At 40.4% G+C, this 112,183-nt stretch overlaps 6 protein-coding genes and 1 long non-coding RNA gene across 14 annotated transcripts; 3 read left to right on the plus strand and 4 right to left on the minus strand.

Moving 5' to 3' along the window:
• Positions 1-19,822: 19,822 nt before the first annotated feature.
• slc8a4a (solute carrier family 8 member 4a) lies at positions 19,823-43,448 on the plus strand. Of its 3 annotated transcripts, none has more exons than XM_079649896.1 (9): positions 19,823-20,640; positions 20,823-21,035; positions 23,179-24,526; positions 25,198-25,712; positions 32,314-32,420; positions 33,471-33,589; positions 38,389-38,488; positions 39,810-40,082; positions 41,751-43,448. In XM_079649896.1, exons 3-9 carry the CDS (start codon positions 23,204-23,206, stop codon positions 42,128-42,130), a joined length of 2,817 nt encoding a protein of 938 aa, XP_079506022.1. In that variant the 5' UTR covers positions 19,823-20,640; positions 20,823-21,035; positions 23,179-23,203; the 3' UTR covers positions 42,131-43,448. The 3 variants fall into 3 exon arrangements, with proteins under 3 accessions (XP_079506022.1, XP_079506021.1, XP_079506023.1); XM_079649895.1 differs by having other exon boundaries at positions 20,960-21,035; XM_079649897.1 differs by having other exon boundaries at positions 19,823-19,985; positions 20,960-21,035.
• Positions 43,449-52,629: 9,181 nt separating this feature from the next.
• Positions 52,630-69,720, plus strand: LOC307019210 (uncharacterized protein). Of its 3 annotated transcripts, XM_079649899.1 has the most exons (5): positions 52,873-52,891; positions 60,811-60,895; positions 63,068-65,133; positions 65,648-65,950; positions 66,601-69,720. In XM_079649899.1, exons 3-5 carry the CDS (start codon positions 63,084-63,086, stop codon positions 66,864-66,866), a joined length of 2,619 nt encoding a protein of 872 aa, XP_079506025.1. In that variant the 5' UTR covers positions 52,873-52,891; positions 60,811-60,895; positions 63,068-63,083; the 3' UTR covers positions 66,867-69,720. The 3 variants fall into 3 exon arrangements, with proteins under 3 accessions (XP_079506024.1, XP_079506026.1, XP_079506025.1); XM_079649898.1 differs by lacking the exon at positions 60,811-60,895 and having other exon boundaries at positions 52,630-52,891; XM_079649900.1 differs by lacking the exon at positions 60,811-60,895 and having other exon boundaries at positions 52,630-52,891; positions 66,615-69,720.
• Positions 69,721-72,810: 3,090 nt separating this feature from the next.
• On the minus strand, positions 72,811-82,218 carry LOC307019212. The gene is made up of 3 exons (XR_013802594.1): positions 82,153-82,218; positions 81,371-81,585; positions 72,811-79,594 (listed from the first exon to the last, which is right to left on the minus strand). It is a non-coding gene; the product is annotated as an uncharacterized lncRNA (long non-coding RNA).
• Positions 82,219-83,078: 860 nt separating this feature from the next.
• gng3 (guanine nucleotide binding protein (G protein), gamma 3) lies at positions 83,079-87,976 on the plus strand. The gene is made up of 3 exons (XM_079647892.1): positions 83,079-83,278; positions 84,176-84,278; positions 85,597-87,976. The coding sequence occupies exons 2-3, from the start codon at positions 84,177-84,179 to the stop codon at positions 85,723-85,725; spliced, it is 231 nt and encodes a 76-aa protein (XP_079504018.1). The 5' UTR covers positions 83,079-83,278; position 84,176; the 3' UTR covers positions 85,726-87,976.
• banf1 (barrier to autointegration nuclear assembly factor 1) lies at positions 87,488-91,950 on the minus strand. 2 transcript variants are annotated; one of them, XM_079647891.1, is made up of 3 exons: positions 91,794-91,950; positions 90,458-90,622; positions 87,488-89,118 (listed from the first exon to the last, which is right to left on the minus strand). In XM_079647891.1, exons 2-3 carry the CDS (start codon positions 90,581-90,583, stop codon positions 88,972-88,974), a joined length of 273 nt encoding a protein of 90 aa, XP_079504017.1. In that variant the 5' UTR covers positions 90,584-90,622; positions 91,794-91,950; the 3' UTR covers positions 87,488-88,971. The 2 variants fall into 2 exon arrangements, with proteins under 2 accessions (XP_079504017.1, XP_079504016.1); XM_079647890.1 differs by having other exon boundaries at positions 91,788-91,946.
• Positions 91,951-92,277: 327 nt separating this feature from the next.
• prdx5 (peroxiredoxin 5) lies at positions 92,278-95,597 on the minus strand. The gene is made up of 6 exons (XM_079647889.1): positions 95,348-95,597; positions 94,229-94,363; positions 94,003-94,134; positions 93,361-93,399; positions 93,216-93,280; positions 92,278-92,640 (listed from the first exon to the last, which is right to left on the minus strand). Exons 1-6 carry the CDS (start codon positions 95,441-95,443, stop codon positions 92,535-92,537), a joined length of 573 nt encoding a protein of 190 aa, XP_079504015.1. The 5' UTR covers positions 95,444-95,597; the 3' UTR covers positions 92,278-92,534.
• Positions 95,598-96,464: 867 nt separating this feature from the next.
• On the minus strand, positions 96,465-111,276 carry esrra (estrogen-related receptor alpha). 3 transcript variants are annotated; one of them, XM_079647888.1, is made up of 8 exons: positions 110,993-111,276; positions 109,354-109,456; positions 104,606-104,986; positions 103,902-104,018; positions 103,705-103,818; positions 102,492-102,659; positions 101,448-101,717; positions 96,465-99,671 (listed from the first exon to the last, which is right to left on the minus strand). In XM_079647888.1, the coding sequence occupies exons 3-8, from the start codon at positions 104,982-104,984 to the stop codon at positions 99,418-99,420; spliced, it is 1,302 nt and encodes a 433-aa protein (XP_079504014.1). In that variant the 5' UTR covers positions 104,985-104,986; positions 109,354-109,456; positions 110,993-111,276; the 3' UTR covers positions 96,465-99,417. The 3 variants fall into 3 exon arrangements, with proteins under 3 accessions (XP_079504014.1, XP_079504012.1, XP_079504013.1); XM_079647886.1 differs by having other exon boundaries at positions 104,594-104,986; XM_079647887.1 differs by lacking the exons at positions 109,354-109,456; positions 110,993-111,276 and adding an exon at positions 108,329-108,463 and having other exon boundaries at positions 104,594-104,986.
• Positions 111,277-112,183: the final 907 nt, after the last annotated feature.

Genomic DNA, 112,183 nt, shown 5'->3' on the forward strand with positions numbered 1-112,183 from the left:
TTATTATTATTATTATTATTATTATCAACACAGTTACTTTTTTATACAGTGAGATGAATGGTGAATGTGCATGTATGTCGTTCAGTATGCTTTTACAGGGGAATACGTCGGCATTTCCTGGATGCGCGGAGAACTGCGCGGAGAACTGCGCGGAGAACTGCGCAGAGAACTGCGCGGACAACTGCACACAAGCCGAGCTCATAAGCCGAGGCCCCCTGTGCAATGTCGGCCTGTAGGGAGGGACGGCCCTTCTAGTACGAGTACTTTAAATCAACTAATTCAACTTTTTATTCATTGTTTTTAAATATTTAAACTTTTCATTTATTATGGTTGGCTTACTTTTCATCCCACACTTTAGGCTAACTGTTTAAACTGTTTATGTATTACTTTTAGCCACTATTTCAACTGTTTATCCATTGCTCTATTTGCTTACTCCATCAAGATATTTCCACTATTTATCAATTTTAGCCAGCCAACTATTTCCACTTTGCTGCTGTCTTACTAACAAGCTTAACTATGGAAGCCCATTTCCGCTAGTGAGAGGAAACAAATATATGATTTACTATATTAAGTCATTATTATGACTTAGTTTTCTCATTACTACAGTATGACTAAGTATCTCATTATTAAGACTAATCTCATTAAGATACGATAAGATGGACTTTTATTTATCCCCGTGGGGAAATTCAGGAGTTAAAGCAGCGACAAAGTAAGAGTGAAAAACATGAACTATCGATTGTTAGATTTATTTACATGTAAGTGTGCAGATGCAAGTGCAGGTCAAAGTCATCTGTACAAACAGTGCAGATGTTATGAATGTCCAGTACAGGTTACTTTTATTGGGTCACATGGTCAGCCCTTGTTGTACAGCCTGATGGCTACAGGAACAAATTACTATCCGAGGCTGAACGTGTTCCTCATCTTCACTAGCTCTGCATGGGGGGGGGATAACATTTATCATCTCAATGTTAAGACTTCAGTCTCATTGTTGTGACTAACTATCTTTTTTTTAATCAATATGTTTATTGATTTTCAGCTTACAAAAAATCACATACATAGGACGAAGACATAGAGCCAAAAGCAATACATATATACACAGGACAACTACTTTACTTTACATTAAAGAAAAAATAACAACACTAAATTAAATTGGTACATACAACAAGGCCACTCTAATACATCGGCAACCATCCAGTTTTCCAGCAATAGGACCGTATTTCTACAAAGGATATCACAGTAATTTACATTTGAACATATTATAGCATATTATAGCATTATCGCATTATCCTGCCCCAGGTTCGTTCAGAAATTGAGATACAGTAGGTCGTTGTTCTTGGTATACTCTATAAAACGTCCCCAGACCTTCTGGAACAGTTCTTGTTTGTCTTTGAGAATGTAAGTGATTTTTTCTAAAGGCAGACATAAAGAAAGTTCCCTAAACCACTGTGCAATACTAGGTTTGCCCAACTTTTTCCATGTTAAGGCAATCACTATTTTTGCTTGTAATAAACATATATCTATAAAAACTTGTTTATAACGTTGTATGTTATGTCCCTCCGGATATAGGCCAAGTAGGAACATTTTTGGTTTCAGCTTTAAGCTGATCACTAAAATATTCTGTACTGTTACCCTAACCTCTTCCCAGAATTACTTTATTCTTGGACATAACCATAGACAATGGAACAGTGTGCCTTTTCCTTCCCCACATCTGGTGCACGTGTCTGGGATATTAGGGTTACATTTATTCCGTTTTTCTGGTGTAATATACACTCTCATTAGCCACTTGTATTGCAGAAGCTTTAGCTTTAGCTTTAGACACGTATTACCCGTCTGTTTTTGGGCCGCCTTACAAGCTGTGCTCCCCTGATCCAATGTTAGATCTTCCTGTAAGTCATTTTTCCAGGCATTAAGTCTAGAGTTAGAGGATTCTGAGGAGAACGCCAGCAGGAGATCATAGAATTCAGATATGATGCCCTTCCTAAGTGACTAACTATCTTAGCATAATGATTAAGAAAACTGTAGGTCGAATACAAAACTCACAGAAGGATTGGTTTTAACGAAAAGGGTTCAAATCTATCTGCCACTTCAGCACCATGGACAGCGCCCTGGAGTTATCACAGCACAGTTGGGCTACTGGTACAAATTCCCTGTTCTAACACTCTTTTTGCTGTTGAAATGCAGACAAATAGAAAGTTTATTAGTTATTGTTCCCTCAAAGTTGAGAAAAATAAATGTTTATATTCTCAAAGATGAGCAAGCTATTTCTTCATGTACTCATTAGATTATTATAGAAATTCGATTATATCCTAAATCTTTAGTCAAATATGTATGTATCTGTGTTTTCTAGCTTGCTACATAACACAGTTTCCTAAATATTTGACAAAAGTTGTCTTGTATGTAGAGGATACAGCAGTACATATGGCTGATGGCTTGAAATATGGTGTGAAAAATAAAATCTGGGTTACAGCACCCAGCAGTGACTGTGTGGTGTATTCAGCTGTCTGGTTAGTGTGTTAACGATGTTGGTGGCTGGTCTATTTTCATTGACTGCGTTGTCAGTGGCCGGGAATTCCCTACTGTTTTTTCAAACTGTGCAGAAATGTAAAAGGAAATTACTTTCTCTCACGAAATGTGTGTTGTTAACCCGGTTTGAGTTGATGATGATCTTTTTCAACAAATTAAATGTGTCATTTTTCTTGTACGTTCAACCTTTTCTGATCATTTTACAAACTATACTATGATTATTATTGATACACTTTACTATTTCAGTGAGACAACTCAGGTGTTTCTTAATATGTTTATTATAAGCAGCATATAGTTTGAGTTTGGCGTCTAGGCTCGGGCCTCATCACTCCACAGATTTACAAAGAACATTGAGTGATGATTAGATAACTATCCCCCAACACTGCGTGGAGGTTAGATAACTCCCCAAATACGGCATGGAGATGACATACCTATCCCCCAAAATTGGGACTGAGAGCCTGACGCTGGTGATATTAGTCTGATAAGTAGAGGGTTTGGCGAAACTGCCACGTGGCCATTCCCTCTAAGCACAAAAATATAATACCGAGTAAAAGTTCTATGTGAAGGCCCGGGAACAGCCCGAAAAGCCATCCCCCTTAAGCCCTGTGGCTTTGAGGGGAATAGTGACTGCCTAGTGAACCTGCTATGTGAAGACCAGGGAACAGCCCAAAAAGCCATCCCCTTTAAGCAACGCGGCTTTGAGGGGAATATACTACCTAGTGACTGCTATGTGAAGGCCCGGGATCAGCCCGAAAAGCCATACCCCGCGGCTTTGAGGGGAATATACTACCTGCTGAGACTTCTATGTCTACGTCTGGAAGCAGCAACGACCTTTTCCCAAGTGCACAGCGGCTACGAGGGGGAAACACTTTGAGCTAAGGTTGATATATAATCTAAACCAGCAACCACCTGATATGCAATCGCAGAATTCTACGGGTATACATCTTTGAACATTACGCATTCGCCAAGTTGTGCAAGAGCTTATGGTTGTTGTGCTGAAGGGGTCTCATTCTTGTGAAGCATGACATAGCACTGATAGGCAGAAGATGACCAACAGCCCAGGACTCTTGGGTTGAGGTAGCAGATAGGGCGCTGATATCTGCTTTGCACATACCCCTATTGACTTAATCGTCTGCCAGCTTCGTCTACAGAAGCTTAGAAACAGGAAAGCTCTTCAGGAGTTAAGCTATTGACACTCTTGACTGAAGAATCATGAGGACCTAACAGATCATTACAAATACTTTGCTATAATATTTCCTCATTGCACTTGGGGGGCTATCAAGTTTCTCTTGACTCTTTAATAGCAGCACATCTAATAATCCTGGCTCCTTCAGCGCAACTCAGTCTTCAGTGCAGGTTTTAACAGACACATGTCCCTTTGGGAGCCAGCAAACCTGCTAGGAAACCTTGATTTAGCCTGGTGATAAGGTAATTGAAAAAAGCTTTGGAGAGCTGGCACATCACTGGAGTCGATTTGCAGCGTGAATCCTCCTGAGGCACACCAAGCATGGGTGGCCATCTCTGTAAAAACTACACACGTGTGTAAATTACAATTAAGATAGGTACACACATCCACAATTATAGCATATAGAAGGCTTGAATCCTCTGGGAAAAACTCTCTCCTTGGTAGGTGATTGAATGTACATGGACGCTTTGGCAGAGAAGGATTCATGGTATTCATAGAAGAGAGAGAGCCACTGTAAAGAGCGAAGTCTAAGATGATGGACAAATATGTATCGAGCTATTATTCATTATTCAGATCCACATAACAGATATATATATATATATATATATGTATTTTTTTAAAAATTATTTAATAATTTATAGTAGTATACCAACTTACAACTTCTGTAACTTTAACTTCTGGGTAAACACGGAAGTAGAAGCATGGGTTGAGGAGGAGGGACCCGGTTTGTTTACATTTGCAGGCAGCGGAAAAACGGGTTTTGCTCCAGAAAAAAAAAAGGCTCCTCGTGATTGAAGAGTACAGGACACCCGGCAATTCGTCCCAAGTGATGCGTGTGGTGCAGGAGCTGCGGCTCGTTCCAGCGGCGTCTGAGCCATGCTCTGAGCTAGCCAGTGGCGGCTGGTGGAAAATATTTTTGGTGGGGCTGTTGATATAGTGAGTAAAAACTTTTTTTTGGGGAGAAAGTACCCCTTAAATTGGGACTTCTGGTGATGTAATGGCCCCATAAAATCGTGGTTCTAGGGCCAGGAACAACCAGGCTGAATCGGGCTGAGTATGCTAAACTAACTGCGGTCAAGCCAGCCTCCACTCGGGAAAACCTAGTCAAGCCAGCCCTCACGTGATATTGCGGTGCGCGAATATCCTATGCATTACGGTAGAGTAAAAAAAAATCATCCCTCTGTGTTCAGATGAGAATAAAACTAAAACTGTCCAGTATCAGAGACTCATTTCACTTCAGGGTGATAGCAGGACATCCCATCTAGTCACTCAGAAAAAATCAGGACATTCTGATGTAGAGTTTCAAAATAAAAGACCTTTGAAATCTCTATTGTATGAGCTATCATCCCTGTTTTTAGATGAGAATAAAACCAAAACTATCCAGTATCAAAGATCCATCTCACTCCAGGGTGATAGCAGGACACCCCATGTCGTCACTCAGAAAAAGTCAGGACATTCTGATGTAGAGTTTCAAAATAAAAGATGAAGTCTCATATATGAGCTATCATCCCTGTCCCCAAAGGTCTTTTATTTTTGAAACTGTACATCAGAATGTCCTGATTTTTTCTGAGTGACTACATGGGGTGTCCTGCTATCACCCTGGAGTGAGATGGATCTATGATACTGGACAGTTTTTGTTTTATTCTCATCTAAAAACATGGATGATAACTCATACAATAAAGATTTCAAAGGTCTCTTATTTTGAAACTCTACATCAGAATATCCTGATTTTTTCTGAGTGACTAGATGGGATGTCCTGCTATCACCCTGAAGTGAAATGAGTCTTTGATACGGGACAGTTTTTGTTTTATTCTCATCTAAACACAGAGGGAGGATTTTTTTTTTTTACTCTACCGTAATGCATAGGATATTCGCGCACCGCAATATCACGTGAGGGCTGGCTTGACTAGGTTTTTCCGAGTGGAGGCTGGCTTGACCGCAGTCTAAACTAGAGAGAGAATCGCTGTCAAGGGGGCTACAACTACAACAAGATGAACATATTTGCCCGTGATTTAATTGTAATACACGTTTCAAAATGATGCCGAAGTAACAACATACTGATACCGGATAGTAAAAACCATGAATTAAGGCTTTGACAAGTCTGCAGACAGACGGCAGGCGAAAAACCTTTTAAAATGCGTGTTTTCTAATGGAGATTTGGCTAAGCTAACGTTGTAAATGCTCCGACCTTCCACACTCACAACAACGACCTATACAGACATAAATAAACCAGCGACTGTATTCGCCATGACACAGACAGTATGTGGTTTGTACTTGTTTAACTTTTGTCTAGTTTCTGAACAGATATAAAGAGCTGTGAGCTCTGAGTGCTAAGAGCTAACAGCTGTGTTGTTTTTCTGGGGAGCTCATTGAAGATGACGTCACGGCTCCCCCTAAACTGCGTTACTAGATACTACCACGGTTCCTCACGAGTCTAAAAAACAACTCACGTCAACGCACGTAAGCAACGTGGGCGCCGAGTGAGCGCCCTTGTGACCAAAATATTTTACGGCGCTGATTGGCTGAAATTATGTTTCGGCGGCACAGTTTACTATTGAGACTTTTGCTACGTGCTGGTTGCTGCTGTTTGGCTCGGGGCAGCGCCCCGTAATGATAAACTAATGCCAAGGGCAAGGCCAGGCAGGAAACATAATAATAATAATAATAATAATAATAATAGATGTAGTTTGTTAGCGCTTTTACAGGTGCTCAAAGACGCTTTACAGATAATAGTGAAGAAAAAAAGAAAAGAGAAGAAAGGAACAACAAATAAATATATAGTTAAAGTTAAAGTCAAATAATACAAAAACAATCACACATGAAAAGCCAGATTGAAGAGGTGAGTTTTTGTGAGTTTTTTGAAGGTGGTGAGGTCGGTGCAGTCTCTGATGGGTTGTGGGAGTGAGTTCCAGAGGGAGGGGGCAGCGACGGAGAAGGCTCTGTCCCCCCAGGTCCGGTGATTGGTGCGGGTGGGGATGGATAGGAGGTTGGCTTCTGATGAGCGGAGGCAGCGGGAAGGGGTGTGGTGGTGCAGCAGGTCTGTAAGGTAGAGGGGGGCCTGGTTGTTGAGGGCTTTGTAAGTTATGAGGAGGACTTTGAAGTGGATTCTTTGACGGACGGGGAGCCAGTGGAGGTTCTGGAGGATGGGAGTGATGTGGTCTCGGGAGCGGGTGTGGGTGAGGAGGCGGGCAGCAGAGTTCTGGATATGTTGGAGTTTATTGAGGAGGTTGGATGGTATGCCATAGAGGATGCTATTGCAGTAGTCGAGTCGTGAAGTGATGAATGCATGAATCAGGGTTTCAGCAGCAGAGGAGGAGAGTGATGGGCGGAGACGGGCAATGTTTTTGAGGTGGAAAAAGGCGGTCCTGGTGATGTGATTTATGTGGTGGTTGAATTTGAGCTGACTGTCGAAAATGACTCCGAGGTTGCGGATGCGAGGGGGGGGAGATAGAGTGTGGCTGTCAATGGTGAAGTTGAAATTCTGGATGTCTTTGATACGGGATGGGGGGCCGATGATGATGTCTGATTTGGCACTGTTCAGTTGGAGATAGTTTGTTTGCATCCATGCTTTTATTTCTGAGAGACAGTTGGTGAGAGTGGAGTGTGTTGTGGGGGTGATGGTTTTTGTTGAGATATAAAGTTGGATGTCATCGGCGTAGCAGTGAAATTGAAGGTTGTGGCGACAAATTATTTTGCCAAGGGGGAGCATGTAAAGGATGAAGAGGAGGGGGCCAAGCACCGAACCCTGGGGGACGCCTTGGGACAGAGGAGCAGTGGAGGAGGTGCAGTTGTTGATGTTGATAAACTGATGTCTGTCGGTGAGGTAGGATTTCAGCCAGGAGAGTGCAGTGTCAGTGATGTTGAGTGATGATTCGAGGAGGGACAGCAGGATGGTGTGGTTGATGGTGTCGAATGCTGCGGTGAGGTCGAGGAGGATGAGGATGTTCAGGTTGCCGGAGTCAGAGGAGAGGAGGAGGTCGTTTGTGATTTTCAGAAGAGCTGTTTCTGTGCTGTGTTTTGATCGGAAACCGGATTGAAATGGCTCAAAGAGGTCATTGGAGCTGAGGTGGGATTTTAGTTGTGAGGCAATGACACGTTCAAGTATTTTTGACAGAAAGGGGAGATTTGAGATGGGCCGGAAGTTGGACATGATGTCAGGTGTGAGTCCAGGTCTTTTGAGAATGGGTGTGACAGCAGCCAGTTTGAGAGAGGGGGGAACTGATCCAGATCTGAGGGAGGAGTTAATGATGGTGGCGATGAGCTGGGACATGGCAGGGAGGCTCTCTTTAACAAATTTGGAGGGCATTGGGTCAAGTGTGCAGGTGGAGTTAATTCCAGTCATGAAGTTGGACAGTTGCATGGGGGTCACAGGGGAGAAGTGGGACAGGGGCTGTGAGGTGAAGGGGGGGGAGCCAGGAGAGGAGGTGGGGGGTGCTGATGAGGGTGTCAGATTGCTGTAAATGTTGCTGATTTTGGTTTGGAAAAACGAAAGGAAGGAGTTGCACTGTTCGGTGGTGAAGGACGAGGTGGCGTTGTCACAGGGTTTGAGAAGTTTGCTGATGGTGGAGAAGAGACGCTTGGGGTTGCTGGAGCCAGACTGAATGAGTTGTGAGTAGTAATTAGACCGGGCTGCTTTGAGTGCATTACTGTACTGCTGGAGATAGTCTAACATGTGATATGTGATAGTCTAACATAGTCTAACATGTGACTTATCAGTAACTTTAGACATCGTAACACAATTTTAAACAAGATTTTATTGTAGATTATACATTTTACTGATACCAATTGTATGATATTTACCTTGTTCATTAAAAATAAAAAATATAAAAAATATATATTTTTGAAATATTTTTTTTGAAATATATATTTTTTAATTTAATATTTTTTTAATATATTTTTTTGTATGTGGGAAGAGGTGGGGCGGCGCCCCTAGCGCCCCTATGGGCCGGCCGCCACTGGAGCTAGCCTATGTTTCGGATATGAGGCAGGCTTCTTTCCCACGTGGATGATGATTCGCTTCCATTCGGAGATAGCGAGACACATGTGCCAAGGACAGCACCAGAAGGTAACCTGAACATATCATGGAGGACTGTGTAGAGCAACAGCGATGTGAATAAGTAGGCAAGCAGCAGAAACATGAAATACAGCAGGAACATCATGAACGCAGCAATAGCAAGTGAACACAGCAGTGAATAGCGAGGCAGAGGCAGGAAGACCTGGCAGCTTAAATAGAGCGGCATGGTTAGGAGAATGTGTTTGGTTGGTTGTAAGAGGGAAGAGGTGTGCGTCACTTGTTAATGTATGATTGGTGCTCGAGTTGACTGCCTGAACTAGCTTGCAGGCTTCGCCCCATATATGTTCATTTGTGTATTATTCAACACGATATACTTTTGAGTTTCTTGAACATTTCCGACAAACTATATATCATGCTGTTTTATCTGATATTAACAACCTTTTTTATCTCATGTTTTTTGTTTTTTTTGTGATATTTTCAATCTTACTATTTTTTTTAAACACAACACACTATGTCATTTTTTCTGATATTTTCTGCATATTATACTGTGACTTTTCCCGAGATATTGTGCCCTGTTGTTTGTTATGATACAATATGCCCTTAACCGTTAAGCTCTATATATTTGGATGAAATTGGCACAGTCCATCACTAGGTGGAGGACGACTGAATCCAGCGGAGAAGAAAGAAGGCTACATGGATGATGGATGACCTCCTTCATCCCCAGCTTCAAACCATCCAGTCTGCTCCTGCAACATCCGGCCCAACAAAACTTTTGAACTCTTTCCTCGTCATTTAAACTTGAACTTACTGTTTTTTTGCATTTGTCTTCCATTTTACAAACATATTTATAAACATATTGTTGTTATTCATTTATTTCCACAAGACTAAATTCCTGTTCACCTTCAATTTAAATTTGCATTTAAAATCACAAAGTTGTATTACTTGATTGATGTTATTGATGTGTATATCACATACACATCAATAACATCAATCAAGTAATACAACTTTGTGCCTGTACATTTAGCTTTTGTTTAATTTTTTTAAATATTTCGTTTTCTGTGAAATTTTTCGACATAAGAAATATCACAAAAATGTCGAAATTATCTGAAAGAACAACATAGTTTGTCAAAAATATGAAAAACACGGCATAGTATAGTATGTAGAAAATATATATTTTTAAAAATAATATTATATGTACAACATATTTAAAACAAATGTAGAAAATATAAAAAAGTTTTAGTATGTCGAAAACATCAGAAAAAACGACATAGTGTAGTATGTAGAAAATATTTTTAAAACGACAGAGTATAGTATGTAGAAAATATTTAAAAACCGACAGTATTGTGTGCAGAAATTATTTGTAAAAAACGACATTTTTGTCGAAAAATATATAAACATATATAAAAACGTCACAGTATATCACTCATATGTCGAAAATAAAAAAAGACGGCATAGTATATGTCTAAAATATCACATAAGCGGTATAGTGTAGCCTACACATGTAACATTTTAGATACGGGTCCAAGCAGTGGCGTAACAAGGTTGTGAATGGCCCCGGTGCAAATATTGTTTTGGGGCCCCCCATCGCCCCAAACATAAGCGCACGCAGATGCGCTCACAATCACGGACATACACAACCATTCAGAAGCGCCACATGTATAGTCTATCATCAACAGCCTGCCCTGGCTTCAGACCACCACAGGTTGACAACGGCACATCGAACTAAGAAGAGGGTTAAACCTGTTTCCTTGATGTTTGCCTCTGGGGAATGGACCGGTAGGCCTACATAGACCGGTTGCTATAATATAGCTTTTGATCTTGGCGTCGGGGGTCTCAATAGCGCCATAGAGTCCCCTATCGGTTGGGGCCCTTGGGGGAACTGTTGGACCACCGCCGGGCACAGCCAAATCCAGCCTCTCCTCCTGGCTGGATGGAGAAGAAGGTTGCACAGCCACGGCCACGAATACAGCTTCACTTGTGGAGCTAGATGGCAATGATGGTGGTGAGCTATCGTTAGCCTCTGGCTCAGGCTGCCGCTGCACGTCAACATCGCTAACGTTAGCGCTCGATTTCGAGGACGACGTATGACAAAAAAACGGTCTAATTTTGTCAGTTTAGCTGTTACATCTCCTTGTTCTCTCTTGTCCTTTCTCTTTTGAGCGCCGCTCTTGTGCTTTGGTTTTCTGTACATTATAAATGCAAGCTATTACATTTATAATGATGCCGAACTTGTTGCTGCTTGCTACAGTACAGTACAGGTTGATTAGACGGTTAGCTCGTCACGCAAGGCATCACATGACAAGGTCATTGGACAGACAAATTACAAATTAATTTAGGTTGCCTGGTTACTTTGAAGACTTTGTGAACCGATCAATGCCATTGGGGCCCCAAAAAAAAAATATTAAAAAAAATATTAATACAAAAATATTATTTATTTTTTGCATGGGCCCCTTGCCGGCTCGGGGCCCAGGTGCGTTGCACCAGCTGCACCGTCGATAGTTACGCCACTGGGTCCAAGGAGATCTGGCTGCAGTGTTGGTCCTGTAAAGCCTGGGCACACAAGGACTGCACAGATGGAAGTGACTTTTACACCTGCCACAACTGTGAATCAGATTAATTCCATCTGGTGTACTGTTTTTAGTTCTGGTCATTGTTTATTGTTTGTTGGAGGATGTGTGAAACCCCATTCAAATCTTGTTGCCTTAGAATTTGACAGCTTTCCCTCTTTTTTGTCATGTAGTGTGAAAAAAGGTAACAACCGTCCCTGTACACTGGGATGGTTGTAACAGTTGAGTGACTGTATTTAAATACATTTTCCAACCTTTACTTATTTAATAAAAACACTTAAATACATTGTTTCAGTAGTTGACACATTGTGAATGTATAATATAGCAAAATGGCTAGTGTAAATGGTTTTTTACTTATTTGGGAAACCCCAAAAGTGTTACAACTGTCCCTGGTCTCCCCTACATAATGGGGACCCTTATCGAAAAGGTTAACTTTTCATGTAAGGGGGGACCCTTAACTCAAAAGTTAGTTCTGGACAAAAGTATCTAAAAAGTAACATATATAAGGGGGATATTATGTAAGAAGTAATATTTTTATGAATGGGGACCCTTGTGTATAGTTCAGGACATAAGGGGGGACCCTTATCCAAAATGTATAACTTACATAAGGGTGGATCCTGGTTTCAAAAGTTATTTCCGATCATCAGGGGGACCCTTATCCAAAAAATATGTTTTTTAATGTTTCGATAAAACAATATTGCACTAACCAGCTACATTTTCAACAATTAATTCACACAAAAGTGTCTTAATCACCTGCCAAGTTTTCACACGTTGCTTTATATTTATGATTTCATTTTCACCCTCTCCATTGACTTCACTCACCTTCAAAATGAAAGATTACATTGAAAAAAGGCAAATGTTCCAAACCAAAAACAAAGCAGTTTTTTTTCGAATATTTCCACTCGACCTCCGTTTTTTATGGACAGGCTGATACCAGCAGAGAGCTTTGGCTCCATCTGCAGCTGGAAGTCCAGAAGTCTGTCTGGAAGAAAACCAATGCAAGGAGTCCAAGAAGGTTAGTCTTCTGGACATCAGGGGGAACACTTGAACACCTGTTTGCTCTTTGTGGTTAAAACTACCTTACTTGATTTTCAGCTATGTAAAGCACCTTAAATGCATCTTACAAGTGTTTGCTGCTTCCTTTGGCATGTTCTTCAAATGTGGCACTTGTTTGAATTAGTCACTTGTGAGAGAGACACCAAAGAAACGCGTTACGTTTATCCGTATTCATTTAGTGTGTAGACCTTATTTAGAAAAATGAGGTTAAAGAAATTGGTTGAAAAAACAATAATCAGCTGCTGCTTTTAGTTTAAACCATAGGTTTAAACATGTAAACGGAACCTTCCAGGATTGTTTGTTTCTCTCATGTTGTCTCATTGCTGGCTTTATGCTGCCCCCTGGTGCTCATAGTGCAGGACTGCAGCTCTGTCCTTTTATATTCCTGTCACAATGCAAAATGCATGACAATGTGAACTGACGTCAACATATTTCAAGCTCGTTTATTTATAGTTTTAACAGAAATGTCATAGAGGTGGTACATTGTGTAAATGAGGATTTTTTTTCTAATTCGGTTTATAAATATTGTTTAATGAGTATTTTCTATGAATGTATTTCTTTTTATTGAAACCAAAGCACCTGCTAACTGCCAGAGACAGATACATAAAGAGGAATGACAATTATATATATAAATATGAGGCTAAAATATGTAAGTATCCCTCTTTATGATGATGAAAAAGCAAAGACAGCTACTTATTACAGCTCGTCAACCTTTAAGCAAATTCTGAAGATCTCTAAATCCTGATAATGTCTCAGATAAATGTGGCTGTGTTCACTGCTGCATTTCTTTTATTTCACTTTAAAAAGTGAATCATTTCCATTACTGCAGTATACAATGTTCCCTTCTTAGAAATGAGTTTGTTGGACGTTGCCATGTCAGCTTTGTTGAGTGTTTACGCCTATACAGGAACAAAAACTGAATCTGTTAGTCTTGAACTCACCTGGTTCAAATCTGTGGTCTATATGGAATTCAAAGAACATTTTAATGGTGTATTAGTGCAAATGAAGACTGACACATTATAAATTGTCCACAAGATGGCAACATACGAGCAGTAAGGCAGCAACAGATGGTCCCATTAAGAGTCTAACAGCAGTATTGATTTACTAATGACTCTCTAACAGAGCAGAATTCTTCATTCTTCCAACGCTTTCACGTGTATGCTGCGGCACCATTGCTAACAAATGAAACAGGGAGAGCATGCTTTTTGATAATTCAGATGAAACACAGCAAGAATTACTGCCTTGTGAAATAAAGTAATTCAATCTTCATCTAGATATGCTGATCCACAGCAGAATTATTATCACATGGTGTTCTGATTACTCATTAACCCTAGTTACAGTACCACAGTGGGAATGACGGCCCAGCTGGATGAGTGCAGTGAGATTGAAGCATGACCACCTCAAGGTTAAAAAGAGGGAATTGCATACATCTGCTATATGCTACAAGCAACAAGATGGGATCAATTTAATGCCTACTGACCTTTCTCACAGAAATGTAAAGTGTTACACGTACTGCTTTATTGATCACTTTAGCATAGTAGAACATGAAGGTGAACTAAGAGAGATTCCAAAGGGAACAGGGTGGCATAGAGTTGGTCAAACGTAAGGAATAAATGTAAGCATGCGGAGTCAAACTGCTTAATGTGTGTTTAAAGAGCTGTTTGAAACTGGGCTTAATTGTGCACAACGGTGCCGGTCAATAACCCTTTTCTCTAACAAGAAACAGTATTCCTGACATTCTCACTCTATAAAACAGGGTTATGATGTCTTACTGCCCTTCAATGCAGTACAAATACCTTCGAGCAGTGACAGCTCACAGGTTTGCAGATGCTGTAACAAACGTGGCAAACAAGTCCGAGTGTGTTATTTGTGTTTTTTGTGACCTTGTGGTAACAAGGAGACTTCAGACGTTTCATTGACCTTGAATCCTGTTCACCACAGAAACTACCCACACAGTGATGTAAAGCAGCAATACAGCAAGCGCCTCACCGAACATTATCCCATTTCAAATGAATTTATTCCAAGCTAAAAATAAATATACTGTCTCTGCCAAATAAAAAAAAAGCTCAGCAGGATTGCAACCGTAAAAAACATCCATGGATACACAGTAGCGGAACAGTTACCATAGCAACAACAACAAATCCAGTAAGGTTGCTTATCGGCCTGTAACCACAAATCAAATTATTTGTGCCCTTTACATTTTGTTTATATAATGTTTCATAGAGGTATAAGCTTGGTTTCAAGTTCTTTGGCAGGAGGGATCTCTTTATTAGGAGGTTCAGGATTAACGGCAGGCTATGAACAGAAGGAATGGAGGCAGGAGTTTTAAATAACATGAACAAAGCTTATTTTCTCCATACTCATAAGGAGCACAAGACACACATGGGTCGCTGAATCTGCAACAAACTAATAGAAGATAAGAACTCAAATAAATCTAATTAGTTTCACAAAAAACAAGGAGAAATAAAGACACAAAGGGACTTAAGAGTAGGAACTTCAGCCCCATGTGAAGGTGACAAAGATTGAGAGGGGGAGGAGAACCCCTAAAATAGGGACTGATCAGGTGAAATTAATCAGTTCAATCAGGGAGAAAACAACGCCAATTAGTCAAGGCATTTATATAGCACATTTCAACACATGGCAATGCAAAGTCCTTCACAAAAGAACACGAGCATCTAAGACATACATACAGAATTACATTACAAACTAATTATAATAAATACAATAAGTTATAGTGCATAAGATATTAATATGTATTTAATTGAACACAAAGCAGCAGCAAGCAGGACAGATGAGAGATGAGAAACGTAGAGGAAAGGAGGTGAGGTAATAGACGTGTGAAATGTGAGGTAATGAAGACCAAAATCAGAGACAAAAGGGATATTTACTACATGTAGTCAGTTTCTGTGTAATAATTCAGTTTCAACAACAACTGATAATATCAAAGCATGAATTATCACACATAGCAATATGTGCTAAAATTGCAGGAATTCAGATCATGTGAATGAGAGCATCTGTTTTATTTTATATATATATATGTCAGTATCTGTACCTCACCAAACCACATCAAACCTTACCACAGAAAAAAAACAACCTCTTTTCACAAACACTGAAGCAACTCTACCTTCCATCCCCACCTTGAGGCTGGTGTTAGAAACCTTTCAAAGATTAAGAAAACTAAAAGAAACTAAAAGCCGAAACAGTTGTTGAGATGTCATCAACAAGGATGTAAGGAGAGATTTACATATTTAGAAAAAGGACTGGGCTTCGTGTAGCCACCTGTTGCCATCTTTACTTCACTCTTTAATTCTGCAAGTTGTGCTTCATCCTCTCATAAATCCAAATGTTGCATCTACTTCCGCAGAGGTTTAAAGTCAACACAACAGCTTGAAAAGACCAAAGTCAGACAGCAAAGTATTTCCAAACAATACCGTTTCATATATGATGTAATGAGCATACCAAGGAAATGCATCAATGTGCTGGAGTCCATGTCCAGAGGGCACACAGTGTGGAAATCACTTTTGCTTCTCGAAAGCATAACTCACTAAAGGTTCGGCTTGTTGTTGCAGCTTTATGAATTTCTCTTCCGTTACATCAGAAAACTGGGTCCCCATTTTCCAACAGTTATCGAAGGCTTGTGCTGTCACTACCACGTCAAACATCTCCTATGAGACCAATAAGCCTTGCTCTTACTAATAAAAGCAAAGGAGATAATCAGAGGTGACATACTTGTTGTATGACACCACAGTCAGTTCCATTTGCAGTGAGATACTGTTAAAGTCTCAGAAAAAGCTAATAAGTAGACCTTGAGTTAAGATATGAATACTTCAGTAACTGCTTGTCCCGATTGGGTATACTCTTTCATTCGCTTGTTAGATTGGAAAGTGTTATGGTGGGAATATCAGTGTAGATCAGAGCCTTAGAATGAACAATATTTATACAGTGAGGCTATAGGTATACTTTAGCATAACAATCCCTAATTTACCAGCAATAATAGCATCATAGCTTTAAGGTGTGATTTCAACTGTGATAATAATTACGATGGTTATTTTGGCTAGCAAAGAGTATTGTTTGTAATAATTTAACAGTCAAGGACCAGGCCAGGACATTCAGATCCTTCCCTGGCAAAAAATTGCGCTATTTTTCCTATGTATTCGCGCAACTTATTAACAATAACATTTAAATTCCTCCATGAATCCATTTATTTTCACTGTTATTAAGAAGTGTTCAGCGGGCCCATCTGCACCCTATTGCTGGCCAGATTTAGCACATGTCGTAAATTGAGTATCACTGCCTTGGAAAGTCACTTATAACAAGCTAAGCTAACAAGCAAGGTATGGTGAGCGCGTTACCAATGGTGCTAACATAAAAAATAAATACTAAAATGTCCTTCACCAACTTCTTTGACTGTCTGTTGGTACAATTAACCACAGAGCGAGACATGTTGTTTCTCTGAGTTCAGTGACTGTGACGGCACCTATCTGTCATTAAAATGGCCATGACCTTCCATGACCTTAATTATGAACAACTTGGAGCCCTAATACATTTAAACAGGTGATCTAGATTAACAAAATCAACTTTGCTCTTAATTAGGTATTTTAACACAAGTGCCAATGGGGGGGGACAAGCTTTGCAAGCCAGCCGCAAGTGGCCATTCCACAAACTGCAGGTTTTGGCACTTTGACAATCGCTCAAATGTCTTATTAGTGCAGGTCTTGTCAAAGTGCAAGTCTGGTACAAGAAAAAAAGAGTGTAAATAGCCTCAGAACGTTTAGTTTGAGATTAAGATGCATTCTGTGCACTGGTTTCCATTGACCACGTTGTTATTCCACAGCCTATCATTCTCTGCGTTAAAGCAGGTCATAGCTGTCCGTGGTGAGATATGAGAGATAGAGAGTGACATTGTCTGAGCTGACCGGCCTCCGTCAGACAGACCTGCTAATATGAGAATATGATGGTTTGTGAGTGCAAGTGGAGAGGATCCATCAGTGTCATGGGTTATACTGTCTGTACTGACCAGCAGCTATCACATCATAATCTAAAGGAACTGAATCTCTATGTGCTCTTATAAAAGTCTGGTCAACCTATTAAAGTAACCTTAAACATAACACATTTAGAAAATCAATGGATCATTAGACATGTATGAGGGTGAGTTAAGTTTAGTAGAACTTAACTTACATATGCACAAAGTCATTCGGAGACTTCTGCACAAGATGTGTTGGCAAGATGTACTTTCCACTTCATTTTATACTGAGTCCTCTTAAAGAGGCTTCCGGTGTGCCCCCCCCTCCCCCCCCGCCCCCATGCTGCTCGGGGTAGTGTTCCCTCCCCCCGGTGCTATCTGTCCTCCAGATCTCAGTCTAATCTCTTTTATTTCTCTCCAAGGTTTGCCATAATCATCGCTTCAGGTGGGTTATATACCGCCTCCATTCCACCATTATTACAGGCAATCATCCAGCAATAAAAACTAAATGAATTTTATACAAATGAAAGCTATATTTTCTTGCTTTGCTTGCGATTTGGCTGCGGGCATGGCGAAAACATTGTTTGTTATTCAGTGTTTCAACACTTCCAGCGTGAACAACTAGTGACGCTTTTGGATTAAGAAATACATGGTACCCAAAGGATTAATCACCTGACTTTCCACTTACCTTTTATTTTATTTAATCACTGAACTAAACATTTATAGCCATGTAAATAGAGCATGTTAATTCTAATATGCTATATGTCACACGTTATCTGCATCTCAGGGATGTACCGACGGCCTCACAGTCAAGACAAGAAGGCCACCTAATGTCATTTATTTATAAAGCTTCACAGTCAAAGCTTTCAAACTAACCCACATCTCTTGCCTCTTTTAAAACTAGTGAACCTCAAATATCCCTCATGTACTCACAACTGTTGGAAAAGGTACTTTGCACCTTTAAAATAGATTGAGCTGTAAGCTGCCTTTAAACTTTCTTGCATTGAGGAGTTTAACGTTTTATTTTCTGTTTCTTTTCATGATTATTGTATTTTTTATTATGCAGTTTTTTTCCCTGTTTTTCAGTTTTCTAAATGTTTTTTTTCTTTTGAGGGGTCTCTTGAGATTATACCTGATAAAATACTTGGTAGCATACATTATAGATACAAAAAAGGGCCTCCAATTTTAACAATATTTTTATTTTAATAAATTAAATGGGTAATCTAGAGATTTAGTATTATAATTCTATACATTTAGGGGATAAATAAGAGACTTTTAGAGAGTTTCTTTTGTAAAGAGTAGTCGACATCTCTGCAGCAGACGCTGAGAAATCTTTGTGCTTGTAACTCAAAAACACTGAAGCCTACAAAAAATAACCTTGATGACATCATCAGGGTTATTTTGTCTAGACTTTAGTGAGCCTCACCAGAGCTAAGAATGTACAACTGTTGAGCACGGGATAACTATCCCGCCCATTACACGGCTACCAACTAAATAAACTTGATTCACAAGATTGAATTAACATTTATTTTATTGATTTAAAAATTATTGTATTGCTTCTGCTCAGAAAGAAAACAATGGTCCGTTCCACTGCGTACCAACGGCTGGAACGGCGGCCACAGCAACGTCACTTAACATGACGGCAGAACTGCTGTTAATGTACAAGTCTGTTCACATTCTTTCCCGTTAACTTTAAACACTGCCAGAGCCCATACAGTGTCTCTGTTAGTCTTTACTTCCTTGTCTTCTTCTCTTTTAACCTCTTTCCTTGCACTGTTTTATCTTTTTATTTTCTTGGGACAGTTTAGCCATCATCAATCCAATGTTTTCGTGCTCTCCACAAACACAAACGTGCATATTCAGATATACAGATTACATTAAATCAACCGGTCTTCTTTCTGCGGATTGATATGACTGCACACAGTCCCTTGCTCCTCCTTAGCAACGGTCTGTTCTCCTTAGCAGCGGGTCTGTTAGTGAGAATTAACCACCTCCGAAAAGTCCAGATTGACCAATCAGAATCGAGTATTAAACTACTGTAAACCTTGTAATAACTTTTTTTGAAGGCTTAGCTCTGAGAAGTAGTCACAATATGACGAGTACAGTGACCTTTATGTATACAATTGGTGGCTTTTTCTATAGCAACTCATGGGAAAACTTCAAACCTTAGTTAACACCATTACTGGCAGATCAGTGTGGCTGTCTCACTATCGACTTTTAGCCTCTTTAATCTCTCTCAGTTTTTTCTTCCAACTCAAGTTTGGTTTGTGTTTTCCTTACCTTAACTTATAGAGTAAGATTGCATCATGAATTCAGGGTTTAAGGACACAATAATAAGTGAATAGTTTAGTTGCCCCACTACGTGTTTGTGTATTAACATCCAGACAGAAACCCATAGCAGACAGCAGCAACATCTGGGATGTACTGAGCCTTGAGCAGGAATATCAGACTAAGACCCTCAGCAGATCTGTGATGATGGCTGTCTGATAACGGTAATGAGCATATAATGAGGGTTTAGGAGTGAAATGGCCATTCGTCCTGGACTCCTGATGCGCAGTTAGGAGGACCAGCCGTGCGTGTAGCGCTGTTCCTGAACGTCTCCTCCCCTGTTTCTGCAGTGTTACAGCTTTGCCTTCTTGCTCATCGTTTCTTGTGCCAATGCTGCCCTCCGTAAGAGTAAGACAATACTTCCATCTGCATAATACCACGCTCCTCTCCTCTCCTGTCTGCCACCATTCTTCTGCTTGATATCCATCTTGTCCTGATCCGTTTGTGTGGTTTTGCGTCCTCTCAATCCGTCACCATTCATTCACGCCTACTCTCACGCTCAGACAGAAAAGCAAGGGAATTTTTCCACTCAGATTATTTTACGGAGAAAAAACACACCTTAAAAGCCTTTTTTAAACAAATGCATAGTTTAGAAGAATTTCTGACTGATAGAAGAAGCGGGACGGATCAAGACAGACAGTCATTTCATTTATTATTTTACGCATCAACATTCGCACGTAGCCTGGAGAGGAAAAAGCTGAGAACGCATTGTGTTTTCTGAAAGAATTACTTAGCTTTGTGGGCGGTGTCGCCGCGTTGAAGCGAGGGGAATTGAATAACTAATCCAACAGTGTTAAGTTTGCTGAGGTAGGCTACCTGTCAGGGAAATAAATAGTGAAGAAGCACCGTAAGATACACGCGTCATTTCCAAGACACCAGCGCAACAAGCCAACACCATTACACCAGCCTGCTACGTGGATGGCACACTGGGTGTCTTCTTCTCTTGAACTGGTGCAGAGCAGCCTCGCGGAGACCAGGGTCCAGCTGAGATTCGGGGCTTTCTGTGAGTATCCATGGGACTGCTGTGCGCACCAAATGGACCAGTCTATTTGTCCCTTGTCCACAGCGTACTGACTGAATTATTTTCTGTAATCTCCAATAATATAGTTGTTTTAGAACCCATGTGCAACTTAAGATTTTCAATTGTCTGCAACATTGATGTATTTTTTTGTATTTCTGCTCCAGTTGCTGAATCTACTCTGTCATCTCTTCTCGTTTTCTTAAAACTCTCTAACGTGGAATCCTCTCCGGCTATAGTTTTCATGGTGATTATGAAACTCTCTGCACAATTTGTTCATTACAGATAACCTGTCTTCCCACAGAGCGATATGAAAGTTAAGTTCCTTTCCTGAGGCCATAACTTCCACTCTGAGCTGACTCACAGAAAACTGCACCTCGGTGAGTAATTCTATTTCTTTCAATATAAAAAATAGGACCCATTTTAACCTAAAGTATACTCCTGCATGAGCATCTTGTCTTTTTCTCTTTTATGCTGGGCCCTAAAGCTCATAGCATGCAAACACCTAGTACATGGCGTATGTCGTTTTTAGTTTAGAGACGGTGTGTGTTCAACATCAGGTCTCATATTGTCTGCTAACAGTTATATTTTTCTGTTCACGCATTGTTTACTCTTTATTTTCCTTCTGCTTGTTTCTGTTTATGACTTTTCATTCCCAAGACAAAAGCAATGACATTTATGAGGAGTCTCATTACAAATTGAAACTGCCACCATTTGAAGAGGAAAAAAAAAGTCTCACAAAACGAGTGGTAGCATCAAAGTGTAACTCATTATGAAGAACAAGTGTTTACTTGCCAACCTGAGACCTCTTCTCACCAAACAGGAACACGTTTGAGGACTCGATTTAAATGGAGGCACTTTTTTTTATACATTTGGGTGATTTTTTTTATTATTAAAGGTTGAAGGAGCCACTTAATGAATTGGAAAAGTGGCACCTTGCTGGGTGTGTCAGTGGTATAACTGTTAAACTGATGTTGTTATAAAGGAAAATGTTGTTTAATATCAGCGATGCAGAGAATTGAAGACCAACAAAGGGGTTAGGGTTAGTAAGGTGAAAGACATCCAGCTTGGTGGCGATGATGCATACATCCTGCATTCTTCAGGGACAGATTATCTCTACATGTCTTTACATTGTTAGCTGGTTGGCACCTGGTGATTCATAGAGGAATGTATGTCACTGAACTGTGTATGGCACCACTAGACCACATTCAAAATGTAGACACATTTGTCTCTATAGTACTGTGGATAAAAAAAATGTTATTCCTTCCTTCCCACCAGTTGGAGAGCTTGCTTTTACCATAGAAACGTCACCCACTCAAAATTTGTGCAAGGTTGTCTGCCAGGCGAATGCAGGATTATATTAAATTATAGGAAGGAATCGATGATATCTCTGAACGACACTGTGTACTCTTCTTCTCATTTATTTATTTATTTTTGTTGAATAAGGATGTATCATCAGGGTCGAGGTTCACATGTTGCCTGTGCCGATGTGTTTCGCTGTCCATGGTTCTGATCCTGCTACTGTCTCACTCCGTTTCAACAGCAGACATGTGTTGCACAAAGCTGTTGCTGCACAAACACAATATGTGTGTCGCTTATTAACAAGGTAACAACAAAATTGGCAACTCGTTGTCTACATCTGTGCTGAGTGACTTCACCCTGAAATGTATCCTTGATGGAAAACGTGCACCCCTGTTATGCAGGTCAGAGTGGAGATTGCAGCTTTCCTCAGCTGCATGTCAATGAGAGCAGGTGGCGTACATGAAGCATTGTCAAACCTCTTCTACTGTAGGTTGGCAACCTATTTTTGGGATGGAGGTGGTCTTGACATTTTAATTAGGAAGCATTAGATTACATTCCTTAGCTGTTTTTTTCTCTCTGTTCACATTGATGTTAATCCTCTGCACGGTATTGATCTGCTGGTGATTGCCACGCTGCTGCCAAGAAAGCCACTCTGAACTGATCTTAAATTGTCCCCTGACAGTGTAAATCGCTTAAGTAAAATGCAAAAAATGGTGTTAGGTAGCTTTAGCATTAGACAGTATATAACATGCCAGAGTTGAGGGGCATGCTTCACCTCCGTTAAATCATTTGATATCTTTATCTCGGCTGCCTCAAAACAACATCGCTTTTCTTTTTTTACTTTCAGCGAGGATTATTTTTGGACTCCCCTCTACCTCAACAATACAAAGTGGACTGAGTCACTTTATCTCTCAGTACTCCAGATGCAAAGGGGCATATTTCTAATGCTGCTTAGCACAGAATGACCATTATATGTGTGGGAGTTGGACTGGGTAGTTCAATACCAATGACTCAATGATTTGTAGTTGCCAATATTTCTGGCTTTCCAAACTCGGACCAACGGAAATGCTGGATCCCATGTTTGCACACAAACAAGTATGACTGTGAGCACTTCTGTGATGGTATACCTTGGCTTTTCAAGGTTATTTCTGAACCCTGATGATGAGCGACCCAATGAATGTGATTACCTCATGGCAAAATTCTTGTTCTTCTATCTTTCAGAGACTCCAAGCATCATCACGCTGCCATGTTTCTGAACAAGCGTATCCTCACACCATGCATGTTCATGTCCTTGCTGCTGGTTCTGCTCCCAGGAGTCACTCGTGTCTCCCAGGGCAGCGCCAGCCTTGAAGATACTGACGTTGCAGCAGGCAACTGCTCCAGCACTGAAAACTGCACAGATGGCGTGGTGCTGCCCATGTGGAACCCCACAAACCCCGCGGTGGGGGACAAGGTGGCACGCGCCATAGTATACTTTGCAGCCCTCATATACATGTTCCTGGGCATGTCCATCATCGCAGACCGCTTCATGTCTTCCATCGAGGTTATAACCTCCCAGGAGAAGGAGATCACCATCAAGAAGCCCAACGGTGAGACGACCACGACCACTGTGCGGATCTGGAACGAGACGGTATCCAACCTGACTCTGATGGCGCTGGGCTCATCTGCACCAGAGATCCTTCTGTCCCTCATTGAAGTGGTCGGCCATAACTTCGAGGCTGGATCTCTGGGGCCCAGCACCATTGTGGGCAGCGCTGCATTCAACATGTTCATTATCATCGCCATCTGTGTGCACGTGGTGCCTGAAAATGAAGTCCGGAAGGTAAAGCACCTGCGGGTGTTTTTCGTCACTGCTTCCTGGAGCGTGTTCGCCTACATCTGGCTGTATATCATCCTGTCTGTGGTCTCCCCGGGAGAGGTGGAGGTGTGGGAGGCTGTCCTTACCTTCCTCTTCTTCCCCATCTGTGTGCTCCAAGCCTGGATCGCAGACCGCCGCCTTCTCTTCTACAAGTACGTCCATAAGCGTTATCGTGCTGATAAGACCCGAGGCATTATCATCGAGTCGGAAGGAGACGCCATGTTTACTAAAATGGACTTGGAGATGGACGGCCAGGGTGGGAACTCCCACACTCACCCCAAAGAGGCGCTGGATGGGATGTTGGAGGGCGTGGAGGAAGGTGGAGGGAGCGCGGAGCAGGATCAGGAAGAAGAGGCCCGACGGGACATGGCTCGCAATCTGAAAGATTTAAAACAAAGGCACCCGGAGAAAGACATGGAGCAGCTGATCGAGATGGCCAACTACCAAGTGCTGGTGCAACAACATAAGAGCCGGGCCTTCTATCGCATCCAAGCCACGCGCATGATGATCGGGGCGGGGAACATCTTGAAGAAGCACGCCGCCGACCAGGCCAGGAAGGTGGTGAGCTGTCATGAGGCCAGTGGGCAGGAGGAAGACCCCAACACCATCTACCTGCAGTTTGACTCCGATCACTACCAGTGCTTCGAGAACTGCGGCTCTCTGAAGCTGTCAGTCACTCGGCACGGAGGAGAGAGTGGCTGCACTGTGAAGGTAAGAAGACATTATGACAAATATAGCAAATGGTCAATTTGAGGGAAATACTTCATGTGAATCAGGTAAACAAAAATACTTTAAACTTTGCGAGTTCATTATTTGCATTAAAACAATTATTTTTTGAACTAACAGGTTTAAATATGCAAATGAGGTAGTATTTAGAAAATAATTTTGGATCTCCTTTTATCACTAAATAAATAAACATTTTGTGTCTTTAACCAATGTTTTAAAACCCTAGGACTAAAAATAGGAATGAGAGTGGATAGTTTGGTACGTAAGCGTTACTGAATTGGAGATTTCTGACTCACAAATAAATGATTTTGATAATTGTTTTGTAAAATCCATGAATACATTCCATTTTGCAAGAACCTTTAAAGCAATCTTCTTTTATTATTAATTAAAGGGTTTCAAAAAATGTGTTAAGTAACATTAGGTACATTTAGGATTAAATCTACAGACACATAGACAAAGGGAAATAAGCACCTAACTGAGTTTGGGTGTTTTGGAAGTCTGAAAGCAACATGTAATGGAAGCAAAAAAAAGTCCCAAATCTCAAAACTGACCAGTGCATGAAAAACTGTATGTGGAGGACTTCAAATCTAATGGATTGCTTGAGGGATAACATAGATTAATAATTCATATTTAATGAAGCTTCTTCCTTTGCTCAGGTGGACTACCGTACGGAGGATGCCACCGCCAACGCCGGCTCAGACTACGAGTTTGCCGAGGGCACTCTGGTCTTCAAGCCTGGCGAGACCACCAAAGAGTTCACCGTCGGTGTCATTGATGATGATATTTTTGAAGAAGATGAGCATTTCTATGTGCGCCTGAGTAATCCACGTATCGTGCACCGGGCTGAGGTCTCTGTCCTAGAGCCAAACTCCATCACCTCCAGCAACAGCACGGGAGGGATCTCCAACGCCCCCCCCAAGGCCGCCCTGGGCACCGCCAGCACCGCCACGGTCACCATTTACGATGACGACCACGCCGGCATCTTCACCTTCGAGAATAAGTCCACGAGGGTCAGCGAGAGCGTGGGTAACATGCAGGTGAAGGTCCACCGGACGTCCGGGGCCAGGGGGAAGGTGGCGGTGCCCTACCGCACCGTCGAGGGCACCGCCAAGGCCGGGGAAGACTATGAGGACGTGTCCGGCAAGCTGGAGTTTCAGAACGATGAGACCATGTGAGTTTTTCCTTCTTTTATGTGATGTCTAGTTTTTGCTTCTAATCACTCGATCAAACATCGCAGCCCACACGTTGGCGGTTTAAAGAGTTCTGCTGGATTACTGTAAATGATCTATTCTGGTGAAGCGTTAAAGTGGCTATTCATATGCGTCATTGATACGTTGGCTCTGAGAACTTTAGATCTTCCAGAGGGATGATGTGGGAGGATATAATTGTGCGGCAGATAACGGAACAATGTGGCTGATGTAAAGGAAGGAGTGAGGGAACAGCGTTCTATGAATGAGTTAACACGCAGCCCTGTGGGATTTGGCTAGATGTTACACACTCCACTGCAGAAAACAAAAGGAAGTGTATGGCAGCGACAGAGAAGGGGGAAAGAAAATCGGGCAGTTGACTGAACAGCAGCGGGGAGGGGATGAAGGGTTGAGCAGATACGGAAACAGGTGCATTCAGTGAAACCTGTGTGATAGTTTCATGGATGCAGAGAGGCAGATAAGAAAGGCTGCAGAAAAAGGGGGGAAAGTCTGATGTTTTTCCAGCTTTCCCTCGAAAATTGCACGGAAGGTTTGATTGAATGACGAGAGCACTTGTGGTGTTTGTTTTACGACGCGATGTGCATAGCCTTGCAATTATCCATGGCAGTTATTTTTGATTTGATCCCCAAAAAAGAAAGCGCTCTTAAACCGTGCCAAGCTCATCACGTCGACATGATTCAGAACACAGAGCACTAAACAAAGAAATGAAAATGTGTCAGATGTATCCGTTTGTGTGAGGAGGATTTCAGGGCCCGTGTGTAGGCGTATTGTGTAGGTCGGCTGAGTGGGAGGAGAGGCAGGTGAACACAGCGTGTCAAAGAGACTGCAGATCTCCCTATTCGTCTTTTTGCCTCGCAGTGCAGGTGTGATTTTAATATATTCCTCTGTTGCACATTATTCTGCATGTTTGCTTGCTTGAATTGCGCTTGTCTGTGTGCATTTTTAATAGTACATGTCTGTGCGCCGCATCCACTTTAAACCCACATCAAACAGAATGTCGCTCCAGAGGGGAACTCAAAAGAGCTTCTTGAGCATCCGGATCAATTAAAGCGTGTGAGGAGGGGTTCAAGGAGTCCAAAAAGTTCTCAACAGAGCGCGGGCGGCCACAAAAGCTGCCGTTAATGAGACAGTTGAGTATACCGTCGTGAAATGAGAGGCTGCATTCAAACGGAGCATTAGCTGAAATCCTCACCTACTGAGCCAAGACTCTGATCATCTGTCTGTAGCGAGCCGACAGTGACACAAGCACCTGCGCACTTCATATGTATCTGGAGTTATGCCTCTCTCAGCAGTCACTGTGTAGCAGGAGAGGAGAGAGCTGGATCACTTTCCATATGAGAAAGCCGATGAAAAGAGAACACAACAGCAACGGGGAATGCCAAAGCTGTGCTGAGCTACTCCTGTGCTCCTTTGAATAGCAAACAAGGACTTAAGGGGGAATTCAGGGGTTCTGTGATCAACGTTAATAAGGTTCGACTAAAATCTTGAGTCACACTTGCCGGTCCAGATGGGTCAAATCACAGCAGCTTATCTTTTAAGCCATGGTGTAGTTTTAATCCAAGACACCTGTTGTCAGACGGTAAGAGAGAGGAAAGCTATATTTTCCACATGAAGGTATCAAAGCTGGTGTAGAAGGTACTGGAGCCAATTTACCCTGTTGAACAGATTTTAAGTGCCTAAGTCTTTGGACAGTAATGCGTTTTGTGCCTGCTTTATGCTCCTCGGATGCTCCAGTCACACTGAATCTTTTATGAGGTTGTTTAATTTGAAACGTTCTCTCATTCCTGTTAAAAGATGCAGCGGAAAAATAGTCAACGTCATCTCGAGGTAGCTCTACGTATCTATGCGCGTGACCTTGTGCACCTGCTCTATGCATATGTGCTTACCGCTCAGCTGTCTGACAAAGTTCATCCTTCAAACAAAGCTTACACACTAATGTCTCCCTGGAGCACTCGGGGCAAAGAGCTCACATTCGGCAGCGGGCCTCAAGGCAGCTCCGTGTGTGTGTATGTGTGTGTGTGTGTGTGTGTGTGTGTGTGTGTGTGTGTGTGTGTGTGTGTGTGTGTGTGTGTGTGTGTGTGTGTGTGTGTGTGTGTGTGTGTGTGTGTGTGTGTGTGTGTGTGTGTGTGTGTTACAGCTATTTGTGTCTTTGTGTGCATCTGCTATCCCGGTCGATGTTTGAGCGTGCAGAAGGAGCAGAAGAGGCAGGTTTCAAGCTTTTGACTCAGAGCCAGGAGGAACGGTTTTAAATCCAACTGTGCAGATAAATAACAATTCACCATCTAAATTCTGCACTGCAGTGAATAGATTATGATGTACGAACACAAGCATCTGAGCCAAGATAAACAGGCTGACATAGAGAACTGTTTTACATTCCCTGTTTATGGATTAGAGGAAGATCTGCGCAGATCCTTTGATGGCTGTGTGTAGCTTCCTCTTGTATCTGTTTTTTCGTTAGCGCCTCAAAATGTGAGGCTCTACACACTAGTTGAGGCTGAGGTGGATAATGGGGGCAGTTACATAAGCAAAAATGAAAGAGATGCGAGGAGATGACTTTCTCAAAAGGAGAATCAATAGCGTGATGTTCTTTCTTTCTCACGCCTAATGCAGTCAGGATCAATGATATGCTGAACTCCATGACAAAAATGGATAAAAGCAGAAGCCGCAGAGTCAGGGTTGGCTAATGTTTACGCATTTGGAAATGTTCAAATCTTTCCCCAAAAGAGTGCTTTCTCTGGGGACTCATCAAGGAAGAAGAATGATCTTGTTCGGCTGTCATTTTCCAATATTATTAGAGTTACTTTTATTAAAATCTATTCATTTACAATTACTAGTTACCTGTGAAAACATTTAATCTCATCTTAGTATCACATTATAAAAGTTCTGTCAGACACCTGTTTCTTTAATATGTTTATTAGAAGCAGCATATAGTTTGAGTTTGGTGTCTAGGCTCGGGCCTCCACAGATTTACAGAGCACGTAGAGTGATGATTAGATAACTATCCCCACGAGCCTACAGGTGGAAGCTGGGTGGTGGGGGGCCGGCAAGCAGCAACAGCAATGTGTTTGGTTGGTTGTAAGAGGGACGAAGAGCGTCACGTGTTAATGTATCATTGGTGCTGGAGTTGACTGCCTGAACTAGCTCGCAGGCTTCACCTGATTAATTTACATTACTTTTGGATTCCCTCAATATCAATGCAATTCAAAAAAAGACATGCCATTATGGGACATCAGAACACGAATTGAAAAAGAACCTATTATCTTTAAAATGTGTTTTTTGTTGAAAAACCGGGTTTTTAACAATCATATTCAGAGGGTAAAAGTAAAGTTTAAAAAGGCAAACATTAAATCTAAGCAAACGGAAAATGTTGGTTTTAGTTCAAAGGGGACCTTTTGAGCTTTTTGGGGTTGTCCCTTTCCTGTAGTGTTTGTGTGCATGTAGATGGTCTGCAAAGGCTACAATCCCAAATGTCCCTCCAGAGGGAGTTTATAGTGCTCCAATTTGCATGCTGAGCTTGCATGTCACACACTAGCAACAAATTAAAAAAACACATAAATCACACTCATTAGGTCATAACAGTGCATGCGAAACAGTCTCTTGTACTGTATCTGCTGGATATGAGAAAAACACATTTCATCATCGTGCTGCAGCCTTATGTTCATATCTACCGTACTATGCAGTGTTTCTGGAGCTGATCGAGGACCAGTTTTTTGCTCAAGGACACATCAGCAAGATAGAAACATGCTGACACAATGACACATTGGTTTGGTCCATGATTCTCCAACTGAATGGCAGTGCCCCGTCCAGTCAGGGGCATTTGACATACTGTCATGCATTTATGCATTCACTCATTCTCCCTACAGGCTTAGTTTTTGTCAGGCTCTTAGGAGGGCTGGAGCCCATCCCAGCGTGGAGACTGCAGAAGGCAGAGATACTCTCCTAGGGTGAACATAGAAGCGTATAATCTGTTACTCCCATACCTACAGGCAATTCAGAGTCTCCAGTCCTCATAACTTACATGTGTGTATATGTCTTTGGTTGTGGGAGGAAACTGGAGCACCCTTATCCAACCAACGCAATGTGAGGGAGAGGGAAACTCCAAAAAAAAAGGTCTAACAGCTGCTGCAGTCTCAATCACAAATCAATGCACTGTATTCCTCTATAGTTAACCTTCATTTACTAGGATAATCCAGCAAGTTAATATACAGATACCATTTTGGCAGACAATAGTCTGTTAAGAAATGTGAGAAAGGAAATTCAAAGTCAAAAAGCATTGATGGAACTTATAAAAAGAGCAGACGTTCCCCTCTCAGCAGAGATGATGGTTGTTTCAAGGGAATCAGAGATCGATCAGAGAATACAGTCGTGGCGTCCTTCACGTGTTTGACAGACTCGATAGCAAGGTATGCTATCGACTTTGGATTCGCAGAAACTTTCCCAGGAATAGAGCCGGTGGGTAGAGAGGATAAACTGTGAAATGTGATATCATGCAGAAAGTGAGGGATTTACTGTCTGGATAGAATCCTACTGTGACTGTTCTAATGAGAGGTAAGACCTGCAGAGATTCACAGCTCAGGACAATTCATGGTGCTATTTTAACTGTTAACCTGATCCCACACAGTTACAGTAGTTAAAGGAACCTCATTAATTCCTCACCAAATGTCATTGGACAGAAATATATTTTTGGAATGATTCTAACTTGCTGAGATGGCAAGGTGTGGCTTTACAGTGAGTTACATGCTGGAACCATTTATGTTCACAAGAGCAGCTCTGGCTTAATATTTAGACTACAGACGGCAGGATGGCATGAACCTTCTTATCTCTCAGCAAGAAATTCATATTTGTGACAGGTCTCTCTTGAAAATGAGATTTTACACCTGTATAAATAAAGGCTAAATAAAAACTATTTCCCAAATGTTGGACTATTCCTTCAACTAGCTTACTAGCCGATCAGCTATTAGCTAGATAAGTGGTTAGTTGGTAGTCTTGCAATGACAGGTTTACTGTACAGTGTTCACTTTGTACATGCACCCTATTGGCAGTACACATGAACATAATACTATGTGTGTAGTACGTTTTTCTTTTGGGGTTGTTTCATTAAACCAGAATGTTTTAATTGGCTTTATTTCAAGGTCCAAGGCTTTTATTAGTCATACGTACATAGCTACAGTGTAGTTATGACGATGAACATCTTAGGTCCCAGGCTCCAACAACAGTGCAACACAATTAAATTAAACCAGTTTAAAAAAAAAAAAGAAACTGTGAGACTTATTCAAACTAATCATACCTTAAGCTCCTTTTACTTTTTTGGATGCTGTCTTTTGATTCGATAACATTTGGTTTTGGTTTCATTACCCACATTTGTTTTCTGAAGTTGGAGCAAAAACTCAGGTTACGATTTGAATTGTTACCGATCCCATCTTTCATATCTAGATTGTATTTGAGTGAGAGGTGTGCAAAATGTAAATGTTTTCTTTTCCCTGCCAGTTATATGTCCTGCGCAGCTTCATAAACTAAAGCAGGATAAACGGTATCTGGCCAAAGTGTGATGTAAGATACAAAAGGATGAATACAGTCCCTGGCAGGTGAATCACTAGATTGTAGTTGATGACCTTTAAACTTACTGTGTCCCTGTACATATTGCTTTTAAAAATAACATATTGTGTAAAAGAAACTCTTTCATTTCCTTGGTAAGGACTGCAGGCGATACTGCGATTCCCTTTGCTCCCACTGGTATGACTACCCTTGACATTAGACAGCTGATGACGTATCGTTCATGTTTAAAAGAAACTTATTCAATATTGCAAGCAAACAGCTCTTCTTTCTACCGTGTTGTCGAATCCTGAGTGCACATGAGTAGACAGAAATAGACAGCCACCCACATATCATTAGGGAGATGGAGGGAGAGGGAGAGAAAGACTCGCTGTGACAGAGTGGGAGAATGAAGCGGGGCTGCGGCTGAATATGTCGGTCACAGTTTGACACCCTCACTCACATGTTTTGGTAGCACTCGCATTTAAGGGCAAAAGCTGTATTTTGTAAACACGTCTTAAGAGCTAGTGTGATCCTGCATGGATTCCCAGATAGGAGGAGCTTGATTTCCATAGAGAACAAGATAATAATTCAATTTCCGATGACTTATAATAACTGGATGTGTGTGGGAGGGGTGTGGGCTATCTCACTTTATTCCTCTAGTGCTCTAATGGGATTAATGGTGTAGAAGGCGTCCGCCCTCTTGTGGGGTGCTAGGGGAAACATAAAAGATGATTTTGTGTTGTACATGGTGTTCTGTACTACAGGACTTTTGTTGGAAAAATCTCAGGCTTCCGTGTTCTTATCTAACATCTATGTTTCATGATTCATTGTGTAGGCAGTTTACCTCTTGGCTACACTCTTTGTTTTTGTACAAAAGCATGTAGCAATACTGGATGCCTGGGATCTATTTGTGATTAAATATATTGCAGGTTAATGCATGTTGATAGCGTTGTGTATTTCCTAAATAATGCTAATCAATTCACTTGTTGGCTCCATCCTTTCCATGTTCCTTGACCCCTCTGCTTACAGGAAGCTGCTGAATGTTAAGGTCATCGATGACGAGGAGTACGAGAAGAACAAGACTTTCACCATTGTGTTGGAGGAGCCCATCCTGCTGGATGTGGGAAAGAGACACGGTGAGCTGAGGACACATGCAGCTGCAGAGAGATTTTCATTATTATTTTATGGCTCGAGATATATTTTAATTTGGATCCTCCCTCGTTAATATTTTATTTAGTCTCTTACTGGAGCCGTTGACATGCATTGGTACAAATTCCTCATGACTCTGGGGAAACTCTTAAGGTCTAAGGTGTGATCTCTTTTGTCCCTTAGTTTTTTGATTGAGCACTTGTATTTAAATTGTTGAACTGTCAAATAGCCTGGGTTAAAGGTATTACATTTCTGCATTTAAATGCTAAAAAACAAATACTACAATGAACAATGAAATAACAGTAACCGGGGGAAGCTTACTGTAAACACAAAATCCCACGACACCACTCTAGTTGGCAACACCACAATTGTGTTATTGCTTTTATTGAGAGCCCTTTTTGCAGCAGAAAAATTATTCAGCGTTTAAAATAATTATATCAGGATTAGAGCTAAAAGGGACAAGTACGACCTAATAATATTTTTTTAATGTGTTGAATTATCTGACAATATTGCAAAATACGTGATAGGCTAAGGGGCAGGACATCTTTAAGCCATTTACCAATCACAGCAGAGCCAGCCAGCTAACCAATCAGAGCAGACTGGGCTCTGGTTTCAGACAGAGGGTGAAAAGAGGTGCTGCAGCACAGGCAGTATGAGAGAAATAAAGAGCTTTTTGAACATTAAAGCATGAAGACATGTCCCAGGGGAGGCACAACATACAATTATGAATCTGAAAAAGAGGATAATAGTGCTCCTTGAATGATTGTATAACAAGCTTACCCCCTACCCACCCAACTCAACACAATGACGTAAATTAAAGTTGTTTAGGTCATACAATACTTACAAATAAAGCATTGTTAGAAATAATCAACATAGGAAAAATCTTTTTTATACCTGAAATCAATTAGACAAGCAAATAGTTAATTATACTTCATTATCAAACAGTTCACATTGTAGATGGGTATCCTTATCAGTAGATCTGTTGTCTTATTAAGTACGGCTCATAGTTGACACACTTTTCTCACACTGTGCCGCAGGAGACACCAACGATAACAAGACAGGCGCGGGACCGGAGGACGTGTCAAAGATGGGCTTCCCCATCCTGGGCGAGCACACCAAGCTGGAGGTGGTGATTGAGGAGTCCTATGAATTCAAGGTAACTCAAAAATAAACAGCTCTCTGCTTCAGAGTGGCCCTCAGCCATCACATTAAGGATTGTGATTAACTGTAATGCAGCATTTAAAGGGGTCGAAATTGGTTTTGAAATGGACTGCCATAAAGTGTGGGGTTGTACGTGCCTGGGTAAAGAGAACCATTCAATAAAAATGGATGCAACAGAGGCTGAGATATATAACTAATCTATGTATCCTACATTTCCCACAACGCAACTTGCTTATGTCTGCTAAATGTCCATGGTTGTGTTCTCACACTAACGCACCAAATACTCCCCTCCAGTACGTACAGTGGGGCAAAAAAGCATTTAGTCAGCCACCAATTGTGCAAGTTCTCCCACTTAAAAATATGAGAGAGGCCTGTAATTTTCATCCTAGGTATATCTCAACTAAATCCAGAAAATCACATTGTCTGATTTTTAAAGACTTTATTTGCAAATTATGGAGGAAAATAAGTATTTGGTCAATAACAAAAGTTCATCTCAATACTTTGTTATATACCCTTTGTTGGCAATGACAGAGGTCAAACGTTTTCTGTAAGTCTTCACAAGGTTTTCACACACTGTTGCTGGTATTTTGGCCCATTCCTGCATGCAGATCTCCTCTAGAGCAGTGATGTTTTGGGGCTGTCGCTGGGCAACACGGACTTTCAACTCCCTCCAAAGATTTTCTATGGGGTTGAGATCTGGAGACTGGCTAGGCCACTCCAGGACCTTGAAATGCTTCTTACGAAGTCACTGCTTCGTTGCCCGGGCGGTGTGTTTGGGATCATTGTCATGCTGAAAGACCCAGCCACGTTTCGTCTTCAATGCCCTTGTTGATGGAAGGAGGTTGTGGCCCCGATACATGGCCCCATTCATTCTTTCCTTTACACGGATCAGTCGTCCTGGTCCCTTTGCAGAAAAACAGCCCCAAAGCATGATGTTTCCACCACTATGTTTCACAGTAGGTATGGTGTTCTTTGGATGCAACTCAGCATTCTTTCTCCTCCAATCACGTCTAGTTGAGTTTTTACAGAAAGTTCTATTTTGGTTTCATCTGACCATATGACATTCTCCCAATCCTCTTCTGGATCATCTAAATGCTCTCTAGCAAACTTCAGACGGGCCTGGACATGTACTGGCTTAAGCAGGGGGACACGTCTGGCACTGCAGGATTTGAGTCCCTGGCGGCGTAGTGTGTTACTGATGGTAGCCTTTGTTACTTTGGTCCCAGCTCTCTGCAGGTGATTGACTAGGTCCCCCCGTGTGGTTCCGGGATTTTTGCTCACCGTTCTTGTGATCATTTTGACCCCACTGGGTGAGATCTTGCATGGAGCCCCAGATCGAGGGAGATTATCAGTGGTCTTGTATGTCTTCCATTTTCTAATAATTGCTCCCACAGTTGATTTCTTCACACCAAGCTGCTTACCTATTGCAGATTCAGTCTTCCCAGCCTGGTGCAGGTCTACAATTTTGTTTCTGGTGTCCTTTGACAGCTCTTTGGTCTTGGCCATAGTGGAGTTTGGAGGGTGACTGTTTGAGGTTGTGGACAGGTGTCTTTTATACTGATAACGAGTTCAAACAGGTGCCATTAATACAGTTAACAAGTGGAGGACAGAGGAGGCTCTTAAAGAAGAGGTTACAGGTCTGTGAGAGCCAGAAATCTTGTTTGTTTGTAGGTGACCAAATACTTATTTTACCGAGGAATTTACCAATTAATTCATTAAAAATCCTATAATGTGATTTCCTGGATTATTTCCCCCGATTCTGTCTCTCATAGTTGAAGTGTACCTAGGATGAACATTACAGGCCTCTCTCATCTTTTTAAGTGGGAGAACTTGCACAATTGGTGGCTGACTAAATACTTTTTGCCCCACTGTATATTCATCAACTACGTTTTCCATTCCCGGCACACTGAAGGAAACTAAAGGAAAACATCTTCCCTGCATCACATGATGGTTACAGGTCCAAGCTAACATTGAATGAAAACAATTAATCGCACATTTAAATCAACATTTCCTCTTCCAAACAGTTAAATATATTTCCGTATTACTTTTTTTTTTAAACAATGTTTAAGTGGCCCTATAATGCGTCTTGGGGGTTTCCCTTTCCTGTAGTCTGTTACATACAGGACTGTCTCAGAAAATTAGAATATTGTGATAAAGTTCTTTATTTTCTGTAATGCAATTAAAAAAACAAAAATGTCATACATTCTGGATTCATTACAAATCAACTGAAATATTGCAAGCCTTTTATTATTTTAATATTGCTGATTATGGCATACAGCTTAAGAAAACTCAAAAATCCTATCTCAAAAAATTAGAATAGTTCCTCAGACCAAGTAAAAAAAAAAGATTTATAACAGCAAAACACAATCAAACATTTGAAAATGTCCATTAATGCACTCAGTACTTGGTTGGGAATCCTTTTGCACGGATTACTGCATCAATGCGGCGTGGCATGGAGGCAATCAGCCTGCGGCATTGCTGAGGTGTTATGGATGCCCAGGATGCTTCAATAGCGGCCTTTAGCTCATTAGCATTGTTGGGTCTGGTGTCTTTCAGCTTCTTCTTCACAATACCCCACATATTCTCTATGGGGTTCAGGTCAGGGGAATTTGCAGGCCAATCGAGGACAGTAATGCCATGGTCAGTACACCAGTTACTGGTGGTTTTGGCACTGTGGGCAGGTGCCAGATCATGCTGGAAAATGAATTCCTCATCTCCATAGAGCTTTTCAGCAGACGGAAGCATGTAGTGCTCTAAAATCTCTTGGTACACAGCTGCATTTACTCTGGGCTTGATGAAACACAGTGGACCAACACCAGCAGCTGACATGGCTCCCCAAACCATCGCTGACTGTGGGAACTTCACACTGGATTTCAAGCAACTTGGATTTTGCTCCTCTCCAGCCTTTCTCCAGACTCTGGCGCCCTGACTTCCAAATGAAATACAAAACTTGCTTTCGTCTGAAAAGAGGACTTTGGACCACTGTGCAACTGTCCAGTGCTTCTTTTCCTTAGCCCAAGTCAGACGCCTCTTCCGTTGTCTTGAGTTCAGAAGTGGCTTGACCATGGGAATACGGCTATTGTAGCCCATTTCCCGGACACGTCTGTGAACAGTGACTTTTGATACCTGGACTCCAGCTTCAGTCCACTGTCTTTGAAGCTCCCCCAAATTCTGGAAGCGACTCTTCTTCACAATGCTGTTAAGGCTGCGGTCATCTTTCTTGGTTGTGCAGCGTTTCCTGCCACATTTCCCCCTTCCAACAGACTTTTTGTGGATGTGCTTTGAAACTGCACTCTGTGAACAGCTTGCTCTTTGAGAAATTTCTTTTTGTGTCTTACCCTCCTGATGGAGGGTGTCAATGACGGTCCTCTGGACAGCAGTCAGATCAGCAGTCTTCCCCATACTTGTGATTTAGTTTACTGAACCAAGCTGAGTGTTTTTCAAGGCTCAGGAAACCCTTGCAGGTGTTTCGAGTTAATTAGACGATTCAAGTGATTCGTTGAACACCCTACTAGTATACTTTTTCATGATATTCTAATATTTAGAGATAGGATATTTGAGTTTTCTTAAGCTGTATGCCATAATCAGCAATATTAAAATAATAAAAGGCTTGCAATATTTCAGTTGATTTGTAATGAATCCAGAATGTATGACATTTTTGTTTTTTTAATTGCATTACAGAAAATAAAGAACTTTATCACAATATTCTAATTTTCTGAGACAGTCCTGTAGGTCTTTGTGAACGTAAATGGTCAGCAAAGGCTAAAATCCCAAAGTTCCCTCCAGAAGGAGTTTCTCTCCCACACACTTCCCCCCCCCCCCCCCCGCCCCCTGCCTGAAAAGCCTTGATTATAATTCTTCTGACCAATCACATCAAAGCCAGTCAGCTAACCAATCACAGCATGGTTTCTGCTGCAGCACAGACAGTATGAGGAAAAATAAAGACCTTTTTGAACATTAAAGCATGTAAACGTTTCACAGTAAAGGCACGAAATACAAATATGAACCTGAACATGTGCATAATAGGGCTCCTTTAAGTAATAAAGCCACCCGCCTCGTAGTCCACCATTGGCAGTTAAAAAAGCCAAAATGCATTTCCAGGGCAGCTGGAATTTCAGATAATCTCACGTCACATACTCAGAATTACTTGCCAATCTAGTATTCATTTGGGCATTTCTCGATAGACAAAAACCGAATAGTGTGCAGTCAAAAGGCATTCAATTGTTTCAGTCATAGTAAGAATAGCATATATGTTAGTATGCAATTTCAGAAGAACGTCCTTCATACTCCACGCCCTCATTTTACAGCCTTTCTTTCACGAATGTCTTCTCTTCAAACTCGAACTGACCACCCTAATGACATCACTATGACATCATCTATATTTTTGTAGCCTTGCACACGCTTCTGTCAGATGCATTTCCGAAGGTTTTCTGTTGTTATCTTGTTGAAAATTAAAACAATCTGCATGTATAGAATTGGTGTTTTGCTGCTTTAAGCTGGAACATTATCCTGCACTTATTCTCATAGCTCCAGTTGTATGCGCTGATACTAACGGCTTTACATTCTGCAGAGCAGCTTTATGCTGGTAATGTGCATTTTTGCTGAGGGATTGTGGGCTTTTGTGCTTCCCTGCATCTGTTTTAGTGACTCACAGTGCACCACAGAGGGAACAGTAACACGGTTAATTGCATCTTAATTCATCACATTGGACTCCCTAGACTCATAGGCAATGTTAGGATTATATTGATACTGTGCATCACGTCCTTTTGCTTTCTTTTTTGTGGCCGTCTGCAGAGCACAGTGGACAAGCTGATAAAGAAGACGAACCTGGCTCTGGTGGTGGGGAGCAGCAGCTGGAGGGAGCAGTTTGTTAGTGCTGTCACTGTCAGTGCAGGTGAGTCGCAGCGCAGTGAGATGTCTCATCTGTTTGTGCCTCTGTGAGCACCTGTGGAAGATGAAGTCTGCAGGATCTGTCTCACCGGCTACTTCTCACCGACCTCACTTCAGTTTCTTTCTATGCTTTAGATACTTCTTTGTTTGAATCTATAATGCTACAGTTTGACATTAGCTCAATTTAGAATCCTGGTTTAACATGAAAAAGCTTACAACACAAAAGTCTGCTTTATTACATTTTGGCATTTCCATGCTGCACCCTTTAAATCCAGACGGTTCATAAAGAATGCATGATGTGCTGATTTTACGAATGGCTCACCATAAAAACGAATCTGTCCAGCTCTGCCTGGACAACTATTGGCTCAGAAGGAATTATGCAGATGTACTGTGTGGTGAACCCTTTTTATTTTGCCCTTTCAACAGCCATTCACTTGGTTTTGTGAACCTTTCAGATCTGCACTAGTGCACAAAGCATTTGAGCTAAGAGCTGACTATGACACCAGAGATGTGTCTTCCTGTTAATACCTATGGTTAATACGCTCTTTTATATTAGGTTCACTTAGATTTGCATGCAGAGTGCATATATAAATAGAAAGTATGCTGCCTGCCTATACGTATGTCTCAAGAACTGAGCCGCGGCTATATTTAAAGATTTAATGCAGAGAGTTGAAAAGGTTAGCTCCCACACAATCGTCGGATGACTTGAATGTGATGGGGGGGGGGGGGGTTTGGGTTTCGTTTTGGCTAGATTTTTACTGTAAGACACGTATTTTAAGTTTAACTAAATCATGAAACCTGAAACTATTTACTCCATCATGATTTAATATCAATTTCCGACATGAGATGTAAGGTCATTGCTATTTCAAGGTTTTCTATCATTTGGCTTGTTTGTTATTACATTTTGTTCTGACAGTTATTACAGCATAACATCCATAATTACTTTATATATTATTTGTTTCAATTTTCCTTCAGATTTGGTCATTTTTGCACACGTACCCCATGATTTAAATACATGCAATTTTCCTGTTTCTGCAAAGAACACTGCAGAGACTATAAAAAAAATCCTAGCATAAAAAAATATACATATTCTTTCATTGGAAAGGAATTTAAAGGGTTAAAACTCTGAAAAGGAATGAATATTGGGTAGTGATAATCAGGATTTAAATTGGTTAAAAGATTGTTATCTTTTGAGGACATTAGAGAATATATTCTCTGGTCTGATTCAGTTTTCAATAATGAAGGATGAAGACCGCAACAGCAGCATGCAAACGCAGGGAATAAATATTTTGCAAGCCTTCATGCATTTTATCTGTGTCTGCCAGGTAACGACGACGAGGAAGACAGCGGGGAGGAGCGCCTGCCGTCCTGCTTTGACTACATTATGCACTTCCTGACAGTTTTCTGGAAAGTCCTCTTCGCTTTTGTCCCCCCCACTGAGTACTGGAATGGCTGGGCGTGTTTCTTTGTGTCCATTTCCCTCATCGGCGTCCTGACAGCTGTGACCGGGGACCTGGCCTGTCACTTCGGCTGCACCGTCGGGCTCAAGGACTCGGTCACCGCCGTGGTGTTTGTGGCCCTCGGCACCTCTGTACCAGGTGGGCGTCTGTGGTGTCTGTCCACTCTGACAGGGGACTTGTCCTTGGTTACCTCTGTGTTTAGTGCGTGCTGTAGACTTTTGTAACCTGTGCCACAATGTGCTCAGAATCATTCTCTCCTGAGCTCTTGTCTGAAACAAGCTGTAAACAAAGAAAAAGACTGTTTCCCTTGTTCTCTCCGTGCCGCCTAATTGCATTTCCATGTCACCACGTCTTAAACACTGACACAGAGGCACGCGGGAGACCGGCTTTAAAAAAGAATTGTTTTTCCAGTTTAATGTGAAGAAAATACTGATAAATGTTGTACAGGGGGGTAATTTGTGGTAAACAAAACATGTAATGCTCCACAGATCAGTCAGAAGCCATTTGTATGTACACGCTTTAGCTGGCCATGTGTCAAAAAATACTTTTAGCTGTGTAACATCTTCTTTGTCTTTTTGACCGCAACTAAATGCATTAACAACTTAAAGGAATGGTTTGACATTATATGCTTGTTAACTCTCTGGCACAGACTTTAATGAGAAGATCCATACCACTCGTGTCTGAACTATAAATATGAAGCTACAGCCAGGAGACAGTTAATATAGCTTAGCAGCAAGACTGAAAACAGCTCACTTGGTTCTGTAGAAAGGAAACAGGATATACCTATACCAGCACCTTTAAAGCTACCTGACCCGTTGCATCCCGCTCATTTAATCTGTGACCTGAGTGTCATTCCATTGTCAGCACGCTGCTTTACCCGCAGAACAACTTCACCTTTCTCCCGGGAGCAAGAAAAAAATAAAAGTTATTTGTTTATCCCCAGCTTAACTAAGTCGACCATCTGCTGGACAAGATGCAAGAGTTATAATCAATTTTCATCTCACTCTCCTCCAGGAAGCACATTTCTCAATATGTTTTTACATTTGTAACTTGCTGCAGACTGGGTGAAGTTTCAATAAAACATGCAAATGCACGGCTTACCAACGGCTGGAACTGCGACAACAATAACAACGCAACTTAAAATGACCAGCAGCACTGATCAATGTTTTCTGTAACTGTCGAAGTCTGTTCAGTTTCTGTTCTACCAACAACTCCTTAAACAATGCCAGAGCCCATATTGTGTTCCTGTTATTGCTTACTTCCTGTCTGCCTTCTTCTGTTAATTTCTCTAACATCCAACGATCTGTCTTTTATTATCTTGTTTTATTCTCTACCTTAATCTTTCTTAACAACAATCCTTACTTTGCTGCAGCAGTATTATATTGAGTATTAACAACCTCTTAAATGTCCAAAATGAGAATCAGGTATTCAACTAAGCTGTGTCATAATAACAAATACAAAGATTTTCCACAACCCAGCAACGTAAAACATATTATTGTTCATGGTCTCTAACTGTTCTTTAAAGCATTAATACATTATTAGTTCATTATAAAGAGAAGCCATGGGGCTGGGGGGCCGCGAAGTGATAGGAGTTAAGAGACCAATCAAAAATACATTTATTTTCCAACTGATTTTTATAATAAAGTTGACTATGTAATTGCCTGCTACCCTTACAGGACCAACTGTTATTTGTGGTTCTAAAGTCCCTGGTCAGAGTGCTCACACTGATCTCTATTACTAGCTCATTTGAATAAATCATTTTCCTTTTCTTTTGATGCCTAATCTATACCTACATTTCTGTTACAGATACATTTGCGAGTAAAACGGCTGCCATCCAGGACCAATACGCTGACGCCTCCATCGGCAACGTGACGGGCAGCAACGCCGTCAACGTGTTCCTGGGTATCGGGGTGGCGTGGACCATCGCCGCTGTTTACTGGAAGTCCAAAGGCAAGGTGTTCAAGGTGGACCCGGGCTCGCTGGCCTTCTCCGTCACCGTGTTCACCGTCATGGCGCTGGTGTGTGTGGTGGTGCTGGTCTACCGCCGGCGTCCCAGCGTGGCGGGCGGAGAGCTCGGGGGCCCACGGACACCCAAGCTCCTCACCTTCTTCCTCTTCCTCTCCCTCTGGTTCATCTACATCCTGTTGTCCTCCCTGGAGGCTTACTGCCATGTGCCTGGCTTCTGAGGTGGAGGGAAACACAGAGCGCCTCCTCTCCTTGTTTCTACAGTCTACTGAACGTGTTTACTCTCGGTTTTTGTCTATTTTCACAAATGTTTATAACTCTTTGTATCATTAGTTATTATTGATACCGCGCAATAGGTTATTTGATTGACTTTGAATCGTTGGACTTTGGAACTTTGCTATGCTGTTATATATAGATTTAGCCACTGAAATTAAAAACACTATACATTGGATATTGATCCAATCATTGCTTTAAGCATTAACGGCCTCCAACTTTCTGTCGCTTAAAACTTCTGCCATCGTGTCCTCTCTTTGTGTGGACAATTATTTTAGTTTGTAGTGTTAAGAAAGCACAAGATTTAAGCAGTATTTTGAAAGGTGTTGTAAAGTGAATTGAAGGAAAGTGCATGGAATGACATTTTAATGACATTTGCTTGAAAGCAAAGATATTACTGAGGCTGGAGTGAGGTATTTGTGTGTTGATATTTATTACTCAATCTATACATTAATTACTCATTGTGTATCATCAAAAAGATGAACATTGTGCGTGGGAGTTTTGTGAATGGATAGTTGTGTTTAATTTTGCACGTTATCAGATTAAGAGCTTCTTGGTAATCTTATTTAAAGTACTGTATGTCATATTTTGACATGATGTGATGATGTGTTACTGTGAATCACTGCTGTGTCACAACCTTTTCACTGCTCGCCAGGGTAAAAATGCCTTCTTTTTAGTTACAACGTACATCGACCTGGAGCAGAGTGCTCGCTTTCAATTGTACTATTAAGTATACATTATTTGAGCATTGTGTGCTGTGTGTGTATGTGTGTGTGTGTGTGTGTGTGTGTGTGTGTGTGTGTGTGTGTGTGTGTGTGTGTGTTCACTTCTGCTCTCCAGCTAAAATTAGCGAAGGCATGGCACAATTTCCTTATTGACAAAGTGCTGTCTGCGTACAGAGAGGCGAAGGACACCTGTTTTCTTGAACTTTTTTTAACATCACTTTTAGAATGAAGCACAGTCACGAAAGGGGTCACTTTCCAGATGAGAATAGGAATAGTTATTAGGCCCTAATCTTAGCACAATCCCCAAATCCATCGTCTGAGATGAAAATGTGCCCAAACATATGTACAGTTTTTTCCTTAGTGTCTTTTTGTTTCGCACAGCGGTTGATATTGAAATTTGTTTTTATTTACTCTCGGATCAGTAGAGCCATATGTATTGTAACAGTATTATGGTAAAGGTATTTATATGACCAATTTCAGTTGTATTGATATGCACGTTTAATGTACAAAAAGTGGAAATAAATGTTGCTCATTTATAACGCTGTAAGATGCCTTGTTTCCTTATTCCACATTTCTTAATACCACTACATATCTAACTATTTTATTAAAGTGAAGTATTACAAAACCAGCTGTATGGTGGTTTGACGAAGTGAACAAACTTACAATTATGCTATCTACAGTATATATTTACAATTATAAAGTACAAAATTGGATTTTCTAACCATTTAGTGCAACCTACAGCCTCTGTGCCAAAAATATTCAAATCCTTTCGCTCAAGTATCAGTACACCAATGTAAAAGTAATCCATTATAAGTGAAGATACACCAACCCTACATTGCTAAAAGAAAAAAACATATCAAAATGTAATTCAACTATAAAAATAAGTATTATTGTACAATTATCTTGGTAATATTGCATTAAGTCGTTACAATGTTGTTCTACTACTTGTATATCGTCTAGGTGGAGCTAGTTTAAACTACTTAATTTACAGTTTAGTCCGGAGGTTCCCAAGCTACAAGTGTTATTATGATCATTAAGCCTAATCACCGCCGTCGGGCAAAGCTGTTTCCAATGGGGCATTTACAGTATAGGTCTGTCTTCTATCTAGGGCCACAAGATAAATCATGAGGTTTTTTGTAAGTTAATTAACTTACATTAACTGTTTGACTTCTTTAAAAATTATTATATTAAACCATCTAAATCATTTTTTTGGGGGGGAACTCCTAACAAATAATACAAATTTGAAGGGGTCTCAACACAACATTTTCAGGGACAACTGGTTTGATTGTTATCAGTGCATTGTATTTTAAAGGCAAAGTCTTTTTGAAGAACGAGGTTACACTTTATGTATCCCCCTTTAACACACACACACACACACACACACACACACACACACACACACACACACACACACACACACACACACACACACACACACACACACACACACACACACACACACACACACACACACACACACACACACACACACACACACACACACACACACACACACACACACACACACACACACACACACAACCTAACCAATCAGAGCAGACTGGGCTCTGGTTTCAGACAGAGGGTGAAAAGAGGTGCTGCAGCACAGGCAGTATGAGAGAAATAAAGAGCTTTTTGAACATTAAAGCATGAAGACATGTCCCAGGGGAGGCACAACATACAATTATGAATCTGAAAAAGAGGATAATAGTGCTCCTTGAATGATTGTATAACAAGCTTACCCCCTACCCACCCAACTCAACACAATGACGTAAATTAAAGTTGTTTAGGTCATACAATACTTACAAATAAAGCATTGTTAGAAATAATCAACATAGGAAAAATCTTTTTTATACCTGAAATCAATTAGACAAGCAAATAGTTAATTATACTTCATTATCAAACAGTTCACATTGTAGATGGGTATCCTTATCAGTAGATCTGTTGTCTTATTAAGTACGGCTCATAGTTGACACACTTTTCTCACACTGTGCCGCAGGAGACACCAACGATAACAAGACAGGCGCGGGACCGGAGGACGTGTCAAAGATGGGCTTCCCCATCCTGGGCGAGCACACCAAGCTGGAGGTGGTGATTGAGGAATCCTATGAATTCAAGGTAACTCAAAAATAAACAGCTCTCTGCTTCAGAGTGGCCCTCAGCCATCACATTAAGGATCCCCCTTTAACACACACACGCACGCACGCACGCACGCACGGACGGACGCACGCACGCACGCACGCACGCACGCACGCACGCACGCACGCACGCACGCACGCACGCACGCACGCACGCACGCACGCACGCACGCACACACACACACACACACACACACACACACACACACACACACACGCACACACACACCTGGAGAGGTCCAGTCTGGCCGGAGCCAGGCAGCAGTTCGGGGCTCAGAAGGTGAACGGTACCTCTCCAGCTACCGGTCCACACTCCGTATTTTTTTGGTCCGATCGGGACTCGAACCGGCGACCATTCAGTCTCAAGGCCAAATCCCTACAGTCTGAGCCACTGCCACCAGCTATTGACAAATCAGATGGCGATAAATTCCTTAATTTGACAAATAAACTACCTATTTGTCACAGAAATGACAATAACCCACTTTGAATGTATAAAGGAATTTAAGTAGAAGTAGAAATATAGGATATAAATAATTAAATGACTTTCATCAAGTCTTCAAGGGAAACTGGAGCCCCACTTTGATGAAAAAAAACTCTGAGCTCTGTTATGTGATGTTCAGGTTTCAAAACGTCGATGATAATTCAACCTTATGCTCAACAGCAGCAACTCATTACAGAATATCATTTGAAACTTGAAGTTTGGTGTAGGATAATTATTTCCTCACTTTCCTCACCGTAGGTCGATAATTCTGCCTTTTTTATAGCAACTATTAAGATGTACTAATGTTACTAAGATGTACTAAACGCATAACCTGGGAAATGAACCTCCTCTGTGGAAGATAATCATTATTTGTTGTGGACAAACTGTCACTTTAGACAACTAAAAAATACGTTCCATGCGCTGTCAACTCTTTGGCAGGGTTAATAAAGGTTGCATATGCTGTGTGTTTGAGAGTCTGAGGACGGTTATTATTAAATAAACTGGGAGAAGATGAAGCTGCAGAACTTCCTGTTCTATGGATTTTTTTTTCTTTTGCACCATGCCTAGTTTGAAAGTTTGGAAAAATAACTCTCAAACTTTATACCAGTACATTGCCGTGCAGCTGGCAGGCCTAACATATTCTATTCACAAGCATCTCTTTATTTGATCAAGGTTTACAAATATTGGATTATTATTGGTCATGTCTATTTCCCAGCTCTACCATTTCGCCGTATTGAGCGGGAAATGAGCCATGGACTTATAGGGATACACAGGCTGAGCCGAGAGTGGCTTAGTACTCTCTGCCATGGGCATGCTGGGATATGCTCTGGCCCTCTGAGAAGCAATAAGCGGTTTAAAGACAGGGGCTGATAAATAACAGGCAAAAAGCTATATGATACTTTATTGATCCTAAATCCTCTGCTTATCTCTTTTGTCTTTTTTTTTCTTAGTCAGCTAAAGAGCAGCAGTGTATGACCATGAAAACGTTTTCTGATCAGCTACCTCGATAGTTAAAGCGGCCCTTATTATTATTATTATTATTATTATTTATTATTATTATTATTATGCTTTTAGGGGTTTTCCCTTTCCTGTAGTGTGTTACATATGTTTTTGTGAATGTAAATGGTCTCCAAAGGTAAAAATCCCATCCCTCCAGTCCAGAGGGAGTTTCTCTCCCACACCCTCCCCCCTGCCTGAAACGACTCTATGGACTCCTTTGTTACATAGTGACATCACTATATAACACTCGCACTTCTATTGACTAGCGCCCCAACACATTGTATGTGAGAGGCTAAGGGGCAGTACATCTCTTAGCGGTTGACCAATCACAACTGAGCCGGCCAGCTAACCAATCAGAGCAGACTGGGCTCTGGTTTCAGACAGAGGGTGAAAAGAGGTGCAGCAGCACAGGCAGTATGAGAACAATAGAGAGCTTTTTGAACATTAAAGCATGGAGACATGTCACAGTTGAGGCACAAAATACAGATATGAAATCTGAAAATGTGTGTAATAGGGCCCCTATAAAGTTTGGTTACAAATACATATGATATTACCATGAATAAAATAAATATGTTTAATGTGAAGAGTTCACCTGAAGTGATGTCTCCAAAGATGAGCGTTAGCACTATGGTTTTTGTTATTCTTTTTGTTGCATTTTGGGTTTTACTAGCAATGCTCTGATTATCTCATTTTAAGATACCTGGCCAGCACCAAATGTGATGAACATCGTTAAGCATTTTACAGTTTATGAGCCCAACATTTCCCCCAGGAGTTATTAGAGGCAAAACAAAACACATCTAAAAGTAGAGTGAATATTGGAGTTGTATCCACTAAGTGGTAGAAAGAGGAATCCACATGAAGCTAATGATGTTTCTCTGTGTATGCTGGGCATGTTGTGCCAACAAGTTTGCCTCAACAACATTAAAGCCGGATAATACCAGTGTTACAAATTGTTGCAATGCCCCCCAGTGGTACAGTTTCTTCAGCCGTTCAGTCTGTCTACTTATTATATATTGCTAGAATGGTTTACTTATTTATTGTATCTTGCTTTTTTTGTACAGACACTTCATGTTATTGCAGTATCCCCCTTGCTGCTGTGACGCTGCAAATCTTCCTGCTGTGGGACTAATAAAGGATTTTCTTATCTCATGGTATGACTGAAGCAATAGTTTGACATTTTATGAAATTATCTTGTACCCTCAATATCACAAAGACACTTATCTACACAGCCCCCCCCCCCCCCCCCTACGATTGTTTTTCCAAAGTGACTCATATTTGTCATTGACTTTTTCCTGCATATTTTAAGTTAGTAGAACAGATCTAAAACAATCCTCTAGGTTTGCTACATCAATATGCTAACAGGAGGTGTCACTTCCACCTCCTGGGACCGGATGGATTAACAGAACTTTGGCAACAGATCGTGAGATATCTTCCTGAAAATAAATTAAAGAAGCTTATTGAAATTCATCACCTTCCTCCTGTTCCTGCTGCAATACGCTAAGTATGGACCACACACACACAATCTCGGTTGCACGAGACACAGGACCAGATACACTTCTTCAGGGCGTGACGGATCATTTCAGCAACAGATAATGGGTTATTAAGAGCGATGAAATATATTACGGATACTTTTTGTTATCATAAATAACATCTAGCTTACAGGCATCACTGCCATGGTTAATTGTGACACATTAAGAGATTTATGATGCTTTTTTAAAAACACACACTCACATTATCTAATTTGCAATGCGGGTGAGAATGTGATAATATCTTAAGGTTTACACATCATTGCACACTGGAATATGAAATGCTGTTAATGTGGGAAACTGTAAGCCTCTCTTTGCACATTACAGACATAGCTGTGAATGGGCCTAAATGAGGCTGGTAGGTGAAGTGTCTTCAGTTTAAGTAAGGTCGCAGACACATTGATCAATGTGTCAAGTAGTAGTCGTTTTTGTAATATAAATGCCAGACAGACAAGCTGTGATTATCTGTGAAACACACATTTCACAAGTTACAGTAGATAAGCACACAGATGCAGCCGCAATAGGGGGGACCAGGCAATGTTTTACCACTGATCAGTTGTCGCAAAGATGCTCTATAACTAAAGATGACACATTACAAGCGGCACCAATTGTATAGTATTCACTTCCTGACATCACTATGCAACACTCATGATTCTAATGTCTAGCGCTCCAACACAGATATAGGGGCTAAGGGGCGGGACATCTCTTAGCGATTGATAAACGACAATAGAGCTGGCCAGCTAACCGGGCCTGGTTCTACGGGGGTGCATAGGCATGCATTGCACCCCAGTTGAATGTTATGCACCCTCTATTCAAAAAAGAGAAGGGAGCGAACAACAATAATAGAATACAATACAAAATAAATTGTGTCAGGTGCGCGTGACCTGCTCCGCTGCGCCTGCATCATTTCCAAAGTGCTTCCACAGCAGTGACACACATCTGAGGATAATCATGGATATATGCAAATGGTTACAAAACAACCATCACTAAACGCCAGCAGCACTGCATACTGCAGACAATAGCAACAGGTCAGATGGGGGCATTACATTACCCTCCGTCGTGGACACTAGCTTACTCCCGGCCGACTCGCTGCCCTTGCCCCCGGAGCAGCAGTCCTCGTCGCCAGAAACAACGCAACCGGTGCCAGGGGACCTCGGCAAAACAGAGCCTGCCCAGGTATATCTAAACAAGTACACAACTCGCCTATACGGTGGGGTAAGGCGGTCATTTTGCAGCTCGTGGTATATAAATAGACAATGGCTAGAATATTCATGTACAAAATAGTGCCATATTCTGTCATGCCTGTAGAAATGTTGGGTCAAATAATGCATACAATAGCACAGATGCCTTCACCACGAATGGCTACAAAAATATCTCATATCCCAAACTTATCAACGAGCTAATGTTGCAGCTGAAATGTTCTCCATGTCACAAAGTCAACCTCACATGATGATGTGATACCAGTTTTCAAGCACAGTAAATTCTCTTCCAAGAGTATATGGGACCAAGGTGATGATGTACATGGTTTTAATAATACTTTTGCCTTTCAATGTTTGCCATTTCAAACCATGAGCTGGTTCAAATAATGTTTGCCTTGATTTACAATATGTTCTCATTTGTTTTATACAGTTTTGAAACTTGGGTGCTTTTTTTAATTAAAGGTCCATCTTATCTTATCTTTTATTTGCCATAGTCCACTTTGGACTGGATGAAGGATTGCACTTTTAACACACTTGAAATGTTCTCACTTGCTTGGTTTCAAAACATAACAAATGCTACAATCTGTTCATTGGGGACCATAACATCAATGCTATTTTTCATTGCTGTTGCCGGCCGCTACTGCTCACGTAAGCCTACTACTGCTGCACCCCCTGTAATCTCAGATGCACCCCAAGTCATTTTGTTCTGGTACTGGGCCTGCAGCTAACCAATCAGTGCAGACTGGGCTCTGGTTTCAGACAGAGGGTGAAAAGAGGTGCTGCAGCACGGGCAGTATGAGAAAAATAAAGAGCTTTTTGAACATTAAAGCATGTAAACATGTCCCAGTAGAGGCACAAAATACAAATATGAAACCTGAAAATTAGCATTATGTACTCTTTATGCTTCAGTATTTGTTTTTCAGCAATTGCTATGAGTTATTTATCTAGGTATGCGATACAAATTGCCAATTGTCCAGATTGATTACATTGCAGTAGAAGGCGCTAAAAGATGAGGCAATTTAAAGAGTGTGAAAACTATTTTGAAAGTCAAAAAAGATACTAATGTTTGTTTTACGTATTAAAGTGATCAGATGCAATCTTTCATTTTTTTCAATAGACGTTTACTTATTTGCTTGATCCTTTTGAAATGCACTTTGTTGTATCTAACTTTTGCCGATACACCAACTTTTTCACCTCAGTCAAACTATACCAGACTTTTTTTTTGTTTGTTATGCACATAAAAACAGATGGATAGAAAATGTCCAACTGTCAAATACAACATAGCCACCCACCCAATGAGTTTTCTGCCTGGCCTGCGGCCTTACTGTCATCTGAACCTGAGCCTCATTAATGTCACAACAGGTGAACCCATGAAAATGTTATACACGCTGCCAAAACTTTGATACCGTTTGCCACCATATACCTATATTACTGTGCAAACTCACAAAAGGTGTTAGAAGAATACAAGACACAGATGAAATTCAGAATATTTGATAAACAAACGCAGGTCTATTGGATGGAAACTATGGGGGTGAAACAACAGAGGGCTATCTACATAGGGCTCTTGAGGACAATGCAATTCGGTCTGAGAGAAAAAAAGCTGAAAGGGAGATGAATGTCCAGCCAACAGAGAAACCTTTTATATTCGGGTATTTGTAACCCCCCGAGGACGGCTACACGGTTTGAAATGACATTTCTCCGCTTTCATCAATGATGCAAGATATTTTTTTCAACCGCTAACATTTGTGTCTATGCTGCTTCATGATTTCCCCTGACTATTTCCTGGTCAGCAGGACATCTGTGTGTTTGTGCTAGTGTGGGTGTGTGAGTGTGTTGCTGATAAGGTTAAAAGCTGATTAATAGAACAAAATGGTTAACTGCAGCCCTACAGTAGTAAGAAATAAGATTGAAAACTGTTAGAGTATTTACTCTTACATTTACAAAATAGAAATAGAATATCTTTATGAAAAGTACATATTTCTTTCACCTTCCTGCAATTTGTTACACAGCTTTATCATTTTAGGGCTTAAGAGTCATGAACAAAATACTCAGACCTTTTAATCTGGCAATAATGTCAGTCCTTTTGAAATGTCACTGTCAAGAGATCATGAGCAAAATGTAATTAGATTATCAAAAGTCTTCATAGCAGAAAAATTAATCCTGGGAGTCTGCCTCACCCGGTACTGTACACTTACCTGCACTATATATACTTTCACACATGTATGTATTTAAACTTCTGTCCATCGTGGACACATTAATTTATATTATACATAGCACCAGTATCATACCACCAGCCGTTACCTCACATGTCACTATTGACATAACTTCTATGCTTCTTATCTGCATTGTATCTGTTTGTTATTTGCTCATTATTCTTTACATAACTATTGGTTTGCCCTTCTGGTTGGATGGTAAACTGATATATATTTATAAATGTAGTGGAATAAGAAGTAACATATTTCCCTGTGAGAGCAGTGTAGCAATATAAGACATAGGAAGTAGCATGAAATGGAAATATAACACTCCACCACCGGTGCCTATTACTGAGCAGAGTTAGTGAATTAAACCCTTAAATGTGTATTGTGTTACGGAATGCCATTTAACTTACTATGCCATAACTAAATATTCAAAGAGATTTTATTTCATTGCCATATTTATTTATTTCCCACGCATACAGTATTTATTTATCCGCTTAATTAATATTGACAGAATATCATTCTTTATTTTTGGACGTTATCTTTCCACTAATCAGGTTTAAGGGGACAAAACAGGCCAAACCCTTAAAATGGACCAATAGATGAACAAAAAAACATGTTTTTTCCTGAAGTGTCCTCCTTCAATTACACATCATTGAAATTGCCTTTGCTGCTGTAACACTACAAATATAAAGTATTATCTAATCGTGACACAATGACTGAGGCAATAGTTTGACATATTTTCGAAGCTTTCAGACAGAAAGTAATTTCTTTTAACTATTCCTCTACGATCACCATTATTTCAGTTTCAAAATCAAAGTGATATTGATATATGTTTATTAATGCCTGCATCTATTTAATTAATATTTCATGAACTAAGTTTCTCTTCCTATTAATTAGAAAATAGATGTTATGACTGCCTGTAGTAGTCTCATTTCACACCATGTATACTTAAGTGTTTGACAGTGTTTGGGGGGGGGGGGGGGGGGGGCTTGCATATTGTTTAACACCCCCCCCCCACCACCAGCCCACACGTGCTGCGTGCTCGCCCCCCCCGTCCCGTCCGCTACGCCATTGGTCTGGGATGATGTCATCCACAGCAGAGACAATAGAGCTCCCCCCCCCCATCAGTGTCTCCTCACACGCGCACCGCAGCTCAGAGTGACACACGCTCCGACGTGACGCCAGCTGAGTGTGCCAAGCACTCCAGATGACATGAATTAATTCATGTGTCCATCTGAACTCCGGCAGAGCTGTGCACCTTCTATCCGAGCCAGCCCTTTATTTATTTTATTTTTTAAATACATGAGCAAGGCAGGGAAGGTGTCACACATCTGGGGCATCCCATCGCTTCGGCTCGTGGGTTACTCGGCCACTACAGACATGAGGATTTGTCATTCCGCTGTGCATACATGAGGAGAACACTACGGGACTGCCACGCTTGATGTAAGTGATGTTTCTGTTCAGTATCGGTACTTCTAGCAGCGGTTCGCTCCGGTCGGCCTCAGCCTGAGACCCCGTCACGCTCAACGGCTTCACACAGCACTACGTGTTGGTCAGCCTGGGCTCTCAGCACAGATAAAGCGCGTCCTCAATGTCTCCCTGTGTATGTTATTGTACTAATTCGCGACTAAAACCATGCAATGATGTATCCACCACTGCTGCAGTTTTGCTATAATAAGCGCGCATTATTCTAACTGCAGCCATGTGAAAGAGCCAAGTAAACAGCCTTGTTATAAACATGCACTTGCGAGTCCCTGAAGGTAACACGCCAGCTGGGAAAGGGCCCTGTCTGTCGCACACATCAGCTTTATTTCTCGTCATGGTAAAGGTTTAAAGAATGTGCAGCGAATATGCGATTTAAAATAAAAATATAACAGAAATTAGCCAGTGCGCCATCTAGCGACTGCATAGACAGACAGGAATTAATAGCTTTTCCATTTCTACTGGCCCGCAGAATAACAACAATGCAGTGGAAGATGGAAATATTAATACCTGGTTTATTTATGTTTGAGGTAATGCTGATAAGAGGCAGGGCAGGAGAAATGTGCAGCCTGAGTAACAGTTAAGCTTTTAGTCTCTGTCGATATTGAAAGTTTTCCAGCAGAAACAAAAGGTGGTGAAATTATAAAGATGCCTGGAGATTAAGTATCCCGCATATGAAGGCTCCATTTACATCAAACATACAGCTTGTTAATGGTTAAAGCATACTCATTTGATTTAACAAACATGATGAGACTATGGTAACTTCATACCACACACACAGAAAATTCACTGCAGTGCATTTGCTGCAAGACCAAGCAGTGTAAGGACAAATACAAATCACAATTAAACCTGCATTAAACTATATTTTAAAGGTTGTTATCTCTCTAACATGACACACCTAGTTCAGATTTAGGTTTCCAGGCCTGAATTACAGAGACGGTAGAGTTAACTCAATGCTTTCATCAATATCAAACTATGGCTGGCCATTTCCGGTGATGGTGTACGGTTTCATGGAACAATAACTACATTTACTCTGATTAAATCTCAGAGTAAACATGGAACATTTTAATTTAACTATTCATAATCACACAAAATGCAATGCTCTCATTCAAAGGGATTGCTCAGGGCAGATTAACCCTGAAAATATAACAAGATATGTACGATATTTAAAATATACAGCTAAAGATATCCCTGAATTCAAGAGAAGTCAAGATCTAACACAGTGCCAATGATTTTACAGAAATTAGTTTGAGTGAATCAGCTTTATTGAAGAGACTCAAGGTCCATTTTAAATGATGGCATTTTGTCTTAATAAGTGAATACAAAAGTCAGGATCAAATCTCATTGGAACACTATTATGATGTGTTTCACCTTTAAATATGGCTTATCCATGTGGCTTCTAAGGAATTTTCCATCAGTCAACTAATTGTTTTAGCTTGCATATTCCACCCTTTTTGTGTAAGACTGGTGGCCTATCCTGTTCCTCTGTCTTTTAAACTTATAGTCTTTGGTGACTTTGACTAAGAATGAGCAGATAGACAGTTCTGTGGCGCTTAGTGGCTGAAATTAAAATGTTCCCTCAAGCATTTAATTATAGATTCACTCCAACCATTAATTATGACAACAGCATTACGCGCCCCCTCTTCAAAATGCTGATGCTGCAGGCCGGCTCTGAAAGCCTCAGGATGTCCTGCTTTGTTGTTTTCATGCATGCTTCCTAGGAGGTTTTCTTTGAAGGATATGAAGATAGTATATTCCAGAGGGGGAATGGAAACACATTATTTTTTTACCACACTGTTTTTTCCTGTTCAAGTTAAGCAACCTTGTGTCGCAAAAATCATTTCTGGGGCTATTTTTCTGAGATGAAAGGCCTGCAGGGGAAAATATATTTTGAGGACTAGCTGGAAAGACAAGTTCCTGGTTTCCTACAAAGCAGCAACTCCTTCCCTGGTTCAGATCAAAATACACTCTGATACAAACATTGATCAAATACTGCCACAGAGCACACAGTGTGTAATATTAGAGCACGTTTGTTCAGTTGTTGTCGACACCAATTAATCAGAATGTGTTTTTCCTGACTGTCTGTCTTTTTGAATGCTGTTTGCAAGTTACAGCTTGTCAGAAAATGACAGTTTGGGAGGACATTTTGGTGGACAGAAATGCCTTGCCACAAGCTTCATAAAACACATTTTTGGTGGGATTTACAATGTCTGCTGATTACATAGCCATCAATAACTATGACAGCGTGCTCTTTTAAGGAGATCATTCTTCAAAGATTTAAAATATATTCAAAGCCTATTACTGTTCTCTGTATCTGTGTGTGACAGCGAGCTCAATCCCAACCAACCACAGAACCTTTCTCCGAGCTGCTTCTGACACTTTCTATTCTTAGTATTCTATTTCAGGATTTAGTCCTTTTTCTTTGGATTCAATTGAACAGAGGTCTTATTCTTTCGCATTACAATGTGCCATAACATTGTGCTGGCATTGGGCTTTTTTTTTTACTTTCATCATCTTTTTAAATCATTGTGCTGTTAGAGGTTAGCACTGGTTTGCTGTTTGATTAAAATATTAGATTTTTCAATCTCTAAATTTGGGGCACATCCAGGAAATCTGGGCCACCCTGAGAAGATATGGCCCCGCAGCCAAAGTGCAACTGATCCCATTTTATGTAGGCTTATACAAATGAACAATTGCCTGACTCTAGATGTGGGTGGATGGTGATGTATGTCCTAAAAGTCAGGTGTTAAATCAGTTTGACTGAATCGTGGAGGGAAAGAAGAGATAGCTCAATGTTCCCTATCACGCTGCCATCTGATTGGCCGGTTTGTGCAGTTGCTTCTTTCACTTTCTGTCTGCTGACTGTGGAGATTATGTGATGTAATTATTTTTGACTTCCCCTCAGTAGCCTGTAGTGGTGTGAGCTCTGATGACACAGTGAAACAAATCAGATAACGCTGAAAAAACAAATTCACCAATGTGCAGTTTAGCAGTACAGATGTACCAATCGTAAAATAGGATCCAATGGCAATGGGAGAAAAGACCAGCGTTCTAAATACGAAACAAAGCAACATTAAAGAAGGCTAACTCAACACAAGCCTTATTCTGGTGTGTCATTATTGTACCATTATCATGGCATCAAAACACTCTTATGTGCGCATCTGAGTCAATAGCAGGTCATCTGAGTCAACAGCAGGTCATCACATGAGCAGGAAATCAAGAGGCAACTAATTTCCCTTTGTCCCCAGTACATCATCCATCATTAGTGTATGACTTCCGCCTGATACAGTCATGCTGACCACATTTTGTGTTGCATACATAGACGGTATATAGGTGGACATAGTCACCGTGGTGCCTCTCATTTGTTTGTTGACCATGGTTTTAAAGCCTCAAAATTGGCATTTTGGCCATCGAACACTACGGTAAAGTCCTGTCAATCACAAGGTAGCCAAGCCCTAGAGCCCACACTGCTTTTTCTATCTTCTATTTCACTCTAAATTAGACCATAGTTCACACAAAGAACATCATGCTGTATTGAAGAGGACTTTAACCTAGCATTTTCATCGACTTCCGCACAATTTTAAATATATTTGCTACAAGTGGTGTCGCTCCATGCTGGATTTTGGACAGAATAGTTGGCTTTACTTTTCAGAACCTGAGGTTGCTGCTTGGTTAAAACTTAGATTTAACCTTATGTCCCACTCCACTTGATTGGGTACATTTACAAACACTTCCCTTAGTTTGTATACGCGACACCATCATCAAATTATTTCCAATCCGTTTAAGACATTTCTTAAGAAATTAGATTCAGATCTTAACAGTTTTGGAGTACTATTCTGTCAGAAACAAAAAAATGAATGGCTCGAGTAATGGCTCGAGTTTAAGAAATTTGGCGAGGAATATCTAATTTAAATGTGATTTTTCAATCGGTTTTGCAGGTAGCCATCTCTAAAGGGTGCTTTAGTTTAGTAGATACTATTATTCATATAATATTTGTGATGGGCAGGAGGAACTCTCTGCCGGCGTCACCTATCTACAACGCATTCTGCTGTAGTACAAATGACCATTTCCACCCCGTCTGGTGTTACAAGGGAGACTCTACATGCTGCTGGGACACCAGTGTCAGGTCACACTGCAATGGTGTACAGAGTATTTCTATTCCTTAGAAGTAGACTTGTGAATTTGCTAGTAATTTGAACACTACCTACAAAGCTTTTGTGGTCAGACAAATAGATTTTCAGTGTTAGGCAATACATCAGAGTCGCTTGTCGGATGTCTGGCTTTATTCCAAATCATGCCCGATTGTTTAAATCCTGATTAGCTTCATCGTCTTCTGCTTCTCTGCAGATCCGAGAATAAGCCTGTTATTTGATATCTGTGCAGACAAAGAAAATTATTCCATATGATAAATGGGACCGCCATTTTCTTTTAGCTACTTTACTCCATAACATGTACAATCATTTGTCATCTTTGGCTTTATGTCAGAGCATTAAATCTGCGAGTCTAATGGTGCACACTCCTGAAGAGTATAAAACTACCATCATATGAAAACAAAGGGACAGCTTGCATTTATTTTCCCCTTAAGATCCTCATCAATAAAATGGTCAGGTTAAATGATTGAGTAGAAAGTCGAATCATCACAGCTCACACAGGTTATTCTGAGTCAGCAGGGCAAAACAGCTAACCTGGCAAAGTAAAACTAATTGATCAGCCTACCAGCACCTCTCTTATATCATCCAAATAATGACAAACAGGAAATTGTGCTTTAAATCATGTTTTTCTGTTTTATTCTTCAGTGCCTGTTTCATTCCTATACGTTAGCTGTGAATCCGCAACTCATGTCAAATTTCTGACAGCAGAAAATCCATCAACGTACTTGTTTCTACACCCCCACGGCGGTCCTGTCTGCAGGAACCTGTTCATTGATTTTCAGTCAGACCAGCTGCTGCATGTGGATGTGTAGTTTCATGATCTGTGGCACCAACTGTTTGAACCTCAATGCTGTTAGGAACATCCTGGTGCCTTTCTCTGGCTGTCCATCTGTCAGCTGGTTATGCGTGTGGACCGATACTGCATATAAAGAGAGAAGTGAAGCGCCTCCCTGTCATTTTGCGGCAAACACAAGAAAATGTGGAGATGTAAAGAAATTGCTTGCTCATAAGCCTCTGGTAACATACAACTGATGACGAATTTTCCTGCCATCCACTATCTCAAGACGCCTTGTTACTGTGGCGGAAAAATAATCATGCAGCAGAAGAAGAGATAGTCTAAACCAAAGCATATTTGCGAGGCAGTAATTGAGTTGCACCTCCTCACATCATTTATCTTTTTTTTTAACTCTGGTGCGGTCCGCTCTGCAGCAGCGTGGGTGTTTGGCTGTCAGGTGGCGTTGTGATGAAGGAGCTGCATAAAGCTGGGGCGGGGAGAGGGAACAGGAAGACCTCCATCGATCTTGCACAGCCAGACAACCATCTGTTCCCAGAAAAAACATCAGCCTCTTCAACAGCTTGTCCCCAAACCGTCTCCGCAGCTGGAGACACGCGGAGCGCTATGAATCTACACTGTACCTGATGAGTTAGTCATAAGTCATGCACTGTCCTGTATGCCAGGCCCTTACATGTGAACATCAGCAGAATGAAATTATTTTTTATTGTCCTTGTCAAGTAAAATGACTTCCAGCCTGATTGGATTTTGTTTTATGATATATTTCACAGTTCAGAGAGTTATCTTGGTGCAGCTTTGGCTCAGGTGTTTTTGAAAGAGTTAAATCAGATGGAAAAACATTAACATGTGCTCATTTCTCCTCTCTGCCTGCGTCTGTTAATCTGTTATGTTTTATTCTGCTGGTGGGGTAGCAGTGCGCGAGGGAAGGCGTCATGGTCTCCTCAGTAGGCTCGTGCCACTCTCGCTAAAAGAATCTGAGTTATCTTCTTTTTAAAAGATATTTCTTTTCATCCTTGCGGGTTTGCGTTCACACTTTCATGTGCTGAATTCTGAAGCAGCTAAAGCTCATCATACCTTTTGCTTTAATATTAATAGACACCTAATCATGCGCATACTTTTGCAGTCCTTGATCCATCCTGCCACTCATCCTAATATAAGTGGCTAACGCTAAACTTCCATACCCTGAGTGGGTGTTATGCCTCAGTTTCTCTGAAATGAGATCATAACTTATTCACACTTTACTGTAAACATCTGAAGTCATATATTTGCCTGGTAGATCTATTATGCAATCCCATATACTGAGTGGTCTGATGTATAATACTGCTGCAGTCATGGTACGCAGCTGTGATTCTACGAAGCCATGACACATCCATTTTGCCGATCGAACTGACCAGAGTTTGTTTTCTCTGCGGTGAAGGATGCTGCTGCCTCAGAGCTAGGATCTGGTCATTTGAGCTATTAACAAGGGGGCAATAATGAAAAATGAAACACTTTGTAGTGTTTGGCAATAACAACAAAGCAGATTGAGGCAGCTCACTTTGGAAAGACAATCACAACAAACACACAGGACAGCACAGCGTGTGCTTCCTGGCAGAGCAGGTAGCTTAGAGCCTTTTATCAGATTCTATTAAACCCACCAACTGGAGGGATTTCACATGAATACAGTTAATTAAACACCAATTTAATTAACCTCCTAATCAACAGTACTCACACCTTTTTGCAGTTATATTCTCTCAGGTGATTCCTGTTTGCAGCAGTCTGCCAACAAGACATGATATTCAAAATCTCAACAGTATTTGCCTGACCTTAAATAAAACGTAGTCCTGCAAACACCAGACCAACTGTAAACCTGTAGAAGAAGTGCTCAACTAAGTTACTTATAAAGGGAACACCACCTAAATGGAATCTTCCAGTATGTGATTTCCATAGCAGAGGAAAGTTTAATCAATATCTGTGAACATGAGCTACTCTCTCTCAAAGCTGGAAACAAGACAAGTAAGTCTCAAACGTGTGATGTCATCAAGTATAAGGTCTAGAGCTGCTCCATTGACAATCAATGGAGACTGATTTGTTTGGATCCCCCTAATGCTTTACTCATTGTTTAATACCCAAATGAGCTTTTTGCTTTGACGTGTTCTCAGTAAAACTGAGAAATTGACATTTCTACTCAGATAATTCCCCTGGCTGCTCATCTGTAACATATTTTACAGTTCATTGTCTATGAAGAAGACCCAACCTTTTATATATCAAAACAACTCTAACACCTTTAAGATTTTGTATTTGGGTGAGAGTTTTTTGAGATGACTAATATTTGAGGACCGTCTTAAACCAGAGGAATAACATCTATTTTGAAAATGGGCATCGTTTAAAAATACATCAATGAAAAACTCCAAGTTCCCCCAACCAGGCACTACATATTATTTATGTATCATAAATTATATTTTCTGATGTCCTAAACTAATTAATTATTCTGCCTGTAAAAGCATACTACAATAACAGAGTAAAAAGTACGGATGCAGTCCTAGCACAAAAACATTAGAAGAAATGTCAAAACAAAAGGATTTCTCAGATTAAGATAATCATTGTAATGCTTGTATTTTTTGTCCTCATTTAAACATGTTGCACTGACTGTATGCTGCCAACATAGAAAAGTGTACCGTCGCCATAGCTCATCAGTTGGTGTAATGCTTTCAGCCTTGTCTTAAACTTATGAGTTATTATGTCAACATGTGGCAGTGAAAAAGGCTCCTCTCTTGTTATTGTGTTTCCCCTCTCTCTGTGTGGCCTTTACTGTCTGCTGAAGCTGTGAGTGAGTGAGTGAAAAGGCCACTAGCCAGCCTGCAGTTTACAGTGTGTGAGAGAAAAGTGATCAGAGTGATAGTGACTTCCACCATGATAAAACTGGGTCAATGTAACCCCCACCCCCTCCACCACAGGCAAAGCTGAAAAAGATGAGGATACCATCACCATACTCTGTGCGAGGATGTAAGCACGGGGACACTGGAGTGTGGTTCTCCATGGGTCGGTATCTGTGTGTTGTGCTGGGACTGAAGGCATCCCCAGATTATTTTGACATGTACCGTCACCCCCTGTAGTCAATGGTGTACAGTGTCACGTTATAATCTGTCCCCCTTTATTTCCTCTCTACCCACTTTGTATCTGTCAGCCAGTGTCGTCCTCAGTATCTGTTCCTCCCAGTTGTTTTGGTCTTCAAGTCCCTGGGAGATTCTCAATAAATATGACTAGATGGGTTTTTTAAACATTTAAAATTCACCCTGTTTAAACAGCTATAAGTGAAGTTTAATGCAATTACAAGTTTGTTTGTTTGGTGGCAAAATCCAAACAATGTTATGTGATATTTTGTAGATTGTAACTTTATTTAAATCACAACATAAACTACTTTTTTTTACTTATACTCATGGTATCTTGCCATGCAAATGTACTGTGTTTGATTTATATCAGAAATTTCCATCTCCATCCAATGTAATGGAGCTGGAGACAATGGACTATTTGATGTCAACTGTTCACATCAACAAAAGCATGACATTACTGTTTCTCAACAGGGATTAGCATGCTAACATCCTGCCATTCCATTTGTATAGCCACCCTGCAGCCATAGCAGTAGGTCGGCAAAAACTAAATTAAAGCACTTCATCAACCAAACGACTGTTCGGTGCACTGAACATCTCAGATTGATTGTTTTTAGCAGTGTGTGAACCAGGAGGAGGATTTTTTTGCATTAACGATAAAAAATGTTCCTCTTAACTTTTGAGAGCAGCTTTATAATGAATGTACCGAATTAATCAAAAAAATGTCAAGTTTAAAGTCTTAGTAGTTACCTGCTATTAAAGACATTAATCATAAAGGCAATTAAATTATAAAAATAATTGTATTACAAAGTGCATATTTATTCATTCAGTTAATCTCTTTTTGCTGTGTCATGGTGAGAAAGTTTTCTCTCTAGCTGAGTTATATTATTGTGTGTGTTGGGATCTTCTGTTTATACCAGGGCCTGGACAAAAATGCTCATTTCTAATTGGCCCAAAGGATTTGGTTATTTTAGTTTTTTCCAGAGGCAGGATAAACAGATGGCTGGGAGCAGCAAGCATTTGAGTTCTCCTGCATTAAACAGTCTTCACAATGAAGAATCCCACTGAGCCAAAAGCTACTTTCGAGAGGCAGTGAGTTATTTTTAAGTGCAAATGCAGCAATGTAAGATACTGTCCATTTTAAGGGCTTAACTGTATCACAGTAACATTTTAATATACAGGCTTGTTGTTTTTAAAACATCAAGATCAGCAAACATGCACTGTTCAATTCATGTTGTAAAGTATATTAACCTTCTTTTCCCAACAGCCATGACTTAACTTACTATCTTATGTGCATTTTTAAGAAAGGCAACTCAGTGATGAAGGTTGTTGCAGCTCATTTGCAGCTTTCGTGGCAGAGCTTTTAAAAGCGGCAGTGCCATCAGGATTAGCTGGGATTATGTGCTGCTAACAGCAAACAGGTACACACTCTTGCACCTAGTAATGATATTACTGGGAAACTGTTGAAGTTTGACAGTCAGAGTCCTACAAATAAAGTTGAGCATTAAAGCCGGGTAAAGGGCCCTGGTATAAGCAGTTTACAGATTTTGATGTGCATGTTGAAATGGATTGGCAAACGTAATGATTTACAGTGTTATCCATTAAAATCAGACATGCACCTCAGTGGGTTTTCGCTTTATATAAATTCTCCTTTCATTTCATTTGCGGTAAATGTGAGAGTAAATAATATTGAAATGCAATATTGTTGCCGTCGGTGGTATTTGTTGTGTTTAGTTGTTTTTTGTTATGTCTTTTGCAAAAGACATCCAAGATATGAGGACATTTTGCAAAACACAAAAAAATGTCTTGTTGTGGATTTGGGGTTTTACTTTACATTTCACAAATAATTCACTTGTATTCTTTTTACATTCCCTTACACAAAAGTGTGATGTACTATGTTAATACAAAGCACAACTATACTCCAAATTATGCACTCTATTATATTAATATTGAATAACTGGTTTGTTCATTGTTCAGTTTTATCTAAACTGATGGAATGTAAAGTGTACCACATTTCCAGTGTGTACATTATATAAATTGTTGTGAATTACAATCGTTTCCTAATTTTTCTCTCTCTGTTTCTCTCTCCGTCTTCATTGGACAGCTTTGCATAAACCCAGATGCCTCCCCTTCCTCTTGATGAGCGCATAGTGGTCATCCAGCGCCCCAAAAACCTAACCCTTTGTGAGGCTTCCCCACAAACCAACCCGCAGCACTCATCTCAAATATCAGCTTCCTCCAATGGACACGCTCCTCATCTCCACCCTTCACATTCCCATTTCTATCCACCAGCCTGCAAATCTCTGACTCGGGAATGCAAGCGCAGATCCGCTCGTGTGCCCAAATTCAAGATCGATCAACCGGTCGTCCCAGCAGATGTCAGCCACATCCCTAGTCACTGCCATAGCAATGGGACAGTAACTCTCGGCCCACGACTGCCCTCCCACACACATACTATTGATATCAGGGTGACGGTGGACAAAGGAGGACAGGGAGGAGGAAACAGCAACTCTTTAGAGCGCAGCGGAGGTGCAAAGGGGAGCAGAGGAAAATGTGCCTCGTCACCGATAGATCAAGGACAATGTGAGAGAAGAACTGGAACAGCAGGGAGGCCAGGTGGTGCCGAACACAAGTCACAGCAAAGTCGCCACAGTCAGCTGTCAACTTCCCCTGGAGGCATCCTACAATTCGTCCCAGCTCAGGCGCAGCAGCGAAGGTTCAGGAGTGAGAAGGAGAACACGAGCTTCCCTAACAGAGACCAGGAGTTTCCCTCTCTAGGTCACAAGAAGAGTTCCAAACTGGGAACTGTCCATCAAAGCCACAGTCTGCCCTACCACCAAAACTCCGTCCCTGTGCCCCATGCTGCCATACTAAACTCCAACTACCCGTCACCCCCTCCCTCCCAACCCACCCATGCCCCAGTCTCCTTTCAGCAAGTCAGCCAGCCGCACCCTTCTCGCACCAAGGACCTCCGCTCTCACCTTCTTCATGGTCTACCCCTCTCCCCCTGCACCTCCAACGCCGGAGGCTTCCCCAGCCCTGACCATACCTGCACAATCGACTGCACCCGCCCATTCAGTTGTGGCTGCTGGAGGTTGGTAAAATGCAGAGGTTGTAAGGGACACACTGCAAGCTGCCAACGAGGGGGAGGAAGCACGTCCACCTCGTTCTCCTGTGTTCATAATGCTGGAGCAGTGAAGAGAGGAAGCAAAGAAATGGGCCTGAGAAATCTGGGGGGGTGTCTCTCCACCACCTCCACCTCCAACACCTCCTCTTCTAACAGCACTGTGTCCGACTGCCGGACAAGCCTGTTCAAACCTCTCCGCTGTGCCTCCTGCTCTGGAGAGGGCGGAAACTTCGAGAGTCCTGCTATCCTTCGCAAAAAACTGGTAGGGGGATGTCTGCCCTGTACCCCTCTGTCCTCTTCGGCCCCTCTCCGGGCGATACAGAGCTGCGTCACAGGCTGCAACCCCAAAGCCTCTCAGACAGGCAGCTCCACCTGCAGCTACTGCAGCAGCGACCCCATAGTGGTGACGTTTAACCCTCGCAGAGGCAAACCCCCGGGGAGAGCAGCTCATCCGGCAGGTGCGTTCCAAGCCGATGACGACGACTACAGCGTGCGTACTATCTGGCCTGAAGAACTGGCCAAGAAGATGACCCATTCTAAGGCCCAGAAGAATCACTGTGCCGGGATGGGAGCAGAACTCGGGAAGACCTGCGCAACCCAGGCCCAGGACGGTAGCAACGGAAAAGGCCTCGCCATCCTGGACTGTCAAAACCTCCAGGAATACGCGCATTCTCATCTTACAGACCGCGCTGGCCGACGACGTCTTCAGCAGGGGAAAATGGCTGCTTTAGATTTTATGGGCCGCAGGTCAGGACCTAGTTATGACGAAGGCCGGAACTCGCTTAAGAGGCTCCTGAATAAAGCTGAAGATGTAGAAGCTGAGCAAGACGGAGATGCAGCATATCGACGTTCCCCCTCTCCACGCTCCGCCTCACCGCCGTCACCAGTGTCCTTTTCGCCCACTCCGTCCGCCCCTAGCACACTCATCAAACCGAGGCCCTGGCAGAGAGACAGGGATGGAGGACATTCGCTGCCCACGGCTCACTCGCTTCACCTGGCCCTCAACTCTCTGAACAGAGAGCAGGATGAGGAGAACAACAGAAGTAAGAATATCTCAAGCTTCAAGTGCAAGTGGTACAAATTCATAATTGCTATTAAGTAACTCAATCACTGACATAAAGTTGGTTCATGTTGACTGTTATTTAGCAGTTACCACCCATTTATGCTGAATATGTCAATCAAAAAATCCCTGTTAATTAGCTTTTTAAGTAAGAGAAGTGCCTGGCTTTGCTTGGAATATGCTGTCATCATCCTGTTCCCTCAGCGTGTTAAATATATTGCAGTTCTTTCTGCTGTTGCATCCACATTTGGTAACATCCAGCATCTTTGAAGTTATTTAATTTAAGTCAAAACAAGGGAACAAGTGATAATGGCCAGACCTCTTAAAAAACAAACAAATACTGCTTGTTAGCGATCAGACGAATATGACACACCTTTCAATTATTGAGTTGGTAACTTTGAGTGTTATTTGTTCGTTTCTCGCCGTATTATTCTTGTCATGACTTGTCTTGGCAGACCACGTTACAAAACCTTTTTCTCTGTCTCTTCTTCCTTCAGTGCACCTTTCTCTACCGCTCTCGTCTTCCTTGCCTGCTTCTCTGTCCGAAGAGACCGCGATGAGTCCCGATGCGGAGAATGCGGTGATCAGTCCCATCTTACCCTTCCTGTTTCTGGGGAACGAGAGAGACGCCCAGGACCTGGACCTGCTGCTGCGCCTCAACATCGGCTACGTGGTCAACGTGACCACACACCTGCCGCTCTACCACGTCAAGTCTGGACTGCGCTACAAGAGGCTGCCTGCCACCGATAACAGCAAGCAAAACCTTCGACAATACTTTGAGGAGGTTTTCGAATTCATTGGTGAGTCCCACGTCCAATTGCATTTGTCTTGTCTTTGAGTCTTTTTCAGTGACAATTTCAAAAAGGAAAAATAATCTAAATTCAATGTGATTATCTTTTCATATCCACAGTTGATATCCTCTCACACTGCGTTAGTAGAGACTCGTCTTCAGACAAGTTACTTTATTGACTGGCAGAACTTTTGTTTAGTGTTAAAAAAGAATTGTGGTTAATAAAATAAAATGGTGAGATTCTACATCAGAAGGAAATGTTCAGCTTGCATTAGCTGTAACTTTCTACAGCAATTATTTGCTGCTAAAGAAACCCAGTTATTAACAGTGCATATAAACAGAATATAAATAAAGCAATCCTTTGGCAAAATGCTACATCACCATTTTGTGATGGATGGTGACTTATCAGACTTTTATTTAAATAAAAATCAACTAGATTTTAGTAGTCAGGGATGTTTTAAATATAGAAACATGCATGGTAACATACTAAATGTTGGTTAATAACTGGCTTAATTACATATTTTAGAATATATTTCTTATAGGCTTTTTTATCTGTAAGTTGTACGTTTTAATGAGTAATGATACCTTTTACATTCCCATGCTCAGTGTTAAGCCGTTTTTTTTAAATTGAGCTCATCGCTCTTGTCGCCTCATCCGCAGAGGAGGCATATCAGAGTGGACAGGGAGTGTTGGTCCACTGCCAGGCAGGCGTGTCCCGTTCTGCAACCATCGCCATCGCTTACCTTATGAAGCACACCCTCATGACAATGACAGATGCCTACAAGTACGTGCGGAGCCGTCGTCCCGTGGTGTCCCCGAATCTCAACTTCATGGGCCAGCTTTTGGAGTTCGAGAGGGACCTCAACTCCGGGGTGACTCCTCGCATCCTGATGCCTAAACTTAGCGGCGTGGAGACTCAGGTGTGAAGCAGGTCAGGAGCGTGTTCGGTACCTTCAGGTAAAGAAGACATTAAAATGGAATGGTTGAGCTTCAAAAGAAAAAGTGCAGCACATTGTAGAAGAGAGACATGCTGAGAAATATTACAATTGGGAAATGGTGGCAATTTGTGCACTTTTAATACTGTGATACAAAAGACTGGATGCGACATGTACGTGTTAATTCTTAGACATGATCATCATCCAGCACACTGTTTATAAGATGACGTGCCAATATTTTGTATAGACTTGACATCAGATATCTCACTTCTTTTTTTCTTCACCTCCTTTTTGTTCCCATTGTTTACATTCACAACCACACACAGAAATGCAATTATTTTGTTGGCATTAATCTCAAATGCATGCAAAGCAGGTACGCAAACAAGACCATACTTCATGAACATCACCACTCTGATGTTCCCACCACATGTAGCCAAACACAGGTCATAACAATGCACTTTACCTTTGATGCGTTTGTTTCTTTATGACCTACTGAAATGTCACAAATGTTTGGTTCATATAATTGTGTTTTTTTTATATTTGGAAACTGTGCAATAGAGCGGCATGGACCGAGCAGAAACAAGAGTAGCATTAACCTAGGCAACTTGTAGCAAAATGGATAAAAAGCAAAGGGAAATGTGTAAATGTATTCCAGTGAAGTGGCCTGTTTGTTAGCAAAGAAAAAGGACTGCAAGATTGAAATGATCCTGTGCACTGACAGGGTCAGAGTGATGATAAAACACAGTGCTAATATTTGATTGAATACAGGTTATTACACAAAAATACGCTGATCATAAATACATTTACTGCAAAAGCTGAAACCCCAATGCAACAGTACTTCCAGAGGTTTCTGTATGCAGTATTTTTGAACGGAGGTGTGGATTGGTTCCTTTTGTTCAGCTGTAGTGATCTGATTTAAAATAACAGACCTTGTCCAACTGTGCAGTATTTATTTTCAGTTTAATTCATTAGAGAATTTGCAATATTTTATTTTATTATATAACTGGCGTGAAACAGACCTGTCACGGTGCACGGACAGATATTGCTCTTAATATACAAAGCACATGGTGTTTTAAATGGGTTGTAGTTAACAGTTAAGATGCAACTTATAACATCCTGCTTAACTTGTGTGGTCGGGAACATTTTGATTATAGTTTTGGTGAAAACTAAAAGCTTTTATTTTGAAAATTCAATTACAAGTGTTAATTTTCCTACAGTACCAGAAAAGGATTTTCAACCAAGTAATAATCTAGAAAGTGTATAGTATTAAGGCTACACCATACCCAAGTCATGAACACTTGAAATGCCAAATCTACTTATTAGTGATTTAAAACCTTTGTGAAGGAGTGTAATGACATCACTGTTTTTCAGAGATGGTGATGTCTGGTAGCTGATTGGTTGATGTCTGTTACTTCTTTTGTCTTACTGTCCTTACTGAAATCCTTAGCTGTTCCCCCATACGATGCATGACTTTTATTATGAAGCGTGGTTTTATTAGAGTAGGTGGACTCGCTGTGAACTGTATTATAATGGTCGAGGTCTGATTCCCATTCAATACAGATTTATTTACCTTTAGAAGTCCTGTGTATCCAGTCTGCACAGTCAATAGTGTGGTTAAAACACTGAACATAGTTGATGTGAAAGTAGTTAGAAATCTTTGGCAGATTGAGACTTTAGATGCAGGGCTGTAAAAAAGTATGATACAAACTGCAGCTTTTCCTAGCTTCCTGTTAGGAATTCTATACTATATCCATGTATTCACGCCATGTAAAGAATAAGTGAACGGTGGAGAACTGGTGTTGACTAATCTGGTAGCTAAGGATGACAATTGTTTTGCACATTTTATAAACTGATGCCATATTAACACATTCTTCAAAGATGCTGTAAATATTTAAAGTCATTTAGGACTTAAGAATTTGAAAAAAAAAGTTTTTTGCTAGCATCAATTGTTGTGAAAAAGAGTTCAGGTGTTGTGAGTTGTTCTTATTTTGTATTTATTTGTTTTCTCTTCAGTTAGACAGAGGAAATACATGGTTGTGCAGGATTTATCACGAATACATTATTGATTAAATCTAACACATTCGATGAAAGAGAAAAGGTCCCACTCGTATGTTCATAAAAATCCAAACAAATATAAATCAGTATGTGTATACGTGACTAAATCTAAATGTATACACCTTTTCCAGATTTGAACAAAATGCCCTGTCCCAAGTTTCTACAACCAAAATGCCTTCAGTTTAGCCTTGTGTGTAATCTGGTCCTGCTGTGGTGTCATTATAGATAAGACTTAGTAAAATGACCCTGAATTGTGCTTGTTGGGATTTATTTTCTGTTTAAGTGATTTTGATATAGGCCATATATTTTTCTACAATCAAAACCTCATCATGTTAGGTTAACTGTAATTGTGCTTTTACAGTTTTTTTTTTTAACATGAATCTTTGTTTTGTATGAAAGGCTGTTTGGACAGAATGCCATCTTCCAACTGTGCATTTGCAGTATTACAGTTTCACTGTTATCAGACCTCCGTTACCGTGGGTCAACATACCGTATTCCTGTTTTTACCTCTCGCCTTTATTTCAGCTGGAGAGACTTCAACGTTTCTTCCTCCGGTCTCTCCAGCTATAAGCTCACAGTAGGTGTGTTATTAACCTTGAAGAGGGCCTGTTGCTATTGCTCCTTGATTTTTATACAGACTTTATATGCAAAATGGCTGTCGTAGCAATTCATTCTACGCTGAATGGACTTGCTGTGCAGTCGAGTGAGTGCTGAACTCAGACGCTTGTTCTCGAGAGACACATCTAAGGAAACGTTTTCTCTTTAATTCAAATAAACTGAAAGGCCAGTCTCTCCTTGAGTGTTTGTGTGTGAAGAAAAAAAATCAGTTTGTGTTCTGCTCTCGAAAAGTTGTTAAAGTGTGTATGATAAGGTTTTGAGGACATTGTATATCCGTGCATTGCTTAATTATTCCTGTTTGTACTTTACTGCTAATTTTTAAAACATTGTGTACATTCCTGTACCAAATATTGAATTCAAGGATATTAACTCATAGGACTGACGCTGATGAGACGATTCAATTAAAAAAAAGCAGATCACCTCCTTCCTTCCTAACGGGGGTAAGAACTCTTCAGGTATGACTATCATAGTAATGCTGTGCTGTTTCACCCCCTCGCCCGGCCTTCCTCCAGAGACCCAAAAACTCCTGTTATCTATCCAACCTGTGATGCTCTTCCTTTTCATGATGGATTGTTTCTCTTAAGCAAATGTAATATTTTCATATTGTAGTAACTGGTCCTTGTATCTAGACAATGTTTTTACCTTCATGTACCGATTATACTCTTCATAATTCTTCGAGGTGCACTGTGACTAATACAATGCTGCTATATCACAAATACTTTTATTTTGTAAGTCATGTTAATGGTGAATATCGCTCAAGGTGTTACAAAGTGGGCTCCGATACAGAGGCACCATTGCTCAAAAGTTTTCTTCCAGTTCTTTCCAGGCTTTATTATTGTGCTGCCTCGCTGCAGTGTGTTTAAATCTGTAGCTGTCCCTGAGAGTCTTCCTTTACAAGCATGATAAAAGAAAAGAGAGAGTATAATGTAGCGGTTACAAAAAGCCTAACTCATTGCTTTCTGTCAATATAACTGTGATGTTGCTTTTTCTGCAACCATTTTGGCAGAATGTGTTGTCAAGGTATTGACCATAATTACAGTACGAGAAAACAACCATAGGAATATTTAATTAGGCTCTGTATGTATGTATTTGACACAATCTAGATTATGTCCTATGAAGAAATCAGAATTAGAACATTTAAAAGTGTTTGGGTTAAAACAGGAATCCTGCAACTGAAGCAAGATGCATTTTTGTATCACATGTTGCAATGTAAAATGTGGCGTTGTTATGTGCAGAGTTTAAACTATTTGATAGATACCATGGAATTTGGTTCATACATTCATCCACCAGAGAATATTTAAATGAATGTAATTCCCCTACTTCTTCTTCATCTAGTGCAATCTGCAAGTCAAAATGGTTTATGATTCAATACCTGCTAATGCCGTTCAAATAAGCCTTGTGTTTAGTGCTAATTTGCTAATATTAGCATACTGTTGCTAAATTAGGATGTTAAATAAACATACTAGGCAATTGATCACATGCACTGGTAGATTAAGATCTAACATAAATATGCTAGCACTATGACTGCTAACTAACATGTTAGGTTGCTGACATTAGCATTTAGCTAATAGCACCGTTTTTCTTAAGCTAGCTAGCATGGCTGTACATAGTCTTTTTTCAGACCTACACACATTCTTAAGACATACAAAAACTTCATTACAGACATATTTTTCTGTCAAGTGAATGTTGCTGCAATGAATAACACACTTGTGATACAAATCTGCGTATTCTCTCGCGCATTTCAGTTGCAAGATTTCAGTTGATTGTAAGCTAAAACTGCTTGTCATTGTTTTTTTTTTACAGTAATTCCTTGGTATGAGTTGCAAAAAAAGCCATTAGCTCACAAATGTAGTTGATCTCATGATGTGATGTCAAGTAACCTATACTTATAAAAAAAATTGGTTGACAAAATAAATACTGAACTACAATAATGCCTATTCAATGTCAGTTGTAGCCTAAGATAGAAACATCCATGAGAAATAAGTATTAGGGGTCTTTTGTATTTTGTATGTTTGCTTTTAAGGTAAACTACTTAAAGTCAAAGCCTGTGAAACGCTTTATTTCGAATTGATTGGATCTAATTGATTTTTGTTAACAAACTATTTGCTTGTGGCTTTTAGACACTACCAACTTTGAAAATCTGATGCCGATCTGAGACAAATAAGACCCAAAAAAATTGTAGCACAAATGAATATGCAAAACGTCAAGTGGAGCTTTACTTAAAGTACTTTCAAATAATCTGTAGCAGCCACTGTAAAGATTATAATCTCAAATATACACAGGCCTTAAATGCATCCCTAGAGAATAATTAAGTGTATACGTTTAGAGAGCATTAGCATCTGAAGGATGTCAAGAAAAGGGGTGTGTGGGAATTGATTATTGGTTTACATGTGAACACACTCTGTTGGCATGACGTCAAACTCCCATTCAGGCAGAACAGTTGTGCAATACATAGACCCACTATAGCTTCATAAAGAGGTTTGAGGATCCACTCTAGACAAACATGTTCTTTCTCTTCCATTTATACATGTTTGAATCACAGCTGCTCTGAGTTATAAGGTTTCTATGTTGGTGACATGACTGATGCTTTCCCCATCAAGTTATTTAACTGCTGTCTTGTCTTCTCTTTTGTTGGTTATAGCTGAATATGATAATGTTACCATAATAGCATCCTAAAGTGTGCAGTACAAAATCTGATGGCTGGATTGTGAAGTTGTTCTCTATGTTCATTTCTAGAAAACACACTGGAACTGGCTCTTTCATTAAAAAGAAAAACCTGAGAAAACAATGACTCGTTATGATTTGTGTCTGTGAGTGAGCTGAAAGCTTTGGTGAACTCAATCGTCCAATAAAAAGCAAGCACTGCGATAGGCAGCAGCTCTCTCCCCCCATATCGCCAGCACTCTCTGAATGAAGTCAGGAGTGTCTATTTGGAAAGTATTGAGCCGTTACATTGCCATCAATAGAAATGGCCAGTTTCAATTGACGATTCAGAGGATCAAACCACCCCATTCTGCTTCGCCCACCATTGCATAAGAGCCGGTTTGTGATTCACAGCTGTGTGATTGAGCACCCGGGGGGGGATCGATCAGTGAGAGAGGTTAAAACAAAACTCACAGCCTGGCAATGACTGCTGCAAATAAAAATGAATGAGCATCACTGTATTCACTTTATTGAATGTGTGGAGCATGCTTGGATTAGGCTACATATTGACTTCTCAATCTCTAATTCTGAAAATCTGTGTGCAATCTGTTATCTCGAGTTTTCATTTTTAACCATGTTAGGAGCGTCACACGAGAGGCAGCAATGACACTCTGCCTATTGATCCACCACTTTGGTCCAGATTGAAAAATCTGAATTTTTGACATGACATTTGGTGCAGTTATTCATGCTCCTCAAAGGATGAACCCAACAAAATGTGGTGATCCCGTTACTTTTCCTCTAGAAATTCAATGAGGTTGAAATTTGATTGGTTTTGAGTAAAATGTCTCAAATACTATTGGATGAATTGTCATGAAATTTGGAATATGTATGTTCTCCTGAGGATTAACTGTTATAACTTTGGTGATCCCTTCACTTTTTGTCCAGCGGCATCATCAGGTGAAACAATGTACTGCCAATGCTGATTTAAGACCATTTGCTAAACTGAAATGGCACAGACTTCAGACTATCATCATGTGACTTCCTTTATCCGAGTCTGGTAAGTTCATAGGGTTTTACGTTAAGTTGGAATGTGGAAAAGAAGATGTGTTGCAATTTCTTGCTCTGAGCTTTTAAACAATCAATCAATCAATCAATGTTTATTTATATAGCCCAATATCACAAATGTTACATTTGTCTCAGTGGACTTCACAGTTTGTACAGAATATCAGTATGACAATACGACACCCTCTGTCCTTAGACCCTCACATCGTACAAGGAAAAACTTCCAGAAAAAACCCACAGTTTAAAGGGAAAAATGGGAGAAACCTCAGGGAGAGCAACAGAGGAGGGATCCCTCTCCCAGGACGGACAGACGTGCAATAGATGCTGTGTGTAAATTGAAAAGGTAATACATTTGCAACATAGGTAGTCCAAATGTTTGGAAATGCATGTGTGTATAATAGGAAGATGAATCCACAAGGAAATCCATCCAGGACTTATGATCCAGGACCACAGCCACGACTCAAGATCCAGGACTCGCGATCCATGACACAGGACCGCAGGATCATCCATGACTCCGGATCCCGGCGTATATAGACACCAAAAAAAAAAAATTGGGGAAGCTGGGTTAATCGGAACATGAGAGTACACAGGTATAGACAGAGAGAAGGAAGAAGTAAGATGTCCCCCGACAAACTAAGCCTATATCAGCAAAACTAGGGGCTGAATCTAATCAGCCCTAACTATAAGCTTTATCAAAAAGGAAGGTCTTAAGCGCACTCTTAAAAACGGATAGGGTGTCTGCCGCCTGAACACAAACTGGAAGCTGATTCCACAAAAGTGGAGCTTGATAAGAAAAGGCTCTGGCTCCCATTGTACTTTTAGAGACTCTAGGAACAACCAACAACCCTGCATTCTTGGAACGCAATGCCCTAGTAGGACAGTAGGGTATAATGAGTTCTTTAAGGTAAGATGGCGCCTGCCCATTAAGGGCTTTGTAGGCGAGAAGAAGAATTTTAAATTCTATCCTGTGTTCTATAGGGAGCCAGGGTAAGGCAGCCAGAACAGGAGTAATGTGGTCCCTTTTCCTAACTCTGGTTAGTACACGAGCTGCAGCATTTTGAATCAGCTGAAGCGACTTGACTGACTTCTTGGTACACCCTGATAATAAGGAGTTACAATAATCCAGCCTTGAAGTAACAAATGCATGGACTAGTTTCTTTGCATCGTTTTGAGGCAAGATATGCCTGATTTTTGCAATGTTACATAGATGGAAGTAGGCGGTCCTTGAAATTAATTTTATGTGGGTGTTAAAGGATAAATCCTGATCAAATATAACACCAAGATTCCTTACAGTCTCACTGGAGGCCAAGTTAATGCCATCCATAGTTAGTATATCTTTAGATAATTTGTTTCGTAGATTCTTCGGGCCAAGTACAATAACTTCAGTTTTGGTCGTGTTTAACATCAAAACATTGAAGGTCATCCACGTTTTTAAGTCCTTGAGGCAGTCTTGAATTTTATTTAGATGATTAATTTCATCAGGCTTGATTGATAAATATAGTTGAGTATCATCCGCATAACAATGAAAGTTTACAGAATGATTCCTTATAATATTGCCTAACGGAAGCATATATAGTGTGAACAAAATAGGTCCAAGCACTGAGCCCTGTGGCACTCCATGGCTAACTTTGGTTTGCATGGAAGATTCATCGTTGACACGTACAAACTGAGAGCGTTCAGATAGATAGGACCTAAACCAGCCTAAAGCAGTTTCTTGTATGCCAACTAAGTGCTCTATTCTTTGCAATAGGATATCATGGTCGATAGTATCAAATGCAGCACTAAGATAGAGCAAGACAAGAATAGAGACAATTCCCTTGTCTGAGGCTATTAGAATGTCATTTGTGACTTTAACCAGAGCTGTCTCTGTGCTATGTTGTGTTCTAAAGCCAGACTGAAAATCTTCAAATAAATCATAGTTTTTTAAGTGATCACACAGCTGTTTTGCGACTGCTTTCTCAAGAATCTTTGAGAGGAACGGAAGATTAGAAATAGGTCTATAGTTGGCTAAAACCTCTGGATCGAGGTTGTGCTTTTTAAGAAGCGGTTTTATCACTGCTACTTTGAATGATTGTGGAACATAGCCTGATAATAAAGACATATTCATAATATTTAATAAAGAAGTTCTAATTAATGGAAAAACTTATTTTAACAGCTTAGTTGGAATCGGGTCTAAGATACACGTTGATGGTTTAGAAGAGAGAATCATTGAATTTAATTGTTCAAGGTTTATGGCTGAAAAGCATTCTAGTTTACTATCTAGTGTAATATTAGAACTTACGTTTCCGGGAGCTGTTGTTAATACTATACTGGTCAAAGGCAAGAGGTCATTGATTTTGTTTCTAAGAGTAACAATTTTATCGTTAAAAAAGCACATAAAATCATTACTACTGAGTGCTATGGGAATAGAAGGCTCAGTCGAGCTGTGGCTCTCTGTCAGCCTGGCTACAGTGCTGAAAAGAAATCTTGCATTATTCTTATTCTCATCTATTAATGAAGAGTAGTAGGCTGCTCTCGCTTTACGTAGTGCTTTCTTATATCCATTGAGAGTAATATGCCAAATTAAACGAGATTCTTCAAGTTTAGTGGAACGCCATATCCTTTCAAGTTGTCTCGACTTTTGCTTTAATTTGCGGGTTTCGGCATTATGCCATTGAGCTAATCTATGTTGTTTTATTTTCTTCTTTTTCAAAGGAGCAACAGAGTCTAATTTTATTCGCAGCGCATCTGTAGCACTATCAACAACATGATCAATTTGGGGTGGTGTACATTTGGTATAAGTTTCCTCCCTTACATGCAGACATGCTATCGAGTTAAGTATTGGTGGAATCTCTTCCTTAAATTTGGCTATAGCACTAACAGATAGGTTTCTGCTGCAGGAGCTTTTGACTAATGCTTTGTAGTCTAATAACAGTACTTCAAAAGTTACTAAGAAATGGTCGGATAAAGCAGGATTATGCGGTTCGACTAATAGTTGCTCAATTTCAATACCATAAGTCAGAACAAGGTCGAGAGTGGGATTATAGCAGTGGGTTGGTTTATTTACACTGACAGAAACCAACAGAATCTAATATAGAGTTAAATGCAACAGTAAGGCTATTTTTATCATCGTCAACATGAATATTAAAGTCACCTACGATAATTACTTTATCTGTTTTAAGTACCAAAGTTGATAAAAACTCAGAGAATTCTGATAAGAATTCTGAATAAGGACCTGGTGCACGGTACACTGTAACAAATAAGATTGGCTGCAAAGTTTTCCAGGTCGGATGCGTAAGACTAAAAACGAGGCTTTCAAAGGAGGTATAATTTAATTTTTGTTTAGTATTGATAAGTAAACTTGAGTCAAAGATTGCTGCAACTCCACCTCCTCGGCCCGTGCCTCGGGCAATATGAGTATTGATATGGCTGGGTGGAGTGGGCTCATTTATGCTGACATATTCTTCATGTCTCAACCAAGTTTCAGTGAGACAGCATATATCAATATTATAATCTGATATTAAATCATTTACCAATATTGCTTTAGATGCTAGAGATCTTATGTTTAAGAGACCACATTTAATCTTCCTGTTTTGTTGCACTGTAGTAGTTATTACATTAACTTTTATTAGGTTATTATGTATGACACCTCTATTAGGTTTTACCTTAAATTGTCCTTGGGCAGACACACACACCGTTAATATTGGGTATTTTATTGGGTTCGGGATTCCTATGGATGACTGCCTAGGAGAGAGCGCAGAGAAGCGTGTAAGACTGCGACTCTGCCTCCTGGTCTCAACTCCAGATTGTCATGGATTAAGTCCACAAAGCCCTGAAATGTTTGCCGAAATGAGATTTGCACCTTCCAAAGTAGGATGAATGCCGTCTCTCTTAATCAGACCAGGTTTTCCCCAGAAGGCTGTCCAATTATTTACGAAGCCCACATTGTTTGCTGGGCACCACTAAGACAACCAGCGCTGAAATGATGACATGCGGCTATACATGTCATCATTGATCAGATTGGGGAGGGGACCAGAGAAGATTACGGTGTCCGACATTGTTTTAGCATAACTACACACCGACGCCACATTAAGTTTGGTGCATTTTGATTGGCGTAAGCGAACATCATTACCACCGACGTGAATAACAATCCTACTGTATTTAAGTTTATTTTTAGCCAGCACTCTAAGATGCGCCTCAACGTCGCCCGCTCTAGCCCCCGGAATGCATGTGACTGTGGAGGCTTCGGTCTCTAAATTCACGTGTCTCCTAATAGAGCTACCAATAAGCAGAGTTGGCTTCTCAGCGGGTGTCTCGCTGAGTGGGGAATATCTGTTAGATACGTGAACGGGTTGTTGGGGACCTGCGGGTTTCGCGTTATGCCCCTTCTGAACAGTCACCCTGCTGCTCGGGAGTTGCCTGGGGAAGACTAAGAGGAGCTACCTTTTGCCGGTCCGCACCGGCTAACATGGGCTTTACTGTAGCTGAGTTATTTTCTAAGATGCGGAGCCGGGCTTCTATGGCTATGATTCCCGCCTCCAACCTAACAACTATAGTTAGACCCTCCAGAAAAACGCGGGCAAAAATCCTTGATTATGCAGGCTAAATTCCTTGATTATGCGGGCTAAAATCCTTGATTATGCGATTAAACATGCGGGGATTTTATGCTGTGAAATTGCGGGAAGTTGCGAAATATGCGGAAAGTTGCGAAATATGCTAAATATGCGGGGGAAAAGAATAACCATTTTTTTTAAATATTGGGCTGTCTTATTTATTCTCTATCACACACAACCTGCCACTAACGTTAAACCCCTTTACTATTCAATTAAACACATTCAATGTTTATTTATTGTAAAAGCAATTGGGCAATTTTAATCACACACACACCCCCCCCCCCCCCCCCCACACACACACACACTTCTCCACCTCATTCTGTTTACATTTACTCGTTCGTTATCTGACCAGCTTCAATCTTGTAGGCTACTCACTTCGTTTCTTGTAGCCCTCGAAAGGGTTTTGGAGGTTGATCCCTCGGTGAACGTGAGTTGAATGGCTTTCTTGTCCGCAGCAGCAGAAAGCATTTTCGAATGTTTGAATGAATCAAAGTGGATCGCCACCGTCGATTTTCTCTTATGCTCCAACACACAGTTGCACGGGGTGCAGAATAGTTTCCCCCCACTTTTTGCCCGGTCTTTAGTAGAAATGTTCGTTGGTAAATGAGCTCTATACAGTGTTGTTTACATTCTGTGATGCGCGAGCTGATGACGTCACGTCAAGACGAGTTAACTTTTTTTTCTTCTCAACTTTGTGTGGAAAAATGCGGGGATTATGCGGCCTTTTGATAAATATGCGGCCTTTTAAAAATCTGCGCCATTTTGCTGATTATGCGGTAAATTCTGCGATCGCAGAATCGCGTTTTTCTGGAGGGTCTATATAGTACATTTAAAACATGTGTCGGTACCAGTAAAGGAGGTAGTGAAGTAACCAAACATTAGAAAGTTAGAGCAGGAAATAGCACCCGAGGGTGGGGAAAGAGCCATGGCTAGCTATCAAGCTAAAGTAGCTACCGTTAGCAAACCCGAAAAGAGTCTGGAGTTACGGTCGCTAAGATAAGGAGAGTTGTGAGTGCTTAAGCTGTAGTAACGTGTGATTACAACGTCAGGCAGTTGCCGTGATCAAGAGTTTTAAAACGATCGATTAAGTTAAGATAATAAGCTATCAGCAACAGAACAGGCACACGGGATACCCGGAGATGACAACAACCGGAAGTTACAACATGCTTACCGCAATAGTGGTCCGTGTAGCATCCATCCCTCTAAACAACATTTTACTATATTTTTCCAAGTAGTTTTTTTCGACTTAATGAGAATTTTCCCACAAAGGAACACTTTTTCAGATTATTCCCACAACACATGAATGCCTTATCTCACAATTTTAATATAAGTAAATATAATTTATGTATCCGCCAACTTCTGCAAAATGAAATTGGAGGCCATGGAACACTTTTGCCCGAAGTTGCCCGATTCTAGAGTGGGGTATTTACTGACAAACAAAAACAGAAAATATTTTTTAAACCATAGACCTTATTTCAGGCTCCTAACCAAAAACACGTTCATAACTAGACTAAGAAAAAGAACATTTATAAGATGCCAACTGATTTCCAGGTTCTAGGACTCCTACAGCAGTTGACACATGCATGCCCCAAGGGTCAACATATGAGAAACTTCGATCTAAATAACATCACAATTGTCGAGATCATACTGCACATTACCATAGTTACGTTTTGTTGGCAGTGGCACACACCTGGCTCCACTAACTCATCAGCGCCTGCTGCATGATTGGTTATTCTAGTGGATGTTTCACTGTGGGAATAAGCAGCAGCAGTTAATTGCATGACTATCGCTCAGAATCACACAGATCATGCATCCATCATCCTGAGTCGTGGCTGTGCCTGTTGCTGTGGTCCTGGATCCTGAGTCCTGCATCCTGAGTCGTGGCTGAACCGGTCTCTGTGGTCCTGCCTGACTTTCATCACACTATTTCCCTGATGGCTCCCACAGGATTGATGACATCCTCGTGGATTCATCTTCTTATTATAGACATTTCCTAACATTCGGTCTATATGCTGTAAAATATATTATCTCTTTGATTTACACACGGAATCTATTGCACGTCTGTCCGTCCTGGGAGAGGGATCCCTCTGTTGCTCTCCCTGAGGTTTCTCCCATGTTCCCCTTTAAACTGTGGGTTTTCTCCTTGTTTTTCCTTGTACGATGTGAGGGTCTAAGGACAGAGGGTGTCGTATTGTCATACTGATATTCTGTACAAACTGCGAAGACCACTGAGACAAATGCAACATTTGTGATATTGGGCTATATAAATAAACATTGATTGATTGATTGATTGAGTGATTGATTGATTATGCGCTGTGTTTTTCTATATCAAAACCACGGTTACCATTGATCGTGAAACATGTCCACCTTGTGTTTTTACCATTGGGTCCAAACATGGAATCAACCGTAGTAGATAACAAGGGAGCTTGAATCCTCATTCTAACTTCCACTCTGTCAAATTTGCCCTCGTGTATACATTTAAACAGATTTAAGCTCCATTTTTGAATCAAGTGAGTGAGAAATGAAGTGCTGATTCTCAGCTTTGAGGTCTCCAGACTTGAATGCTCCAGTGTGCCGCGACAGTAATTAGGTTAAATGTAATTAAGGATTATTAATCAAAAACAAAGAAATGTATAGTCGGTTAATTAACTGGAATACATGTGGCACAATAGATGAAAGGGAGGTAATCATTGAATGAAAACTATGTTATTTTCTATAAGCATTGTTGGATGTATGCATTAAGCATTGTGGAGTAGCCTTATAAGAAATAAATCTTCACAACTCCTTGGCTTTACCATTTACCCTTTTAACTGTGACATTTTGGTCATATGGCAGCCTTTTACAAAATGATGTATTTGCTGGATGGCAACGGTGTCCTGCACCCACACTAATTACACCAGAGGAAACCTGCAGAGATGAAACAGGAGCGTTTCATGGACCATCTGGGGAGCGATTCAGTCGATACAGCCCTTGCAGTCATGTACTGATTTGTACCTGCTGTCACTGTTTTTTCCAGTTTTTGCCAGGACCAAAAAAGGTTCTCAAGGATGATTAAAAATAGTTTAAATTGACAAGCCCCTTCTGAATTGAAACCGGGATTGGCTGTAGATGTGTTGCCTTTGATCAGAGTAAAATGTTCGGTAGTAAAACTACCTGTTTCTCTCTTACAGCTAGAGACATGAAGTTATGAACAATGATCCAAATATTGTAGGTGCAACTTGGTTGTAACTTGCTCCGAAATCTTAGATTTTCTGCCCCAACCAGTAACAGGTCTGTAAAAAGTCAAAGCATCCTTTAGTGCTAAATGGAAGTCATTTGATCTGGACATAGTTAATGGGATAACAGCTGTCAGACTGCCTTTGCCACTTGGTAGTTTTCCAAAATGTCAATTGCGGTTCACTTGAGTAACATGAGTTTTATCATTGAATACATTCTACCCTTTTTCTGTAAGTTGTACTGTCATTATTGCCTAGTGCCTACTGTTTGTTATCATTAGAATTTGGAACTTTAAATGGCACTTTTTACCTCAAAATAAGCTTCAGGGTTCAGATTTCTCCAGGGTGGTTCATCAGGAGCTGGGTTGTGTTCACTGTGCAGACTTCACAGATCAGTGATGGGTCAAACCTGCCAGCATCATCCAGCAGATGGAGCCCTTAAACTGCAGCTGCCTGTGGCTTCCTTCAACAGCCAAACATGTATACTGCTCTCCACTCTGCCATCATGAAGTTTCTCTGCAGTACCTGGTAGAGCAATTACGGAAAAAAAGACAATCATTTCAACACAATAACAAGCCATTTGTTTAACTCAAACTACGAGTATGGAAAGCAGTGTTCTCTTTGCTTTCTGATGTTTATACCAAATCATCAACATTTTATATTGTCATGAATTTCTTACAACTTTTTAAAAGACAATCTGTTCATTTGATGCAGGTCTCCCTTGTAAATGAGATCGATGATCTCAAGGGACCAATCTGTCTAAATAAAGGTTTGAAATGAAATGAAATGAAATTTGCACATCTCACAGGCATATATAAATTACATGTAGGCTATTGTTATATTTTTGTGAAATTCTCAGGAGTTACACTCTAATAAACAATATAACTGGTATGTACCAATACGAACTGGTAAACTGTGTGGAAATCAGCTGAAGAAAGAAAGAAAGAAAAAAAGAAAGAAATATATGTCCTTGTTTACATTTGTGTATGGGACTCACAAAACAACTATTTTCGTCATTTCATTCCCAGATGGTGGATACAAGAAAGATAGAAAATAAAAGGTTGCTAAGTGTGTAAGGAATGTTCTACTTACCACCAAGTACAAAACCACAGCTTCACATTCAAACATTTCATTTCAAACAGCACTGTTTGAGAGGACTATACGACGGCAAGCACGATGGACAAATAAACAAGAACGAGAAACTGCCTCCTAGTTACCAAAGATATTACTAGCAAAAGAGAGGTCACCGCCGCTGGAGACCACTGTGGGACACAGTCGTCGGGCCATTAAAGCAGTGGAGACATTAGCCTAGCATAAATGGCGTCGGGTAATTTTTGCGTATTGCCAGATGCCTATCTTCCACTTTGTACTACATTTACTTCGATGTACGTTTAAAAAACAATCTTTATTTAACATTAAACTAATAAACAGGGTGGTTATTCATTAAAATAGTGTAACGATTTGGGAAAGAGCTCTTTTGTGGCATTGGGCTAATCTTTCCTCCACAGAATCTTTGATCTTAGAGCATCATAAGAGGTGACAATACATCCACTCTGCTACATTTCCTGTTTATTTTAATCACTCTAATGTGTGCAATGCAGACCTTCTTTTTATCTGTAGCACATAAATAAGATTCCCATTTAAATAATAACAGATATTTTCCATTTTAAACCGTCAAACTGTGTAAACCACTAATAAATCAGACTGCTGCAGTCCCCATAGCAACAGAGGAGAGGGTGGGCATCACAAAAGGCAAAGGGTCACGTCATGATTCATGCGTCTGGAGTTCACATCCAAGGCTGTTTATAATCTTTAAGCACTAAAACCCAAATGCACCCACAATACATTATAACCATCCGCTTCCCTATCAAAGATTAAAACCTTAACATTTCCCCAATTTCCTACAGCACAGACATGGTACAATCTGCCTTCATAAGAAAAGCACAACCAATGGCTTCCCCCCTCCCTCCGTCTGGCAGGTACCACTTCCTGCTGAGGGGTTGATGCTATTCATCCACCCCAGATCTAGTGCTCATTGTGGCAGAATTACAGTGCACTGGACTGTACAGAGCAGGGTAGCATCCAGGCTGCTGTCTGTGAGGGGTGGGGTCCGGCTACACTGATACCACCAAACGAAAGCTAACAGAGAGGCAGAAAAGGAGAGGAAAAATAGAGCGCAGAGGGGGGAAGATTGCACCTACAGAGGACTATAAAACGGGTAAGGAGAAAAGGGGGTGGGTGGAGATAAAGGGTAAGAGACAATGGAGAAAGGTCCAGAATTGTTCAAATAGATTCGCTCCTTTGCTGCTTCTGCTTCCCCCCTGTTGACAATACATCTTTCTTGATTCCTTTTCCATATGACACCTTTTTGTTTAAATCATATGTATATTTATTTAACATTTCATGAATATATTTATGTGATTATTCTATTCTACATTTGATCTGTGGGTATTCTTGCTTGTGGTGTGGGCCATGGTGTATACATATGACCATTTGTCCCAGTAAAGATTATTTTGCATTTGATTGAATACATAGACCCATGCTTTTGTTCCTATTTGCAATTATATATTGGAGGAGGGGTGTCAATTCTATAATACAATGTTGGCTGATATTCATACTTATTCATATTGGAAACTGACTGGTTTCATGGCTGTGCAACCAAAGTTTCAACATACTGTATGTAAATAATAAATATATGCTATACTTGTTGAGCATATCTTTCATCATGTTCTGTATGACACAATAGTGCTGAAAGAATGACTTTTTTTCAGGAACTTTAAGGTCAGACAGTGATTTTGATCAGCCACCTAGATGTGTAGAAAAAAGCTAACTTTGCAATCAGCAACCCAATGTTTATGAGCAGGAAATACACACCTCCATCTCAAAGCATTTACAAATTAGGAATACATTTTATTTTATTTTTAGAAAGATGGCACACTTAGTCAAAGTATTGATTTGTATTTTTAAGATGTTTGGAATGATCATTTTCTGGAGAAATATAAGGCAACCAATTCAATGGAAAATGTAAAAAAGAAAAAAAAGATTTACAGAATGTATTTATATTTCCATGCCATTGTTATCCCTGGAGCTTAAATGTTGTTGTGTTGGTGGACAGGATGAAAGGAGACACCCCAGTGAACAGTACCATGATGAGTGTCGGTCAGGCCAGGAAGCTGGTGGAGCAACTGAAGATAGAGGCTAGTTTCTGCAGGATAAAGGTAAGACAAGCTGGACGCCTCACATTCAGACATAAATCATACACTAAACCCTATAATAAAAAGAGAAAAAATTGAACCAATGTATGAGTTAAATCCAAACAGTCGACTAAATACATTTCCAATTGGCTTTTTGAGAAGCTAAACAAATATTTGTTTATACAAGTTCAAATAATTTCATGCCCAACACTGAAATCAAACGTGTTACTTGCTCATGTCAAGTACATGCCCACACAAAGTCATAATGATACATTATTTGTATTGAATGATTAATAATGCTGCACAAACTAAAACCGCCCTCATATTAAACAAAGTCCACTTTGATTTGCCCATTGACTTATAAAGCATCTAAGTTGAAAGAACAGCACTAAATTATCTTGACATTTACATCTGTTTTGCAGTTTAAAGAGAATCACAGGTGATCAATGCACTCTAAGTCCATGCTTTCCATGGAGGAGTTTCCAGTGGAAAGCATGACTTTTGACCAGAAAAAGGGTTAGTTTTAATGCTTTAAAAGGCATACTTCTCTTTACTCAAAGACTTCAAGAACCAAAACACATTTAGAAATTCAACATCAACCTTTAAACATTTAGATATATAACTCTTTATAGTAATACTTGAAGTATTAAACTGGGTCAAATCAAAGTAAATCCATATTTCTATTCCCACACTTCCCGCTCAGACTCTTCTGTTATTGATTCTGTATTGTTTCATTCTCTGTTTTGGTCCTAATGATCTATTACCCCTATGTTATGGCTGTAATGTGAGACCATTGTAACTGCAGACATCTAGTATTCCTAAAATGAATCAATATTAAACCTGCTCATACTGTTTGTATTATTTATAATAGTATACTAATTTACCAAATACATACAATTTAAAAAAAAATGCTAAAGTGAATGAATCCGTGGATTAATAGAATAAGTTGAATTAGCTCTGCTTCAGTTGGCTAGAAAAATGTAATGCGGCTTAAATTAATAATAATAATAATCCAATTGTATACATTTGTACACTGAGACCATTTTTGTATACTTATACATTTTGCAGACATTACTAACACATTTTTGCAGTAAAGTTTAGAATGCAGGACTTTTATTTGTGACAAAGTATTCACTTTTTTTGGAGAAAAAAAAATGGAAATTGTATTTCTTTATTCGAGTAAAACATCTTAATACTTCGTTCTCCCCTCTATTTCCAATATGTAAAAAATATTGCAAAACTCCTCCAGTGGAGATCTTGAATTTCTTGCAAAAATCCAGAGAAAACAACCTTTGATTGAAACGTGATGTTGAGTTGTCCCTGATTCTGACCGTCCTCTCAGGTATCGAAGGCCGCGGCGGACCTGATGGCGTACTGCGACGCTCACTCCTGTGACGACCCCCTGATCAGCCCCGTGCCCATCTCAGAGAACCCCTACAGGGAGAAGAAGTTTTTCTGCGCTCTGCTTTGAGACCAATCAGGGATTGCTGTGATTAAAAGTACAACTGTACAGTATGTACATGTATGTACATGTATGTACAGTGTGTACTTCTGATCTGAATGAGACATCAATGTACTATAGGAACCTTGCATAAAAGCTGCCGATGTACAGTACACAATCAACTCTTGAACTAAATTATTTCATTGCTAAAGTCTCAATGTAAGAGGGGAAAAACAAATATAACAAAACCCAAACATTCAATCAATAGAGTCAGAGTTATCATAATCAAAAGTAAATAAACTTAGGAAACAGCTATTATTAGTTTAATAACACATGTCATGCTTATTTACATTATAGGTAACTGCCAAAAAAGGATAATTATATGGAACATGCAGGGAGGCAAAGTCCCACGCTTTGGATTTTGCTCGGTCAGATGCTGCTCTGACAGTTCAAGGCTGTCACTTCGGCCCATTATAATGTTCATACATCTGTGATTGAAAAAAAGCCTATGTTAGGTACATTTATGAAATGTCCTATCTGGTTGCGGCTTGTAGAGGTAATAGCACTCTTCTTCAGATTAACGCTCTTTCAGTGTTCTGTCTCCATCAACAGCTAGCTTAGCCTTTTAGAGCTACACATTCATTCAATAGAGGAACAAATCCAGCGGAATGAATCCTAAAACCCCAGAAATGAGTTGTACTTTAGGTTCCGTTTGGAAGTCAATGGGGTTTCAGCTAGATGCCTGAAATTAGTTGTGTGTCAGTAAGAGACTTTACAGTTTTGTCAACCTGCTTGTGAATTTGGAGGCTTTTACATGTTGAAAAAAAACAAAAAGGTCTGGCTTACGCTTCTAAAATCATAGTGATGATAATTTGTGAAGAGCATCTTACTAACAAGACAGGTGGTATGATAAACGTTTGTTGGCCAGGACTAATTTTCCACTTTAATCGAAAAACTAAAAGGAACATTTGCTAAATGCTTATTTGTAGGACTACAAAATACTTCAACCCTGCTGCACTCAGTTCTCTTTTCCAATATGTTTTGTATCCCTCTGTTTTGGCAGTTACTTGTATCTACCAAGTCCAGGCTGTGTTTATGAGTGGAGCCATTTCATTCAAGGTTTATTAAGACGTTAGCATTTTGCTCATTTCTATACTATTGCCGTCGTGTGTGTGGAAACGCGTATGTGTATGCAAAGGTGCTACTGTGAAACTTAAGCCAGAATCCTGAGTCTGATCACGGTCGGAAAAAATATGTTATAGTTCAATAGCACATAGACCCGAAAGAAAAAAAACATTCCTAGGGTTATGAACATTTAATATAAAATCTAAGCCATTAAATCAAAATCAGCTATATGATTTGAGTCTGTCACAGGAACAGTTTTATATTTCTGCAAGGTAAACAAAATAAATGCAGTCGTCAAATGTACTTTTAAAGTGTACATTTTAACTAATCAGGTGTGATGGGCCCTTCAGCCAAACGTCTCCTCTCATTCATGTGAAGCCAGGACGAATGTGAATGACTTGGGAATTCCTTTTATTAATTAAAATGTGTCGCTTTCTCTGTGGTTATTTCTCCATCTATAATACAGGCAATGACATATTTATGTTAAATGTCTGCAAGAAAAAGAAAATTGCTGTAATTTGGAGTTCCCCTAATCTCATGAGCTCCACGGCATCTTCAACACGATAAAACATATGTTCGAAATCTTGCAAATAACAAATGTGGTGCTTTGCAAAAAGAGAAACCATGGAACATGAAGAACTGAAATAAAACCTCCTGGTATCAAAGATGTTTTCGCACTTGTGATTTTATTTGATAGAAATCGAATCTTTAATGAATATGTAAGAGAAAAACATGTGGAATATAAAAACTGAAGAGTTTACATACACATTAGCGAGTGTTTCACAAAGAGCTGCTACACAACAGTTACACCTTCAAACAGCTGATTCAATGGCACAACCCAGAAATGCACTACTGCAGGTTTTACAGGTTAATAACATGTTTGGAATAGCATGCATTAAGGCATCATGTTAGAAACAGTCAAAGATAGTGTGGAGCTCAATGCAAACTAACACCATGTGATCTACTATTGTTTAAAGGTTAGTTAAGACACATATAACCAATACATTACATCAGTTTTGTCACACGAGATTCTAATGAAGCTGCAAATGGTGTTGTTCCAGTAGAGCATATCAATACTTGAGCAGCTTCACTGTTAACGGACAAACAGGGGTTGATTTACTCTCGTTGGATTGGATTTGTCATAATATTCTAACGGTGTTTATCCAAAACCTCTCATCCTGGTAGACATTTACGACAGTGTTTCATCAGAGTTTTTATTTATACACTTTCCCCCCCATCTTAAAACCAGCTTTGACCAGACGTGGCCACGGTGCTTCTTTTATTTGCAAGAACAAACATAAAAGGTGTTTTCAATACAAAATGAGCTTCTCTGCTGAGACCAGTTTCACATTCATTTTGAGGTTTTCGTTTTTGTCTCTCACATAAAATCAGTTACATCTTCAACCAGACATTTCCAAACTGACAACCTACAAGAGATCCTTAAAAACATTGTCCTATAGTGACATCATGCAAAACTGTGATATGATGCACAATTATGAGGGGAAAAAAGAGCGCTTACGTGGACTTTCCAATGGCTTTAAAAATGGATAAACCGGGCAAGATGGCAACAAAGTTAAAGGCTTTAAACATAGAACAAAGTATTTGAGCTTGAAATATGTCAATTCCTAGTAAACGACCAACAATTGATGAATCAAAATCGAAACGTTGACCGTAAACAAAATGAAATGCAGTTTTCCAATTAACCTAGACAAATTAAATATAATGAACATGAGCACTCTTATCCCTTAACTGGAGACTTGACAGTCTACTAAATATTATTACAGCACAACATTAATAAAGTTATATTCATGTGTCACTGTGCTACAGCCCTACGAGGACATGTTCAGATTTTCACCATAAAAAGGTCTACCGACGTCACAGCCAGATAAAATGTTACAATATGAATATCATTTTAAAGGAAGATGAATCCTACTTGTGAAAGACCATGAAATTGGCATTTGTGAATTCTGTTTGGGGTCTAGAAATATACTTACAGCTTTGAGTGTAATTTAAATATAAAAATGACTTCAATAACTTCATTAGGGTGCACAGTGTCAGTTCATATTTGTGGTATAGCTGAATATAATGGATAGCACTGAAGAGGTAATGTACAGTTTGGACTTCAGAAGTAGAAAACGATGACTGAACACTTTATAAGAAGGCGTCACACCATTCTTTGAGGCACCCAAAGCAGTCACCTTGTTGTTTGGTATTTGCAGAGCAAGTGTCTTTCAGCCAGTCCCGGAAAAGCTCCTCGTCTTTCTTCAGCACCAGAAACTGTCCGAGGACCACGTACGCCTGTGGAGGGAAAGACAGACACGGAAATATAATAAAGACAGGAATGCAAGGGTTTCCCACATTAACGGCCCCGTTGTTAAGAAGCCAGTGTTCAATCACATCTCGGAAAGCATGAAGAGAATAGGTGAAAGGCTGAGACTCACCCCAAATAATCATTGACTTTTAAGAAGACAAAGACAGTGTGTGCCGTGCTGTCTTTGTCTTCCTGGAAGCAAAGGCACTAAATTGCACATGGCCTTTCCGTTAATAAACAAACACAACATTGATTCAATCAAAAACGTGCCATATAAATAAAGTGTATTATTATTATTAGACAATCCAGCAACTGCTTTAACACTAGGGATGCTCCGATCGATTCGTCACCGATCGAGATCGGCCAATACTCACTCTCCACCGATCGATCGGTGCTCTCTAAACATGCCGATCGCGAGAGCCGATCGCATGACGTAAAATACATGACACTTTTCTCTGTGCGCGGCAAAACAAGCTCGCTAAAATCGCTTCACCGGTCCGGCATTATTTTAAGGTGTCCGAAAAAGACAGTAAAATAGCGGAATGCAACGTGTCTGTGAAGCAGAAATCCGGTGAGCGGAGCGAAACACACAAGAGTTAGACCTAACAAACACACGTAGACATTTTATCTACCTCTGGAACAAGCTAAACTAGTTATAAATATATTTATTCTTCGGGTCACTCATTACTGGATGAGTGAGCTGCGTGAGATAATGACAGGCTGTCAGGAGAGGGAGAGAGGGGGAGAGAGAGAGAGCGCTTCCGCTCATTTCTCCCGCGTTATTATCCAAAGTTAATGTAAGCTTGAATAATGTACTTCATTTGAATGTAATAATTAAGTTGATTGTTGTTTGTGGAAGCTCCAGTGAATGAACCCCATCAACTGAGTTTTAAACATAACTTTAAATGGAAGATTTAAAGTGATGTTTAAAGCTTCCATTTAGACCCCGCCCACTCGATTGGATCGGCAATCGGTATCAGCCGATACTGATTCCGACGATCGGCCCCAAAATTGGCGATCGGAGCATCCCTATTTAACACTAACCCTGTTTCTTCAATGTTCACATTACAAAAACTAGAATATTCACTATACTTTGATAGGGAAGGGCAGTTACAAAAATGATATAAAAATAGTTACTAAACTTACAATGACAACATTTTATAAGCCTGTGCATTACTAATGTTTTTCTTTCATTGATTTCAAGACACAAATACCATAACATTGATAATACCACAATCGCAGCGATGTTAGCACCCTTTATAGTGCATTGTATATTTGTGATAACTACCACACGTGTTTATTGAATACAAATCAAATCCCAATTACCTTGTCAAAACCCTTCTCCTCCAGTCTTTTGCCAAGGACCTCTCCAATGCCTGCCAGAGCGTTCACAGGCTTCTCGCCCATGGGCTCGGCCACAAAGTCTTTATGTTTCTGGGATGTCGACGACATGGCTGTTTCGTAGACGGTCAAAGATCACCAACTAATGAACTGTAACACAAACCAGATAATATAAATTAAAAAGGCAGTCAAATTCATGTAATAGATTTTTTTTTCCATTATTTGTGTGCAGGTATTTCTGAAACAACCATGAGGAATTGACTGTAGGGTTAGACTTCTGACTGCGTTTTGGTTTAGGTAGTTTGTGGTCAACACCAACTGTGAAGCTTTGTAACCAGTTACTGTGTTTATTTTTAGTTTCAAATAAGTCTCCAAGACATTTGATATGTTTCCCAGTGAGAGTCTGCCAGATCTGTTGTAACACTAGCTTATTATTTTCTGTCTTGTCCATACTGGGCAGCGTTCCTAAACTAATAGGAGAATGGGCTATTATAGTGATTGTGCACACCCAATAAGCATTCCTGGTTTTAATCTATTCACACAAGTGAATAGGGTGTGTTGAAACTAATACAGTGCGTTAGGTTTCGATTTCAGAGTATCATGTTAAATGTTACATGCTACATTACAATGTGTAGTGATTCTAAGCTTGGGTTCAATACAAAACAAATGTATATCCCCCCTTCAATCAATTCAGAATTGTCAGATTTAAAATGTAAGTTGTAGACAGCATATGATTAACACCAACCAACATGTTATTGGCATCAAAGGGCCTCTTGTTATGACTGATTAACCTTAACCCTGCTGCATGTCCTTATTTATCATACTTTTAGCCTACTTATATTTAAACAATTCCACACACTGCATTGGATATTCATGCAGGAGTTTACCATACTGTGTATATAAAGCTGTTTACGCTTTGATACAGCGACTGGCTAGCTACAATACGGTACACTTCCACCATTGAATTGCGCGGGTAACACATCTTAGTGCTAATAGCTTTAGCACAACGAGCTAATGCTCAGTAGATAAACATCGTTTATTGCATTACGAGTGGCCACTGCCTAATTCAAGGTGGTCTTAAAACAGTACGTGGCACTGAAGAGACCCTCGCCATATATGAAGTTAGCGCAGTGAAGCTAGAGTTTCTCAGCATGTAGGCGCCTTCATGATAACTTAATGCTATAGTAGCTTCAGAGGTAGCTAGCCAATAACTATGCACGTTAAAGTAATGCTCGTTATCTTCTTACACTACTTTTTTTGGACACAGCATATTTTTAACTAATGAAAACTTCATTATGGGTGAGTTTCGACTTACTCTTACTTCAGTGTCCTGTCCAGACTGATATGAGTGTAGTTCGGTGGAGAGCTGATACTTTCTGTTTCTGTGCAGGCACCGGCGACCAAGATGCAATGCGCCTGCTTCTTGCGTCCTTACGTCACTGTACATCAGCGTTTTCCCCCCCTGATTGTTGGCTAACAGGATAAACATGTCTGAGCTATGGATACAACATCCAGGCCTTAATCTCTGTTAGTTTACAACTTCATAACAAGGCTGAATGTTTTACTATCTATAACACTTTACCTGTATAATTAAGAAAGATGTACTTTTGAATGTTAGATTTAGCATGGCGTCTTATTTTTTTTACATCGTATTCATGTTTACTTTGATTCAAAATGTCATTAAGACACATTAGGGCATGCTGTCTTTTTGCATTGGTCATCATTATTCGCTGACGGCTGTGTATAAAAAAATTATTAAAACATACAATAACTTAAACTATGAACAATACAGAAAACAGTGAATATTGCTTTACAGTTGACTTTTATTTTCTTACAGATTATCAGGAGACAGAGGATAACACTAGTTCCTTTGGATTGATTAATCATTTCATAGTTGTGCGCGTTAAATGCCTTCCAGCTCTTTACATTAGCATCCAAGTTACTTTTGCATCAATTGTTGGGGGAAAGGAAGAGGCGTGAGCAGGGTAGAACTTGGTTTGGTTAGTGCAACTTTAACAGTAACTGAGTGTTTGCAGTTTGGTTTAATACTCTCTAAATATGCCTACAGTTCAGACAGAACATTAGAAGCCAAGCTGCAGGTCAGCCCAGTGCCGTCTGGCTCCACATTGATCTTCTTCACAACTCCATCTTCCACCACCATCGCATATCTGAAACACAGGGTCAAACACTTCATCTCTGCACCATGAGAGTCCAATTGGATATGTTTCATGATAATGCAAAACAAAAAAGGGTTTTATATTTATTTAACAGGGAAAGTGCACATTATTGCAAATGAACCAGAGTTACAAGAGGCTATTTTCATCAGCAGTCCCTGAACAGATGTTGTGATCATCAGGTTCATCGTATGTTGCTATGCTCAAAATCACACCCTTGTTCACTCCCTATATAATCATTTGACAGTTAATTCTATAGAGAGCAGTATATTAAGATTTAAAGAGCACACTTATGTATAATTGTAATATACTATACTTATGTATATAATAATATAACTGCTTTTTATCACCTATAAAATGCAATTCTTTGAATAGTGGGATTATTACCAAATCGTGTAAATAACAAACATTACTTTGTTTGTTAAATTTTCTGAAATGTTTGTAGTAACAAAAGATGTAAGTATAGGGAGTGATTTACAACACAGCCTGAGTTTACATTGTAATTGATAAAACAAAAAAAGATTCAAAGCAAATGCAGTCAAATCTTATATGAGCAAAATGATCATTACCTCTTGGATCGCTTGTTCCCAAGTGCCTGAACAATCTGATCACTGTCAAGCAGCAGATCAACCGCCTACGGGGCAGAAAGAAACAGAGAGATGAGTACAGGTCACATTTAATAGAACAGAATAATACCAGAAATATAAATCGTACCTTTGTAAAAGCTCCGGTAGGATCAGCCAGCATTCGAATCTGCAGAGAGGAGTATCAGTGAGCTCAGCATTCTTAATATCAAACGGTACATTTAATGAATTATGAAATCTGCTGTGCCATCCACCTTTCTTTTCTTAAGGAAGGCTACTAGGAAAAAAGGCTGTTCAGAATGTGAAAAAAGTGAGCTAACGTAGTTCAATATCACAAAATATGTAACCCATAACTTTGCTTTAACTAACTTCAAAATCTCAGAGTTAAATAATGCCTTTTTTTTGCAATGTTGACATGGCAAAGAACATAAAAAACATATATATAGTGAAGCCATAGGACTAGGAGCAGTGGGCAGCTATTGTACAGCACCCAGGGAGCAATGGGAGTGGGGGGGGCCCAGGAGGTGAACTGGGACCTCTCCAAGTACCAGTCCACACTCCTTATTTAGGTCTGGTCTGGGAATTGAACCGGCGACCCTACGGCTCACAGTCCAAGCCCCTACTGACTGAGCCACTGCCGGACTACTGAAATGAGCCTTTTTTTGTCACCAAAAAGTTGTGTGAAGTTTATTATGAGGAGATGTTGTCGTTGGGTATCTGATCTGACTTAAGGTCATAAAATAAAAAGCTGCAAAAACCTTTTCCTCCATACCTTTCCATCTGCTCCGTGCTCCTTTCCCCAGGCAGCCATGACGAATGCGTCATTGACAGAGATGCATGCGACCTCCTGCATACCTTTACTCTTCAGGTCCGCAGCCTGCTCCACAAAACCTGGAAGGTGAGTCTGAAAGCATAAAACAAAGACAACATCAGCTGCCTGATGCGAAAGGGAATTGTACACAACACACAGTTAACAGCGATGAAAGTGTGGACTCCACCTTGGAACAACCAGGGGTAAAAGCTCCAGGTACAGCAAAGAGGACTCCTTTCTTCCCCTTGAAGAGCTGATCCATAGACACCTTATTCCCTGGCTCCCCCTCCTGGACCTCCACTGCAGGGAGAGATTCACCCACCTGATGGGGATTGAGAAGAAAAACATGAAAGAAGGTAGACCCACATTCTCAAATGAGCATCAACACAATTACCTTCCAGCTAATGACCAGCAAATTGTCATGTAGTGACTGTAGTGACGCAAAGACACTTAAATGAAGCATAGCTATTTGTAATGCTTTGGACTTCTTGAATGCTGATAACTCTGTAATGTAAATCATTGAACAGTACTATAAAGCGATAAAGCTAATAATTAAGATTGGAAAGGGATTTAGAAAATGATGAATAGCAATATAGACATTTAGGTTGTAATTGACGCAAATATTGGCTTTTGCCGCTAGAGGGCGACACATGACCACATAAAGACGCATGTGTCGCATTAAAATGGCCGAATGGCGAATGTTGAAGACATCAACAGTGACGGATTAATCATTTACACATACAACGCATTTCCAACTGGATATTAAACACAAATTACACTTCAGTTATGGCCTTAAAGATATTTTAATAAAACAATATGTATACAGTATGAGCAGTTGTGAAGTTCAGGCACACTCGGATAATACAGTTGTAAGGGAACTTTTAACTTGGAATATTTTTAAAACATACTTTTGTGGAGGTAATACGGGGCAACGCAAGTTTAATTTTAACTTCACTGTTCTTAAAAAAGTGATATCAGTTTCCGTGCGTCTCTGTATAAAAGGCAGCTAGTGTTACGTTAATAATTGACAGTTTGCATTATGCTTCATTTAAATAACCAGCAGATGTCGAGAAAGAAACTGGCGAAGTACCGAGAGGATGGGGACAGTCGTGATAATCAAACAAATTGCCTAAATCCTAGCTAGTGACTGTCATGGCGACGGGTTTCGGAGGGACTGTTAGCACAGCGAGCTACACTGTACACACAGCTAAGGACGGAGCATTGTCGTGTATTACATTTCAATGACACCCTCACGTCCTTGCACTAGCCATGTAAGCACACACAGCTAATCCCATGCAGGACTTACCTGAATCGGCATTTTGACAACCGGAGAAGTATGTAACAGCTTGACGCACTGGAAGACACGGGTGCTCTTGGTGATAGTGCGTGTGGTGAGAAGCATTACGGCTCGCTATTTAACCAGCTAGCCTTTAGTAGTTTCCTGTATGGAGTCCTGCGTATTGTCCCTGTGCTGCGTTCCTGCTGTCCGACAGACACACCTCAAGCTGCCTGTCACTCAACCTTACCACACCGTTAACCGACAGCAGTGTCCCACATTGACTTTGGCTGTTGGGATTTAACCTAGTTTCCAGATTCAGGCCTGTTAAACCTCTATTTACATGGGCCATCTGCTAGCTAAAGCCATGTATAATGTAAATGACTAATACATGTGCAGTAGTGTTGAAGAAGTACTAGAAACACAAGTTTAAATAGAAAATGTCATGGTGTAAATATCAAGATCTAAGTAAAAGTCTAGAGTCCAGTATTGTCAGGAAAATGCACTGAAAGTATCCATGCAGAAAGTTTCTGTCTCTGATAGTTTCTGAAACTATCAAAGACAAATAATGCTATATTATTCAGTTTTTATCACTAACACACATTAAAAAGCGATTTCATGTTGTCCAATGTGGAGCCAGTTTTAAATACTACAACTATAGACGAATAAGCAGTGTAGTAGGCCTACTGAAACATATTTGAGCGTCACATATAATGTAGTGGAATAAAACTTACACTATTTCCTATTGAATATTAGTGGAGTACAAGTATATCAAGTATTATAAAAAGCAAATATTTGAGTGAAGTACAAGTATTTCAAAGGTATTCTTATGTGTGGTAAATTAGTTAATTGCACCACTGTTGACATGTCATTTTAAATAAACAAATAATCTATCTATCCAGTGATTTAAATGACATTTTATATATTTATATATTTTCTCTTTTCAAAGTCCTATTTATTTACCTTAGCTTGAACACAGCACACAAGTCAGCAGTCCTACACAGACACACTTGACAGGATAATGTAGGTTAAAACTTAAAATGCCTTGCAAGAAGTTGCTTTAAAATGAATACACAAACACATGGAGCATGCTGGAGCTTTATGTGAAGTATGCTCCTCAACATCAATGAAGATTGTCCAAATGTGATATGTGCACTGCATGGTCAAAAATGTTTTAATTATGAAGTTGACAGTTTTAACAGTCATCACACTATCCCCCATCCAATACACACACAAACACCCATACATAAATACACACAGGGAGAGATGAGACCGATGATGTGTGGTGGTGGTGGTGGTGTGTCCATTTATTACACAACACAAAGCACCTACAATAATCCACTCCCCGTTGCGTCAGACAGTGGAAGATCTCACTTTTTTCACAGTGATTTGTATGTGGACATGTTTTAGACAAGGACATCAAACTGGTTTATCTAAATGAAAGGAAAAAAAACTACACAGATATTCACAGCCAATATCACACACAAAAATAAAGCAGTGTCAACAAACGACAGTAAATTGAGTAAAAAATAGAATTTAATCATTTAAATAGTCTTTCAAAATACAAACATTGATTTGAACTTCTAAATAATATAACGTTTAGTAGCTATGCTTCATTATAACTGGCAATGTTAAATGTACACTGTGGCTATACAAGGAAATGTGTGAGGTTTGGTAATTTATTGTATTGCTCATTTATATTTATGCGCACATATTTATTAAAACTACAAAGGACTTTAACATTTTAACAGTGACACTGCATATGACCCTGCCTTCACTCTAACCCTCCGTACCCAAGAAATATTCGTATGCCAATAAATAATCTATTATTGTATGTATGATTGAGTTTTTATCAGCTCTAATTTGACCCAGGCTTTTATTTGACATTGTTTGCTAGATGAACATGTAAGCTGTAACTTATGAACACCAAAACAAACCGGTAACTCAGTGTCCTTGCTTTAACACCCGTGTGTTAAAAGTAGAACTATTTACTGCCATTTATGAACTCCAGTGTTTTTGAACTGCATCATTATTCTTGTGAAACCGTACCAGCATCTAGTACCATGGGGCATCCTATAAAGCAAGATTAATGAGCCATTTACAACTTAAAGTTATAAAAACAAAGTAATAACCAATAGCAGGTGTTGTTTGCAACTCAAAGACATTCAATAAATCCAATGTTCAAATTGAAGATGACAAATCCAAAGATCAATAGTTATGTTAGTCTCCACAGTTATTTGGCCATCTGGCTTTACACTGCCTCCTGAGGTAGCCCTCTGTAGCCAGCCGCTAAATCTATAGAGCCATGTAAATTGATCCCTCAAATGACAATCAGCTTCAGAAAAAGCACAACTGCTTACGTTAAACAAAAACAATTCATATCATTCTGAATAGAATGCGTCATTTCAATACCAAACCCACAACAATGTCACAATGTAAATAAAATACCCTTAAATCCTAGAAAGGAAAATGTATGAAAAAAGCAAGTTTCAAGTCTTTACAAATGTTAGAACACTGTAAGCTCCACAAATATTTTGTCATGGGGGGAGGGTTCGGATCACATTTGCTGGCTTTATTATCTTCCACTATAAATTGCATGTTTGTTTCTTTAAATGGAACTGTACATGACTGAAAGATTAACGGCCCGTATGGCCACTAAATATCATATCTGATCTTGACATCAGATACTGTAGCTTTGCATTGCATGTGAAGCTTACTACAGTGATCACTTCTATTGTAGGTATACAAACTTGCTGATCAATGAGTAGGACTTTCAGGATGTTGTCCGACAACACCCAAAAGGAAGATGTTGCATATGTTGCGTTTCTTGTTGTCCTGAGCCCGTTGCGGGCACTTGCAAGTTAAAGTTGGAGCAATCTGTCATTGAAACAATGGAGATCTTTTATGCAACGTTCTTCATGACTGCAGAAAATGCAGCAACCTCTCATCATACACCAGGGTTAGTGTTAGAAGGTATAGCCCATAAATCAAATAGGTCAGACCATTATTTCTGAACAACACTGACGTCAGAAATGGTGGTTAGATCTAACGGAGGATTGTACATAAAAAAAAGCAAATGAGGCATATGCATTTCAGTTCTTAGCACTGTTGTTGCCACACTTTAATGTCAAAGAGTAGTGTCCTTCCCTGATCTCAGCTCATTGGTTTGGACTGCACACTAACGCACACGCTTGCTTGTGTCGAAGCCAGTTTTTTTGTGTGCAGATTTACAAACAACACCGAATATATAACCTTCCACGCAAATCTTTCTGTGAGCGCACAACCTTCATATGCACTTCTCGTCCACTTCAAAACAATTGCACAACCTTTTATAAAGAAAGCTGCACCTACTCTGTACATCAGTGGTTCCCAAATCCAGCTTTTAACCCCCTACGTGCTTTTTGTTTCTTTAAAAAAAATGAGCACTTGGGGTCTGGAAAGTGGAGGACTACTGGTATACTCACACAACTACCATTTTATCCACATTTTAAATGTGACAAACAACAATCGAGTCATTATATTGCTTTAAACATATTGCAAGTAATTCCTATGAATTTGCCTACAACGGCACACTAAACTATATTAAATACAAGCACTCCATGTGCATGTCAATCTGCCCCTTTACTGGACCCTCAAAGTCTTTCGCCAGATATGTTGTTATGGCTTTCGTTGCATGTGACACGTTGCTTTATTTTGAAAGAGTTCAAAAGCAACATGTTAGCAGTCTGTTCTCGGATACCGTTCTGTTGTTCCCTCAGTGGTTATGCAAATGCAGATTGATGCTGTGATGGAACATAGCATGAAAATTGTTTTTCGTACTGAGGCATTCACATTAAATGTTTTCTCACTTTGATGTCGGAGCCTTTTACCAAAGTGTGGCAGTTACATCTCAGTCTTTATTCCCATTTAGGGACATGAGCTTTTTTATTTTCTCATTGGTTTCCTTTCTTCATGTAGTCTATGGGAAAAGGGAAAGAAAGGACCATTTCCCTCATTAAAAATTCTCTAATAAAATCTTCCTCACAAACCACTTGTCCACTGTTTAGGGCTAGATCTCTGTTGGGTCTTTCTCTGCATCCTATTCACTGCTGCTTGCCGCTCTAGGGAGAGTCCATCATGGCTTCCAGCATCTCCAGGAATAGTTTGTGCATGGGCACACCACCACGGGTCTTGATGCTGTAGAAAGTGGTAAGGGCGCGACCGGCAGTCTGTCGGAGGAGGGGCAATGTTAAAAGGAGGCGTCCGGCCCGCTGGGCGTCGTCCGGGCGCCGCTGACACTCCATCTCCAGCAGGGCCTGGTGGAGGAGGTCCCGCAGCTTCTGCACAGCCTCCATGTCCTCGATGTAAACAGAGTCTGACAGAACAGCAGGGAGCACATGGTAAGGCAATGTGTCGGGGGTTTACATTTTCTCAAAAAGAGCTTGCTTTGCCCAGTTACTTACAACAAATACAAATGTAAGGCAACCTTTATTTACAGACCACACCGTGGAGCTGGTAGCAGCCCATGCTACATGACCTGCTGTTGACAGTAACCTTTAGTGAATCTCTATGACTACATACAGGTCCAGGCTTGTGACCTTTCAACAGCTAATGCACTTGAATCAACACTGGATGTTTTTACAATAACATGTCTGCCTGCCTAGAAGACCATAAGCAATAATGTTATTGTATTTTGCCGTCCTTATTGGGGAGGATATAATAACAGGCCTCAACATACTTGTCGCTATACATTATTGCGATTTCAAAACATCTTCCATATGTATAGTAGTGTGATAAGTTATGTTCTTATTAATGCAAAACTCATTTTAGATTAGTTCTTCCTGTCATGGCGATTGACTTGTAATCTTTAAAAAAGAAAGATATTGTGTAAGATGAAAGGCAAGTTAACACTGCAGTTAGTGAGTGGGGGTCTGTGTGCATCCCGCCAGCTCTACCTTTTGTGCATACCCCCTGCAGAGCAGTGTGGGATTTCCTGCTTACAAAGAGGACACCCAGCACAGGGAGCGTTTTGACGACACGTACGCGTTTTAACAGCTTTGTCTGAACTAATGTATACATCTCAATGTAACCCACTGTTACTCACTGGGAGGGAAGCCATGTGTTCACACATTAAAGATCTGTAACAGTAGAGAAATACTATGCTGGTGCGGTCTATGCCCCCACTCATTTATCTGATGTTAAGTTCATTTGAACTTGTATCAGCAATATCATTTATATAATAAACGATCGATACTTGCCCTTTGTGTATAGATGTAATATTGCCATACTTTGCAATACAATCGCCTAAAAACTGAAACTAAAAAAAGCACGAGGTATTCCTAACAATACAAGATCGTTCTCCTGTTGTCATGTCAACTCCTTCCAGCTAATCCACTGATTGTGTTGCCACCAGCTACTCACAAATAGGACATACATATTCTTCATTGTCACACAATGCCTAAGATAGGAAAGTATACACTTACAGTAGTTCCTAGTTTAGCTTGTACATCTAGCTAAAACTATTGCTATGTATTACATTTTTGTTTAAACTGTGTCAGAGAGGCGTAATTTAACTTTTTAGGTCAGTTTGGTGTCTGTGTTTTGTGGTGTTAAACTGCATCATGTTAAGATTATATCAAAGAGGGTATACTAAATATTTAAAAAGTCTGATCAGGCCTATAATATCTCCTCGATTTCAACTACGATAAATTCTAGAGAAAATGCCTTCTCTACTCCCAGAGGATGATTCAATCTTTGCGATCGAGGCCGAATCATTTCGATTATTCAATACGAACTGTTCTCATAATAAAACTGCAGCACCGCAAACTGCAGGCTTCAGAATGATCGTGAAGTTAAATGAATATAACTCTAAAACAGTTTCAACAAAAACCTTCATGATGGTAATTGTAATTGCTTAGCTGCTGTAATAGACTGCATTAGTTTAAACCAGAAAACGACCCAATAATGTTCCTAACAAACAGGAAAGGGGGTGTCGTTTTTCAAATCAATATTGCACTTAGTTGTGTGGAGGAAAATTGTGAGCAGAGACGGTGAGCACTACCCGTTAATAAGGCTAATATTATAGTAAGCGAGAGACAGAACGGATACATTAACAAGGCTCTGATGTGATAAATAATACCACTAGTAGTACCTGAGTTAGTGAGTGCGATGGCTTTTAGCATGACAAATTCCTCCCGGTCCACGTTTAGTGACCTGAAGCGGCGAGCGAGTTGACTAATAGCTGCATTTAGCTCCGTCAGTCCAGCAACGCGGGACATCTCCTCGTCCAGGACAAAATCCTCGGCGAACACCACCTCGTCCTCACAGCCAAGCGAGCGGTACGCCACGCCGAGCACCAGCACCTCCAGCCACACCGACTGCAGCACGGACATCTGGTCTGCCAGGGACAGCGACAGGAAGCCTGCAGAGGAAGAGACGGACAGTTAACTATAAACTTAGACTATAGGCTAACTGGCAACAGGTTCACATTTCTGCAAGCACTTTGTTTGGTAGAATGATAATGGCTTACATACTGTAGGCAGCTGATGGTTAGGCCTGTCACAATAATTAGGTTATTGACGTATCGTATGATAAATGGAAATGACCTCGATTGGGTTTCCTGACCTGGATATTGGCTGTTGTGTGTTTGTTTACATGAGATGTCACTAACATTTAGGCCGACATGTAAAAAGCAGGGTATTCCCTAGCATTATTAACACAGAGTAAGAGAGTCCAATTCATTTTGTGTTTTGGTTGGGTGGTTTATTTTGATTTTATTTAGAATAAAATAAATACTTTTTTTCACATTTCCAATTCCTATGTCTGAACATTTTAGATTATCAATATATTAGAGAAATAAAATGGTCTTAAAAGGATAATACTATATTCCTGGGACGATAAACCGTCCAACAAAAGTAGGTATAGTGAGAGGCCTACTGGTGACTCAACTGTCAGCTGACATTTAGTTTGACTTATTCATTTTGTTGAACCTATCATTTAGGCTTCTCAGCCATCAGTACCAGGTTCATATCTGCCAATTACATTCCAGTTCTGTCAAAATAAATCCAGATGTAGAAAAGTGTATTTGTTTCCTAAGTCATTGTCTGGATAAAACATGCCAGATGTGATCTCTCTGCCCCCGCTGCCATGCCACCCAGCCTCTCCTCCCCTGTGTTATCCTCTCGGCGTCTCCTACCAGGAATGTGTTTGGCCCAGCCGATAATGACGACCAGCTCCCGGTCCGCGAGGTCACACAGGGTGGTGAGCGTGCGCTGGGCTGTGTCGGGCTGCAGGGGGTCGGGCATGGCGAATAACTTCTCGGGCTCTGCCACTAGAAGGTGGGACACAATGATGCTGGAGGAACCTACGCCACAAAAACAAAACAATACATTCAAATGATGCTCAGGTAAGACACAGGGAGACAAAAGGCACAGATAATGTTCATACATACATAGACACACTGCACCAAGGTAGCAACTCAAAACTAAAACCTTGTTTGCAACATGCTTCACTGTAAATGTTATATAAACTGCACTGTATTCATACTGCAAGGCTTTATGACTTGTACTTCAATTCATTATGTTTATATACATTTGTATTCTTTATTTTATATATTGCACATTACTCCTTCAACTTCTTATGTTTATGTAAAGATTTTTAGTTTTTCATTTTCTTTATCTTTGAATCCAAATGGAGCAACCTAATTTAACCCGGGGATAAATACAGAGCTTTGATTCTTATACTATCACACACTTATTCTTACGTCTATGTGGACAACAGAGAGATTAGGCTTTAAACTCCTCAGGCATATTTATGTAAATCATCTCCAGGATAGTTGATCTAAATTGGTGCAAATCAGCTCAGATAAAAAGCAAAGATTTGCAATGATCAATTTTCTTGGCAGCAGAGGGCAGTGTTTAATAATTCAACCATATTTGTTTATGTTTTCTGCATGCTCCCCGCAGCAAGCTTAGTTTGTAGGTACATTAAACTTGCCAGCACACAATCAATTGACAAGACGCCTTTTGCTAAATAAAAAAATAAAAACACACTAAAATGATTCCCTGATGATTTCATGCCTTTGCCAACCAGTCCCAACAGTTTACATCCACTTCTGTCTACATCATCATCATCACTAAATCATTCTTTTTCCATAAGACATTTTGTGTGCTCCAAAGTGACCTTGACCTTTGAACACCAAACTGTAATCAGTTCAACTCGAGTCCAAGTGGACGTTAAATTAAAGATAATCCCTGTTGGCCTTCCTGATTTATCTAGTCCACCAGAATGCGACAGATGTGACGGACAGACAGAAAAACTGATAGACGGAAAAAATGATGCCTCACGCCAGCGCTGTCGCTGACACAGAGTCTTCAAAACAAATCACAAGACAGGGAAATGAATCCCACCTTTTTCACTCTCTTTCGTCAGTGGTAGAGGGGCACTCTGGTACGTTGCATTCTCCACCTCTGGACGTCTTTTGTACTTCTGCCTTCCTCCTCTGACTCTGTCAAGACGAACTCCTGCATAGGGAAAGAATAGATTAAACATTTACCATATTTAAAAGATCCACAAAAAGCTATAACATCAAAGTCTGAACACTCACCCTCTTTTAGCATGCCTACTTTGAGGCACTTTGTGAAGCGGCATGCCTGACAAGCCTTTCTGCGCCTCTTTGTGATCTCGCACTCGTTCGATGCAGGACAGCTGTATTCAATGTTTCCTTAACAGAAGAACAGAACAAGAAATAAGAAGTATGAATGAGAATTTGATTTATATAAAAACGTACTCCTTGAATTTCTTGAATCTTACTGAGATTTTAAACATACAAGGTGCTCAAGTTGGCAATCATGTCAAAAAAGCAATTGTCAAAATGTTTTGTTGAACAGACCATGCATTAGCCAGGGGGGCTACGACATTATACTTAGACATGTTAAAGATTTACATGTTTAGTATGTGGGTCCTTTTTCTGCATTTTTACGAGGCACAGTGTTAATGTCTATTTTGCTGTGTACTCCTGTTGGTGTGTTAGTTTGCCAACACAAACAAGCACACACACACAGAGTCCACAGCAGGATGAAGTATGCTCTTTGGTTGTATTCAATCCAAATTGGGCACCTTCCAGAGGGATTGTGAGGATGTGTTTTTTGTGCTCACAAATGTAACATGCATGAAACAATGAAAAATGGGGCTTATTTGAATGGTGTGTTTACAAGCAGCAACCAACAATGCAACATATTACACCTTAAGGAAAGCCTTGAATAGAATAATAGAAAACTGCCTACTCTAAAACCTCACCACGACACACACCTTGGATGGTTCTCTTGAAGAATGCCTTGCAGGCCTCACAGGACGCCACGCCGTAGTGGTAACCTGAGGCCACATCCCCGCATACTAAGCACAGCCTCTTGGGTAACGTGCTCAGGGCGTACTTGCATCGCCCTGCTCCATTTCCAGTGGAGCCCTCCTCTGCCCCATCCCCCCCCTCATCTTTGAAGTGGCAACGCAGGGCCGGTGTGTAGAGTGGCGGCGAGTAACGTTTAACGCCGTCTCCTCTGATTCCTCCGCCTCCACTTTGAGAGGAGTCCGAGGAAGCCCCGCCAGGGCTGTTGCGGCCCCCCCCGCCCCCCTCCGGACTGCTCGGTTCTGCCTTTATGTAGACGTCTGAGCGGCGCTCCCTGGAAGACATGCCTAGAGGGGAAAAAAAGAAAAAAATACTAAGTGAATTCCAACCGTTTACCTTTACATTGATTACACGTTGAATGGTAAAAATTTACCAATATCTAAATGTGCTAACACTTGGCAAAAAATCAGATTGTGTAGACCAGCAAAAAGTAAATACAATCTAATATTTTCAAAATGTTGTTGAATCAATCTTATGGGAGTCAGATATCGTTTAATTCAAGAAAATAATGTCAGTTTCATATTTGCAATTCATTTGTTAATGTCTGATTTATTTTCCTTTTTGGCCTCTTCAAACTAAAAGAGAGAGTAAGAGTGCTACGGGGCCCCACCATTGCCTAAGACGTGAACCGTTAGCCTTTTTAAACAGCCATTACTGATCATTACTGTTTGCACCAATGCATTTAGTTTATCCATATATAAGTACAGTATATTGAGAATAGACAAAGTATGAGAGAGTAAAACACACAGAGCAGCAATGATGAGCTAATATTTGAACTGGGAATGCTGCAACGTGACGGTAATACCCGCAGTAAAACAAAAAATCCTATGCATTCAGACCAACGTCTTTGCTCAGTTTAAGCCCAACTGACCTACTCCTATCTTCCCCAAAGGACTTATGATTAAGAAACGTGTGCTTATGTCAGTTTAATATCATAGGCAGTTTTCTTAGCTGGAAGCATGGAAGCATGAAACATTTTGATTTTGCATTATCAGTATGCTAACAAGACAAAAGAGTTGTTGTTCCCTCTCTAGTTCTTTAACACTTAGGTCCTCTGTTGACTGCTCTAGTTGTTACCTCAGTTAGGCTTCAAAAACATCTTAAACTCGAAGCATAACCGTTCTCGCTTAAAGGAAAACTGCACAGCCCTCGATTCATCCCCACAGCGTGAAGTCTTTGTCTGGGACGTCTGTGGACATTAAAATAGCCAAGGTGACTGGATGAAGGTCGCTCTGCTCATAAACAGTGACCGCTCTTCCCTATTCAGAGACATAACTTCAAGTAAGGCAGTATGAGTACTGCGGCATCCTGCTCGCCTGCCAACGGCTGTCTATAGTTCTCAATGTAATTACAGACATGCACAATAAATACTTTTGATTGCGCCTTTTTAAAAATAATTGTAAACATGAAGTATGTTTACAAATTCAAATAAAAGGCACACCAAAGGCTTATGATACCAGAATTATAAATACAAATATATACATTGCAGCCATACTTCCTTAAATGAGGAAACCGGTGGCCCAATTTCAGCACTGCAGTGGCGAGAAGAATCTTTTCCATCACATGTTTTCTCTAAATCTATCAGTAAATCCTTGCATTTCCAAATCTCAGACAGATTCAGCTGGGATTTGGAGTTCAAGATTGCCATAGATCGCTTTGGATAAAAGTGTCTAACAAGTAATGTAATATAATGTATCTTTTATAAATTAGAAAATAAGGCTAAAAATTTGCTTTCTTTGACATGTAGTATATTAAATGGGCATCACTGGTTTACCAAAGCCCAAATGACTTTTTTTGTCTCTAACTGAGGAGTCACATAAAAACATATTAACCTTCAGGAGGCTATAATCCAAGAATGTTGAAAAAATGTAATCAAACCAATTAAAAAGTAGACATCTAACTGATTGATCAATTCTTTTCGCAGCTTTCATGTAGATTAAATTGTTGTCGATTTGACTTTGACAGCAGCCCTTAAATGATCAGGGTAGAAGGATAAAAGGGGATAAACAGAGGGGCATTAATTGCAGTGCGTGCCAAGGGTCTCTTGGCTCAACTGCTCATCCTCTTGTTCCACTGTGTGAAGACGATCCCTGCAGCCTAAATAGCCTCAATCCAGTTAAGACCTGAAAGTAACTTGTGATTTTCTCATGTGTAAACCCTGGCAGTACACCGCTATTCCCGAACCAATTTATGTTTCACTCCTTTATCAGTTGTGGCTGATACACTAGTTGCTGCCCATATATTTACCAAGTGTTGCAATATTTAAAATGCATTGCGTATGGTCAATGCTCCAATCCCTAACCCTGCCCACAAAGACAACATTATCCAGTTGTATTCTATGTACCTATTGGTGTGGGCTAATAGCACGGTACCTGTATAGACCAGATATAAGATCATTTACAAGCAAGCTCTTAACATATGAACTACTACCCTGACTCAAAAATATCAGCCAACAATCAGAGTTTATGGTAAATAATCAATGAGAGCTCAGCAGTCCTGACCTGTGGTATATGCTTTTTGTCCGTGCCAAGCTAAAGGACAATGTTATTACTCGTATATAATGAACAGGCCTCTAGTGACAACTTAACATCCAGATATGCTTCACATCAGAGCATTTGTTTGATATAACTCTAAGAACAAACACAATTATATGTGTCTCATTGCATACTGCTAATAAGATGCTGTCTTCTAACGTAACTATCAAATACTTTGCCTGTATTCTTCAGTCAGAGCATGTACATGAAAATGAGATTGTGAGGTTGTCAAAGCTGTTAGAAAACAGGCATATAAACTGGGTTCAAGATAGTCTGAGAAAAAAGAAATGGGAGGAGGAATTATATTTGCTATCAACTAAGTCTACCTTTTGCTTTACATTATACAAAATACAATATGTAATACAGGGAAGTGTAGCTGTAGAGAAATAATTTTAGCATTGTGGGTTTCAAGCTGGTTTCAAGACACTAGGCCAGGAGAAGAAAGGTTATAATATCACTCAATGCAAACCAAGTGTGCCTTTATCATATTTATTACTGCAGCTGATAATCCAACCCTGTACTTGTTGGATGGAGTTTGCCCCCTTTGACTTGTTTGGCAAGCAGCAAGGGGGTCACAGCAAACCTTGCCTGTTTAAAGTTTAGCTTGCTTGGGCTGAGTTTACAAGCTCAGTATATGGCCAACAACACCAGGACTATCTGAGCCCAGATACCGTTATTTAGTTTTCCTTACAGTTTAAGCACAGTACAATCATATCATGTGCATCACTGGCCGGTTCCGCGCATCTCCTTTAGCAAATGGGGAACATCGTTTTCAGTACCGAAAACGTTCAAAGGCGAGCGATAATAACGACATTAAAACTATTTTAAAGCAGGTTCAACAGTAAGTACTCTCAACTGAGGGTTAGCCTTAATGGTGTTGACTCTCCATATACACATGTGTGAACTGTAAACTGACGTACCAGCATGTTTTGAGTAGCGTTAGCATTAGCTTCACAAACAGCATTATGACAACCGCAGGTTAGCTACCCTGAGCTAACTATGCTAACAGCAGCTAGCGTTAATCCTGACTGACCAGCTCTCCCGTGCTGGGGACGAGGTGTATTTCTATCACTCTAACCCGGACTAGCATCTTACCTGATAACGGAGACTACTACAGAGTTTAAGTCTCTCCAAGGTGTGATATCATGGCACAGGTTCAATAGAAAATCGGTTTCCAGACTACCAGCGCCTGCTAGCTTGTGTGTTGAGATGGGCCGGGCTACAATCGGCTTTCTCTAACAGCTGGTACATGATAATGGTGGGATATAGGTCTGAAGCTAAAACACATTAGGTCAAGGAGCACTCTGGAAACAGTTTTACACTGTTACCCAACAGCAGTATTGTCCAGCTTTGACTGTCAAAGAAACTAAATGTTAGTAAAAATAAAATGGAATAATAGAAATATAATAAAAGGTGATTTTGGTTAAATATATATAACTAAACAGACTGGCAGGGTCATCATTTAATACCAGTGTATGACTAATGAGTCCAAAGTTTTCACTCACTCTAACTGTCAAAATACCTGTCAGATATCCTTCATACATTTGTTTGTGTTCATCTGTTTTGGAATTTAGAAAATGCCAGGCTTCTGAGCCTACACATGTTAGGCAAACACTATGATTGTGATTGAAAAAATGTATTTAATGTCCCAAAAAACTAAAATATAAATGTAAAAGTTATGGAATCAAAACTGATCATTTGACTGCTCCTCTCTTGGATGTTCTCAAACTGATTTATAGGCTACTTCTCAAGAAGGGAGGGATACTTTCTCCCCTTTATACATAACTTTTCCATCATGTATCATTTTTAGATTTGCAGAGCAATCACAGACCTCCTCTCAATATGCCCATGAGTTGATTGCAACAGAATGATAAGCACTCTGTTATAGCCCATCATAATATTTTGGATTATGAAAAGAGAAGCCAAAACCTTCATAATAGTTTTCCTTTTTGGCTGAATTTCCCCCCTCCACATCCCTCTTTTGGCTGCATGTTTTTCCAAAAAGTTGTTACACTGCCAGCTAAAAGTCCATCATAAAAATGACCTTTACAAATACCAGGCATAGCGCGTGTCGAAGCATATAATACAATATTTCATTAAATGTCACGTGAAAAAATTACCTGTTAGCTTAGCTGGAGTTTGTAGATTATACACGTGTGACTCCCAGATGAAGAGCAATGAAGTGATGCTGCTTTGGGTTTGGGTCTGCAGTTATCAGGACACCTGCAAAGTAAGCAAAGGTTTATTTTAGTGCCGTCACAGAATTTACAACCAAGTCACTTTTCAAGGTCCCTCCTGCATCTGTCATTTTAACGGTCAGTAAGTCAGTACAGTACATATTGTCCAGCCTCATCATAACGTCTGAGAACTAGTTGTATGCATCAGATTAATGGAATGATTATTATCTTCAGATGTACTCATATATATTGGAAATACTTTAGTTTAGGAAGGTCTTGTGTGATCGTAGTAATGACTTTCCCTTCTTAAAATACATATTCCACTGTATCTATCCAGATTTCTGCACGCTGCATGAGTACCCTCCCCCCTGTGCTGCGTGACACACTCCAAAGGTCACAGTTACAGGAATGCTTGAAGGACAGACAGAGTAAAGCCAACACCTTGTCTTTCACTCTCTCATGCAATGTCATAAGCTGGAGTTTGGTGATAACAATCTGTAAATAATTAAAGAGACCAGTTTTAATTCAATAAAAAAACACTGCATGAAACCGGAGTTATGCGAAGTTGTTTTTTTTAAAGCAAACTGAATATTTAATTTTTGAAAACAAACAAAAATGTGCTGATCTGAACTGATCAGAACTTAAAACTGACCTTTGAAACAAGACAATACATTTGAATTAACGCTGTAGATCTGGATTCTTAATTGGTAGGCTATAAACTATAATAATTCCTGGTATTGTTATCTCTGAATTAAATTGCCCAACACAAATATCAGTGAGTCCTTCCCTCGTTTTAAATGGTTGCAAAGCTTTCTTATCATATTGTTAAGGTGCATCCAGTCTCTGTCACTGATAGTGCATCCCACTGACTGGACATAAACTCAGTTAGAGGCTTTTGAATGCGGCGCGCTGTGGAGGCAGCAAGAACAGCACCCAGGGGTGACCTTGTCTACTGATCTCGGACCGGTGAAAGGTTAATTGCCATAGTGGATTATGCCTTAAGATCAGTGACCTCAATCCTGGTCCAGCAGGCTCGGTGTCTTTCATAGTTCAGTGTGTTAAGACAGGAAGAATAATAACTAGGGGGCGTTGAATTACACTAATAAATAAAGTGTGTACAGTGGGAGAAGTGCGGAGTTTTATCAGCCCATACAGGATTTACATGCATTGTGAGTGAGGACCTACAAAGACAATTCTAAGACTGCATCTTATTCAACAATAGCCCTGCATTCTTCATTTACTCGATAAGTGACATCAGATTTAAGACATGTTGTGGGTGGTTTACCGACGAGTACAGCTTTAGACATTCGTGTTATAGCATGTGTTTTCGTTGGAATGAGTCAGTGGATATTTTTTTAGGGGGGAGATTACACAATTCAGCATACTAAATGTTTATTCGCCGAATCGTGCCCCCTACCCCCAATAACGTGGCCAGGCGAATTTAGCTCTGCCAGGCGAACCGTGCGTGCACATCAGCCTCCCGTTAACACCGTGACATCTCCGCAGAGAGATTAATAACAACCTGAACACACGATATGCTCTATCTCTGCAGTGTAGGGTTAGTAAGGCTGGCCATACTTACTGGGAAATGTAAAAACATCGCAGGGTTGTTGCCTTTTTTTTAATCTGGAGTCAGGCAAGTATTTGCGGCAGGCAAGTCCACGGTCGGTTTAACCGGTGCAACGGCGCTGTCCAAGCCTCGCAGGGTGACTCACATCGCATCCCTACGTTACCGGATTATGAGGCGATAACAACAACCGGCGACACTGTCTTATCCTACTGCTCGGGTCTGTACACTGGCGTTATAAATTCTCGTCTTCCCCTGCCAACGCTGAGGTTGTAGTTGGACCTCAGCATCAAGATTTCAAGGAGGAACACCGAACATCCTGTTATTAAAAAGGTTTCAAAATAAAACTCGACTCAGAAAACCTTTTTAAATTTAGCGAGCAAGCTAACCTCTTAAAGCAAATGCAACACCGAATATAAGGGACTCGTCATTTACTAAATATATCTGAACATCGCTCCACAGAATCCTTTAACTGCTGGTTTATCTCAAATGAACAAATATTACGTTTTTATTTTGGCAAACTAAGGAACTTCCGGTTTCTTCCTAGCTCCCGCTCGCTAGCTTGAGGCAGCTCCGTGACGTCACCTATATCCCGTGTCTTTCCTCCTCCCTCTGTCCAATTTGCGTCCGCTGTGTCTCCGTTACGTCCCACCGTACGCACCTTCCAACAGCGTCATCAGCATTATAATAAGGGCCTGCAACTCGTAAAAAAATAAATATGTGACCCAGTCAACGTTATTCCTAATATACTCAGGTACAGCCTATTTATGAAGATCCGGCGGCCTGAAGAATGTGTCACATCAGCTGAATCCGTTGTGTCATAGCACTAATCCAAATCTGTTCCTGCAGCTCAATATAAATAAATAAAAACATGAAATTCCCACAGGGTCTTGAATAACGCCTACATGTACAATGTATTGGCATTATTATTCGTTTTATTAGCTTTTGTATTTCCTTACCTTCCGTTCAATATCAGAATGGCTTTTGCAAAGACACTTTTATTTGAATTAAGGCAATGCCACAAGCTTTAGGGGAGAGAGAATTAAAAAGAATGGTATACATGTCGCTTGCAGCACACCTCTATGGAAAATGTAGTCATGCTGTTGGTCTTGTGACACTGACCCGGCTCTCTCCAGCACTATACTATTTGGACAGGAGCCAAGAAACAGGAGATCAGGGGATCACTGCAATGGGGTGAGAAGAGGG

This window comes from Notothenia rossii (assembly GCF_949606895.1).
Source record: "Notothenia rossii genome assembly, chromosome: 9".
In the NCBI taxonomy this organism is placed as follows: Eukaryota; Metazoa; Chordata; class Actinopteri; order Perciformes; family Nototheniidae; genus Notothenia; species Notothenia rossii.

What these genes read in the sequence shown, in the direction of transcription:
- slc8a4a (XM_079649896.1), top strand. Translation starts at nt 23,204, where the DNA reads ATGTTTCTGAACAAGCGTATCCTCACACCATGCATGTTCATGTCCTTG. An exon ending in AGGAGTCCTATGAATTCAAG is followed by an intron (nt 33,590 to 38,388) that starts GTAACTCAAAAA and finishes GGCCGTCTGCAG; the next exon opens with AGCACAGTGGACAAGCTGAT. An exon ending in CCTCGGCACCTCTGTACCAG is followed by an intron (nt 40,083 to 41,750) that starts GTGGGCGTCTGT and finishes TTTCTGTTACAG; the next exon opens with ATACATTTGCGAGTAAAACG.
- LOC307019210 (XM_079649898.1), top strand. Translation starts at nt 63,084, where the DNA reads ATGCCTCCCCTTCCTCTTGATGAGCGCATAGTGGTCATCCAGCGCCCC. An exon ending in GGATGAGGAGAACAACAGAA is followed by an intron (nt 65,134 to 65,647) that starts GTAAGAATATCT and finishes TTCTTCCTTCAG; the next exon opens with TGCACCTTTCTCTACCGCTC. An exon ending in GGAGGTTTTCGAATTCATTG is followed by an intron (nt 65,951 to 66,600) that starts GTGAGTCCCACG and finishes CCTCATCCGCAG; the next exon opens with AGGAGGCATATCAGAGTGGA.
- gng3 (XM_079647892.1), top strand. Translation starts at nt 84,177, where the DNA reads ATGAAAGGAGACACCCCAGTGAACAGTACCATGATGAGTGTCGGTCAG. An exon ending in CTAGTTTCTGCAGGATAAAG is followed by an intron (nt 84,279 to 85,596) that starts GTAAGACAAGCT and finishes CCGTCCTCTCAG; the next exon opens with GTATCGAAGGCCGCGGCGGA.
- banf1 (XM_079647891.1), bottom strand. Translation starts at nt 90,583, where the DNA reads ATGTCGTCGACATCCCAGAAACATAAAGACTTTGTGGCCGAGCCCATG. An exon ending in AGGAGAAGGGTTTTGACAAG is followed by an intron (nt 89,119 to 90,457) that starts GTAATTGGGATT and finishes TTCCCTCCACAG; the next exon opens with GCGTACGTGGTCCTCGGACA.
- prdx5 (XM_079647889.1), bottom strand. Translation starts at nt 95,443, where the DNA reads ATGCTTCTCACCACACGCACTATCACCAAGAGCACCCGTGTCTTCCAG. An exon ending in AGCACGGAGCAGATGGAAAG is followed by an intron (nt 93,400 to 94,002) that starts GTATGGAGGAAA and finishes TCCTCTCTGCAG; the next exon opens with ATTCGAATGCTGGCTGATCC. An exon ending in GGGAACAAGCGATCCAAGAG is followed by an intron (nt 92,641 to 93,215) that starts GTAATGATCATT and finishes CCTGTGTTTCAG; the next exon opens with ATATGCGATGGTGGTGGAAG.
- esrra (XM_079647886.1), bottom strand. Translation starts at nt 104,984, where the DNA reads ATGTCTTCCAGGGAGCGCCGCTCAGACGTCTACATAAAGGCAGAACCG. An exon ending in AGTAGGCATGCTAAAAGAGG is followed by an intron (nt 103,819 to 103,901) that starts GTGAGTGTTCAG and finishes TTCCCTATGCAG; the next exon opens with GAGTTCGTCTTGACAGAGTC. An exon ending in CTGGGCCAAACACATTCCTG is followed by an intron (nt 101,718 to 102,491) that starts GTAGGAGACGCC and finishes CTTCCTCTGCAG; the next exon opens with GCTTCCTGTCGCTGTCCCTG.